This window comes from Cyclopterus lumpus, chromosome 13 (assembly GCF_009769545.1).
Source record: "Cyclopterus lumpus isolate fCycLum1 chromosome 13, fCycLum1.pri, whole genome shotgun sequence".
In the NCBI taxonomy this organism is placed as follows: domain Eukaryota; kingdom Metazoa; phylum Chordata; class Actinopteri; order Perciformes; family Cyclopteridae; genus Cyclopterus; species Cyclopterus lumpus.
The window spans coordinates 10,793,971-10,937,197 of NC_046978.1; the positions used below are offsets into that span (position 1 = coordinate 10,793,971).

General features: G+C 41.8%; 10 protein-coding genes across 15 annotated transcripts in view; 8 read left to right on the forward strand and 2 right to left on the reverse strand.

Annotated features, from left to right (window-relative positions):
- rcbtb2 (regulator of chromosome condensation (RCC1) and BTB (POZ) domain containing protein 2) overlaps positions 1-2,610 on the reverse strand; it is a 10,022-nt gene extending 7,412 nt beyond the window's left edge. The window contains exons 1-3 of the mRNA XM_034548305.1: positions 2,388-2,610; positions 1,135-1,269; positions 21-171 (exon numbers count right to left, since the gene is read on the reverse strand). Coding sequence (XP_034404196.1) covers positions 21-171; positions 1,135-1,260 — 277 coding nt within the window. The 5' untranslated portion in view covers positions 1,261-1,269; positions 2,388-2,610. The remainder of the gene's footprint in view (positions 1-20; positions 172-1,134; positions 1,270-2,387) is intronic.
- Positions 2,611-4,819: 2,209 nt separating this feature from the next.
- On the forward strand, positions 4,820-47,229 carry fndc3a (fibronectin type III domain containing 3A). The gene is given in 27 exon segments (XM_034547827.1): positions 4,820-5,241; positions 7,727-7,867; positions 20,419-20,443; positions 28,146-28,222; positions 28,324-28,564; positions 28,864-29,214; positions 29,877-29,935; positions 31,753-31,919; positions 32,039-32,098; positions 32,190-32,328; positions 32,952-33,005; positions 33,124-33,248; positions 33,465-33,639; positions 34,164-34,250; positions 36,397-36,535; positions 37,155-37,223; positions 37,344-37,384; positions 37,386-37,463; positions 38,397-38,502; positions 38,730-38,905; positions 39,045-39,158; positions 39,323-39,472; positions 42,579-42,925; positions 43,619-43,831; positions 44,073-44,239; positions 45,337-45,461; positions 46,630-47,229. Coding segments are annotated over 26 exon segments (3,717 nt in total). The 5' UTR covers positions 4,820-5,241; positions 7,727-7,759; the 3' UTR covers positions 46,954-47,229.
- A 2,810-nt stretch (positions 47,230-50,039) lies between these two features.
- mlnr (motilin receptor) lies at positions 50,040-55,160 on the forward strand. Of its 4 annotated transcripts, none has more exons than XM_034548439.1 (4): positions 50,040-50,194; positions 51,151-51,405; positions 51,964-52,771; positions 54,225-55,160. In XM_034548439.1, exons 3-4 carry the CDS (start codon positions 51,994-51,996, stop codon positions 54,524-54,526), a joined length of 1,080 nt encoding a protein of 359 aa, XP_034404330.1. In that variant the 5' UTR covers positions 50,040-50,194; positions 51,151-51,405; positions 51,964-51,993; the 3' UTR covers positions 54,527-55,160. The 4 variants fall into 4 exon arrangements, with proteins under 4 accessions (XP_034404330.1, XP_034404331.1, XP_034404332.1 ...); XM_034548440.1 differs by having other exon boundaries at positions 51,156-51,405; XM_034548441.1 differs by having other exon boundaries at positions 51,325-51,405.
- Positions 55,161-59,485: 4,325 nt separating this feature from the next.
- On the forward strand, positions 59,486-70,207 carry zgc:153184 (uncharacterized protein LOC751652 homolog). 2 transcript variants are annotated; one of them, XM_034549241.1, is made up of 6 exons: positions 59,486-59,669; positions 67,334-67,417; positions 67,569-67,637; positions 68,135-68,203; positions 68,828-69,043; positions 69,742-70,207. In XM_034549241.1, exons 1-6 carry the CDS (start codon positions 59,664-59,666, stop codon positions 70,150-70,152), a joined length of 855 nt encoding a protein of 284 aa, XP_034405132.1. In that variant the 5' UTR covers positions 59,486-59,663; the 3' UTR covers positions 70,153-70,207. The 2 variants fall into 2 exon arrangements, with proteins under 2 accessions (XP_034405132.1, XP_034405134.1); XM_034549243.1 differs by lacking the exon at positions 67,569-67,637.
- Positions 70,208-72,547: 2,340 nt separating this feature from the next.
- On the forward strand, positions 72,548-75,085 carry LOC117741953 (TPA-induced transmembrane protein). The gene is made up of 7 exons (XM_034549244.1): positions 72,548-72,897; positions 73,139-73,216; positions 73,445-73,543; positions 73,753-73,864; positions 74,092-74,252; positions 74,630-74,700; positions 74,825-75,085. Exons 1-7 carry the CDS (start codon positions 72,829-72,831, stop codon positions 75,018-75,020), a joined length of 786 nt encoding a protein of 261 aa, XP_034405135.1. The 5' UTR covers positions 72,548-72,828; the 3' UTR covers positions 75,021-75,085.
- A 3,420-nt stretch (positions 75,086-78,505) lies between these two features.
- On the forward strand, positions 78,506-80,401 carry guca1c (guanylate cyclase activator 1C). The gene is made up of 4 exons (XM_034549245.1): positions 78,506-78,700; positions 79,202-79,351; positions 79,818-79,905; positions 80,124-80,401. Exons 1-4 carry the CDS (start codon positions 78,506-78,508, stop codon positions 80,258-80,260), a joined length of 570 nt encoding a protein of 189 aa, XP_034405136.1. The 3' UTR covers positions 80,261-80,401.
- Positions 80,402-81,895: 1,494 nt separating this feature from the next.
- thrsp (thyroid hormone responsive) lies at positions 81,896-82,315 on the forward strand. The gene has a single exon (XM_034549246.1). The coding sequence runs from the start codon at positions 81,896-81,898 to the stop codon at positions 82,313-82,315; it is 420 nt and encodes a 139-aa protein (XP_034405137.1).
- Positions 82,316-82,594: 279 nt separating this feature from the next.
- ndufc2 (NADH:ubiquinone oxidoreductase subunit C2) lies at positions 82,595-84,455 on the reverse strand. Its single transcript, XM_034549247.1, has 3 exons — positions 84,204-84,455; positions 83,530-83,673; positions 82,595-82,778 (listed from the first exon to the last, which is right to left on the reverse strand). The coding sequence occupies exons 1-3, from the start codon at positions 84,340-84,342 to the stop codon at positions 82,729-82,731; spliced, it is 333 nt and encodes a 110-aa protein (XP_034405138.1). The 5' UTR covers positions 84,343-84,455; the 3' UTR covers positions 82,595-82,728.
- Positions 84,456-85,123: 668 nt separating this feature from the next.
- On the forward strand, positions 85,124-101,256 carry LOC117741951 (ras-related protein Rab-30-like). 2 transcript variants are annotated; one of them, XM_034549239.1, is made up of 14 exons: positions 85,124-85,263; positions 86,528-86,626; positions 86,716-86,799; positions 86,901-87,084; positions 87,485-87,688; positions 89,945-90,285; positions 93,184-93,324; positions 93,411-93,512; positions 93,730-93,911; positions 94,380-94,537; positions 96,384-96,556; positions 98,322-98,489; positions 98,608-98,795; positions 100,277-101,256. In XM_034549239.1, exons 2-14 carry the CDS (start codon positions 86,534-86,536, stop codon positions 100,476-100,478), a joined length of 2,220 nt encoding a protein of 739 aa, XP_034405130.1. In that variant the 5' UTR covers positions 85,124-85,263; positions 86,528-86,533; the 3' UTR covers positions 100,479-101,256. The 2 variants fall into 2 exon arrangements, with proteins under 2 accessions (XP_034405130.1, XP_034405131.1); XM_034549240.1 differs by lacking the exons at positions 93,184-93,324; positions 93,411-93,512; positions 93,730-93,911; ... (3 more) ...; positions 98,608-98,795; positions 100,277-101,256 and having other exon boundaries at positions 90,019-90,197.
- A 3,499-nt stretch (positions 101,257-104,755) lies between these two features.
- On the forward strand, positions 104,756-105,706 carry LOC117741903 (protein FAM181B). Its single transcript, XM_034549165.1, has one exon. The coding sequence runs from the start codon at positions 104,756-104,758 to the stop codon at positions 105,704-105,706; it is 951 nt and encodes a 316-aa protein (XP_034405056.1).
- Positions 105,707-143,227: the final 37,521 nt, after the last annotated feature.

Sequence of the window (143,227 nt, forward strand, 5' to 3'; positions counted from 1 at the left end):
AGTTGTCTGGACGCTATTACCTGTAGTAGTGATAACCACATGTGGCCCTGTTCCATAGCTTAGGGACACAATCTTCTTTCCACACAAGACATCAATCCGGCGCGGCTCAATCGTGCTTTGAACGTCTCCGAGGCCCAAACAGCCGCTGCAGTTGGTGCCCAGAGCAAAGACCTGCAAAGACCAAACGCCACTGATGACATGGTACCAATATGAAGGAATGACACACTCTGATATGTATACGAGCACTGCAGCAAACACAACATATTTGTGGAGACAACATACTGGGAAGATGCTGACTAACAGCAACACTTTGTTAGGAGTATTATATATATATATATATTTGAAATTAGAGAGGAGTCACAAGTGTGGCAAGTCATTTCACAGTCTAAATGAAATGTTAAAATCTTGTTCAACTGTCCCACTTGAATTCCTAAATATGCAACTGTTCAGCAACTAATTACACTTGTATTATTGCTAATCCGTCAATTATGTTTTGGATAAATTGCCTAAGAAGTCTCCAAAATGTCAGAAAGTTGGAAGTGCAGGGATTTTGACTTTTTGTCAACTGAATGAGTAATTAATAGGCTAATCATTTCAGCGTTGCAGGCACGCACGCACAATCATTTGGGGGATTCCGTATTCAGAAATACTTCAGCGTCTGATTTCCTCAAAGTTTTGTATGCTATAGAAAATAATATAAACTTTTGTACTAACTGTGCAGTCATGGCAAAAGGAAATGTACCCCTCTCCATTTTAAGTGAACCCACCAAAACATACATTCTGATTATGCCACGAGCGACTGCTCCTTAAACATAAACTGATAGGGCCACAGGGACAAACTAATGAGCATGGGTGGCAAGATGAGACAGGACCTTTACCTTTCCACAGGATAGAAACGGAGCTGGCTCGGGTATTAGGCCTGAAACGCTAAAGATAGCCTCATTCTATCTGCTTATCTCTGTACCTGGAACTGTGAGCTGTAGCAACCAAAGAGAGCGAGGACCGCTCCACTTCTCAGTCCACTTCTAACTGGACAATAATCAAACCAATATTATGAAAACAGATCCAGTCTTGCGACACACCTACATGCAAACAAAAGGGTTAAAGCAGCTTTGCTTGAAGCCAAAGTGTTACCTCATCATTAACTGTGACATAGAGGGCTTCATTTGCAGCACTGCCAAAGACACACGCCTGCCGAATAAGCCGTAGTTCCTCAGGAGGAAGCAGCGCAAACACCGGCCACTTCCCCACGTCCAGCATACTGCTCAGCTGTGAAATGAAGAGAAACCCCCGTTAGAAAACTGTGAATATGAGTCACCCAGAGATTTTGATAGAAAAAAATATAATTTACAAAAGCAGGAAAAGGTGGAGAACGGTCTTAATGGAAATTGGAAACGTGTTACCGTGTCTTCATTGCACACAAATTCCTATTGCTTTTAAAAATGGTACAGTTGTCAAGAGATATTAAACGGCAAACATCTGACCAAAAGAAGGCCAAACTAGATGGTTTAACTAATGTGCCAAACTGTGACTACTGAAAACTATAAATGAAGTGTTGTCCAGTCTGTCTGAAAGCTGAGAGGTTTTCCATGTCTCAAAAGGGCCCAACACAGACAGCAAGTGGGCACTTAAGCCAGTTTTGTAGACAGATTAAAACATGTATGCCTGTTAACTGAGGTAAGCCAATTAACAGTGCGTTTCCAGCTCATGTTACCTCCACCCCCCATATCTAAAGCCCAATGCAATATTTCCAGTTCAATGGAAACAAAGTCGTATGTGAAGGATGCACTCGTTTTTAATTTACATCATCAATGTTCTCAGTGCAATATGTATGCAATGGAGCTTATTTATCATCTTGATTCAATTTAGTCCAGGATCAATACATGATTATAACATCTCCTTGTCTCGTTGTGTAAAACTGCCTTTCCCCAAAAGTCAAATCAGACTCTCTGGTCAAAAAAAGAAAGGAGGAATAACTTCACGGTAATATGATGGAGTAATTACCAGCTGATTTACAAGCACCAAGTGCGTCAAATGTGACTCTGTATAATAATTAAGAAACGTCCAAGTGTCAATACAATGAGCATTGTATATCACGGCAGTAGTCTCTCAACGATCAATAACAAACAGTCGGGACTTGGCATGAACCCAGACCTCGTGAACACTTTAGATCAAGAAACACCAAAGAGGATGCAAATAAACAACGCTAAAGTCACGTGGCGGCGCAAAGACTTGCTCCCTTTGTTCAACAACTTGCAACGCACAAAGTTGCCGATGTGCATTCATTATTAGCGGCACCCTGACGATCAAACTAACCCATCCAACACCGACCGATGAAGCTAATCATGGGAGCAGCTAAAGGTCCGAGCTGTTGACGTTGACGTTACCTTGCCGTTGTCCTAGCTAGTGGTTCGTCCGCGGTGTCGTTTTCTAATCACTGGACACTGAAACATTGACATGTTGGCGAGTCAAGTCGCAGATGGACTCATCTCTCCTCACATCGGTTGCTGTGGTTGCACCTTTTTTTATAGTTAGCTTCGATCGCTACACCGCCGACTGAGCAAAACACAATACTGTACTTCCTGTAGTAAGATGGTGCGTTCAGGAAGTCGGAGATGGGACATTCCAGCGTTTGTTACGGGAACATATTATCATAACCATCTATTCGTAATTAAAATCTAGTTGTAACATTTAAATCGTGATTTGTGAAGCAGCTATCTTTATAAAAAAGTACGGACCGAATACAAATGATATATGTTTTCATTACTCACGTTTGGTTTGCAAATAAAAAATGGATGAAAAAGAGCTATTCAATTCATAAAACAAAAATCAACAACTGCAAGTAAATAAGGTTATTATATTATAATGTATATTGTATTGGAATAAATGAAAACCGTTTCAACCCTGATTAAATTAAGATTAGATTTTGAGGGGCTTTTTGTATTTGTATGTACTTACATTGATATTAACATTATACCGTCTACTCTAAACCCTTACTAAACTATACTTTATTTGATTTGCATCATGAAAATGAATATCATGTAAACAACATTTACACTGTTCTCAGAGGCACCTGATGCAAAACGTTTCTTTCATGACAGTATTCACACTTTCCTGTTTCACTATTTGTTTTAATGTATCTGTGTATCTTCTTCCATATGCTTCCTCCTTTGCTTCCAGACGTCACTTTGTTTTGATTTAGTTTTACACAGAAGGAGGATTTTTTAAATGTGTTTACCAAATGTAACACCTCTCCATGCAGCTTTGCTGTGCTCAGAATGAAATGCTTATGTTCAAACACACCTCTTTCTTCAGGGGTATATATATCATTTCACTAACTCTGTGGGCTGCAAAGGACTTTTCTGTCTCTCTGTCTATTGACTTGCACCATCATCATCAGCTTCCTATCTTGAATACTTCAAAAGGGAATTTAACAACATAAATATATGGGCTTAAAAAAAGAAGTTAGCCGAATGTGTAACAATGTGTGTGATGTAACTGAGTTATGATATTGAAATGATCAAATGAGTCAAATGCTTTTCCTGCTCGGATAAGTCGACCTAGTGTTGGTGTATGGCCAGTATTCATTGTTGTTCACGGAAACAAATGACAGTATCGAGATAATTACTAGTCCACCACTTATGTGGCAATTTGGAAATGGTACAAAACCATATAACAAAAAAAGGGATGACAAACATGATTAAACAGTTAACTAGAACGTAAAACATCACTTACACGGTATGTAATACAAATAGCAACCAGCAGGTAGAGCCATGGATAGAAATGCATGACTTATTATTGTTTATGCTACAGCTTTACAAACCCTAATTTAAGGTGCTGGTATTTTATTTGAAGTTACATTCATAGCCTATGTGTTGGTGAGTATAATTTGGTGAGTTGGTGTGTAAAACTTGTGTCTTATAATAATAAACCGATAATATTTTAATAGTACTTCCATTTCCACATGCCACTTTAGACACAAGCTTAATATATTACAGATAGTTTTTGCACATGTGTGTTTCTTGGGTAAAATAAAAACACATTTCATTATGATGCCACTCATGATATGTAATATTTATGTTTTATTTAGCTGTACCAAAGGTTGTTCTGCATGTCTAAGTTGGAGTTTGGCACTGTTGCTTAACGTGGAATGTAAACACATGCTATGGAAATTTGTGGAAGTATGCACTGAGTGAGTTTATTGTGATTGATTGATTGTCTGTGATGTTATCTGTCAAACCTCAGTATAAACTTCCTTGGACTTTGTGATAATCGGGAGGTAGAGCCATGTAAATTAAGCGCCCATATGCAACCACAATGAACACCTTTCACATATAATGCCACACACGAGAGACCTTATGACTTATTAGATATACTCAGTGGTACCTAAAGTAAATACATTTTCTGTACAAGTAAGCAATTGTAAAAACTAAGGATCAGTACTAATATAGTATCCGTTAAAGGCAATACGATAAGGGTGGACCAGAAAATTAAATAAGGCGCTGGCCACGATTCAGTGCTTGGCAGGGCAGGACTGAAGGTCACATCCACAATTGAATGTGTATCTGACACGTTTGTTTTATGTTTCTCTGATACCTGCTTGGTCAACAAACCGATCACAGATACGTCAACCTTCAGGTCTTCTTTAAAACACTGAACATGTAGATAGACAAATGAAGTGCATTTGCACTGAATGGTGTACTGACACACAACAACGACTCAAGCTGAACTAAAACAAAGTGGCAATATTATAAATGTTTCTCTTCGCTATCTTGGAATTCGTCATGATTTGCTGTAACACACGCATGCGCACACAGAGCTCCGTAAGCGATGGTGAAATTCCCTGACTTTTATGCGAGCAGGGTTGGATGGAAAGTTATCTCGATAAAACTGGCGACCAGGCCGACATTATCGATGCTTAGCGCCATCCCCGTCGCTCGCTAGTGACTTCGCTGTGTTTTAGTCGTAGTCAATGCGATTGGTCGTCGTTTAAATTACGAGAAAAGCACCTCTTCGTCTTGCTAACTGTTAGCTCGGTGGCATTAGGCAGCTAACGCTAGCATGTCACACTGTGCCTTGTGTTTATATAGGTAGTTAGCAAGGTATCCGCCTCAGGTGTTGCAGAAGGTAGCTGGTCATCGGAGCCCGCTGACGGTAAACATTTCGGGAAGAGCCGCAGAGGAATTACCACCGTGCACCGGCGTGTCAGTCGAGACTGCTGCTGCTGTGCCGACTGACAGAGTGAGTAACGCTAGCTGGCAATAACCCTCTTATGTGGCCGACAGTCGGTGCTGCATTGTGTACGCGGACTCGAAGTAAACTCTCAGGTTGTCGTTTTGTGAATTAGGTAACTTCCATGTTGTGTTGCAGTTTGATAACGAGCAGCTAACGTCGTGACATAACGTTAAACACACACACCTGTAGCTAGAGTAAACAGTTGTCTTGGCGTTGGATAATGTAACGTCAGTCGTTACCTCTGAACGGTGATTTTCGTGTTGCTACTGCGACATGTTTGACATACTTTGTAGTTGATATCGCGTTACGTCGTAAGAAGGCAGCGCCGGGTTTAGCTTAGTGGGTACCGGTGAAGTCAAATGCATGCCCTGAATGTCTAACCAGCTGTTCCACCAGGTGAAGCTGTCTGGCATAGAAACACATTTCTCCAGGTGTTCAAGGTAAACCGCCGAATTGGAGAATTGGTTCAAACCTCGATCGTTACACACGTCATTAACGCTTATTTATCCTCCAACATTATCATGTTTTTTTCTGCCCTTTGTCTAAATGTTGTTTCGGCACAATGTCCTATTATTCCACCCATTCGGGGGTGTTTTCGCCATCTCACCAAAACTGTAACTGAAAAACAGCTGTTGTGCCCTTGTTGGCTCCTCCATTAGCCACAGTCAAATATGAGCGACAGTCAATAACAGATGTTGCCCCAATTTCGATGTAGAAGTAATGTGTATTGTGCTACAACCGGAAAGGCAGTGTACAGGCCGAAATGGACTTTTAACACCAGTGTCAGCTGGTCCGTGGGGACTTCTGATTTATGTATCATCAACTTTTATAGCCACATCTTTTCCTAGAGAAGGCACAGGAGCAAAGATGGGAAAGTACCTACACTGTATGTGTTTTTAGTGTAGGTAACGTAGCGCTTATTCAGCCTTTGCATGTAACTCTTAATACTAAACATTTGGAATGAAAACAAATCTGTATCACCCATTTACACTTTTTTGGAAAATGAATAATCAACCCTTAAATCTTATTTTCCAATGCGAGTATCGAATGCCATTTGTGTCTGTGATCAGGTTTTCCCCTTTACCTCTTCTGTCACTAAACCCTAGCTAGCTGTTGTGTTCTTGGCAAATTATTACAGTTTTGAGCATGAATCAATGTGAAATTATCTTGTTTTGGAGAGTGATATGCCAAGTGATTGCAGTGATTATATCACATGTCGGTCCTCCACTGATAGCAATAGTTGCCTCAAAGCCATTATATTGACCATCACACAGGGAACTGACTTTGTTGTTTAAGCTTAAGGATGGGAGCGGCTAAAGCTAACCGATAAGCCAGATCACTGGGAGGTTTAGGGACGCATGCGCTAGATTGTAATTGGGTTCAAGGACACATGTACCACATGCTCCATGTTTTTTTGTTGTTTTTTTTGACACAATTTTTGAGAGTCAGAGTTATGACTTTGCAGTGTACTATATGCACTATATGAAAGGAAACAGTTGCATATCAATAAACACTTTTCAATGTTGCTGTGATTTGTTGTTAATACAGAAACTTAGTTTGCTAACCAAAATTAAGGAGTGCAAATTGTAAGTGGAGCATGCATCATGTAGCAAGTACCAAATGGGATTAATAGACACCATTGACTCATGTCAATTTTGTCTATTGACACGCTTATAAGGAATTGCATCTGATCAAACCTCTTTTTGGTTTGCAATCAGTTTAGTTTGGATGGAATAAATATTCTAACTTGGCTGCACAGCTCATTGATGGCATCAGAAAATCTAGTTTACAGTCAGCTGAACTGGGCTGCTGTGCTATAATGCAACCAGTGCATGACTGGCAGTTGGAAAAAGTGGATGTGCTTTGAAATGAATTATGATCCATATTCCCACTCAGTGCGATTCAGCTAGTCACAGCGTCTTTATTGCAAACGGTGCATTTAGATTATTTGCGTCCCATTGCCCAACAACCGTTTCCAAATAATATTTCCAGTGTCTTTTATATATTGTGTTGTATGTTGTCACACTGTTGTTTGCATATGTTTTTTGCAATACAACCCCAAAAATGATTGCAACATCTCTCGAACTAGGCAATCTATTTTGTAGTACTCAATATGATCCTATCGAATTTGTAATAATCGGTACAAATACACATATTCATGCACCCATTTTGTCATCTAGCCATCCTTTCATCTAGCCATGATCCTTCATTTTCATAACCTGTTTAAATCTTTTCTTTTTATTATTCAACCTGTAAAACCTAAATAAATCCCACTTTCACAATCTTAACACAATCCTAAGCATTCACATCCTAACATTGTACAAATGGGTGATAATGTGCCTACTCTGTATACTAGGGGAGGGGAGAGAGAAGCCACATCCTGTTCTCAGCACAGGTCTAATGACTGGTTGGAAGACTCAAGATGATGACACCACAAGTCTTTCGTGGTATACTTTGTGCATTTTTATTGATTGCAGTGTCTTTGTTGCAGGAGTTCCTCTTCAGTGGTGTGAATGAGGGAGACATGGCAGACCACACCTCACCTTTGGAGTCCGGCCAGCTTCTCAGCCCTGAACTCCCAATTCTGGCCTCACCACCCCCAACCATGGTCAACGGGGAGGGCCCCCAGCAGGTACACTCAGATCCCTCTGCCCTCATGTCACCCTGCTATTAGTCAGAGTTGCTACATCATCAATTCTGATATGTCCAAATTCACTTTTAGCAATCTGCCTTATAATTACATTTGAAGGGCTTTGTTAGAAGCAGTGTCTCTGGCTTATCCTGTCTAATTGGACTCTTTCGAACAGTTTTGTGTTTGGGTCCAAGTAGTTGGAGCTGACAATAGGAGGGCAAAAAGCTATAATAGCTTGTGCTAACTTTTTTTGTGTTTGTAAGACATATTGGTACAATTTCTTGCATTACTCGTGAAATTGTACAAATATGTAAATGTAACGGACGTGAACAGGGCATGGAAGAAGTCGACTCAGAAGTTGATCTTTCTTGTATTTATTTCTGCAGAAGACAATAAAAACACACACATTGCCTTCTGGTCTGTCTTGCTGCACATCAGCTTCCACGAATAGTATTAAAACTTTTGTGAAGGAAAGACGGGACTACATTAAACAAAAGAAAACACATACCTGCAGAAGACAATACAAACACACACATTGCCTTCTGGTCTGTCTTGCTGCACATCAGCTTCCTAGACACGTAAAACAGGATTTATAATAGGTAAAGTATACATCAGAGCGACCGGATGTAGCTCATACAAACGGCGCCAAATGAAACATAAACTTCTACCGTCTAAAATAATGACACAACAGCTGAACACCATGATCGTACTAACGACCATTACCGCGTGTAGCAAACGGTTACATTTTTAAAAGAATATAACAAAATAGTGCGACATCATTTCCTCCACAACTTACCACGAATAGTATTAAAACTTTTGTGAAGGAAAGACGGGACTACGGAAGCCTAGGAGGCAAAGAAGAGGTGAAACGCAATTTCCACAGGAAACAGATTTAACTCTTCAAAATAAAATTCACACAAACACACACTTCAACAGGATCGTTGAATAATAAACAAAAATAAGATATAATACATTAAAAATAAGAAATAACAGAGTGTATTTCTAACTCCGTTACATAAACACACAATCAACTGGGCTGCTTTGCAAAGCTATGAATATTAATGCCTTAAAATGGAGTTAATCAGTGAAATTGGGATATTGTACATAGTGCACATAAAGCAATTGAGCACGTCCTTCAGTAGTCACACTAGAGGCAGTGACATAGTGTATCGAATAATAAATCAAAAAGGGCCTGCATGTGAAGTCGGTTATAATCACTGTAGAAAAATGAGATGCCACCGTGTCAATCGGTTTAATTTCAATTCATATTTAACTTTTGCTTCAAATTACTACAGCAATATAAAAAAAAAAAACTTTGACTCTATCGGGCTGCTTTAAACTCAATCTGAACTATTGTTTCTGATACATTTACTTTGACAACTTCATACAACTGGTAACTCTTGCGAAACCTTCTACGTTTGGTGCCTTGTTTTCAGATGTTAAACAAATTATACACATTTGGGTACGTATTGAAACAAGTACTGAAACAACGCAAACGGACCCGCTGTCCTCACATACCAATATGCTCATGCAACATATTTCACAGGCAACAGGTGCTTGTTAGTTAGGAACCACAACTCTCTCGGTTTTGATCGCAGCCTTTGCTATATGGGTACAGGATATGGGGCAATATCCCCCATCACCTCTCGTCAGTATCAGAGTGAGATTGAGTGACCCTGACAAGCCTGGGCTATTTCCCTGTCATTTTGATGGCCATCTGTTCAATTTGCTTAAGTTTCCATGACTTCCTTCTTGATCGGGTTTTACCCACAGTTGTATCTTTTCCGTCATTTCCTTCAGGCTTATGCAGTTTGTCTAGATAAGACTCGCTAATATTAGCTCTGCCCTATAAACATGCCTTTCTAGCCATCTTGTCATTTTCCAGTGGAAAGTCCCTCGCCTGAATCCGGCTTTGTTCACGCAGAGATCACATTTTGCTGAGGGTTGTGAGGGTGTTGTGCTCATGGTATTCAGTTACCTTACCACCTCTCACAAAGGTTACCTGATTACCTGTGCTCGTCCCCTGTCTGTGTTTACAGATTTCTTTTTTAATCGGAGCTAGAGGAATACAGTACTGCTACAGACGGTTCCTACCTGCTGCCTCGACCAATTTGAGACACTGCATGTTCATGATCGGTGAAATGTGCTATGAGGAGGAATAACAAGTATCAGATAACACAGAGCGCATGATGACTTTGTTTATGCATTTTAGTGTATTCCTCTGACATATCAATACCCAAATACATGATATACAATTGGATACTGAGACAATTAATGGCTATTGATTTAAAACTTTACATGATTTGATGTTTTTTAATTCTACATAAAATAAACCATGGCTAGCTTGCCTTAGATCGACTTCCCCTGCAGGTAACGTTAAATTATATACCACGTGTACCAAAATATTTTTGAAAGTATTTTATGGTTGCTTCATGTGGTACTATTTATAAAAAAAAAATGTATTTAGTAAAATCAAAAGATTTCTTTCTACCTACCTGTTTAATTACTGGAAATGCGGACTAAATGCCGTGCTTCCTTTTTATTGTTGGAGATGTTAGTACCTTGTAAGGGCTCATATAGCACATAAGGCGACTAATTTCATGGTGTCTGACTACTGATCGTGATAGGGGAGGGTGGTGAAAAAGGCATCCGTTTTGCATTATGCGATGCTGGGCCTTTTTTAAGGGCCTTTGTTTGTGTGTTGCTGTGAATAAGATGCAGCTTATGTGCATTGTGTGTCTGAGGAGCTGTGTAAATTACATGACAGCTGCAGAGTGAGGCGCAGGAACCACTGAAGGGGTCTGGGTCCTGACAGAGCGAGGCAGGACTGCGGTGACAGTGAAGAGGATTCACAACGATGGCTGACCCCTCCTTCGTTGACCTTTTTTAGTCGGCGAAGCTGCAAGGACACCTCATTCTTTGTTCTTGGTTTCTTTATCCGAGCCTCGGCTTGGTAGTAACGCTCTGTTGGAGCAATTATTCAGAGTCAGAGAGGAAGCTGTTGTCTAGGGGTCATTACCCGAGATGATTCCTTTTTAGAGATGACTTTGGCTACAGAATGATTCACTGCTTCCATCCAAGGTGTTCCTGCTCTTGTCATTTGGTTTGTAGCTATATTGGTAACGGATGAATCGGTTTGTTTCTGTCAATGTTCAAGCCCAGGTAATGGCTTATGTACTTAGCTGTTGTCTGTGCTGATGGCTGTATATTTTCTTCCATTTTCTTCATTTCCCTCTTTCATTAGACCTTCCATTTAATGCGTTCATGTTCTTTGTGCTTACATGCTTAATATTCTTCTGGTTTGATGTTTTTTTTTCTTTTCTTTTTCTGTGTTTGTAACCTAAAAGAGAAGAAAATGTCATAAGCTGAAAGTAGAAATGGTTCATGAAATGGGCAGTTATTTTCCAAAATATATTATCAGTGGTTATCACTCCCTGCTATGTCGTGCAGTTTGCTGTGAAAAGCCAGCATTTCTGAATATAATTTCAAGATTCTCTTGACAACACAATACTTTATAAGAATAGCTTTAAATGAAAAGTGGAGTGTAAGTGTTGTGTATTTTCTATTGATTTTAATTCCCTTTCTATTCTAATGTTGTTAGTCAAACATAATCATGTCCTTTTTTTAAATCGTCTAAAACACGAGTTGAGGTTTACAATGAGAAAGCTGTCGAGAAACACTCTGCATTGAATCGTCACTACAAATTGAACAGGGAGCACCCAGCCGTGAGTGTGTGGTCTGCTTGTGGCTGCGTGCCATGAGTGGGCTAATGTTACTGTGGGATAGTGAGACCTCACCCCCGACGCAGCCGTCTTTATTGCTGGCCTTGTACGCTTTAGCCAGACACAGGGGACAGGGCCTTGGACATGTGTCCTTCACAAGTTGCCTGAGGACTCAAGATGTTGTGACAAAGAAATTATAACGCAGCCTGCTCTGCTTGTCTCCTGGTCCGCCACTGATTTGTCTGTGAAGATGGGCCCACTCTTCGTCAACTATTGTGAGGAGGTGGACGGTGCGTGACTCAGTGTTTCGGACATTTTCCTCCAAGCCAGTGAGACAAACCATACCAGTATTGCACTATCATGCAAACCAATCAATACAAATACTGATCTGAGCTCCACTCAGATCAGTATTTGCACTGCATTGATCAAGATACGCACTGAACGCTTTAAGCAAACTCTAGTACAATACATCAAATGTCAGCATGTATGTTCAATATTGTAGAACATGGTCCATTACATATTAAGTAAACAAGCATAATATTAATCAAATGGATACTTAGCAGAACGTTCTGTTAAGTTACAATATAAAGTAATAAAATAGTATAACTTATAATTAAAAGTGACTAAAGTAGAGGTGGTAAAGTGATTTAAATTGTGTACAAAATGTGTTCACATGAGGTTTTGTAATGCAATACATTTTTTTGCACTAAAATTACAAATTTGTATTCTTCATATCAAATTCTAAAATTAGAAATCCAAGTCTCGTCTTCTGTCTTTTACTGCTAACAATCTAACTGGATGGAGCAAGACAAACCTGGGAGCAAAGTATCTGAGAGAGTAAAACATACATTTATGGAGAAGCACATATCAGTAAAAATGGCCAAATGTGAAACTACCTTGACTTTTCCCAAGAGCAAGTTGACTGACCAAACAAAGAGATCAAGCTAGAAGGATCTTAGCAATGACAACGCTGACATTCGTTTCAAGTACCTTTAACTATGATGAGAGTTTCTCTGGAAGGACTACACTCGGTACAGTGCTTCACAAGTCTGTGCTGTGTGGTAGAAGATCCAGATGGAAGGCTCTTACAACAAATTAATGTAACATTTTAAGAGGGCAAGAACCAAAAGAATCCTCAACATCTGCGCGAACTTGGAGAGAAAATTGTTGGAAAACTATAATTAGATTCTTTATTACTCCCCAAATTACAAACAAATGTTTGTCTATTGTTCAACCATGTTGGAGGAAACGTGGGGCAGTAAATGTAGACATTCTCATATTTTGGCTATGCCTGGAAATTGTACGGTTTTGGGGAAATTAATTCTGGGCTATGACTAGGGCTGCAACTAACGATTATTTTAATAATCGATTAATCTGTCGATTATTTGTTCGATGAATCGGATAAAAAAATTAATTTAAAAAAGCATTAATTTCCAACCCTTTATTCAACAGAACTTTTTTTTTATTGACTTATACGAGTGTAAACATTAAATACTGTGAAATCCATAATGATAACTAGTAAATACACTCAGACCTCAACCAAGGAGGCAGTTCTTTGAGGAGTCTGGAGTGATGGCTAAAGTCTGTGATTACGGAAACGTCATTGCACATTGCAGTCCTATTATTCCTGAACTGCTGCTTGCACTCACTTATATCGGCACGTTGCAGCAGGGTGGCGTTGTAGCGTGCTACACCTGATGGACAACGACTGGTGCGCCGCCAAAAACCTTCTGTGGAAAACTCACCGTCTCCCTTACTTTCCTGTCTCCAGGGGATCCTGCAGGGTGGAGGATCATCAAATTGCCTTGAATTTTCATTGCGCATGTGAGCGTATGGCATCAGCTGCAGGGAGACCAGGTTGGTTCCTGGCTAGTTCCGCCACTGGCAGGATTTTCCCTGTGTCATTTGGTTCCCGTTTCCTGTCCAACCAGCTGCTAGTTCACATCAACGCACAGTAAACAATTAAGAGGAACAAATAGTGAGACACCGGATCTCTGAGTCACCAACGTCTGAGAAGAAACGTCAGAGCTAACAGCCATGAAAGCACAGAGCTGGCCTTTTCTCCTGGGTAATAAAACACAGCAGTGGCCACCACAATCGATCCACACCCTTATTGCACAGGGTTTAACATTTACAGTGGTGGGAATGATATGCATTTTTTGGGGGGTGCGACAGTTCTATGAATTTGTGGCAGTGTATTTGTACAACTTTTAATTCCTGGTTTCTTTCATCCAATGTTTTGCTAAATAGATCATCCCTGTTGCTTAGTCATCTGTGTGAAAAGTAACGGTTACAGTATTCAAGCACCTTTTCTATCACGCTATGCACTTCCAAATGAAGTCCTCGTCCAGTTTGTGATGGAAGCCATACATTCAGTGAGAGTCATCCTATAGCAGGGGCATGGCTTGGGCAGAGCTTGACTGTATTTGACAGTAGCACTAAATTCAAGTTTATCGGAGCTGAGCCTCAGGGGATTGGGATTAGTGGTGCAATGGATCATAAAACTCACGGTTTGGATCGGAGTCACAGATTGGATCAGCACATAATACAAAAGATAGCAAATATAATTTCGAAATCCCTGATCATGTTTTTTTTGCCAGCGATACTAATTACTGATAATTGACGATCCATATTGGTTGAAACCGATCCCTTTATTGTTTGATTATACAGCTAGTCTACAAGGTTTCAGACAATTTTGTTTGCCACTATCCATAAAAAGAAATAGTCTTAACTACTCTGAAGTCTGTAAACCATAACAAATGTGTAACTATTAATTGATAGTCTCTTTCTTCATAAATACCCACAATTCAAATGATAAGAAAAAAAGAAAATTGTAATTTGAATGGATTAAAACCAATCTTGTCATTAGTAGTTTTAATGATGTAATATAAGCTGTTAGAGGTTGAGTAAACAAGCACCTCTTTCAAACAACTGTATTTATTCAAGTTTAATATCAAAACAACATTCTAAACACATCATGATAACGTTAAAATTAGCCCAATACTTATTTTCACTGAACAGAGCCTGAACGCATCATAATGTAACCAAACTGAACCTTTGGTCGTTTACAATGTAACATCAGAGATCGGTGACACGAAAAAGCATGAATGCCGATGTCCTGATCGCATATTTGACTGAATATCAATGGACAACGATCGCCAGTAAAACTTTATTTCACACTGTGATGGTTAACGATAAACTGTAATTAATCCATGGTCCACAAGCGTGCTGAACCTTGAGGGTGGATCCGTACGGATCACGGATCGACAGTGGTCCAATGCACCGATCCAACTCTTCCAGTCTCGATAGTGATACCTGGGCTGTGTGCATCGCCCGGTACCAAGCACTGATCCAGTGTGTAAATAATAAGCTGTGTGCCTCAATGTGTGGAATAGGCTGGGATCATTATTTTATGTGTAAGGAAACTTGACTTAAACATAGCTTTCCTAACTTTGTCAAACAAAATGTAAAAAAGAAATGCATAGATATAAATGTACTGAATAGTTATTTATTAAAATAATGGTATCCAATACCAGATTGGCCTATTGCCACAATACCTGATCCAGCTATGCAAGTCGGTATCGGACCGGCATCCAATATCGATATCTGTCTTCTCTAGTTTATGTATGTATAAGTGTCAAATCAAACCTGATTTTTTTTATATATATATATATATATATATATATATAAAGAATTGTAAATTAATATAGGAACATGGAAAAGTAATCGCAAATTAAATAACAAACATAGCAATTAGTAGGATAGTTAGTACTAACTCTCCGAAACAGGGCAGAGCTAAAACACCACAGGATGTAACCGCGGGGCGCTATTGACAAGTCTGAATTTAACAAACGTGCACAAATGGATCAGAGAGCGACAGAACTGCAACGAGACATCTACAAGTCCGGACAGGCAGCCGGTAAGAGCGGCTCTCTGAATACTGACGGACTGTGTTGATCACTGCCACCACTGGTTAGCGCGAGATGCTTCACAGGGCTCCGCAGCCTGCAAGAGGGAATTGTTTGACGGATATCGTTGGTGTAAAAGTATCTGGTTTATTTATGGTTAATTGTCTGGTGACTTTTTATATTATTTGCTATTTATGTTGGTGGAGGCACAGCTGGGATAACTGTGGTGAAATCTAGGTAGACAGAATGCACTGGTGCTTTTGCTTTAAACATATATATTGAAATGTGTTTTTCTGTTTAGTCTTCTCTCTACTTAATTGAGCTTTGTTTCATTAGATGGGAAGATTTAAATGGCTTGATAGGTTAAACCTACCTGAATACGAGGAAAAAAGGAACTAGTTGTTTATGTGAAATCCAATTTAAATCTGTGGTAGATGGATCAATCCCTATCAAGGGGAGGAACTGCAAAGGTCTAAAAAATGGAAACTTGACAATAAGGGTAAGTATGATTTAGAGCTGCAACAACTCATCGATAAAAATCGATTATTAAAATAGTTATAGCGCAGAGTGGAGCAAAAAAAAGCCGGTAGAGAGACCCGTAACGTTGTACGAAAACTAATGGTTATTTTCCCCGTGGTGGACGGCGGAAATAATAACTGTTGCTACGGAGACAAGGCCCCCCCCCCCCCCCCCCCCCCCCCGACGATTATGGGATGTCCACAACAAGTATAAAGCTGAACTAGTGGTTATTTATTCCGTGGTGAACGGCGGAAATAACAGTTTTTACGGATACAAGCCACGCCCCCTTTTCCTGCGGTTTATAGACTAGTTAAAAATTGCGGTTTATGGACAAGTTAAAAATTAGCAGGTGCGGCCTATAGATAGGTGCGCTCTATAGTCCTGAATTTACGGTACCTGTTACCTGTGCATTTTCTGGCACAGTTCTGTTGATTAAAGGGTTGGAAATTAATGCTTTTTTTTTGTTTTTTATCCGATTCATCGATTAACAAATAATCAACAGATTAATCGATTATTAAAATAATCGTTAGTTGCAGCCCTAGTATGATTGGCAGTTGCTTCAAGCAAGTAGAGGAACTTAATAAATCCATACATTTTAGACAATGCTACACAAAAACAGGAAAAAGTAGCGGTTCTCCCTCTTGAATGTCTAATATTGATGTAACATAAGGCAATCCTTTGAAATCCAAAGCAAAATATTAGCAATCTAAGTCTAAAATAATGAAAATATCTTGGTAATCCATCTATATTCTAAACTCTAATCGCATCACACAATACAGAACAATATTAGGCAGTTATCACTTTGAAGCCTAGATTGATTTATTTTTTGTAAATATGTGGGAATGGCAGTAAGGAGCAACAATGTTGCTTGCTGCCACAGGTTGCTTGTTTTTGTGTTGCCAAATTGAAGGCTTATTTTATCTATTTATTTGCTGAGGGTGCTGACAGCAAGCTTAACTGTCTACAGTTCAATAAATAGAATCTCAGTAGATGATTTACCAAGGCTTTGCCGTGGTCACTGTCAAATCTGATTGCATTTGATTATTCTATTTATCTGGACATAGTTTTTCCCTGCCAAAAAGACTGCATGTTTGGTTTATTTCAACATGTATTTTAGATGTATGGAAAATAAATCAACTTAAATGAGCCTAAAGGGGGCTAAATAAATCCCAATTTTATCTGATTCTTAGCATCATAACCATAACAGATCTTTGATTTGATCAATGCTAATTTTTTCTTAGCAGTCTCCAAAACAAGATTCTGACTTCATATTTCCCTAACAAATATATTGATCATTGCTGCTTGTTTTATTACTCCAATTCCTTAAATTGTTCTCCATTTTTACACAGAGTAAAAAGAAGGATTTAATTTTGTGGAGGATGTGCCATAGGCGTACCCCTTGCGGACCAGTATCTGTAACGCGCAGTATCTGGTAACTTGGCACATGCACTGACAAGCACTGTCTCTTTAAGGAACGATCCATTGAGAATGAATGAGGACAGAAGCACTGAATACTTCTAAGCTCTTGTTTATTGTGTCGCTGTACAAATTGTGTCCCTGTTTTGACTGTCAGTGGGCTGCTTTGTGATCTTTGAAGACAGCGGAGAACTCAGGGGTGCAATTGTCGCTGAACGCTGGAGCTCTGGAATTGAACTCCCACCACCTCATCTCCTCCCACATCGATCTGAGTATTAAGAGAGTGTGTATGGCATGTCGCTCTGTGAATGGGAGAGCGAGCCAGCGCGAGTATGAAGGGGAGGTAGAGAAGCGGGCTGAGGGAGTGGGACTGTAGCGTAGTCGTACATGTCAGCCTGAGGCTGCATGGGTTGCTCATCTCCCTCACGCCATTGTTGTTGTTGTTGTTGTGAAAAAAGGCAGAACAAAGGACTCCCCTTGGTATGGAACCCCTATACCTTTTCTGGCTTAGCTGTGTTATGATCACGCCCTGATGGAGTGCTATTTAAATTAACCACATGAAGGAGTACAGCACGCGTTAACGGAGCTGGCACACAGTCAGTGACAGAGAAGGGAACTGAATAGCAAACCGAGGCATCGTCCCTCTCATATTTGGTTCCGTTTTCTTGGGTTCATCCGCCTCCTTTTTTCCAAAGAGTGGACACTGCTGATAAGGTTTCAATTCCTTGGTCTGGCACGGACATCGCTGTGGCTCATTTATTGAAGGGGTTGCTGTGGATACTGACAGTAGGGAGGCTGTACTGGAGCCAGAGGCAAGAGGGAACAAGCCGCCCTGCTGCAGAGAGTGCCGCTATGGAGCAGATGAGGCTGAACCACGCTAAGCAAGCATGAGATTTTTGTGAAGGCTGCATCCAGCGCAAGAGACCAAGCCCCATCCGCCTACATAGCTCCTGCTACACTCCTTGCCTCTCACCAGCTTCTCCCTGGATTTCGTGCAGGAGTTGATGGAGGGTGTAATGGATCAGCCCAGCCAGATGTGTTGGCATCGCAGGTCATGTGATTTTCTGATGAGGGTTGGGTGAAGTAGCAGAGGGTCTGGTAGACCCTAGAGCATTTTTATTTTTTTATTTTTTTCTGACTGCGTGAATAGCGACGCCTGAATGAGAAAAAGCAATGCGGGCAACAGTAAGTAGCAGTCGCATCTTTTCCAAGCACAATTTCATGCAATGAATGTATCTGTATTGATTTCAATGTTACTTCCACTGCAAGGATTACATTGGTCAAGGGAGGAATCATAGCTGTGGTGTTTGCTTCACGAATAAGAGGAGGTGGACAGCAAACATACACATGCACCTGGCTGTGAAGGGCTGAGACTTTGATTTAGTTAAACCCACATTTCCCAGCATCACCTCCTCCCTCCCACCCCTGCCATCTACACTTGCTGCTGACGCTGCCTGTGTGGGTGTGTATGAACATATGAGCTTCTGTGTGTGGCGGTCAGAGGGCTCTTTCCGCTCCCTGCTGAGCACATGAATGGGAGCAGTGTCGGAGATGGAGGTGCTGATCATTTCTGTGCTTGAGAGCCATTTGCCAGGAGAGTGTAGTTCCTATGACAGCGACTTTGACAAGAATGAGGTAACTAGCGCCCACACAAAGTGCCGGGCAACTAAAACCCTAATTGCGTTTGTTATTTTTGTTAAGAGTTAGGAGAATGACAAATCTCTGACCTAATAAGTGAATGGAAAAAAAATAATGTTTATTTATTTTATTTGACAGTAGTCCAATGAAAGCATCATTGTCAGTAATGTTAAATGTTTTGAAAAGTTTGTTCCTTTGACATACTGCACCGTTTTTTCTGAGGCTTATTCTTGTTCAGTTCTGAAGTTGTGCATTGCATTAACACATTACAAGTTATCAAGTTAAACATTCAACCTTTTCATCTCATTGATTTACAAAATGAGAGGCAAGAGGAATCATATGTTTGGTTCCATGCCAAATTGATGTTTCTCTTTGTCGCCTTTTTAGTTATTGGTTTATTAAAGTCATCCACAAAATCTTTTAATATGCTTTGTGCAACCAAAATGACCAAAAATGCATATTTGATGTGTAGTCGAAGCTGCATTTATTATACCGTTCTGCTTATGAGAAAAAATATCCCACAAACTATGGATGATATTTCATGAAATTGGTAGTGAAAACTGTTGTAGAACAAGAGCGTATGTATTGATTGTGTGTGTTAAATTCAACACTCCCTTACACGCACACACACACCGTTTTCCAGGTGTGGTAGTGATTATTGGTGTTAACACTTGTCTCCCATGTGTTTAAGAAAAAAAGAAGAAGAATTCCCCCTCCCCACCAGATTAATGAATGCTTGTCCCACCAGCTAAATTAATGACCAAAGTCAACACTGGCAAAAAGCATGCCCCCACTTTAACCCCCGCAGTCTGTAAGTCTTCCTCTCGGTTCATTTCTCCTGCTGATTTAGTTGCCAAAATCAGCTTTCTACTGAAAACAATTGGTGCAATTGAAACCTACGTTTTTCTTTGTGTCTGTTGCCCTTATTTTAAGCAGGCCGTAAGCACTTGTCCCATTGAGGGCAGCTTGGTGTGTTTATGTTCTTAATGATGCTGTCTTATTTATGTTGCTGGTAAATGCATCTGCCAGTGATGGCTCCATATAGGGCATCATTAAAATGCCAAATGTTTCCCCATTGTCAATTTCAGGTGACTGTATTATCAGTGTAACAGCAAACACTGTTTGTGTTACAGACTGTTGTTGATTGTGGCTGCTGTTATTCACACTAGAGAGTTACAGAAATCTTGAGCAATCCTAAATTGGCGCCATGCCAGATGGACTTTAACCAAAAATAAATGGACTGACTTCTGTTTACACATGTAAAGTTGCCAATGGACGAAAGGCTGTACAACAAGTCAGGAAGTTAACTTGGATAGTCCAATGAAATGTGGCATGTGTTTCTCCACAGGTAATCCTGGTGCAGGTAAACCCAGGTGAGTCCTTCACTATTCGGCGAGAGGATGGTCAATTTCAGTGTATCACAGGTAAGACAGCTGTTCTCTTATGTGTTTACAATTTAAGTGTAATTTTGAATTCAAAATATGTCTGAAAAGCCAGTGGTGAAAAAAAGGTTATTACAGAAATATATATATTTTTTTATTAGTATATGGATATACAATTCAAACCCATGTCATTAACACCTTTGTGCATGAAGAGAAAAATGTAAATAAATACCATATTGTTTAGCCTTAAAGAAACAAAACAGGGTTTATGCATTGAAATCTATGAGTACTCACCCTTGCTACAAAGTTTTTATATGCTTTGATCGTTTACTTTTTATACAGTTCAGCTGTATCGTACCATATGGTTTTGATATGCCAATCTCAAAAGCAACAAGATTAAGACAATTATTTGATCAATATGTCATGCAACACTGCACAGGCATTTAACAGTACCAGTCATTGTTGGAGCTTCTTGCCACGAGTAGGGCACTACTGCTCCAGTAGAGAGTGCTGAAGTGAGAGCGACATATTGAGTTTCAAGGCATTGTGACCGCAAGACAAATGCCTTCTTGGCTACACAGGGCTGCCTCCAGGAAATGTATGGATGATTTAAAAATGCTTAGCACTCTGCTTTTACGATCTATGGAAAGTTATATCACGATGATGTGCAAAACCTCAAAATTAATTTCGTTAATTTCTTGAATATAATTATTTTTTATTTATTTGTATTTGTTGTTCTGTAAAAAATGCAGACCCATTCAAAGAGATTGTGTTTCGTTTGACCAATTAGCACGTTTTCAAGCTCTTTTGTATTTGGCTTATGAATATAAAGTGATATTTTCCCCGCTGAAATTGACTTGAGAGCTTTTAATCTCTGTGCCTGCTTGTGCAGGTAATTATGTCAAATCAAGAGGCCCCAAAAATCATCTACACATGAGATTGCGAAAGCTCTTCCTGGTAAGAGCAAATTTCATGTAGGCGCTTAAAATCACACTGAGAAGTTATAATATGCGTATCAGTATAATCTGATAAACAGAGCTCGATATTGGCTTGAACCTTTTTATTTTCCACAATCACCTTCAACTGGATTCATCCAGCTTTTTTCAGTATGTGCAGTGAAAAGGGGAGGCGATTGGCCAGGATGCATTGACGTATTTTTACAGGAATGTCAAGAGGATGACAGTGATGTCTCACAGCTGACATCATCTTCATTCATTAGTTCAGGGACTGGGATGTTCTGTGTACATAAATGCATTTTCTTTGGTTTTTTATTTAGTACTTCCTGAAGTATGATGGCAGTCATTTACTTCTCAATTGTTTGTGATTACACTGGCTTTGTGACTTCAACAAAGAAGTCTGGCTCCAACACGTCGCTGCCATTGTGAACAGAAGACAGCTGTAGTAATAGGAGGTAGAGCTGCAGGGCCATAATTATAAATGATTATGATAAAATAGATATCTGAAAATTATTTGCTTTGTTTTGTTGTGCTCCGTGGACGGCCCTCCGTGTATTGACATTCTGAAAGATCACTGCCACTCTTTTCTGTTAAATGTTCAATTTGAATAGATAAAGAAAGATAAAGGATGTCAGCATAATGAAGGTTTGTGAGTGAATAATTATTGCTACCCTTTGTGTCCACAGTAGGCAGGCGCTCGGCATTTCAGCATCAATTTAATGAACCACGTATAGACTTGCTGATTATCCCACTGGTATTTCTTGACACTAGCCTTTGACTATGCCTTGTAACGTACATGAATTAGAATGAAACAATAAGCCAGTGCAATCGCCCCCTGGCATCCAGGGATGGATGACAAAGGACTAAAAGCAGTCATATAAAGCCATCATATGGTTCCTTAACGCAGGGGCTTCTTCTCCCTACTCCTGTCTGACCGAGCTCCCACACTGGCCCTCCCCTTATGAGCTGAGTAAACCTCCCTAATAGGGAGCGAGCGTACATAGTCTCTCTCCATCAGAGGAGAAACAAAGGGAGAGAGGTGCCACATAGATCAGTGCGACTGCTACTACTGGCCTGTCCACAGGGTTGCACTCATCTCTCTGTGACGTGAATAGAGGGATGACTCACCACTTGCAATGCAACGAGGGAGGAAGAAGAGTGTGTGTGTGTGTGTGTGTGTGCGGCGGGCAGGCAGCCATGTATGTGCGTGTGGTTGGTCAGTTTGGTTTGTTGTGTGTTCACAATAACGTGTCTGTGCGTCTGTGTGTCTGTTGTGCATATGCATGCTTTCACCCTAGTATGCACCGACGGGGACAGCATGACACAGTTCCGAAGCCAGGATGATCCGGTTTACACATATTTTTCAGGATTTGCACCATCCCACACCAATTTGTTTATTCAATTATGTATTTTTAGCAGCTAGATGTGTGTAATTGCTTTGTGTTAAGCATGACAGCCTGCTCAATACAAACAGTAAATCTCATAAAATGCAGTGCATGGAAGGCATGTTCCCTTTTTGATGTGTGCCTCGGAGGAGGGGCCAGGGAGACTTATTAGCGTGGCCATCAAGTCTCTTCCTGCAATCTGTTCTCCTTGCCATACGGAGAGTTCCGTATGCGAGTGGACCTTATGACCCTCCGTGCTCCATGGATCGTCTTCTCTCTCTGTCTGCCTATGTAGATCTGAAGGCTATATCACCCAGCAATAGATCACCTGATAAGCTTGGTGACTGAGGCAAGTCAGCATCAGGACCACTGGGTTGATTAGGTCCACCACTTTATCTGACTCTGATTCACATCACTGTGAATGATTCAGTCTCTGGTTGATGGCTGAAAGCGTCGTCTAGTTTCACTTGGCTTACTGAGCCTGATAGAGATCAGGCTCAAAAGCCAAGACAGCCATTCGGGCATCTCGACAGGGAGCTAAAGAGTTTGTGAGTGTCTGTCTGTTAATGTTGTTGCATACACACACCTAGCTCCGTTTGTAGTCATTTTGCCAGTGTCCTCTTGCCTTTTCTCTCTCTTAGATACCGGTTGGTCAGTCAGCCCATCTGCCTATGTCCCTTATCTCTGATGCCATAGCTGTGAAACACCTCGTCTCATTCCTGATGGTCTTTTTTATCAGAGGGACTTGAGGCTGTCATGTCCTCTGTGCCAGGATGTGCACTGTTGTGAGGGTGTATCTACACTCTCAATACACTAGTGTGGTTTGTCTTGACATAATTCAAATAAAATTGACTTTTAGGAAGCTCCACTGCTGCAGTAGATATTTTCCGTAATGGGTCTGTTCTGTACAGAAGATGTGGACGCAGTCTCCATGACATCACCCATTGATTTGTGGACTGTCGTTTTGAAGTCTTGAGTTAGGTCACCAGAGTCACCATCTTTTTTTTGAAGTGACACGAGAGAAAACACTGATAAAGTTAAACTTTTAAGCTGAAAACACGGACAACATTGTCGCAGGGACCTGTCAATCACAAGGTTGCTACGCCGAAAGCATACCCTGCTTTATAGTCTATTTTATTCTAAATGGAACCATCATTTACTCAATGAACTTCATGCCATATCGAAGAATACCATAAACTCATGTTTACTGAGGTATCATGTTGGAAATCGGTCATTCAGTTGGTCATTTTCTCATAGACTTATTTTTGCAACAGGAAAGTCTTAAGTCTACTCTTAAATGAGGTGACTGTCTGCCTCCCGGACTGAAAGTGGAAGCTGGTTCCATAAAAGAAGAGCTTGATAACTGAAGGCTCTGGCTCCCATCCTACTTTTTAGTAGGTTTCGTTACATGAAAAGACAGTGGTTTTAGAATGGAATCTTCATATCCTGAATGGAATTTTCATATCCTGAACGGAGCCAAATAATTAATTATTTAAAGAAATCTGGCCCCTGTGGTCATGGCACTTCTTTCGCTCTGGGTTTGTCTGGCTGAGAGCTGCAGCAGTGTAATGTTTCTGTAACGAGCAAAAGCATTAAGGTTACTGATTCCCTCACCTCCTGTAAACGTCATTCATGCTGGTGGATTTTGTAAGCACCATGGGGGGATGCCTTTTTAAAATGTCAGCAGTTCAGACAAAGTTTACAAACGCCTATCTATTCTTTTTGAGATTCTTATTCATTTATTCCATTGTTTACTGTACAGCTTCCTCCCTCTGGCTCAACACAGCATGCCCTTTTCTTATTTTTCCACTTGCTCCTCTCTATGTGCCTGGATTGTTCGTGGTCTGGCGCTAAAGGGCATGTTGTGGAGAAATAGCCCGGACGAGTGTGTACATCCGTGGCTTTGTAATTAGCTAATAGAATGTTACGTTTTTTGCAAATTACCGCTTGTTTAATTGATGGAAGATCTTTCCTGCCTGCAAGAAAAATATGCCATGCCATGCAAAAAGAGAACAATTTGCCACAGTGTCATCACCAAGAATGAAGATTAGATTGCAATTAGTACTTTTTTTGTTTTACTGACTGTTCAGTACTTGGCCCCTTTTTCCATGCTTGGCTGTAATTGTTAACCTCTGTCAGTCGGCTTGCCTTCCCCTGCCTATCCTTTCTCTCATCTTTTATTTGTGGATGGAGACAATTTATTAGCTCTAATTAATAATCAAGCCTGCTCCATCTTTATAGGCTTACAGTTCATCATGTTGCCATTGAGAGCTTAATGTGAAACAACGCTGTCTCTCTACCTGTCTCACTCTTGTCTTAACTGTCTGCGTGCCCTTCTTGATTTTCACATCCTTCTCTTAACCCAGCCAGCCTCTAGCTTGTTGTCTTCTATTTATTCAGCGTTTCTAATTGAGGGTTCATTTGCACACCTGATTAAACCTGACTGTTTGCTTGGATTGTCCGGCCGTTATTTGGGAGCCGGAGTTTGCCAACTTTCCTTGGCTTGAAGTATGCCTTAGAAGACCGTTGCAAAGTCCCACTTGAGTTTGTTTATAATTCAATCCGTTTTCAGACGAGAGGAAGCCAGTGGGTGCTCAAAGTGGCGTTACCACCCTTTGCGCACCTGTGTCTTACCCTTTTGATAAGTCTCTCCCTCGGCTTTTTCACCCCACCTGAACCATTGTCCCTGTCTCCCCGCGGTAATCTTCAACCCCCTCTCAACTCAGACACGCCGCACCAGTTGATACTGTCTGCCTGCCCCAGGGGGCGTGGAGGTGAAGACGGGTTATGTGATGTTGACGATAGATGACGGTGTTCCCAAAGTGTTGCCCGGCCTCTGTTTACACTGCCAGAACGGGCATCTTGTTTGTGGCTATTCTTGGCTCTGTGGCAGCCTGTGGAGGAGGACTGATGTTTTTCCTGTGGCCACTTCTTCTGGAAGGCTGGCACTCCACGACCACGTCAGCACAACCAATGCTCCAGTTGACTGAGGCGGAGGGAAGGGGAGGGGGGGGGGATGAGGATGTGGCCTTTTCTATTTGATATCTGTCAGCACTCATGCGTCAGCCTGATGTAAAAGCGAGTGGGTGTTTCCTCCCCCCCATTCTCCACCCTACCTCTCTTTCTCTTTCTCTGGTTGTGTGTGTGTGTGTGGCTCCCTGATCCTACCTCCCTCCCCCTAAGCTTTCTGATGGTCCCCTCCCCCCCTTTGCTCTCCAAGTCGGTACACATGAAGCGTCTCATTCTAAACAGGCGCATATTGTATGCTAATGTCATTCCTTAGATTTCCTGTTAGTCAGACTGAAATTGCCTTTATCAGTCATCACTCAGGTGCACGGAGGCACTTGGCACAAGCAAGATATAATGTATTAATCTTAAAAGTGAGTTGAGTGAACACTGCACACTTTGAACTCTCACTCAAATGATGTTAATCTGAAATCAACGCCGATTGAGCCAGTGCGACTGCCTTCAGCTCTTCATGCTCCCTGATTGAGATTTGATCAATGCCAACCACTGTACCGTGATCTGGTAGGACTCTTGCTGTACCATAGCTTCCTTTTTATAGCTCAGTGCTGGGCAGCATTGAACCATATAAGGAATGGCAGGTTAGAAATTGAGTAGTGTCAAAATCCAAACAGCTATATTGCCTTGCAAACAGTGTCTCATTATTGACAACTAAAACTATTGCAACCCCCCTACAGTAAACTGTATGATCTTTAGGAGGTTCAAGTTTATCGAGCTGCCGAACGGTGATACGGTAAACTGAGAGGTGTTTCTAATATTTAGTCATTTTATTTAGGACAAAATATAAGAAACTCCCAGTATAACACATTGCAAACCAAAAGCGCTGCACACTTTACAAACTGTATAAGACTGTATGAGCTTGGAATCGTCCTTATTCACATGTTACTCTCCCCCGAGAAGTGTAGCCTGGAAATCAGCACCTGGGGAGGTGGTACGAGACGTTAGAAATGGGAGGTTGCAATGCGTCATTAAAAAGCAAGCCTCTATATTGTAGGTCCATTATGGCTGCTCATTTAGAAGAAAGTGCCTTCTCTCTGCTGATGCCAGCTTTGACAAAATGAAGAGAAAACTCCTCCTCAGACAGGCTGATGGGAGGTCAGTATGTGTTGACATCTGGCGCTGAGGCCCCAGTGTTTACGTCTTAGGTTTGTAAGAAGAGAAATGTGTGAATGTGCAAACTTAGCACCGAGTTCCCTCTCTTTCTCTCTCTCTCAGGCTTTCTGCTGCTCTCACTTCTCTGAGCTGAGCTAAGCCGCTGCACCGGACCCTACAACAGACCCATGCAGGGAACTTTGTTCTTTTGTCAGCACTTTTATAGAGTGGCCTTCTTGCGTTTGCCAGTATTAAAAAAAATAAAAATAAAATATAAAGCCTTTCTTTGCCTGAAAAAAAAGAATATTCATTCATAATACAGCTGGTTTTAGAAGAGTGAATCAACTGTAGGGATTACTGTGTTTGAGTTTGTTAAATGCCAAAGGTGGCAAGATGGGAGGATGGTTGTCCAGGGTTATGGTTATAAAAGCCAATTTATTATCTGTGTAGAAGATTGAAGGAACAATGCTTGGATGGACAATAAAAAAATCTATTTTATTACAAATTCGAAAGCACTGTTGACTTCTCTCCTAATGTTTTTATAGACAGCCCCTTCTGACAAAGTCTCATGCAATCACCATGTTTAACATTCTGTTGCAAATTTAGGATTCTTGGTCAATTTTGGATGTATAGATTTATTCTGAATCGACAGTTATGGTTTGCTTCTGTTAGCTGGGGATTCCCCAAAGCCGCTGAGACTTCTGGGTACTACAGTAGTTAGAGTAGGCTGCTGTACTAAACTGATGTTAAAAATCATGTGAATGGATAATGGCAAGTCATCAGTATCGTCAGAGAAAAGTCTTAAAATGGAACTTTGGCGTCAGCCAGAAATGAACATTTAAACGTTTACAATAAACAAGGCATGGCTTACATGTACATTACCTTAGTTGAAGTAGTTGTCTCATGGCCAGTTATTTGGGAGGTTATCTCAGTAGACATGATAATATGTTAATTCCAATACAGGACAGACTTTTTCTCTGCCTTTTTAGGTGAAAAGAATGTGATTAACGGTATTGGCAATCGACCAAAATGAGCTTTAAATATTGGATAACACCAAACATGTAATATACTGCATCCCTATTTGTTATGAAAACATTTGTTAGTTGGACCCAGACTAGAGCTTGAATAATTCAAGTCAGACTAGGGGCACACTACTACTTTCAACACATCAACCAAGATGAAACAGCTGTTAGCCCTCAGGGAAAGTGTTTGATCTAGCTCCTTCCTTTTTCACAGGTCCTGCTCAGGTTCCCATGATGTCTCCAAATGGTTCAGTGCCTCCAATCTATGTGCCTCCTGGATACGTTTCGCAGGTATTTATTCTGTACTATTTCTAGTGCAATGTTTCGGATTGGCATCTGGTCGAACTCGGAGCAGCGCTGATATTGGCTATGTCTGTGTGTTTCCTCTTCAGATCATAGAAGAGAACGGAGTGCGGCGGGTTCTGGTTTTACCTCAGCAACCAGAGTTTCACCCAGGGGGACACTCCCCTCTCCACCACCCTCCGCCCCACGCCCACCTGCCTGCCTTCATCCCACACCCTGCCATGATGCCCCAACCACCCCACCTGTACACAGGCCATGGCGGGGGCGTGGGTGACATGAGCTCTCAGTACATCTCCCAGTACCATCCAGCTCATATCTACTCAGAGCATGGTGAGTTGGAGCCAGCGGTGTCCGAGCTGTATTGTTATATTAAGACATTATTTATTTGTCCCCAGCACTTAATTTGCACAGTGGAGTTTTATAATCAAGGCCTGAGTCAAACTGTTAAGTCTTCCTGACTCTTTATCTCAGGGGGTTTACCTCTGTAGTGCCCAGTTATTTATATCCCCTTCGTAATAACCTTAGTTTGCTATTTATTGACCATTTTCTATGGCTGCCAGACTGGTCTTTATTGTATTGCTGTCTGTATCTACACTAACTCACAAGTCTTGTCTTTTTTGCCCCTTCAGTCTCTACAGATTCTCACTCCCAACACGGACGCCTGCCGTTTGTTCACAGAGACGACAGAACTAGCAAAACGTATGAACGTCTGCAGAAGAAACTGAAAGACCGTCAGGGCGGAGGCGGAGGCGGAGGAGGCGGAGGCGGAGGAGGAGGCGGAGGAGGAGGAGGAGGAGGAGGAGGGCAGGTGAAGGACAGCCCTCCCCCTTCGCCACAGAAGACCTGCAGCAGCCCCCCGACAGTGGACATTCACAACGGTGTAGGAGGGAAGGGGCTGGAGGCAGAGCAGAGGCAGCTCAGCCACGCAGTGGCCGGCCCTGACAAGCAGACGGGCAGGGGCAAGAATAGAGAGTCAGGCGGTAAGGAGGTTAAAGTGTAGAGGTTGGTCGAGGTTCACAATCCGGCTGATGCAAAGCATGCATAGCATTTTCTGGATGTTAGGAGTGTGTTGTGTTAAGGCGCAGAGAATAGTGCCTCATTAGCCGCTGCAGCGGGTGGCAGTGAGGGATTAGCAACACAAACAATGTTATTCTTGATTACATGAACTCATTAATCATGGAGTTTAACACAGCTTTTGACAGTGGAGGGGAAAATAATTTCACCTTATGACCTCAAGAAGGTTGAAGAAATTTAAGATCATGAGCAATCTGAAAAAATTGTATTGGGATGTTCAAAATCATGCTTTTACTTTTGATAATTCCTGGAGAAGGGGGAGTCTTGCTTTCTTTTAGAGATGGGCATACAAATGTACCTTTTTTAGAAAGCAAGTTTGTTAACTTGGAAATGACTAACAGCAACCCTCTCCAGATTGTGTCAGATATTTTAGGTGCAATGCGTTCTAAATGTTGATCTGTGATAGTGAGTTTATGAAGACTAAATCCAGCAGGAACAGTTACGGGCAGTCAGTATTACACATTTAGATAGAAACTGGCACGTTATTTATCACATTACGTCATTGTTTCTTAATTTAATGCAGATGGTGCTGTGTTTTTTCCATATTCATTTGTATTTCTCTTCTCAGAGCTGGATGAGGAAGCTCAGGCCCTGCAAGCATTATGGAGTACCATCAGTACCCCAGTGGTTAGTATTCACTCCTGCTATCTCCTTTTATTGTTTTTCTTTATCTTAGCAATACAATTTGGACCATATTGTGTAACTCTATTAGTGCCGTGTTCATGAAAACCTATAATGATGCAAATGCATTGCGTCATTAAACACTCTATTAACATCCATGATGGATTCTTGCTGACATCTTGCTAATGGAGTCAGACCTATTCAGATCTATTCCCAAAGCTGCCACCAAACAACTATGCTTGCAACTACTAAAAGGTCTGAGCCCTTTGCTAAACAATTACTTGGCTCTCACATCTTCGTGGTAGTATGCTTATAGATGACAATTACCATTTACTTTTTGGCCCAAGGAAATAATCAGATTGAAATATACACGTATGCAAAAGTCCCTGTTTTGTCTTTTGAAATAACAAGTGGTATAATGATGCAGGGAAGCAATGGATAAATAAAGAGGATCAAAGAGGAGGATAGTTGTTTTAATCAGTAGAACTACAATTAGAATGTCCTTGACCTCATATAAGATGGGATTCGTCATACACTGTAACTAAGGTCTGAAAGATTTAAATAATAAAAAAATAGAAATAAATAAATACGGTCTTGTTACATCGTAAAAAGGTCCATACGATCCAATTCAGTAAAAGATTTTGTCCAAAACACGTGATTACAAAATATTTCAGAAAAGTAGCTGTAAAAGCCGTTCTCTGACGCGCACCTTTACAACCCGGATATCAAACTTTTCGTTCGACTCTAACCTTTCGAGTGAGACCAAATGTAAGCCAATAGGATCAATATATCCTCTTCTAATCCCACATTAGCCAACCAGAGTTAGCAAAGAAGAAGTGGGCTGAGCAACTTTTTTTTGGCTACTGTGCGCGCACACGGAGTCAGATTTGTCAAATGGATTCGAACAGCCAATGAAAAGACAAAAACAACGATGTGCCATGTTGGGATGCCAGTTGGGAAATAAACCCGCAATTGCGTAATGACAACCTGTCAAGTTTTGGTTCATTTTGCACACAATTTTGTTTCAATTCGGGGAAAAAAACACTATACTGTGTTTATGCTTCAGTTCCTTTGTGTCAGCAATAGTGAATGTGTATATGATACCTCAATGGAGTCTCCAAATGGCCTTTATTTGAAAATGCCTAAACATACCCTTAGTAAAACATGTGTAAAATCTTCATTTTCTGTAAAATTATAATCTACTTTTTATTTGGACTAGGTAAGGCGTTATGCTATGCTCCCATTGTGTTTTCCAGACCATAAGTCACAGCTATAATCATCTGCATCTATTTCACAAAAATATTCAGGCGGAAATAGAAAATCTTCTACTTATGTGTGTGCCAACTTATATTAATCAATGTCAGCAGAACTTCAGAGTGTTACCTTTCAAAAGAGACCCAAACCATGCATTTACTCCAAATGGTTCTCCTACAGCTTTCAATTTACTTTGGGTACGCCTGGATAGGCGTTTTTCGTGAATTTTACAGGAACGCTAAGAGGTTAAGGGAGGAATGTTTAAGGGAAGCTTATGCTTAAAACGTTTTCCCAAAGTGGCATCAGCTTGAATATTTTGAATCTCCTCTCTTTTCCACCAAGCAATGGTATTTCTTTTAATGTATTTTTTATAAAAATAAGACATTTTCTGAACTTGATTCAGGACTGATCACATACGCATGACCCTCTTTGAACTCTGGGTTTAGGGTAGTACAATTTAGATAAGTGAGCGGATTTTGCTGTGGTTAGAGGGACAAAAACGTTCTCTCCATGTCCAGGTATGGTTTTATGTAGCATTAATTGTGACCCTTGAAACCGTCACACGATAGGTATCAGACATCCAGGCCAGAGGAGCCGTAGCGAGCTGGGTCGTACCCACCAGGCCAGAGAGGGAGAACGGAAGTGTGGAGGACGACCGGAGCCCCCCGGAGCCCTTCAGCTACGAGGTCTCCATCTCATTTAGTGGCAAAGATGGGAAGTACAAGAGCATGTACTGGTGAGCACTAAAAGCGAGATGCTACAAGATTAAATACCAACTTCTCTCACAACATTTTACATAGATGGTTATTTGAAAACGACACTAAAGAATGTTTTTTGTTTTTGTTTTTGATGCAGTGGGGAAGAACTAAGTGCTACTTTAGAAGACCTTCGACCAGCAACGGACTATCATGTCAGGTTGGCTTAACCTACTGCCTGTTTCTGTTTGAACTACAGTGTTGAACGCACCGTGGGACCTGTTGTAACCGCTTTGTTCGTCTTTCCTCAGGGTCCATGCTCTGTGTAACTGTTTACAGGGAAACCCCTCAGAGTCTGTGAGCTTCACCACTTTAAGCTGTGAGCCGGATCCGCCCAACGCTCCCAGGAAGGCCAGTGGGACCAAGAACACACTGGTACTCCAGTGGAAGGTAATCCCAAATGGCAGTCCCCAACAATTAGCAACCATATAGATGTGACAGAAAGCAAGCAACAGAGTAACGAAATATTTAGACCATGTTTTGTTGTGTACACACTACACAGTAATAATGCCTAGGTGCATACATACAGGCCAAAGGTGGTTCACAATCACTCCCCTTCAACAACTATTGCTGAGATCACCTTCAGTGTTTTACTTCCTTCTGTGGCTTTATTACAGTTGCTAAATTACGAGCTGTAAAAGGTAGTGGTTATGTGTAAATGTGTGAGTTAAGCGAGGCACTTCAAGAACAATCGTGCATGCTCAGCACTGATTTAATTAATTAACATAGAAGTGTGTGTGTGTGTGTGCACACACCTGGATGCACATTATTTGTTATTCGTAGGGCTGAAAATGGCTTCTTTGTAATTGGCGGCATTAATGGGAAATATTTAGCACAAGATTTCAAATGAAGTGCGCTGTGGCTCAAGTCTTCCAAACATTTTACTTTGGCTCTGTGTGCATACATTTAATGTCAAATAAATAACTAGACATTGGTGTGTACATTAGTGGTATGTGTATTTTATACATTGGATTATGATATATATAATCACAAAATGCATGGTTTATCTACAGGCTCCATGTGACAATGGTTCCAAAATCCAAAACTACATTCTTCAATGGGATGAGGTAATTTATTTTATTTATCATGAATGAAATGTTGATCCCTGCACCCCACTCGCATGCTTTTTGTGCCACTAAGATACAAACGTATTTATTATTAATACTGAAACGTTGTTGGCTTCAGGGTAAGGGCACAGGGATCTATGAACAGTGCTACGATGGACCTCAGAAGCAGTACAGAGTGACCAAGCTTTCACCAGCTTCAAGATACTCCTTCCGCCTTTCAGCTAGAAATGACATGGGTGTAAGGTAGGCACTCAAGATCAGCCTTGATTTATTTCCTGGATGGCACCCTCCCCATTTTTATGTCACTGTTTCTTCCATTCAATGTCTCCATCTGTGTGTGTGTATGTGTGTCTCTCACTCTGTTTCTCCTGTCCCTTTCTCCCATTCTCTCCATTCCTCTGTCTGTCTGTCTGTCTCTCCCCCTCTCTCTCTCTTTCTCTCTCTCTCTGCCCTCCCCAGCGAGTTCAGTGAAGTGGTGGACCTGTTCACCTCATGCAGTGTGCCATTACCACCCTTCCCTCCAGAGCTGGAGATGGCGGGGGTGACCTGGCTGTGTATGAAGTGGCAGAGACCCACTAGCTCTCCCAAGGAGGATGACATCTACTATATTTTGGAGATGGAGGAGGAAGGCTCGGTATGTCTCTCAGGCTCTTTTTAAATGGAAAAATTGGGTCATCTGAGATTGAGATGTACAAATAACCTGGCAATATATTGCCAAGTTTATCTCTTTGACTTAAGTTTATCTGCAGACGGCATGAAGTATTTATGCTATTAACAAAAGGTTTCACATTTAAAATCAATTGATTATAAATAACAGACATACATTTTCCTGGTTGATGTGCATTCTTGTGTAGCTACTTGGTGTGTTCAGGTATTGTTAATTTCAACTCAGCCGAGAGGGAAAATTAAAACACTTGAAACTGTTTGCGCTAAATAGTTATGTGACATTTTTAGCTAGTTACTTCTGTCTGCACCGCCTCATGCAGCTACTTGCAGACACAATGCCTGCCAGGGAAAACACACAAAAACAATCCCCTATCCCCTGTAGCTGTTTGTCTCATGCAAACCACTTTATTTTCTGTGCAACAGTGGTTGTCTTTTAAGTCATTGCTCACTTGGTTGTTTTCATTCTCCTTCTGTCATTTGTCTCTGTCCCAGGGATATGGCTTCCAGCCAAGCTACGACGGGGATGAGCTCTCCTGCACCGTCAGGAATCTCCACAGGAGTACCAAGTACAAATGCAGGGTAAGGGAGTCCTGTGATGTTTGCAGTCAAAGTCGGTGATCCGCAGGTTGCATTTGAGCTGCAGAATGTGTCTGTGTGGAGGGGACAGGCTTCACACCGGGGGGTGCTCAGGCCCACAGTGGCCCTATGACTCATCCGCTTGCAGGATTCTGCCAACGGGTTGGCAAGTAATAGCATAAACAGGAGGACTGCTCTGCTCATCACATGCTTGGCCCCAGTGAGAAAAGCTAGTCGAGCAAAGCATTTGAGCCAAGGTGGCTTTGTGACCGGAGTTTGTGGACCGACAAATGTCTTTCTCTCCATGTCACTGCGTTTCTCTCTCACCTTTTCCTCATCTCTCATTCTGACGTTCTCTACTAAATAATTTCTCTCCTGGAGGTTTGACTATTTTCTACATGGCTCTGATGAATCACAGGTGACTATCTGTCACCTGTTTCAGACGGAGGCCATTGCAATGAAGGACACGTGATGTTCCTAATAATAAGATGATTGGTGGAAATCAAGTGAATAAAGTTGGCGGAGATTATTAGATAATCTACAGTATATTGAAGGCTTGTGTTATATCTAACTGCATTTTATTGGGGTCAGGTGAGTACATTTTTTTTAGAAGCCGGCATTCTTCCCTCTTGTCAGAGATGGATTGATAGATTGATTCAATATATATTATTGTCTATTTAGTTTTGCTTCAGAGCTTTGATTGGCAACTGTGGTATATTCTCCGCTTCCTTAGAAGATACGACACAACATTCTAACAAAAATGAAAAGCTTTTCTCTTTACTTTGGCTTTCAGTCATGTCCCAGGTAGAATTATGCCTTAAAATTGGCTTTGTGTGAGGCTGCAGGAAGACGCAGCTCATGACTTATCAGTTAATGCTTTTAGAACCGTGAAAGCTTTAGGGTAGGATACACGCCTTACAGCACTGTACTCTTCTAACGCTGCCAGGGTTAGTGGTTCAGACCTCCAGTACACATGCTATGTACATATGCAGTCATAATAGTCAAAGGCGCTTAGAATAAAAGTACTTTAAGGTTTGAACTCTTGCTGTGACTGGCAGCCCTGGCTGACATTGGCATATTCAGAGTTTGAAAATTGGTTATACCAGGGGTTGTGCCTGTGATATAATTATTTTGTGTTTATAAATGGCTTTTTAAGGGTCCAGTGTGTAGAACTTAGAGGGATCTATTAGCAGAAATACAATATAATAATTATAACTATGTTGTGTATAATCAATCATCTGCAACTAGCTGTAAGAATTGTTGTGTTTTTGTTAACTTATAATGAACCCTTTATATTTACAAAGGGAGCATGTCCTCTTCACGGGGGTCCACCATGTTCTACAGTAGCCCAGAATAGACAAACCCAACACTGGCTTTAGAGAGGGCCTTTGATGTTCCCTGAAGGCCACTGTAGTTCTAGGTAGGGGTGAGCAGAAGGGGAATTTAGGTTATTGTAATCTGCAACTTCACCTCTAGATGGCACTAAATCCTGCACACTCTTTAAAGAATAGGGCTTCTAATATTCTATATTTTGTATTGCCTGTGTGTAGCATCTGTGCCATAGATCACAGTGGCTATTAAAGCAGCACCACAGAGCTCCCCAACATGATACTTACTGAAAGGTATTGTGTTACCCAAACAGACCACCATTCGCCCAAATGATAAAAATGTTTATTAGTCATTATCAAGACTCCCTCCCTCCCCTAATTACCAATTATCCAGTTGTGTAGTATGAGGGAAGGCTGGGTGCTGTGCAGGTTTGTCTTGCTACGTTGATGAGCTGTACTCTGCAGGCTCGCAGAGATTTCCATATTATCACAATATTCTTTGATGTGCACTGAAATGCAAATGAGGGTAAAGCTTATTGCTTTGTTTTTTGATTGCAGTCCTGGTGGTGTCTGGTTTATGTATAGTTTGTAGGCGCTGAAACTTCGGATAATATGGTATTTGTCTGTGGCCATTATCGTTGTTATACTCACTCTCGGAGATGCCTCCATTACACTCCTCTGAGCCTAGTCGGTGGTTGTCATCAGGAAACATAATGGCCTTTATTCACTGCCCTCATTGACCAGCTATGCAAACAGTGGCCAATATTCCAACTGAGGAATAATGTGACTCCTCGCTGCCGGCATTAATGCCATTCCTCCAGGTGGCAGCATACAACTCGGAGGGGAAGAGTAATCCCAGCCAGGTGGTTGAGTTCATCACCAACCCTGACAGACCCAGCAGTCCTTGCAGGCCTGTCATCAGAGGAAAAGTCCTGCCCAACAGCTTCAAGATGACCTGGGGTGAGTACCAAATTATCAGAACTCCTCTATCTAACATGTAGTTTATAATTTCACTGTTCTCATTAAGCTCTACCTGAGCATATGTGCATCTGCTAGAGGCCGATGACATCCCAAGAAGTCTGTACAGTAGATGACTGACGGTTCTCCCCTTCATTCACACATTAGCATGAATCCTTCCAACACCTCACTGGACACACGCATCACTCGCTGCTGTACTTGATTTCTGCTTTACCATTTTACCAAAATGAAAAAAACCTAAACAAGATCGTTCTGTAGCTCTGACAACAGTCAAGTTGCTTTCCGTTTCCACCAAAATGAGTTTCTGAAGAAATGTTAAGGCTGTAAAAAGCCTTAGTCTTTGCAAGTCATCAACATTTCTGAGTTATAATACTTATTATTTTATAATGAGTTTGGACAGTTTTTTGAGGCAGCATGTTCCTCTATTATCTGCCCATAATTCATAGTTAGTTTATATGCTTCAGCACACATCCTCCTGCAATTAATGCATTCTAGATTTCCAGACATAGCCTTAGTGAAAACAGAACTTGCTCGCATTGTCTAGTTCAATAACTTGTTATGTGCAGATTGATAATCTTTGTTTGTTTGTTTTGCAATTTAGAACCCCCGAAAGAAAATGGTGGAGCAGAAGTCACAAAGTATGTTGTGGAGCTGTCTGAGGGCTTAAGCGGTAAGTTGCAAGTGCTGATAACAGAAATGTTTAAGTTGAAGGGAAAATTGTGTTTCGGACATGGAAAGCATTAGTTTATTTGACTAATTACAAATAATTTGCAATGGTGTTTGTGTTCAGGCTTGTCATGGGAGCTGTTGTACTCGGGGCCAGCCATGGAAGCACGTGTGTGAAGGCTTGAAGCCCGGCTGCTCTTACCAGACGCGAGTTTACTGCATGAGCGAGGGGGGGCAGAGCCCGGTGAGTCATTCAGCATCAGCACACGTCCATGCACAGCTGCGCACACAGCCTTGTGTTCTGCCACAGGGAGTGTTAAGAGTTTGCATTTCAATTCCAATTTTATTTGCTCTCAGACATCATTCACCTGCTTTGTGTCTCAAAATTAGAATCTGTGACACGGATTTGATTAATGTGTTTTGGCTAACTTAACTTAAAGGATTACTCCATTTCACAAACGATATGTAAACCCGACACTTTCCCCTTATTGGCTACTGCAGTCCACAACAATGTAGCTGTACAGATTAATATACAGTGCCAGGGTTGGCAGCCATGAATCTCACCGCATCCCTCAGTTGATCCAATACATTGTACACAAATCATTCTAGATAAGCACTCTATTTATGGTGAGGTTTAATAGGAAATTGTCATTCAGCCAGTATCCAATGTTAGGAGATTAGACTATGCTTCCCGGTGTGTAAGAACAAGACAAAGCCCACTAATCGATTAACCCTCCCTGCATGTGTCAGGATGTTTTTCCTAATTAGTTGAGTTCACAGACACTCTTCATTAATTTCTTCATCAGCTGTTAGTGCATGCATTTATTCATGATGGAGCTTGTGAAGAACCGTGACTCATGGTGGTGAGATCCTGTCTGTCGGTGCAGCACAATGTGACATAACACTCACATGTTTGCCTTTTGTCACAGTAAAGTTGTGTCTGAAAAATTAAGACCTATTTTAGTCAGACAATATGTCTAACTTTATCCAGGGCTCTGCATGTCAGTGTTATTTAAACGATGCATTAGCATTTATCTCCTTTCTGGTCTGTTGTGGATCAGTCTGATAAGCTGGTGAAAATGACAGTTTGTACCCTTTGTTTGTGTTGTGAGAAAGAGAGGAGAGGATGTGTTTTTTTGCGCTGGGTCTTAATTGGTGTGTTGTCTTCCCTTACAAGCTGTCGGAGACCCTGCAGGTCCAGACTCCTGCAGTGCCCCCAGGGACCTGCCAGCCCCCTCGGCTGGTGGGCAAGCCCAAAGCCAGGGAGGTGCAACTGCGCTGGGGTTAGTCATTCTTCTCCAACTACGATCTGTGTGGGCTGCATTGTAGCTTCTGTTGATGCATTTGTTTATTGAGAAAACTACCTCAAAGCGGTGAGCTTTAATGATGCAGTTTGTCATTTATTTCGCTGTTTGTACATTTCTGTTTTGTGTGTGTGTATATCTGTTCATTATTTCTTGGAAAACCCTTTTTAAAGTATATTGTTTTTATAAACACACACATTTACTAGGTCCCCCTCATGTAGATGGAGGCAGCCCCGTGTCCTGCTACAGTGTAGAAGTGAGTGGGCCGCAGTCTGAGGAGAGCAGGGAGGTTTACCAGGGTCCAGAGCTGGACTGCTCTGTGGCAGGCTTAATGCCTGGCAAAACCTACAGCTTCCGGCTCAAGGCAGCGAACAAGGCTGGGGTGAGAGACTGTCAACACTGATCTGTCAATAAAGGGGGAATTTTTTTTTTTTCCTGCTACATTCTTTCAACAATAAATATCATAATGAACTTTTTAAATCAGATAGGGTTCAATCTTTTTTGTTTTTCTTTGTGGATAGTTTGGACCTCTATCGGAGCGCTGTGAGGTTACAACCGGCCCCGGGGCCCCTGAGCAGTGCAAGGCTCCCTCCACCACATGCAAATCCCCCAGCTGTGTTGTTGTGAGCTGGGAGGTAAGACTAGCTCCACTTCTATTCCCCCACTGACATACATGAATTATAATAATTCATGCGTCATTCAGATATTTATTGGAAAACTCTCACATAGCTGCATTATGACTAAACTGCGTCATCAAGTTAAGTGCTGGGCGGCATTCTCATTGGTGTTTGTCTTCCAGGCCCCTCCTTGCAACGGAGCTCCGGTGACAGAGCTTCGTCTGGAGTGGGGAGCTGCTGAGGGCAGCATGCAGATGTGTTACAGTGGACCAGGGCTCAGCCATGAAATGAAGGGGCTTCTGCCTGCAACCAATTACTTCTGCAGGATACAGGTGAGCACTAGTAAACACTTTGTTTTATGAAGCTAATTGTCATCTGTTCTTCTGACACCCTGAAAATAGAATCAGATCACACCTTATAAACCCAATTTGAGTGACATCATTTTCATATTAGTCATCATTATTGTGAAGAACTCAGGGGGTAGGGTTGCACGGTGTACCAATACTAAAAAGGTACCGCGGTACCAGTACGTTCAAAACGATACGGTTTTGCATATTTTTAGTAACGATACTTTATTAAAATAGCGCGCGATCAGAGCGCACTCACTGCTCCACTTCTTTAATGCTGCCCAGTGCGTTGACTGCAAAGGGAGCGGGGCTGCGCAGCGCTTACACACTAAAAGGCAGCGCGCTCTCACTCAGTGATCGCTGGGGAGACAACATGGCGTCACGTGCAGGCGCTTTTTGCAACTTTTTGTATTTAAAAAAAAATGCGGAAAGCGCACTGACATACAGACAGTGAAGGAAGGCCCACTGACATACAAAGACCCGTCTGCAAAACGTGTTTCAAAACCAAGGAGCAACACGTCAAACATTACAGCACCTTTCAGACAGACACCCCAAACTTTTCAAAGAGTTCAAAGAACGACAAGTAATCAAATGTGATTATAAACATGGTGCACACCTTAAGCTCACCCACATACAGCCTAACACGAGTAGCCTTAGCCTTTGACGACCAGTCTATATGATTATTGAGGTCACAATGCACACGTGTACTAAATGAAACACAATTGATGCAAAATGGCTACATGCTGGTGGATCTTCAGCTAAGTCTTTTTTATTTTAGTTAAGGAAAAATAATTATTCCATGAATTAAGATAAAATATGAACTCTACAATTGCTCATTGATACGAACAAAAGGCCTACATAGCCGTGTATAATCAATGCTGTGATGGCACCATGTAGTTTTCATTAATATCTTGCTGTAGGCTAATGCTAATATTAATGCGATTTGTTAAGTGTTGAAAAAGCTGGGAAGGAACAAGCTGGTAAAAAGGGAACCATACAGATGTTTTATTTATTACTATTATAGATACATATACTAGTATCGTATTTGTGGTATCGTATCGAATTCTGGTATCGGGTATCGTGATATTTATGGCAGGTTTTGGTATCATGACAACCCTATCGGGGGGCTCGTTAAATTTCATAATGATTAGATTATTACAAGTTATCTCGACTAGAGTTTGCTGGATAAGTACATAAAAGATCCGTAAAACCACAAAACCTTTTCCAATGAATAAATCTGACCAAATGAGGGGGTTCATTGTCCTCACAGGTTTTTCGTGAATCGTAATAGCCAGTCAAATAAACCATTGTGTCTCAGTGGGTAAAGCGCGCTCCTAACATTGGATTAGGGGTCCAATCCCACTCAGGCATTCTCCAGAGTTTCAGGTTTTGAAGATTCCTTCCTTGAGTTGATTGGCAGGGATTTTGAGAACTTTTGTGAACTTTTTGACATAATGTTCTTCTCACATCAGTGCAAAAGGATGAGTCAGTTTGAATATATTAAGCAACTGCGTAGCAGATGATGATACATTTTTGGGATCCGCTGTATTGGTTGACAGAGATTTGATTCAGTGTGTCCCTGCCTGTTGTGATTGGCTAACTAATGCTTGTTAAGAGCTAAATTACCACGGTTTAAAATACATTACAGTTTGTTCACTTGTTACCTTATCATGATGATCATGCTGATATAGCAGTGAGTTAGACCATGTCTGTATTCTGCTGTTTCACTGAATGCATTTTTATACTGTGACCAATTAAGACAGCATTTGTGTAAAAGAAGAGACAGATTCTAGCCTTAAAACACTGGCTTTGTCCCTCGGGTCGGTTTCAGGATGACATTTCAGACCGTGCTGTACTCTTGCAGCTGCTTTTGTGGTCCAAAAGGAAGAATGTGGAGACACTGGTTGCTTATGAGTTATCACTCTTGCAGTGTGTTTATTTCCCCCACCGCCACTATTGGTCCACACAGTACAGGCAGTACTCATACCCAGACCAGCCCTAAATATTACACTGGTAAAGCTATATAACCATACTTCTATCATAATAGTTGATTTTTTTAAAACCTTATAGCCCTAGTTTTTTATATGTCATTTATTTAGGGTCCGAGCGAATGACGAAGTCAGTCCGAGAGGACCCTATTGAATTTGCTAGGATTCTTATTATTATTCCGCTTTTTATTTTAGAACATTGGGTGCATATTGGGGGTACTTAGCAAATTTAAAAACTAACCAAATTTGGCACACTTGTCAGGCTTGGTGAAAATAGACGTATGATCAAGGAGTGACATTTTTTTGTTGCTCTCTAGCGCCCCCTCAAAGTTTGACCGGTGACGCCCCTCACCCAGAATGTCCGATTGACTTGAAAGTTTTCACACATGTCCATATCCACTTGCTCTACAAAAAAGCCTCTCAGACTTTCTCAGAGCTATACGAGTTCCGCTCAAAATACTTCAGCAAATCAGTGGTCCAGTGAGATAAGTACCTGCCTTGAGTGTGGGAGTCGTGCGTTCAAATCTAGGCCAGGGCTAATTTTTCATAACTTTCTTTTTTTTACCTTTAACTTACATGACGGGGTCTAGACTTCACGTAGAGACACGTGATGCATGTATCTGTTCACATTCTCAAAGCGCCCCTACTGGCCAAAACAAATAAGCCTAAAATGCATCAGATTCACATGTAATTTACACAATGTGGTCTACACTTCACGTAGAGACACATGGTGCATGTATTTGTTCACATTCTCAAAGTGCCACCTAGTGACTCAACTTGACTTGCTCGAATCTGCCGCAAACTTGTCATGCTTGTTACAAGTGGCGGCATATCGACGAGCTTATTTTCACTCATAGTCGAAGCGCCACCTACTGGCAAAAGAAAATCAGCATTACGCGCCAAACGGTAAAACGTCCGACCGGCCAAGCGGGTCGGGGTCCAGCCGGCGCCCCCGACTGGTGCAGATGAGCGAGGACCCGTTCATCGCTGCTCGCAGCTTTAATGTTTACATTTTAATGCCACCTTGTGCTCAAACATGGGCATTACACGTTAGACTTGGCGTTGCCTTAATTAGCTGTCTCTTTTGTCTTGCGGTTGTGCAGGCTGTAAATGTGGCGGGTGTGGGGCCCTTCAGCGAGGCAGTGTTGTGCCAGACGCCCTGCTCCGTGCCTGCAGCAGTCAGCAACATCTACACGGTGAAGGAGTCCGCGCTGCGAAGGTATGAGACTCCAGCAGACGCAGATGAAGACGAGGAAGACGAGGATGGCGATTCCCGGCCGCCGACTCTGTACTCACCGTCCACCTGCCTGGGCATTAGCTGGGAACCCCCATGTGACCACGGCTCTGAGATCACTTCCTACCTGATTGACCTCGGTGAGCGCCAGCCCATCGTCGTTGGTCCCGTCACCAAACACAATCATCCAGCATCTGCAGCCTGACACAGCTACAGGTCGGTGCTTCCTCATGAAACTTTAAACGGTTCAGAATGTTGCATTATGCTTGTACTACCCCACTTTGTACCTTTCAGATGTCAACCAGACATAACATTTCAAACTGTTGGATCGCGTGCTCACAAGTAAAATTAATTGCACACACACCGCACACTGTGTTACTGTGTACCAAAGGGGAAAACATGCACAAACATGTAATTACATGTTGTAAATCCAGGTTATTCTGGCGAAGGGCTGACAGCAGTTTAGAAAACATCGATTTTTTACAGGAAACTTAAGTTATGCAGCGTTCAATTTAATTAAATGTCCGCTATGGATTAATGTTTGAGGAAAGTCATCCACACAAGGGTGTATTTAATACTGGTTTGATTATATGAGGTTTATTTTTTAAGCAGAGGTGTGGCAGTGATGCACTGCAGTCTGGAGGCTGTACAGTGACATGTTTTCATTGTTTTTGGCTCAACATATTGGACTTTGGCAATGAAACAAAGACGTTCAGTTTGTTATACAGGATGAGTGTGTTCAGAACCAGATAAAGAGCCAAAACAGTATAAAATGTGAGGCTGAACATCAATATCTGCCAATGAAATAAAATGCACTTCATGCCACTTTGACCGACACTGCGGTGTTTCTGCTCAGGTCATTTATGTCCTTCCAGCTCTCTGATGATCTCTTGTCTGCTTCTTCTACAGGATCCGCATCCAAGCCCTGAACAGCCTGGGAGCAGGCCCCTTTAGTCACACCTTTAAGCTGAAGACAAAGCCCCTTCCCCCACAGCCACCCCGCCTGGAGTGCACCGCCTTCAGCCACCAGACCCTCAGGCTCAAGTGGGGCGATGGCCCAGCCAAAGCCACCACCTCAGACGCCCTCCAGTATCAGCTGCAGATGGGGGACAAGAGTGGCAGGTCAGTGGCCCATTAGTCTGATGAGAGGAAGTGACCTGACGAGAGATAAACCGATAAGAGAGGAGACTGGTGTTTGAGCAAAAGCTTCAGATGACTGTAGGGCGGGGTACCTAGAAAGTAATGCTCCCGACAGAGTGTAATAACAGGGAGATGTTTTGCTCATTAAATCCTCTGTCTCTGTCTGTCTGTGTGTGTGTGTGTGTGTGTGTGTGTGTGTCTCTCTCTGATTATGTCATTTCAGATTTATATCCTTGTATAAAGGACCATGCCACACACACAAAGTCCAGAGGCTTAATGAGTCTACCTCTTACATGTTCTGTATCCAGGCCTTTAATGAGGCGGGCGAAGGGCCTTTCTCCAATGTTTACACATTCACCACCCCACGCTCTCCTCCAGCCCCTGTGAAAGGTACAGTGGCAGTCCTTTCTCCCTCTCAATATATCTATTTCTATCTTGCTATAGCTTTTTCTCTCTCTCTCTCTCTCTCTCTCTTCCCGGTGTAGATCAGCTCTTATTATCTTTACAAACACTTACTGCTGACATACTCCTGTGCTCTGGTCTCAACCAGCCTGAGCAAAGCATCCTTTGATCCTAGACATTGAAGTCAGTAATGAGGACATGGTTGTATTCTCAAAGCGGCACCCCTTTTTATTCAAGCAGTCATATGGCAGTTTGTCGGTTTTACTCAACAATGTTTGTTTCCCCACACAGTGAAGTGGACTCTCAACCATTAACTGTTTGAATTCGGACTAACAGTTTCTACATCATAATGCCAAAGATTCTCCCAGCCACTGTGTTTTGTAATGATTACCACACTAGGGCACTTAACTAGTTCGAAACAACAACTTATTTCTGTTGTTTTTTCTTCAAATGCCACCTACTTAAAGAAGAGCATGGCTCATGGTTATTATGACAGTCTGCTGACGGGGGAAATAATTCACTCTTTATTCATCAGCTGAGCCAGTGCACTAACCAAAGTGAGTTATCTTGTATTAAAACAAAATGTTTCTGTAGCAGGTGCACTTTAAGAAATCCCCCAAAGCTCTGATTCAAACAGAATGTTTACAGTAAGTTTGGTGTTTATTTTTTACTGCTATTTTGATTTGTTGATATTAAGAAAATTAAAAACAACAAGCAGCCTTAGCCAATGTGGTTTGTTCTGAATTATAACCCTGAGGTTTTTTAGATTACACCACATGAGTTCAAACCAAATGGTGGTGAGGCCATCTTTTCCAAAAGCTGCCTTTCACACACCGCAGTGGCAGTAATGTGGCACTGCCCTTCACACAGCATGTACCACTGCTAATATTTCAAACTTTACAAAAGCTGTTGTCGGCAGATATTGGTGTCATTTACGGTGTTGGACAGTAACTTCTATTCCTCCTCTTTAACAATCCTTTCTTGATCAGCTTGATCTTTTTTTTTAATGTGGCAGATGTTGAGATATCTCCCATCTTCAGCAGTACCTATTCTTTACATCTGCGCTCTCATCCTCCAACCTCCAGTCCCTAAAGTGGAGCGTCTGGACGAAAATTCCTGTGAAGTCACATGGGAGGCCCTGTCGCCAATGAAGGGGGACCCAATCATTTACACCTTGCAGTGCATGATGGGAAACTCTGAGTTTAAACAGGTACTGATGTTGTCGTTTGAAGGTTTGGTTCTCCCTTTTTGTATTTTTTAAATTAATTTTATTATTCTCTTTATGTAAAAAGAGAATAATAATGTTATGTCCTTACCTACGGCTGAACTAACTTTCATCACAATGGCCTTTTTATGCAGATATGGGTCCAGATGCATGCAGGGCCTTAATGTCTTTGCCATGGCTTTGTGGTGGTCTGCATTAGTCACCGCTGGCTTTAAATTGCCAATTATGCAAAGGTCATTGATCCATGAGGTGTCCCAGGTGTCTAGCCCTTGCCAGCACATTCATCCCTCTCATTGGCCTCCAGCCACGTTAACCTGGAGTAATGGCCACTGCAGGCTTATGCTAATCTGACCACATCATACATGACTATTGAATCAGGGAGTTTAATTATGTGGCTGCCATCCTGCATGACTTTCTTTCAATCCTTATTGTAAGTCCCAGTGGCCTAGACTCTGAAAGCCATGTATGAGAAAGGGGAATTGTTAATTTGCTTCCCGATAGGAGTTTGAGGCACTTTGTTTCAGTCTTTGCACCAACCAGGCGTGCGTATTTTGGCTGGTGTATCAGGGAATTTTATTTACTTCTGATAGTTTTAATTTAAAACAAATGTGGTATTATATTCCAAATTCAAAACCAATGTAAAGTAGGAATTTGTTTAATCCCAGTTTTGGCTGTCACAAATTAAAGCAACCAAACGGATACCCAAGGTTGTCTCAAAACGTGTGTGTGTGCGTGTGCGTGTTCGTGTGTGTGAGAGATGGGCAAGATGGCTTCCCACTACATCCACGGCGACAAATAAAATGAATCAGGAAATAGTGTAAGTGAGGGATGCATAACTGTTTGTTTCCCTATTATGCTTGACACTTGAAAGAGCTGCAAGGTAGTTTCATCCAATTAGGTAGAAGCAGTAATATGGAAATTATTTTGTCAACTTTATTGTCAAGTACAAGTTAAAATTAACAAACCAACCTAATTTCTCCAATATGTGTTAACAGTTTCAGGATCCCTTAAAGCAGCTTGATTATAGCATTCCCTCAGTGACATAATATCATAAACATTATGACTAAAGATTTTAAAAAAAGAGATGAAATTAATCTCTATTTTTATCTTTGTTTTAAATCACACTTCTTCTGCTCTTCCCTCCCGTTCGCAGGCCTACAAAGGCTCTGTCACATCTTTCCATGTCCAGAACCTGCAGCCCAACAGCGACTACCGTTTCAGGGTGTGTGCTATCAGGCAGTCCCAGGACGCCCCTGAGCTGAGCGGGCCCTACAGCCCCACAGTGACCCTCTCTCCCCAGCGGAACGACATGGCGGTGGGCGCCGGTGCCGCCGGCTCGGGCTCCAGGGCCAGTACGGAGTCCAACCGAGCAAGACGGAGTTTGACGGACGAGCAGTGCGCTTTCCTCCTCCTCATGGTTTTCGCTGTCATCGCCATCCTCATCGCTTTTGTCATCCAGTACTTTGTCATTAAATAAGCAGTTTACACCACCCAGCTGCAGGGTTATAGCTTTATTCTTTCTCTCTTTATGTTGTTTTGTATTCTCCGTTTTGTACACCCTCTACCCCCCACCCCCGCTGTCGACAGAGTAATCGCATTCGCTGCATTGGGGTGCAGAGGAAGGGAGGGCTGGTGAATAGCAGTTAAACATTGAGCATGTAACACCTTCTTTGGTACCTGTGACGCCTTGTCACCCAGTCCCAACGTTGTGGTATCTGTTGTTCGGTTCAGATTTCTGTTTCATCATGATCAGCTTCCCGCGCAAAAGAAAGGGCAGGGATATGGTTTATTTTGGTGAGAAGGTAGGGGAGGGGCTTTTCGGCTAATGTACATGTTGATTACATATCAACAAGTACATTATATATATACTGTAATCAACAAGTACATGAGTCAAAGCGCCCCTCCCCTACCTTCTCATCAAAATAAACAATCTATATAGAAATGTGTATAGAAATAGTAGAAATAGTCATTATTTATATTTCAATATATGTATCCAGTATGAAACAATTTTTGATAGATGTGTTCCAAGCATAGTATGTAGGTGAGTCTGAGCCGATGTGCTATTTGATCCTGGGACCTGGTGGGCCAGTGTTTGCGTGTCCAGATGTGTATACTGTATGTAGTCAGTGCCACAGAGGTACACGGCTGGGAGGGCTTCAGGCCTAGACTAGAACCCTTGAGCCCCAGCTGGAGTTTAAGGGTTCTAGTGCGAAGGAGAAACAGGAATGAGAATCTTGTTCACACTATAGAGCATTCATTTAGCACTTTCCAACCTTTTTGATGTTCTGAATGTTTAAGGATGCAAAAATGACTGGAGAAATGTTAGTATATTTTTGTACAGTGACGACGCAAGGACCTGTAAGTTTGAGGAAAAAATAGACTCGGTATAAAGTTAGAAAACAAACAAAAACCAAACTAACAGCGAATTCTAATTATTTTTTACTATCATATAGTTATACTGCTGCTTTACTCCAAAATATGGTTGTTCAGCACACCAACAATGTATGCTTATCTGTATGTTTTGTTTTATTTAGTTTTTCCCTAGTAATTGATTTTGCACCTTAGTGAAAGAAAACCTTGACTGACTGCGTCTTGGTCTTGTGATGCATTTTATAGAACACACTTTGAGATTGTGCAACCCTACTTGTCTTTTGGGTGTTTTTAAAAGTTGTAGTATCACATAATGTGTCACTGAAACAGCTGATCTTCTCAGCAAAAAAAGAGGATATTAAAAGTATGTACCAGTTGTTTCAGAGGCCTTAATTGGAGAGAAAAAAAATATTGGGAGAATTTTCTTAATTTCTGTTAAGTTTTGATGTTTGTTTGTTTGTTTTTCTTTTAGTGTAAACTTTCAATGTGTTTTATTTACTTTGTGCAAAATTTTTTGGGATGTTAGTAAACATACGTAATCGGGGGAGAAATGTAAAGTAGTTTTATGTATTGCTTGTGATTTTTCTTTTGATTTCTTTCGTCATGTGTGAAGTATATTTTTTTATAATGTTGAAGTAATATAAGTTAATACTCTCCAGAGAAAATAATAAATCCTGAGTACTCATAAATCATGGAACACAAATGGCAAATACAAAATGTGTTATATCATGTACTTCCTGTGAATCTAAATTTGCCTTTTTCTCTGTGTTAAATATTCGTGACAGATTTCTGATGCTGAGTTTCCCGTGGTAATCTGGCTGTACGGTCTAGTGTCGTTTGGTTTTGGGGCAGATAACTGCTGTTGCAACCGAAAATGAAATACAGGTACCTTGCAAAACGTCTTGGATAATTACATGATGTGGTCCTCCAGGCATTCTGCAAATGTCTTCTCCTTGTCCATTTAAAGAAATCAAATTCCTATTTTTGATAGCGATTGCAACGTGCCATTTTAACACCTCACCATCCAGCTTACTACCTTTGGTTGGGGAGATTAACAAAATGAGTAAAATATGCACAAAAATAGAGACCATTTTTATGTGATTTGAATGTTTGCAGTTACCTCATACACCGTACATTCCAAAATGAAAATTTGTTATACTATACATACTACCAGACATATCACTTTAAAATGTTCGTTATGGGAAAAATGTATAATCATAGTTATGTATCTAAAGTGTATCTGTATAGCCATGATATCTACAAAGGATCCATGCACAATAAAAGATTTATAATTCTTAATCGTGTTTCAAGTTTTGACATATGTTTGTCTTGCTCATCAAATATAACATAGCCATGAAAATACTTGTTTTTGATTGGCCGTCAGGTCAAACGTATTTCCGATTAACCATTCTTCTGTCTATAACGACATCAATCAACAGATGTAACTTATGTTGTTGCTTTTCTGTTTTTCATGATTGTAAATAGCATAGTTCTTTAATCTGGACTGTTGGTTGGACACAACATTTGTAGATGGACATTTTTCAGAAATCTTTTATTTATTAATAAAAAAAGATTAGCTGATTATTTGATGATGAAAATGAGGGTTAATTGATAACAGTAATGCTCAGCTGCTGCTTGCTCAGACTCGCTAATCTGCAGACCCACTGACTAGAAACAAGAGGTGGCCGCATCCTCTCAGGTGCAATAATGCTCTCGGAGGATACCCCTGCACCATGGTGGGCTTCTGCCTTGTCCTTTAGTATCCATGTGGGGGCGTACTTAAATACCTCACATTTAACTAAGGAACAGAGCTGTAGATTTAGTTTAACAAAGGGACATTACAACAAAAACCTTTGCAAACACGAATCTAACGAGCTCCGCATTACGGACCGAATGTGCCAGCACATAGTATTCAGACTTCAAATAAATAAAAGGAAGCACCCTGTCAGACGCTTTCCTTGTATAAAGATCATCTACATTGCTGGAATTCCTCAATTGTATTTCCTCAGATGACGATAACAACAGGTGGTTGGAACAACATCCCCCTAAAGTTTAACCAATGGAAAAGGCTGCCATGCATTTCTTTACTTTGGTCCGCTCCCCGTTTACCTCCTTTTATTCCGTCTCTCAAGACAAGAACATTTGTGTCCAAAGCACTCGGATAAATATAAATGTGATGGAACATCCATACAGGGATAATGTTTGGTCTCAATCTGGCTGGGACTTCAGAGGTCAACGCTGCTGACAGCATTGCGTCTGGATGTGACAAACCCTGTGAAATGGAAGCTTCTGGAGTAGGAGAGAAGAGTTCCTGTTCACTGCACAAGCACACCTAAGTGGTGTAACAGGTGAGCAATGATTAATGAGGGTGAAAGTGGACTTACTCATCGGCGTCACCATGCTGTGTACAACATCGGCTCTTGTTGAGAGAAGGCCTGGACAGCACACACAAGCGTTCCCTGTCGTGTTGCTTTGGCAGGTGTACACAATGACCTCAGAGGGACATTCCCGCTGCCCCTCCGAGGTCCGAGTGGTGCATCCGGCTGTGGATCAGCTCAGTGTACACACGCGAATACACCCCAGTGTCAGTGTGAGTCTTGCTACACAGGTTCATTTAGATTTAATGGATATGGTGGCTCTGAACCAACAGAGCACACCGCTGGCCATCCAGCAGGTCTGCCAGGCTCCGGTGACTAATGTTTCCTTGGACACAAAATAGGAAAACATGTAGATCGGGAACCGAACAATGAACGGCGCTCCGTGTTCGTTACCTTTAAGTTGCAGCACATGGGGATACTGTCCAGTTGTCATACTGATCTGCACTCGCTCCAAAACTTGGAATCAGACGGAAAACCTCAGAATTTGTGGATTGGTGGGATGTGAAGTCGAGCTCACTGTGCACTGACTTAGACTAAAGCTTGTATTCTAATATTGAAAAACCGGACTGTAAACTGTGACCAGGTGGAAAAACTCGCACAACTTTTGACCTTTTAAGGCCCCGGTTACATTTCAACGTATATGACCAAACTTTGTCAATTATTCGAATGGCATTCCTCTTCACCGGCTTTGTTGAAGTTTAGGTTTATTATAACAAGCCTGATCGGTAAGAGTGAGGAGGAGGAGGAGGAGATGAGCTGAGCTGGTGGGTGGTGTGGAGTGATGAAGCCAAGCAGACGGGCAGTTTGTGCTGCTGTTTAATTAATCAAACACAGCTTGGCAAACACCCGTAAAGTTGTATCACTTTTATTTGTTATGCTCGGTCCAGATTAGTATGATCCTAAATCTGCATTTATTCTCCCATAAGAACAGAGGTGGAGGGGGTTCCCTCAAATCGTATTGCCTCCATCTTATGCCTTTTACCGACATCTGTCCAGTCGTCATTTGATTATGAAGATTACTTCGACACACACACAGCAGACAACCTCCCTGTTGCTCAGCGTACTGTGGAGGAGGTGCTCACTTCTCCGTCCTTCACCAGAGCACCGACTGGTTATTGAGCATTGGGGACCGGCTCTGCATCGACACACAGCAACACAACAGAGAGCAACAAAGTTCAAAGGTTTGTGGGATTCAGCTCAGTTTTAAAGGTAAAGTCACCAGCTGAAATATATTTCACACTAGGATGTTAAGGGCTCACATCTGAGATTGTGCACTTTAACTAAAAGCTGCTTTTACTATATATAGAATTTAATTTGTTGTTATGTTTCACATTTGTTTAATATATTTTTCTTGTAATCTGCTGATTTCCATTCATTTCTGTGTAGACAATTGAGTTGTTTTAAACTAAAATGCATTTATCTTTGATTCTTGCTTCAAGGAAATGCAGGGCAATCATTTCAAATTCACTTACCACTTGCAGCAATCACGAAAAAGAAATAATGCAGACTTTATGTTCACTGTGGCAATCACCAATATACAGTAACAAGTTCCAAGATGCCGCAAACAGATGTTCAGAATGTACATAAATGAATAGAAACCAACAGCTGCCTCTAATTAAAACCAATTCTCTTTTTTCTCCACAACATGTTCGCAGTAATGTGAACATAATGTACACTTTAGAGAGATGAAACAAAGTTGCCTGTGTACCTGTAATGGTTTAATCTCTCTCTCTCCTCAGCTACTTGAGTCCTGATTTCACAAGGAAGGCATGCCCTGGACCAGACCACAGGTGGACCTTCATGCTGCTGCAGCGGAGGCCATGGACCAGTACAGCATAGTCGACCACCACTATGAGGGCTCCCTGTTTCCCACCTCCACCCTCATCCCCGTCACGGTCATCTGCATTCTCATCTTCATCATCGGGGTGACGGGCAACACCATGACCATCCTCATCATCCAGCACTTCAAGGACATGAAGACCACCACCAACCTCTACCTGTCCAGCATGGCGGTATCTGACCTCATCATCTTCCTCTGTCTGCCCTTTGACCTGTACCGCCTGTGGAAGTACGTGCCCTGGCTCTTTGGGGAGCCAGTGTGCCGCTTCTATCACTACATCTTTGAGGGCTGCACCTCTGCCACCATCCTTCACATCACGGCCCTGAGCATCGAGCGCTACCTGGCCATCAGCTTCCCCCTCCGGAGCAAGGTGGTGGTGACCAGGCGCAGGGTCCAGTACATCATCCTCGCCCTGTGGGTTTTCGCCCTGGTGTCCGCAGCTCCCACACTCTTCCTGGTTGGGGTGGAGTATGACAATGACACCCACCCAGACTACAATACAAGGCAGTGCAAGCACACCAACTATGCCATCAGCTCCGGGCAGCTGCACATCATGCTGTGGGTGTCCACCACCTACTTCTTCTGCCCCATGCTCTGCCTCCTCTTCCTCTACGGCTCCATCGGGTGCAAGTTGTGGAAAAGCAAAAATGACCTGCAAGGTGCTTTGGCCCGTGAACGATCACACAGACAAACAGTCAAGATCCTGGGTGAGTGCACACAGATATGTTTATTTTATGCTTTCTAAAAACCTTTCTCTGCTTTCCATTGCCAGACAATTCAGATTCAGAAGTGACTGCATTATGAAACTCTCTTTGTAAGGGAAAAAGCTTGAACCAGAAATCAGAATTGAGGATTTCTTGTTTTCTGCACTGGCTCTATTGTGTGTGTTTGCCAATGTCAATGTTGTTTTCATATCTATCTAAAGCACTGATTTGTTCTACATTTAAAACCTAAAGCAGTTCAACCTGTTCTATCAAATCCAGTGTGCCATGTGTGTTGTCAATATCTGTGTTTTTTTTATTCCGTTTTGTCTGAAGCTAATCATGTCCTGCCACTGCACATACTGATTGGCTTAAATTGCAGCTCTGGCATATTGCACAGGGAACTCTGTTTTACAGTAAAGGACCGTGGCCAGGCCAATCTGTATTAACCACATATTCAATCAAGATGCAGCCATGAGGATATTAATGCTGTTCATTAGCTGAGCACACAGTGCACAGAGCTCACATTGTCAGACTTACTGCCGTTTGTATCCACATTTGTTGAATCCCAAATTGGATTGTCATCAGAGCCCTTCATAAATCAACTATAATGGAAATGTACATGCTCCCACAACCCTGGGCTCCTTTTAAATCTGTCACACATCTCAAGATGAAAGACATCATCTGTGGCATCTGTTCACTATGTCAGTCCATGATGGAGGTCTTCAATTTATAGATAACTGGTTCATTCACAGATAATTAGGCTGATGAGCCAGATATACTCCTCTTCTAATTACTGAATGGACATTTTTTATCTTTATAGAAATGACTGCACCCATCGGACAAATTGATGGTAATTCTATCTGCGGGGGCTTCTTGATCAATACCAGTAACTCAGTGATGAGCTCACCCAGCACTGAGATGTATGACTTGTAGAAGCCATATAAAGCTTTGTTCTGCTTTGGATTTGTGACGTGTTTCTCCGCAGTGGTGTTTCTGCTCCATATATGCTCCAATCAGCTCACTCACTTCTCTGAATCGGGAGAATGTCACTTCATTGTCTGGGCCAATTGCAGGCGGGTTGGGTTGTACAAGTAAGAGTGTGCGTGGGTGTGAGGAGAAGTTCTTTTGATGGTCATGGCTGCTGGTCATTAATAAATGTCAAGAGGACCGTAGATCATATGTCACCTGAAAACCCATTTTTATTTTTCAGCGTCCTTTATCAGAGATTTTGGGTGTATTGATCCTCTCACTGCTTTGAAGCGGACGGGGTTCTGTACAAAATAACAAAAGAAAGTCTGAATTTAACTATATGAATCCTAATAATGTGTCTGAGTGTTTATCAGACTGGTTTTGATCTTCTCGTCTAACGCTCGGTAAGAAGGGAAAGCGAGCGTAGTTTCCAAGCTATTTCTTTAAATCTGCCTCATCTGTCCCCCTGACTTTGTTTCCCCTTCAGTGGTGGTGGTGCTGGCCTTCATCATCTGCTGGCTGCCTTACCACATCGGCAGGAACCTCTTCGCCCAGGTGGACAACTATGACACGGCCATGCTGAGCCAGAACTTCAACATGGCCTCCATGGTGCTCTGCTACCTCAGCGCCTCAATCAACCCCGTCGTCTACAACCTCATGTCTCGGAAGTACAGGGCTGCAGCCAAACGCCTCTTCCTGCTGCACCAGCGGCCTGGACAGGCCCACCGCGGTCAGAGGCAGCTGAGCGACCACATCTCCACCCTGAATGAAAGCCTGACTGGGGTGTGAGGGGCCTCAGCACACTCTTGTGCAATGTTTTTTTTATTCACAGTCTTGTTTGAGTCCGCCACCAACAGAGAGTTTGCAGGCTTTCTTCCAAGTTCAGCAGCTAAAGAGGAAACTTGATGACGATGTGTAGTGGAGCGATGTTTCTTTGAGGGGGAAAGCAGGGCTGAGAGCTCCACTGCATGTCAATGCAAATTTAGATTTACTATTCAGTGGCATTTTGTTCAAAGAGACTGGTTGATGAATTCCAACACGTGTCACATTCAATTTCTTTTGCTGTTTGTGAGCAAAATAACAATATATTTACGTTGTCCTGTTTTAGTGTAACACCTCAAGGGAGAAAAAAACCTATACATTGTGTGCCGCTGCATGTTTCGGCTTGCTTGGTGTCTGCGCTTATCGAACATGTGCACTGTTTCAGTTCACAATTACCATCAATCCACAGCCCTGATTATTAGCTTGCCACATTTGAAAAGACTGATCATTTATAACGTTGTAAGATTGGATTGGTTTAATGTATGGTGTGCAGTTATCGTACGGTTTGTCTGTTGCTCCCATAAACCAAGAAAAACAAAACAAGTGAAGCTGTGGTCCATTAATTGTGCAGGTCTGACATTGGGTGTTCCGGTATTTGTGTGTGTGTGTGTGTGTGTGTGTGTGTGTGTGTGTGTGTGTGTGTGTGTGTGTGTGTGTGTGTGTGTGTGTGTGTGTGTGTGTGTGTGTGTGTGTGTGTGTGTGTGTGTGTGTGTGTGCGTGTGCACGTGCGCGTGCGCGTGCACGTGCGCGTGCGCGCGTGCATGTGTTTACAGGGTTGTGTCCTATCTTTCCAATGAATAGATGGAATAAAAGCACATTACTTTGAAAGTGGGACAGTTGATGTCTGTGTGTGTGATACAGAGGCCACCTGAGCCCTGAGGTTTTGGGGCCTGCGTACGAGCCGGTCATCCTGTAATCTGACACAGCTATTATATTACCTGGGCTCTGAGTTAGATTAAAGCCGGCAACCAACGTCCCCGCATCACCATATTCAAAGTAATGGCCACTCCAAGTGCATTTCAAAGAGGAAGAAAAGGTATTAGGTTGTCAGCAGCAGCAGATCTTATTGCTTTTATTGCTTCCACTTGCAACATCTTGACACCATTATTCAATTCTCCTGTGATGTTGCATTTTGGATTAGAAATTGTACACTTTTGCACCACACGCACTCTGGCAAGAAACGTAGTGTCAAAGTTATGTGTTTATAACCTGAACAGCATCCCAAAATAAACTCAGAGTTGTCCAGGTTCTGTCTGCCATACATACGTTCATGTCCTTCTTTGAACAATCCTGTCATTATTCTGCCCATGAATCATCAGGCCTTGGTTTTCACAAATACAAAGAGACAAAAGTCGCTCTGGGCTGACTCATCCTCAGGACACTTTTCTTTTCACTGGGCCATTGATCTCTGTGTGAAGCAGCGTGTAAAAGCGTGTTTGACATTACCTGGGGAAAGATCAGTGAGCATCACGACTCCTCTGCTGGTTATTGTCTTTCCTGATAATGAAGAGTGTCTGTAAGTGGCTCTTCCAGAGCTGCCAACAGGCTGCCTCAGGCCCTCTTCACACCACCTCAAATCAGCGTTTGTTGTGACTCAACTTTTCAGGTTAGGACTTCTTCTCCATCAGCGGACTTCTAACGCACTGCACCCTCCTCTTCCTCCCGTCTTTTGGAATTGGAATATTTAGACATTGATTCATTTGAATAACAGAAATTATTTGAAATAATGGATCAAACGTAATAACATATTTCCTGAGAGATGTACCACAGGAGGAGAACAATACTGTTATTTCCAAACTGACAAGTAATCAAACAATTACTATAATTATATTATATGACTGCTGCTGTTTTCTCTGTAATCAGCATTGCCCTCATTTTAAAAGTGCATCCATCCTAAGGCCTGTTACGAGGCAACTGAGAGGAAAGTATATTTGTTTTTATTTCATGAACAAAACATCTTTAAACTGATTTGCAAGCACAGAGTTTGGATGGCTGCGTCTGCCCCATTTTACCATTTGATGGACTATAGGTACGATTTTAGCAAGTGCCCCTTGTGTCGCAGCCTATTCCACCACAAATCACTGTGTTCACACACTCACACACACACACAGTGCACAGCTTTTAGTCTTTGAGATTAAGCTATGCAGATCACACTTAAAAGAAAAACAGTATTTCTCAAAGTTATGTTTAGGTTATTCCCCAAACACCTGAATAATCTTTCCAACTTTCCCTTATGAATTTAAGGTGGGAGCTGTTTAATAAATTAGCTTATGTTACTATCATCCAAAGTCTGCCAACTCTATAGCCTAATTTAATACTTAACTCCAGACATGCTAGTGGGTTATGGATGTACTGAATTGGCAGAAATTACATAGACGTATACATAACATTGCAATGTCATGCCGCAATGCTTTGCAGTCTGGGTTTTTTCCTCATTTGCATTCATCTCGAAATGAAACTTGATGGTTTTCTGATACATTTGAGCATGCCATCATTTCAGTGGTCTTTTCCACCAGAGGGGGGAGCCAAAGGCTACGGCTGTCAGGGGGGACACACTGTGTATGTACGATGTGTTAAACTACACAAACGCTGCTCTTTAAGTTTAAAGTTTCGGGTTTTCTCTTGTCCCTGTCAGAAATCTTTATCAGCTTCCCCTTTCAGCCCTTTTCCACAAATTATCAGCCACACATATTCACTTCCTGTTTGGCTCCCTGTGCCTGCTGGTCCATGCATCTGGGCTCAGGAAGCTACACTGAAATAGAGGACATTTAGGAGAAGGGTCTGCACAATAACTCTTTCTAGAAAGTCTGCGGGGGTTCACCATCTATCCTGTTGGTTTCTCTTCTCTTCACGGCATCTGGTGCCATCGCTCTCTCTCTCATCTCCTCACCGAACCCAAAAGCTTTAAACATAAGAGCCTGAAATGTTTAATCCAGTTCACCACTTTGGCAATCATGTCTCTCTACCACAAAGAGCCAGGCGTGTGCCGGTGCCACCTCGCTTTCATTCTGCTCTCGTTGTCACAGCTGGATGGCAGGAAGACAACAAACACAAATGTGTCTTTGGCTTCTACAAACCATCAGGCACTCCCAGGGTGTATTCCAATGCCTTTAATCGCAGCAATGATAATAAGCTTAATTTATAAAGCACAAATCACCTTGTCTCCTAAAGTTTTTAGGAAACAGTTTCCGTTGTCTAATGAGCCATGTCCCGCCCAGAGGAGCCATTGTTCTGTTTCTTTCTCTAAATCAATAGTCGTATTCTCTGCAATTTGGAGGCATGAACAGTGTTTGAAATTTGGCCTACGAACAGAAAATTGTAAACAGAACCTGTTTGTTTGTGGGTTTCAAACCTTTGAAACCAGATCACAACTTGCTTTTTGTAAATAAACATCTTAGGCTTGGATGAGGATCATAATGCATTTTTTTTACATGAGCAAATTCAGCAGCTAATTCACCAGACTTAAGGACAGTAATGTTATTTCTCTCCATCATGACTAAGTACTGGATAGAATATTATATACCAGCATGAAGAGGAACGGTCGCTCCTGCAGCTGTGCGTTGTGTTGTTGGTGAGTTGGAAACCAATCCATTAGCTTAGATGGCTTCTCTACATTACCACATCCCAAAGGCACTTAAGTGCATTCCTCCGGGCCCCGTGCAGGAAGCAGAGCTGCTTCCAGATATTTCGTCCTTTTACGAAAACTCAAAAATGAGAATAAATAACTAAAAAGCAGCCATAAGTAATTTTCACATTCTTGCCAATCTTGCAATGCACATGATGAAGTTGTTACAGGTGCAGACTTACTGCAGGCATTTTAGATATGCACTTTTAGGCCTGGACCTAATAAAAACCCTGCAGCCATATGGTCCATACATGAAGTGCAATTCATAATAGATACTATTTATCTGCTTTTATATGTTTTTAAGTTGGTCTATTTTTAAACTACAGGAATTGTTGGGAAGTGTTGATGATACATATGAAGAATAGTTGTGCCACAAGAGCATATATGAATAATAAAGTTTATTGTTTTTTTTTTAATCAGGGTCAATGTATTGGTGGAGGAACAGCTAAATAGCTACCCAACAAGTTCCTATGCTATAGTTAGTTGGTGATGCCCCACCTCACACAGCTGTGAAGACAGCATAGACAGTAGAAAACACTGCTTTCGAATTAAAAGTCTGCATATGGAGGCTCATTCTAGCTATAAAGTAGGCATCGTCTGAAAGGGTGAATAGAGTAGTTTGTGACATTGGGCAGAAAACCGGCGCTATGCTGCAGTGTTGCGCCGGTTTTAATCAATGACGTCACGGCAGGTGTTTCCCATCAGCTGGCCACATGGTGACTTAACTCATTTAGTTGTGGCCAGGTGTGAGAACACACATGATTGAACATTGTGGCTCATATAAAGCAGGCCTGCAGCTTGGATTGGTCGGTAAATTGATTAAAAACTAAGCCGCCCCATTTTTCAAGGAATTGTGTTTCCTAGTGTGCATTGATACGGCCACGAGTAAGGATTCGTGTAGACTGTTTAAGTGTATGTACTGTCACTGTAGCCATCTAATGGTGAAATAACACCAACGGATCATGGACCATTGTAGATGCTCCAGTCTGTTAACTTATTGGATTGCACCAACAGCACAGTCGGACTTACGGTATTTTACAATCTAAAAATATATATTTGTTAATCATGTGAAGTCCTGGAGGTTTAGCCTAATAATTCAGCGCAACCGTTCCATTTTTTAATCCGTATTATTATTGTGATAGTCTGTAGCAGAAGTCGTTTTGGTTTAGTTTTTCCTGACTAATTTGCGGCGCGGCGGACGGAACCAAATGCGCGTAAAGGTTCTCCTCCTCCTCCTCCTCCTCCTCCTCCTCCTCCTCCTCCTCCTCCTCCTCCTCCTCCTCCTCCTCCTCCTCCTCCTCCTCGTGCATGAGCCTCATTTGGCTCCAGATATAAACACAGAGCTGCTCTCTGTCTGCGCTGCGCTCCTCGGTCTCCTCTCAAGCAGAAGGCAGTTTGCTCCAACAGGTCGAAAAACAGCCACAACAATAACAACAACAAAAAGAAGCAGAAGGGGACGATCTCTGGCATTTCCCCAGGATGGAGGTAACAACTCTACTCTGAGCACAGCTTTCTGTTCTAGCCTGTACTTTCTGGCCACTTGAGCAGATGGTTTTAACATGTATTTTATGTGTGTGTGTGGTTGGAATTAAAACATTACATAGGACCTCAGTGAGTAACTAGTATTTTTAATGGTCTGTATTTTCTGTGATATTTTTGAAGGAACAAGGTAGTGCAGCCATTTTACAAATAATAATATTGCATTTATGTCAGTATTGTATTTATGTCAGTATATCTATGTATTCAGAATCTTACACCATAAAGTACTATGAACGTGTAGATGTGTTGGCTACTCCTCCCTTTAAAAGTTCATAATCTTCACATTATGTACCTCTTAACTCTATACACATTATCGGTGATGCCATGTTTGACTTATAATCCAAATGTTACGTTTTATGTGAAAAGATGACTGTGCTTTTCTTTCCTGAGGGTGTAGTTGTTCTGTTTTCAACAAACGCACCTCAACATAAACATGTACGGTTGAGCATCCGGCTGATGGGGTTTAAAAGTGGGGTTTGTGTTAACGACTTCATTCCAAGTAACCAGAATGGAGAGAAAAGAACATCTATCGTGAGCCAGTGTTGAATGTGTGCTGTGAATGTGGACGTGCCAAGCTTTCTCTTCTCGAACCACCCTTCACCCACTTGCACTGGATTTAAAACAACATGTTCTTCTTCATGGAAGTCCATTTTCTTTTAGTGCAGGTTTTGGTCCCAGGTTTGTGGCCTCCTCCCAGCATAACAAGCTGTTCCCTCTGACTTGTTTAACACATTATTCTAGTATTTCATGTCATGTGGCAAATAGGAAGAGCAACGCCCTTCCCCCCCACACCCCACCCCACCCCACCCACCAGCACGTGACGGAGCACATTAGTTATCTGCCACAGAACTACTCTCACATCCTTACACCACCCAACATTAGGACTCCGATATGCTTTCCAGTTCAGCTTGGATCCAAAAACATAATCGTTCCCTTTTGCCAAAATTTGGAGACAGAAAATTTGACTGATAAAAGATAAAGGGGGTTTCTTAGGTCAACATTTTTGTTTCTGATATACAGTAGTTGCGCTCTTTAAATCACTTTAACCGAAGAAAGTGTTCTAGATAGTCACCTTTGTCTTCTCGGCACTCCGCCAGTGTCGTTGCCAACTCCGGCGGGGCCGATCCGACGACCTCACTAAACCATCCAATCGGTAGTAGCGACGGGCGATGTGTACAAAGGGCAGGGACTTAATCAACAAGCTTATGACAGCCTGGATGTTTTGAGAGAAACAAACCTGCAGCAAGCGGAAAGGCTGCAATGGGAAGCAGGTTCAACTTTTATTGGTGACTCCAGGTTGTTCCTAGAAGAAGCCTCTCAAACCCAACCAATATCACAAGCTGATTTAGAGATTGGTGACAATGAGCAGCACTGCAACTGAAAGCTCACTTGCCACTTGTTAACCATCTGATCTCGGTGAACAACTACCTATCCAAGGCCCTGTTAGAAATGTAAACTCAGGGATTTCACGATGATCTTGTGTTTATAGAAAGGGCTAGTGCTCATACGTTTTATGGGAAATAAGTCATTCAGCATTAAAACAAACATAAACAACGAATTGACTTAATACAACGAGCCTGTAAAGTCAGTCTCGCACTCACCATCATTTAAACTGCATAAGCTTTGCTCTTTGATGACATCACCTTTTTAGTTAAAATGATGTGTGTTTCTAGGAGGCATGGAAATTCTAAAATGTTGTGTTTCCTGTATCGGAACGACAAACTATGAAGTGGACAAACTGGACTGTTTGTGCGTGCACCTGAGTGTTGGATTGGGTGGGGGGGGGAGGTTTTCCTTTGCTGGAAAAACAACACCACTGCTAGAGGAGTGAGTATTTGGGATTGCCTTGCCAACCATATGGCATGCACATGTATTAATAATTCATAGTAAAGTTAAGAGACCACTAACAGAGGAACTCAGTCTGTACCAGCCAGACGTTTGCTAATGAGTCTGTATTTTCCCTATTTTGCTTTACAACAGTCATTTACTTAGTGTTGCACTATTATTATGGACTGAATAGTTCTATGCCTACTACTTAGTACTACAACTATACTTCTAGATCCACCAAAAGCATCTAGTGTCACAGCAAATAAAACGTCCTTTTGAAAGTGTGTAAGGTTATGACAAAGCATTTAGTTCAGTTCTGGTGACCGATGCAGCCTGAGGTGTACATTAAGCTGTGTGTGTTTCAGGCCAGTATGAATGGTTCACTCTGTCATGAAACGGACACCTAACTGATCGTGAAGCTCAGTGGACTTTAAAGCATCAAGGAGAGGCTCCACATCTTTAACACGCTTTCTATTCCAAGGTCTCATTACGGCTGATGTATAGATGTAATCTGATTGTATTAGTCCACACAGTTCATTAACGTGCTTCAGAGCCGTGATCGGTAGTGATAATGCTGTAGGACAAACCTTGACCAGGACTTTACAGATCAAATCAAAAGAGAAGTAAAATGCAGGAAGTGCACCGTTTCTGCAGAATATTCATATATTCACAACATATTTGGTTTCACCGGTGAAGAAATTGAATTAGTTTTGTGCAAAATGAACTAGTTCCTGTGTGAGCTGACTTCTCTTGTGTAAGCTTTGCTCATCGGAGGATATATGCGCCTTTTACGACCAATCAAATGCTTCTTAAAGCCTTAAAAATTCCAGAGCTGCTTTTTTTTATAGCAGAGTGGTTGTTGTTATCCTGTACATTGTTATAATGTATTGCCCTCATGCTACACATGATGCTGTGTCAGTCCTGCTATCAGAGAGGAGGTTGTGTCAGACCCTGCTCCTCCAGTGTGTGGGGCAGAGAGATAGCCTAGGTGGGAACTACACACAAGATAGCGGGGGGGAGGAGGACACTGTAAAAGAAAAACACACACACTTTCAAGGAAGTTATGTCAGGGATGGAGACTGAGATGCAGCCTGAGTCAGGCAATGAGCCGTCTCGGGTATCTGCAGATTCTCAAACATGTTGAATTTAGTCAGCATTAAGTCTACAAATGTGAGATTCGTGCAGATGGGATCTGAGAGCAGTGAGCCAGATGGAGGAAGTGGAAACTTCATTAAAAAACGATATCATCATGACTTTATAACTAACTTGCAAATCTCCCAGCAGAGCAGTTAACCCATACTGCCTGCCCCTCCTCAACCACCCTCTTCTAAATTTGGCATCAAGCCATGCTCTTTATTTCCTTTTTTGGGAGAAAGGAGTGCAGATACAATAAGTGCTGCAAGCTGCTGGTACTTTGCAAGTTTTGCTTTTTGTGAAATATTGAGATTTGTAGGCTAGGGTTTGAGGCTTAGAAGGCAGGTGCACGCTGCAAGTTTGAGCATGAACATTAACTGCTGGCTGAAACCAAAACTACTCAATAATATGTGACCTAAAACTAGCCATATCCTTTACTTTACTAGTTACTATGGGGAACTTTTAACTGGTTATGAAACAACTCAATTTAACACTGATGTGTCTATATGATTTATAAGTAAATGAGACCATCAGGGAGAAGATTGTTGTTTTTTTTTAATGCGTACCATCTGAAAGCAGCATCTTCTCTACAGGCCAGGAGTGGAGCTATGTCTGGTTGCTCTGCCGGTCCCTTCTGGGAGCCAACACCGTCACCACGCGGACCATATTGAGAGAAAGGAGGCACGGCAGAGCCAGAACCTGGATTGAAAGGGGCAGACTGTCGGACCCTGCTGCAGTAAAATTAGAGGTTTTCTAAAGGGATTCTGGTGTTTGCAAACACGGCCACGTCTGTCCTCCAGAACCGCCAAGATCAGCACCAAATTAAAGTTTCTCGTTGTAGCTTTAAGTAAACTCTGCAACATGTGTACAAATACTCCATCGGGAGTCAAAGCCATTGATTCAAAAACTGCATGGAGAATGGTCCCTGTCAGAGTTTCTACGTAGAATATTGCATCCTCAAGTAGCAATGTGTCAGGCCTGCGGTGGACTGAATGGATGCCGAGCTCTGTTGCGATGAACCTCTCAGGACTTGCACAACGTTGTAGGGAAGGTGCAGCGCTTTACTGAGTGATGTCATCCCACGTCTGTTCTTCTCAGCCAACCTCCACAACAACTATCTGATCCACTGTCCAGATGTTTTTTGTCTTTGTGATTGCTGGATCAGAGGATGAGGATACCAGAACACCATGTAGAACCCCCAACGGGCGCTTGTATCACAGTTTTCTTGCATAGCTTCCAACATGTGGTGGACGTCCTGTCTGCTGTGAGCTGTTGACATGTGTTGACTCTCCGTATCCCTGCCTTCTCATTGCACAACAGTTCAGACTATTAGGCAGGCTGCTGTAGTTATCGCATTGAAATATCACAATGCAGTCCACTGTCATCTGTTCTCATATCTTCATAATTTGCCAGTCAAATTGCAGTTAAACAACAGATCTCTAAAGCATCCTGGGGGTCTTGACTGATTTGTTGTTGCATTTCTCACATTTGAGAACGGTGAATATTTCCGTTTTTGCTTTCTGTTCCCGGGTAATCTGGATTTATTTTCCCTCTCTCTGGATGCTTTTTAAAAAGAAGGTGCCCACTCCGCTGGTTTTTCCTCCTGGCAGAACACGCTGACTTGTCAAAACAAATACCTGCGGACTCAAACTGAAGCCATTATGCTAGGCGAAAGTGCTCTGCTCAACTGCTGCGCTTTGGTGCACTTTATCTTCACTTTCACAGATTTCCTCACCGCTTGTGAGTTTATGGGGATTGAGAGTTCCTCAAGAAGGGTTAAAGATCCTGAGCCGGACGTCGTCTTCGTCAGCTCCACGGTGGATTACACTCTGACCACCGCTGCGCTATCAAACATGTTTGGATTCATAGACTGCTATCATGTGCTTCTTCTTTTCCCCTCTACCTCTGGAAATTGGAATAATGGGAACAATAGCAGGCTTTGTGTGATCTGTTTGTCTCTGTGTTCTCTCTCCACATCCGCCGGTATACACTAAACCTCATGTCTGCGTCGGCTGGTTGGGATGAACCTGTACTCCTCAAGATACAGTTTGCTAAGGATGCACACAACCGTTTTTATTTTGGCACAAATAAAAAAAACAAAAGATTGCATCTTTAACTTTATTAGTTATTTCTTGAAAGCAGCATTATCTTTGACATTCAACGATTGGTATAATAGACCGCCACCAAAGTCGTCCACTCGGCAGCTCCACTGCATTGCTCCAAAGGAACTTCCAGCAGTGTTAATGTGTACTCAAGTGATGGTAACGGTATCCACAGGGCAAGGTCTCCAGGAGCCAAGCAAAGATCTACAAAGACATGGACACAATAGTGGCAATGTCCTGCACTGCAAATACAGTATATTTGGATTAACCACATCATATTTTCCTAACTGACCCTGGGAATTCAAACTAGCGCATTTTTTTTTTTACATGTGTAACTGTAAAGCAAGCAACAGCTAAAGGATCTGTTTCCATGGAAGTCAGAGTTCAGAAATAGCTAGTTTCTTTTTAGCGACGACACAGGCCCGTTTTTGTAAGACTTTAATCACATGGGTAAGGCACTGCTTTAAGGAGCTTTTTTTTTCTCTCTCTCTAGTAGTTCCTTGTTTAGACATGCTCAATTTCTCTGCATGCTAGATTACAGTATGTTTCTGATGTGGTCTTGTATATCCTGGGACGCTCTCTCTGAGGAGCTGAGGGGTTACAGAGCAGAGCTGTGATCCAGGCGGCCTCCACAGCTCTGGGGCTTGTTCCCAGGCCTCGGGGCCCAGAAATAGAGCTGGCCCTGCTCTCTCCAGTGAACCAACGTTTCCCACTCTTCTACAGAGCGTGAGGTCCCAGTTGAGTGAAACATGCAATACTGATAACCAGCCGAAGGCCTTGTATGGCTCATTGGAATAATGTATCTTTTGTCATCTCAGGGAAATGGTTAACAAAATCATTTAATTCCATTCCCAAAATGAACAGTAAAAGTATACAGTATGTACAAATTATGTTTTTTTAAAAATATTTTATTTAATCATTTGTCATATTTATTTAAATAAAGTTACAGAAAATCTGAAACTAGGATTTCTTTTTTTTTTTTCTACGCCCAAAACACCTGAGCAGCATTTTAACCAAACAAGGACCCGTTTTCTTTGCCTGCACTGTTGTGACTAGAGTTAGCGCTCTGAAGGAAGGGGGCTTTTCTTTTTTTTTAAGGACATGAAAGAGTTAAGCAATTGGAGGTTACAAAATAATGGTGCGGTGGGTGGGTGGTCCCTGGTGATTACTATTTATCGCAGATGAGAACGGAGAACTCAGGAAGAGGGTTGAGATGTGGATTAGGGCACAGAGCTGCGTCAACAGAGGCACTGCGGGGCTAACTGATGCTGTAATACGTTTTGGGTGGAGGGAGCAAGGTGGTGAGGTCATGTGGAGAACAAGGGGGAGAAGGAAAACAAAGCGTGTGATTAACATGTGGAATGTGTGTACCCGTGTCAAGCTTGGGAGATCTATGGGCTCCAGCTCAAACTGTGCAGGGAGGGAAGGAACCGAGAGTCCACACACCTGGGAAACGTGACATGAGCTTTTTAGTGGTCAATTAAAGTCGGATGGAAATGAGATGTGGCATCGAAGCCAGGAAGGGGAAAGGGCGGAGCACCACAAGCGGTGACCGTACAACACAGATCATGACATGGCAACGTGATGCATGAGGATCTGCTCACTCCTGACACATCTCGTGCTGCTGTCGCGTCGCAAACAAAATGTCTAGAGCCACTCACTGTCCAAATACTTAGCACAAAAACAGTTCTTGTCAAGGCTCCCATTCATGCACGTTACATCATGCAGCCGCCAACCGACTTATCACTTAGGCCAGTGGTTTGAGGAGTGAGTCAATGGTCATGACAGGGCAGCATGGAGGAAGGACGTTTAGCAATCAGCTCGGGAATAGTGGGAGAGACATAAAGTAAAGGGGCCGGGAAGTGATAAGAGTGTGAGGCCCCAAGGACAGGTCCCTGGTGTGATGCAAGGACAGCATGATGGAGTTTGCACGTTCACTCTTTCAGCATTTTTCTCCTACATGGAAGAGGGGAAGTGAGACTTGTTCTTTGTCTTCGAACATCTCCTTGTTTAGCTGCAAAATGGCTCTATCCACATGATATGCTCAAAGAGGCTCTGCACACTTTAACAAGTTTTTTTTTTATGACTACTTTTAAGGAAACGCATCAGTGCTAGTGTTCGTATTGACATTTCTTTCCAAAGTTATCAAAATCTGCATTTCATCGGTTGAAAAGATGGCTCAACGTGTCAACTATTTTAAAATCTACCCTGAATCTTGCAAGGCCAATCCTGAAAATGAGTTGACATATTTAATAAAAATAATGTTAACGCTGTCTCATCAGGCCCTGAGCAACTCCTCTCTCAAACACGATGAATTATTTAAATTATGCAATGGTATACGTTGGGCTCCGACTTGGGGATGAACTTACACTTTAAGGGAATGTATTGTTTGTGTTTTTACCGTTCTTTGTTCACTAAGTCAGTGCTCAGAAGGGGGTTGTTGTGCCTCGTCTTACAGGGCAAAGGCTCACACGCAAATATTCCTAACTTTTGTCATAAGATAAGTGTTTGTAGGTTGTTTGATTGAATGTCTTCCTCTTCCAATAGGATTCTCCATCCAAGCCATCTGTGGCTGAGCTGACTGGAAGGTTCAAAGGTCACATTCTACCAATGCCCACCTCAAATGACGAGGTACTTTATTCATGTCTTATGTTACAGCCTCCGTGCAAAAATATACCCCAAAAAATTTCTGTTTAGCTGCCCTATAAATTAAATGGAGTAGCGTATGGACCGCTTGTGATTACAGATTTTATTTACAATTCCTCCTCCTTTTTGTTCATAGTTGCCATTTCGAAGAAGACATCCATGTTCCCTAAAGTTGCAGAACCAAAAAGATGATAATGAATCGGATGCAAGTCATTTTTTTACTTCACTGACCCATTTGCTACTAGTGTGTCTCCATAAAACAGGCTTGGATTTCACCACAGTCGACAGACTACTGTTGCCCAATGGACATTTTATCTATTTTCTTTTTCTTCTGATCAAACATTGTGAAAGTGGTGCTGCTGGTTTTCTTCCAGTGGAAAAAACAATATTGACTTGACCAAACAAATCACACAAACCTATCCTTGCTTTATAGCAGTCACAGTCTTATCATTATAGCAGATCTAAGTCGCTTTGCACAACAGGTCAAAAATCACAGGAATGAACAGCAAAATATAATTTTATTTCATACTAACACATATTTCTTGCTTCTATGGCCCAGTATACTCTACAATGACCGTGCACATTGTAAACAAAGTGGAAGTATCACCAAAGATGTCCGCTTCCCATGGTTTAAATGGGCGTTGTGGTGATTTTGTACATTTGTCTTTTCATTCATTCTGGTCTGACTGTGTTCTCTTGCAGAAAACCATCGTCTCACCAAATCCCTTTAAAATCAAGATGAAGAACTCTCCCATCATTGAGAAACTCCAGGTAGATGCATCATTCAACATTAGAATATTTATTAGAAATAGGAAACAAAACCAAAGCGGTCCTCACCAATGAAGTGTGATCACAGGGTGTAGTAAACGGGCAGGAGTATTCCGGAGTGTGTATCATGACTGCCATCCACTGTTCAGTTGGCACTGGTGCCGGAGCTGTGAGCATGCTGAGAGGGAATAAAGGGACGGGCTTGTCCCTGATGCCACAATCGGCTCAGATTAATGAGCTAATGGGATCACGGGCCCCCCAGCCTCGCACAAACCCGCCAGTTAGAGATTCACACGGTGGGCAGCCATGGGACAAAAGGGCTGCCGCTTCTCCCTCTTCTTCTTCTCCCCAGTGCAGGTAGGATACGCTGCTTTAAACTTGAACAGAGGTTTGGGGACCGACTCCAGATATTATGTTCTTTTAGTTCTTGGACTGAATATGACTGGTGTTGTTTGAGACGCGTCAAGTGGAATTTCAGGCCGTGCTTCGTGCAGGCGAGATTTCAAAGAGCTGTGTTCTTTTTCAAACATTTTTTTAATGCATTTAATGAAAGCCAGTGTTTGACCATTTTAAGTTGTATTCAGATTATAGTGTCCAGGCTTCAGAATGTTCCTTTTCCCACTGCAGGCCAATCTCACCCTGTCGCCCACTGCTCTGCTGCCTTCACCCAACAAGAGTCCTGAGGTGACGCTTCAGCCAGCACCGCTGTCCCCGACCACACCCTGCAGCCCGCAGAGCCCCCTGAGCCCTACCCTGCGACCCTCGCATCTGTCCGGTGAAGAGGAGGTGGCTGTCAGCTTCGACGGCCCTCCTGAAGGCGCCCCGCTGCTGAGCATCAACAAGGTAAGCGTAAGCTGCGTATTGGCCTGACAAATGGAACAAATAGATCTGAGCTATTTGTTACTATCTTCTTATATTGCAGTGGGACTAGTTGTGTGGTATTACTGTCGGTATCGTGTTGAAGAAGACCCTAGCTCGTGGTATTTAATTTTATTTCTGCTTGCAGGTCATTTGTAAGCATTGTTTAGGAGTTCTGAGTCACTAAATTACAAACATGAGCTACTGTCACATTGAGGCCCGACATGTTTCTCACGCTTTTTGCCGACTGCGCTGTGACGTCACGGTCGGACACAGGGTTCCAGTACCCGTTGACGTGTTTCTCAGCAGGCGTTCTGCATCTTCTGTTTAAGCAGGCCTTGGATAAGCTGTAGCAAGATGCCCCAGCAGTGCATGAGTACCGCTGCAAGGGGGATTGAAGATGTAATCTCCTTAGCCTAGTTAGAGTCCCTAGGTAACATGGTGTGCACTGCTCGCACGCATATGCTGAGACTAGGTACAGGAAATAATGCGATGGTATGAAATAATTGAATATATATATGTGTGTGTGTGTGTGTGTGTGTGTGTGTGTGTGTGTGTGTGTGTATGCATGTATATTCTCGTATCTGTCTTATAGATCAAGGTTGATTTTATTTTTATGTTTACATTTATTTATTTTTTTAATCTAAATTTCCTGGTGGTTCTTACCCATATTTTCCACACAGACTCGTGCACGGCTATCATTCAAAAGGCGCCCGCCCACAAGACAGCACAGGAGGTCTGCTGGAGAGGAGGAGGGAGCTTTCAGGAGTACTCTGTCCCTGTGTGAACTGTACAGCACAAAAGATAATGGGGACACGGATCAGGTTTTGGAATACGGACAGCCAGCAAGTCTGAAAGAAGCTGAGGAGAAGGACAGAGACTGTGAAAACGAGGATGGGGTAGCTGAATGTGACCACAGGGAGGTTCCGGGGGTGGAGCAGGAAGCAGAACAAGCCCAGAACTTGGAGGCTTTGGAGGAGCAACAGCAGCTTTTAGCGCACTGCCCTGCCAAGCCAATAGAGGGCAATGTTAAGACAAAGGGGACGGAGGAGATGCCCCTAGAAGAGCACCAAAGAGGAAATAACATGGCGTGAACTGTGAATGTTTACTTTAAGTGTGTGTGTGTGTGTGTGTGTGTGTGTGTGTGTGTGTGTGTGTGTGTGTGTGTGTGTGTGTGTGTGTGTGTGTGTGTGTGTGTGTGTGTGTGTGTGTGTGTGTGTGTGTGTGTGTGTGTGTGTGTGTGTGTGTGTGTGTGTGTGTGTGTGTGTGTGTGTGTGTGTGTGTGTGTGTGTGTGTGTGTGTGTGTGTGTGTGTGTGTGTGTGTGTGTGTGTGTGTGTGTGTGTGTGTGTGTGTGTGTGTGTGTGTGTGTGTGTGTGTGTGTGTGTGTGTGTGTGTGTGTGTGTGTGTGTGTGTGTGTGTGTGTGTGTGTGTGTGTGTGTGTGTGTGTGTGTGTGTGTGTGTGTGTGTGTGTGTGTGTGTGTGTGTGTGTGTGTGTGTGTGTGTGTGTGTGTGTGTGTGTGTGTGTGTGTGTGTGTGTGTGTGTGTGTGTGTGTGTGTGTGGTGTGTGTGTGTGTGTGTGTGTGTGTGTGTGTGTGTGTGTGTGTGTGTGTGTGTGTGTGTGTGTGTGTGTGTGTGTGTGTGTGTGTGTGTGTGTGTGTGTGTGTGTGTGTGTGTGTGTGTGTGTGTGTGTGTGTGTGTGTGTGTGTGTGTGTGTGTGTGTGTGTGTGTGTGTGTGTGTGTGTGTGTGTGTGTGTGTGTGTGTGTGTGTGTGTGTGTGTGTGTGTGTGTGTGTGTGTGTGTGTGTGTGTGTGTGTGTGTGTGTGTGTGTGTGTGTGTGTGTGTGTGTGTGTGTGTTCTTGGTACCTGCTCTTTTTTAGGCCCTCTCCTGGCCGTCTACAGAACAGGTCTATAAACACTGGAGAGTTATGAGAAGCAGCTGTTCTCTGCAAATGGAGATTCCTCAAAGTTGATACTGTATCCATTATCAGGAAATGCGTCTCATTTTGTCAAGTCTGCATAGCCAGACTCCTGTTTTTCATTTTTTCTTGAGTAAATTTAAAGATGTTATGAAGAGTGCAATTCCATGTCAGATGTATGTCATTTACACAGGACTTTGGGAAAGCTGGGTTGATGTGTGTGTGTGTGTATATAAAATGAATAAATCCCTATCACTTTAGGTTGAAATGATGTAGATTGCTTATCTAGTTCTCGTTTGTCGGTCTAATTCTGTTTGTTTTATTTTGTACTCAAAAATATCTAAATCACAGTGTTACTGTGGAGTGGCTCGGATTCTCTGCAATTATGCACAGGAATGTTAAGACAATAAACTGCTTCCTTCTTCTTTCAGAAAGACGTTGACATTGCATGTGTATTATGGTCAACAATTTGTTGGGTTGAAAGAATCATGAGTCTAAATGATTCTGGTGGGCCAGCCAGTTAATGCCGAGTATCATCTCCTGAGACACTAGATGAGGTCCATAAATGTAGATTACAGTTGCCGATGACAAGCTAAAGCAAAATAGAGATTTGAAAGCCTGTGCACACCCACGGGGGTCTCAGGCTTGTGTCTGTGTGCACAACCCGGTAGTTTGAAACCATGCTCGATTAACAGCTCTATTGCATCTGTTAAGGTAGGACAAATTACACCATTATCATTCCTATTAGTACATTGAGAGGCACATCATGCCCATTTTTAACCCGAGCAGTGGTCTAATTGGACCGAATGGTTTGAAAATTAAGAGACCATTTAACGTACCGAATGATTTTAAAAGAATCACAGTATTTATAACATCGAAATAGTTTGATATATCCATGTTCAGCTCTTTTTAGGACAAAATGTGCCTGGCTGTTCCTACGGGCACTTTTAGCATTTAGTGTGAAAAGCAGGTACAAAATAAATTGTTACCCTTTGTCGACCTCTAGCGGTGACATTTAGCATTGCAGCAACTGCAATAAGGGTCAAGTGTATCTCTTTCCCTATGGTCCCCTGTAATTTTGTATTTTACCCAAAATGTGCAATTTAACTGTGTATTTCATGTTAAAAAAAAACAACAAAAAACCTTTGGAGTTCTTTATCCACAAAGTCTTATGTTCCTTTGTCATTTTTATCAAAGACATCTTGGCTGAGGACTTCCAATAGGCAACAGCAGGACAACATTCTCCAACAGGCATGTTGACCCATCATACATCAGCTAATATTTGGTTATGTACATATTCATAACGTCCTCGAACTCTTTACCTGGGGGTGGGGGGGTTGATCACGCGAGGTGCATACTTTAAATACACACAGGTATCCAGAACGAACTAATGTTAACACGCAGTTTCCGTTATCTTTCCTTCATAACGTGTCTTAAAAATGAAAGGCTGGTTATGAATCAAAGTGCGACCCCCAAATCCCTTTTGCATGTCGGACGTGTGTCAAGTCGTCCTGTAACTGTTAACGTTTCCTCCCCTTTGACAACGCCTCCCGACGTCAGCTGCACCGAATCTTGAAGGCGCTCACCTGGCTGGGGACTCACGAGCAGCAGGAGAAGGAGAGCCGGAAGTCCTCGTCTGGGAATAAAGAATAACTTTGAACAATATCAGCTCGCGACCTGTTGTTCTCTGAGTAATTGTTGCCTTGTTTTCTTCTTTTTCTTTTGCACCGCACCTGAGACGTTTACTGTCCCGCGGACAGTGCGCTTTCATTATTACAAGTTAGAGCCAGGAGGCACTTCCGGGTTGGGACTTCAGCCAGGATTACAGCACTGGTAGTTGGAAGCAAACCAGCATGGACGTTGAGATGCAGGCCATCAGGAGGAATGGGAACGATGGGCCAGCATATTATTGTAATGAACCGGTGAGTTGATAATGGGACAAACAAGAGTTCATTGTGAGCTTTTTGGATTCTAATAAGTGATAATAATAGTAGTGGTGGTGGTAGTAATATATTATATATTTTTAAAGTATATACTGTATTGTTACTTTTATTTAATGTTCCTAGATAACTAACTGATGAAACTAATCTTTAGTGGCACATGGCATATATACATGTTTATCATTTCACCATCTTATGTACCATTGATTGCCTGCTCCTATAGGTGACAGCAGGGAATGGGGGTGGTGTGGCCTGCAGGATCCCTGATGCAACAGAGAACCACAGCTTGCTTTCTGAACAGGTGAGCAGTCTGTTTAAAGATATTACAATGTCACATGTATTCAGTTTAGCATTAATTTTTCATTTCTGTGTGAAAGACAAGTAAAAAGTAGCACTTGATTCTGTGGAAACAACTTCTCTCAGTGACTTATTCTCAGCGCTTCTGGATGTGAACGAATCAAAACACTGGATGACTTATTCCATTTCTAGTGGGGAGGAAGGGAGGGAAGTAACATATATGGTGTTTTAGTCTCTTTGTCAGACTACCAGTAGGAATGGGGAGACGGGGCCCTCTGACCATGCAACAGAAGCTCAAAGGACTCTGGGAAATACATTCACTCTTCAAGAGGTATAGAGACTCTTAATACAAATAAAAGTGTTTCTGGGGCTTTTCCTTCTCCACCTGGAGTAAAGGAAGTGTAACTTCTCTGTTATTGTGCATCATGTGATAATTCATTGAGTTATTTTCCCATCCAACCTAATACCTATTTATAGTATCACATTTGAACCCACATAAGCTGTGGTCCTATTGACGAGGCATTTTCACGATGCTTTTAGATGACCTCCGTGTGCAGGAAAAGCAGAGAGAAGATCAAACTATGGCTGATCGTCGCCTCCGTCTTAGTCTTCATCTGTGCCGTGATTGTGATTTCGCTGGTCGTGTGCTCAGGTGAGGTTGCACGATGAGTCTGAGAGGATGCTGCATTTATTAAGGGATGCGTGCATAATCAAAGTGAAAAGTCAGGTCATAATGTCAGTTTGTTGAAATACTTTGAGCTGTGTACCAAGGCGAGTTATCATACCGTAAAGTGCACATGTTACACGGTCATGTCCAAAACAAGTATAAAAGAATTCAAAGCGGATAATAACATTAAGTTATGCTGCTCCTCTGAACAGCGATCCACGAGGACGTGGATGAGAACTTTGACAGCTCGTTGTTTACCGTTCCTCGGTCTTTCAACGGGAGCTTCCGACTGCCCAATCAGACCTTCACAGAAGAACTTTTCACCCTTTCTTCCAATGAAAGCCAAGTACTCACTGCTGGCCTTCAAGAAAAGGTTTGTACCAGTTATGAGCTGCATGTCAAACAATGTGCTTAATAAATGCATATTAATTGTTTGTATTCATAACTTGTGAAATACCCCCGTACAAACATTATTCCTTTATCTTGCCAATGCATCAGTTAATTAATGGTAATAGTCTTAAGTGAAGTTATGCTATTTATTAGTGTTTTTTGTAAGAGAGCTGTATAGTATGTATAATGTATATAAATGTAACTTCCATTACTTCCCAGTAAGAAACGCTCTTCTAATCCCACAAGCTTTGCGAAACAAAAACCTGCTCACAGCTGCTGCTGCTGAAAGCCCTCTAAAGTGAAAGTATTTAATATCGGCCTAATTGTTTGCCTGTGCATGTGTGCGCCTGCCCCACCCAGCTGTCTGACCTCTACAGAACCTCCCCTGCTCTGGGACGATACTTCTCCGGAGTAGAGATACATGCTTTCAGGTGAACAAGCGTTACACCCACACGCCGTGTTTGTGAATTACATTCTTTGTTTCACCTCTGCTACGTGGTTTGACCTTTTGTAGCTCGTAGCATGTGTGGTTCTTCCATTTCCCTCTCCCCACAGGAACGGGTCGGTCATCGCTGACTACCAGCTGACATTCCTCATGCCTGAAGAGCAGCAGGATCAGCTGAGAAACATAACCCTGAGCAGGGAGATGGTGTACAACGTGTTCAGGCAGTTCCTCAACGACCAGGAGGCGGATGAGTCGGGGCAGATGTACGTCGATCCAGCTTCCCTGAACATGTTTCTAAGACACTAGGACAACTGGTGTAGCTTGCTTTTTTCAAACCTCACTGAAGTGAGATACTGCTACAGTGAGGGGGGGAGGGGGGGGGGGGGGGGTTGTTTGTGTCAGACGTCTGTGTGATTCTATTCAATTCAATTCAATTCAATTTTTCAATTCAGTTTATTTTGTATAGCCCAATATCACAAATTACAAATTTGCCTCAGAGGGCTTTACAATCTGTACACATACGACATCCCTGTCCCAGGACCTCACATCGGATCAGGAAAAACTCCCCAAAAACAATTTAATAATAATATAATAATATTCTCCCACGAGTCTGCAGAAATGTTGCATCGTGATGCATCTCTACCACAGGAAGCCACATGGCCGCAGTCGCACAGACGCCACTCTGGTTGGAGGTCATATGCGTGACCACATTGTGACTTCTGTTTAATAAACTTTTAAGATTGTTCTTAATTCAATCAACAGTGCATGACCTCTCAGGACTCAAAATAGACATATACTGTCAAACAAAAATAAGCGTTTTGTCGAGTGTATGAAATAAATGGTTCCATATTGTATTTGGGACTTTATTACTATGCCTTGTTTAACTGCAACTGTAAATCTCAGTGCTGTAATTATTTATATTTATTCCCTGCCACTGTCATTTCACCATGATCATTTTTACAAAACATGTGCCTGAAATTGTGTCTTTAAAAAAAAAGAAATACAAGAGTTTATATTTGCATGTCTTTGCCATTATTTCCTGCCCCCAGACATTATTTACAAACCAAAACTGTGGAACACTCTTAAAACATTTGCCTGTAGAGCAACAAACACTGGGGAGAACTGTGCAGGAAAATAAGCCTGCTGCGGATCATCTAGTCAGTGAAGGCTATGCACGGCCATAATAACCGCTGTATTTGTAATGCTCCGTCAAACATGCTAGTTATGATTGCCTTTGTTTGTTTTTTTTGTCTCTGGATGTTGCATTTAATAACACCAGTGACATGTCACTTATACAGAGCTGTGTGTCAGTATATGAGCTCACAGTCTGTTTCCTGGCAGTGTTCATATCAACATGTCACTCTTCTAATAGGAATAAAGCTGTCATTAATGTTTGTGGCAACGTATCTGGTCACAGACAGACATTCTTCTTTATTTTAGGCTTGAGAACTAACTCCACGTAGTTGTTTTTTCTCACTTCAATCTTATGGTAAGAACTCACGTGATAACCGTTTGATTAAAATAACCATGTAAGATAAAATGTGTAAGGCCTATTATTTCTAAAATACAGAATATTTTAACAGATATATTATTTGTCACAGCTGAAACTGCAATTAATATGATTATTAGAGTCATTCAGTTACAGTATAACTTTGGATTCAGCTCATCTTTTTTACAATGGACTCAATAATAAAATATATCATTATTATACGGTGTAAACAAGAAGAAAGTTGGCATCTAATTTACATTTGAATATACATGTTGGGCTTTTGAATAGCAATACATTATCATTCCGACAGCAGTGCACATAAAACATGATTGAACCCCACAGAGAACCAGGACCTAATATTTGCTGTTCTGAAAAGGCACACTTAGAATTTGAGAATAATATTATGCATGACATACATTCCTAATACTATTGGAGAGGAGTAAGGAGATACTGAGCATGTTGTCCCCTGGTCCCCTTTTCCTGAAGGGAAAATGTTTACACATGCAGTTCTCAAACGTCCTGCATGACAGTCACATGCTGGTCAAAAGAGCAAGTCTAAACAGCAGCAGTGCATCGGTGGAATCCAAGAGATTTCAACGGCTTATTGCTGTCCATAAAACCAAATCACTGTACCTGCTCTATTAACTTTCAAATGGGATGAACAAAAATAAACCTGCACATTTCTGTGAATACTAGATTATTGATTTTAACTGAACACCGTATTAATAGGTACTAGCTGCCTGTAGTCACTGGTGTTCCCCCTCCACAATCCTATTTTGAGAATTGGTAATCGTCTCAAGCCAGATTAGCTATAATAAACCCTGTAAGCTTGATAGCTTGTTTGGCTTAAACACCACCGCTGTCTATGCTTTATCAAACCCATGATCCTCTGAGGTTGGTCATGCAAAGCCACAAGGTCAGCCATGGGTCACCAGCGCTGGTTAAACATGTATTTATCCATTCTGGATGTGTGTGCAGGGTTGTTATATAGTCTATCACAAGTCATGTCTATTCTATAAAACTAAATAAAGCTGATGTTCATCATAAGGCTTGAGTTACTGTTATAATGATGAGTTTGTATGGTATCTCAAAAAATTCTTTGATAACCTAATCATGTTATTTTAGGGCCAGTGGCAATGACGATTGTTTAAGGATAATACCTTTTTTTGGCTTGTCAATGATTGAGAAAAACCCAAGAAAGGACAGGCCTCCAATGCAAATAATTCAATTTTCATTTCAGTTTATTTTGTATAGCCCAATATCACAAATTACAAATTTGCCTCAGAGGGCTTTACAATCTGTACACATACCACATCCCTGACCTTTGACCTCACATCGGATCAGGAAAAACTCCCCAAAAATAACCTTTGACAGGGAAAAAAGGGAAGAAACCTTCAGGAGAGCAACAGAGGAGGATCCCTCTCCCCGGATGGACAGATGCAATAGATGTCATGTGTGCAGAATGAACAGAGTTACAGAGTTACATAAACACATTACATGAATATGACAATGTATGAATGGAACTTCACAATCCATGAAACAGAAGGAGGTAAATAACCACACAATTAAAGAATTGTAAGGATTAGCGTCTTTTTTTTCAAAGCACATGCGTGTACATGTTCCTCCTCTTATGTAAAATACCCAGTACGACCATATTAATCATTGAGTATAAATGACTTTTACTTAATATTTCATGAGAGGCTCAGAAATATCCCCTAATCTGTTCATGTTTGTAAAGAGGGTGGCTACTTCCTAGAGGAATCCCAGAGGTGGGAGGCCACCTTTAAGAGTGGACCTTTAGATCATTTATTTGCATTAAGACGTGTGGCTATGCAGGTGAGCATGCAAAATAATGGGATGAAAATACCTCAGTAAATGTTAATGTAAAACCGCAAAAATGAAAACTCAAATGAATAGAAAAAAGATGGAAGAAAAGGAATGAAACTGTGTGAAACACAGCATGGCGGATGTCTTCATTTCAACTAAACCCTGTATTTCTCTGACAGCTTTCCTTTTTGCACATACGATTCCCCCTCCTTGGATATTGGTAGACAACCCCACTCCAGTCATATAAGATGCAATGTCCTGAGGTTCTAGAAAGGCTTCTGCAGTTATCCCATTATAGGGTATTATCTCTGCTTTTGGCTGTGGATAGACTTAAAGATTAAGGTGGTCGTCGCATGCGATTTCAGCCTGACCTCAGTGCTGCCGGTGCTCTGAAGGAACATTGTCATCTCTCGCCTCGACCTCCCCACTGGCTCTCTGCAGGCTTCTGGTCCAAATCAAAACCTCTTGAGAAAGAATGGGCGCCTACAACTCAAACCTTGATGATATCATGGAGGAGGACATGCACCACTGGTACACCAAATTCATGAAGGAGTCTCCTTCGGGACTCATAACGCTTTTTGAGCTCAAGACAATGCTGGAAATGAACGGTATGACAGAGGAGGCCAGCAGCTATGTGGACCAGGTCTTCTTCACCTTTGACATGGATGGGGTAAGGAAGCACCTGCAGCAGATCTCTTCTTCCCTGTTCAGGAAAAAATGCATTGTGGGACACCCTTTAAAGTCTGGTCAGTCCGGTAACAATTTGCCAATTGACGAGACAGTGGCGAGGTGAAATCCTGATGCTCAAAGTAATACTTGTATCAGTAATTCTATGCAGAGGAAAATAAGAGGCTCCCTGCATTATTTTATATAGTTTAATGTGAACAGCATGACATTTTAAAGGGACTGTTCAGATGGTGCAGAGGCCTTTGGATCTTCTCTACTTTGTGCGTTTTTCACAAAGCTTCGGACAAAATAGTGTGAATAAAAAACTGGAATAGTTTCATCAGAATTGCATTAACCCAATAGCCCTTGCATAACATCACAAAATGCAAAGTGATACAATGTTTCTTTTGAAAATTCTAATTAAAATCCATGTTGATGTTGATTTGCAAGCAGGTGGATTCAAAGTCCTTCCCCCTAAATGTATCTTCCATGTATCCCTTTGCAGGATGGCTACATGGACTTTGTGGAATACATTGCAGCAATAAGTTTGTTACTGAAAGGAGAAATTAACCAGAAACTAAAGTGGTACTTCAAGCTCTTTGATCAAGATGGAAATGGGAAAATTGACAAGCAGGAAATGGAGACCATATTCAAGGTACAGTATATACAGTACACAGTGTTGCAGATCTAAGGAACTGAGCAGCTCAAAGTTTCCTGAGTTGCAAAGCTCAGAAGCTCCACTCTGAAAGAGCAGAAATGGGCCATGAACTAGACATGACACATTATCCAGGTGGGCTTCTTATTTAAACACAAGTCTAAATGTGGCCATGCCTATCACCTAATTCAGTCACGACAGCATACAGTAATCGCCCGACAGATTACATGTCAACTTTGCACCATTCTAATAAAAACAAATAATTGAATGCTGTAGTCGTTTTAGAATCAGTAGAATGTTTAAAAGACCCATTATACTGTTAAATTGACATTAGTTTATTAAATATTACTCATTAACCTTATTAAAGTGCATTCAGCAGCTTTTGGAAGAAAGTGTTTTGTGTTAATGATATACCTTTGCAAGCGTCCATTTAACTAACAGTTAACTGTGCAAACTCTTCTATCAGGCCATTCAAGATATCACCAGAAGTTACGACGTGCATCCAGAAGATATTGTCACTCTTGTATACGAGAAGATTGATATCCACGGAGAAGGTAAGGGATATTAAATTGTCAAGCCAGGACATATGTCGTGGTGGTTGATCATTTATTATCAGTGTTTGTGGTTAGAAGTAAAGTCACCATGACCAGCGCAGTGACATATTGCATGAATATGAGGCATCAATTAACCCTCTAGGAGTAAATGTCATTTTAAAATAATAATCCCCTAGTGTTTGCAATGTGTTGATGCCACTTCCATCTTTTCTCTTCAGGTGAGCTGACACTGGAGGAGTTCATCACTGGAGCCAGAGATCATCCCGACATCATGGAAATGCTCACCAAGATGATGGATCTTACCAACGTTCTGGAAATCATTGTTAGAGGTCAACGGAAGACTGCCGTAAACTGAATCCGTGATCGGCGAGCTGGACTGTGTGGAGAACTGAGATGGTTTTCGGATGATTTTTAGAACGCGGCAGTGTGAAGGAAAGATTGCATGTGCTTGATCGGTGAGGATCTGAACTGACAGAGCAGTCCCACGCAGATCTGTGGCGCCCCAAGGGAGGCAGAGGATATGTCCTCTTCCCTCTGCTTGTGCTCTCACACTTCTTGGACTATGGCCCTTTAGTTCGGTAAAGGGGAAGTGTTTGCAAAGCCTCATTGTTCCAGTAGACGCTGCAAAGTACGATGAATAACCTTGACGTACTTTATTAAGAGCTTTTTGAGCCGGACCTATAGTATGGGACTCTTGGTTTAGTCATAAGAAGACAGTTGACAAACTCTTTGTGATTATTCTTCCATTCATGACATACAGTAATTACAGCATATGGGTGTTTACACGTTAACACTGTAAGTTAAAATCCCAAAACACTCACTTGTTTTGTGTTATTGCTCCTGTGAGATCTACATGAGAACTACACTGTTGCTTGTTTATAAACTAGATGAATATCGATGTAGTGACTAAATGTAAAAACATTTGACATGCGATGTAATGTTTTACTGTACAATACGTAAGGTTACAGTGTGGCCTTAAAAATCAATACAATGTTTTTCTAAGAAAATAAGAAGTACTCTCCTATTTCAAGCACCTTCTGCATTCAAGCTTTATAGCTAAGTTGATATATTTAAATATTGAAACTTATGGTCCAAAGAGATAAAAAGCATGCTTCCTGTTAAGAAGACCTGATTGTTGAAAGTATACAGGGTTTGTAACTAAGGGAGTCCTACGACTCTTATCAGCTCAATTATTAGTTGAATTCAATGTGCAAACTTCTTGTATGTCACTGCATGGGAATATATTTTGAATCCTCCCTGATCCCAAGAACAACTATCATATTCAAAAAGTGTTAGCTTTGTCTTTTTATTTGTGTGTTCAGAGTGGGGCCTGGGAAAGACCCAGAGCTCTCCTCCCACATGAAAGAACCCTATTATTCAATTGTTTCGAGGGTAACCAGACCTAGAAACAAATGTTTTCACCCAGGCCCATTCTTCATTAGTATGCTTATATTAGGGCCATGATAAAGCTTACATTTCTTTTACAGACTGAACATCCAATTTATCTTAGCCTTGGTAATATTGTGTGCAAACAGATGACAGAAGAGGAAGGAGTTCAGGACTTTAAGATGACCTGCGAATGTACACGGTGACCTTGTTTTAACAGTAAGGTTATTTTTATTTGGTTGGAATTTGTCATCCCTCAGCTCATATTGGATCTTAAATTAATGAATACAAACCCAACCCCCTTCATACCTTATGGTCTGCATGGTTAATGATTGGAAAAGGGTACATTTTGGTACACATTGGTCAGGCATTATTATGACCTCGGAGAAATTTGCAGGTTGCGTAAAACAAATAAAGATAAGAGTTTGACTCCACAAAGCACCCCTAAATGCATGAGGTGAGGCATTTACATAACCGCTCGGATCAATCCACCTGTGCTCATATAAATTCCCCAGCATTTGCTCTCAAGGCTTTGCGCTGCACACTGCTTCCTACTGTAAGCCACCACCGCACTAGGAGTAGCCGACCACATCCAGCTGGAACCATGCAGTCTGCCGAGGCCAAATTCAACAAAAACAGCCTGCTCTTGACTCTGAGAGGGTACAGCTCGGCTGTTAGTGACATGGAGCAGACCATTCTCCTGCCGAGCCTGCTGCGAGACGTGCCCTCTGATGAGGCGTGGGACTGTGAAGCTACAGAGGAGTCCTGTAGAGACCTGTATAGCAATTATCTGACGCTCAAAGCCATAAGAAACACGGTGGAGAGCAGCCTGATTCTCCTGGACGACCATAAGGCCAAGAGCCACACCGCACTCAACAAGACCCTGGAGCCTCTTCTGGACACAGATCCTGAGACTCTATTCCGTTTCCACCTGAGAGGACTCTTTTCTGTGATGAGTGACCTCACCAAGAAGACTCAGAGCCTCACTGTGAAATATATGGACATTATTGGCGTGGCATACTAGAAAGCGTGTAATATTTGTGGACTTGGAGCAACAACAAAAAAAAGGTGTTTGTAAAAGTGCCATCACCTGAACATGTCAAATGTCTAGTGTTTACATTCTGTGATCCAATACTCCTAACTTAATGGATATGGAACAAACATGCATTGTCAATTCTGATCAGTTCTATCTCTTCACAACTAAGAAAGTCCCTTGGAAACGTTGGTGAGGAGATGTGTCAAAATGATGATTGATTAAATGATCATGAGACAAGAGCCTGATTTATGTTCAAACACATCTTGCTTATAGTTGAATTAAGGTATTTATTTTATTTACACAACTACTCTTCTCACAATGAATGACAGATTTCACAAAAAAAGACCACTGAATACATATGGTAGTCTACAAATGTGTCCTCCTTCACCAGCAGCCAACACTTAGCGCACTGGATGGAAAGGCTCGACGATCTCTGCAAAGGTCTTTTTTTCTGGTGAGATAAAAGAAACAGCGAGAAACCCTTTGGTTACACACATACATGGGCCACCAAAATTATATGTGAAGACTTACACATGGTATTGTTATTCTAATATTAAAAAAGGTGCGGCACAAAATACACAGCTTGGGGCTCCATACCCTCATATTGACCATCATTTAAAACCCCTTTTTTAAAGATGTGGTCAGCATATGATTAATGTTAATGATGGTCATATATATATATATATATATATATATATATATATATATATATATATATATATATTAAACAAAATATATTGTGGCACATAGGATAATGTGCTGACGAATGTGCTGAAGAATAACAAACGAAAGAATGAAAGAAAAAGGTAATAAAAATATGCTGAATGACAAAATGTATCCATACAGAGTACTGTATGCTTCCATCAATACATGTACAGACTACTCCTCCGACTATCGTTTCCCCTGTTTAAACCCTTTCATGCATGAATTATGATAACATCAGTCAGGATTTCTTTACCAAGTGTATTTATTGCTCTTTAGGCATGAAAATCAAGATTTAAACTTCACGTTTCTTTTGTCCAGCATTTACATGCCACAAATATTCATCAAACACCATTCAGTGATGTTCAAAATAATGTCCCCCCTAAGTCTTGTATAATAACTAAATATCAAGAGACGTGCTGAAACATTAACCCTGAGGACAGCTGTATTGTTGGGTTCTTGTGTCTTCTGTTAGACTAAAGCACTGACAATGGACTTACCCTTTGCTGCAAATTCCTCCGGGTGGAGTTTGATATACTCGTTCATATCTCGATCAAGTTTGGCAAAAGTGTAGTTTTCATATTTTGTAAGGTGGTAGCCGATGAACCAACCAATGGTTGCCAATAGAAATTGTCGGTGAACACCTAAAAAGGGCAAACGGGACAGATATGATTGCATTTTAAGCACACAAAAGGGACAATACTACAATGTGAATTTTGCACTGAAATTACAAATATAAGCTTTCATTGTGCTTTTCTGGAACCTCAGGCTTGCACCTTGTATTTTTCAAACTAAGAAGGTACAAGTCTAAGTAATCTAAGTCTAGGTACTGAAATTAAGTAATATAAGTAGTGGATATCTAATTGAATAGGCAGTTTGGGTCTTTAAAAAGGAAGATCTGAAATGTGATCACCATAAAACATACACACACATTATATATATGGGACCAGAAGAAAAAAAATATATAAAAATATATAACCGTACACTTTCAGCTACCACAATGATGGGGTCATAAAAAGTTACTGTTTTTTTATGACACACCAGGGTCGACATTTTGTAGTCGTCCACTAGTTTGTTTACATAATTATTTTATGAAATGTCGCATACGCTTGAGAGGAAAGTGGAACAGCGCAGACATGATGAAATCTGAAAGACAGCTAACAAACATGCTAACCTGCTTTTATCGGTGGTCTGTGGTTAATGGCGTTATGAAGCATCGCGGAGCACCAGCCTACACCTGCGAGCCACACCGAGTTCCTGTTGGCGACTGAAGGAGGAGGGAGAAACTTCCCCAGGTCTGGAACGAACCCCATTGTAAGAAATCCCTTTTCAATTCCGATATTCAAGTGACCTCCCAGCTGCCTGCGTTTGCTTTTCGGCTATCACCTCTCGGAGGAAGTCAAGGGCATGCTGCGCAACTACACAAGACGTCCGGGCACAACAAACGAGAGCCGCTTCTGTTCCGCCTATTGTGTTTCCTAGCAACCAACGCCAGAAGACGTTCCATTTAGCAATGAGGGGATTACTTTTCGGTAACATTACTATTAACGGTTTGCATTATCAAATACACACACAACACTGCGTTAAGAGGGATCTTTATATGAAACAAGGCTGCAAAAGCTAAGCAACTGACGGGACCACTGACGTTACTAACGCTATCTTATTGTGTTAGTAACAGTTACGTTACTGTACCAGCACTGTTATTATAAGCAGGTTGTAGTCCTAACATTCACGATAACGTACTCAAGCTGCACAACACCGGTAGCCCGAGTGCTCAGCTTGAAGAACCCCTCTTTTATAAAATCTTTGCTTCGTGCCTGTCTGTATTTAACGTGCGTATCTTAGTTATTTGGTCCATTTAATAAGTTCTAGAACAAGTTATGAGATGAGCTGCCTGCGAAGTTTCGTTATATACATTATATACTTTTTAAAAACAGTGTTCTCTATGAAATGCAGTGGAGTAAAAGCATCAAAGTTAACAACGTAGACATACTTAAGCTGCAGCGCCACAGAATAGCACTGCAGCGCAGTACTGGAGTAGATGTACTGAGTTACTTTGAGCGTGAGCTGATGACATCATTGAATGCAGTCCTCCTCCTCCTCCTCTCCTCATCACTGCTGAGCATATACAGCCAGAGGAATTGTGCCCTGCCCAGCAGCGGCTCTGCCTGTTTGATGAGGTGACCTATGCATACCAAGTAGTTCGAAGTCCGGGGATCTCCCCGTGTTTTTTGGTAAGTGACAACTATTTCCGAACTCGATTCTCGGGGCCGACTTGGTTATTTCTCTCCTGCATCTGCAGACAGAGCCAAAATGGCTCGAGTCACACGGTAGCTGCTTGTTGCTACTGTTGCTAGCTTCGCCCTAATGGCTGTCAACTCAAAGACCGAAAATGAAGCGTTATGAGGAAGAAACCCATCGTCAGCTGAGTTTACGTGTGCGCAAAATGCTACAGCGTTACTTTCCTCGACGGAACTACGGGGACCGACGAAGAAGGAAATGCGACACTGGGGAACAATTTCTGTGCAGGCGCTTTCAGTTGACTAAAACCCCTCAAATAGGGCTTATTTGATCCATGTTGGCATTCAGTGCATCACGTCGTCTTGCAAGCAACAGCTTGGTTTGTGGAATTGTTTAATTTATTTTCCTTTTCACACCGAAATGTGTAGTTTTCACGCACGTACAGGCCCGACCCCCTCTGTGCGGCTGTCGGAGCGAAGGTAACGGCACTGCAGAGCATTCCAACATTGTATATTATTGTGCGGGTTTACGTGCATTTTATTTTGCGTGTGAAGACTCTTGACAGGAGAACCAGAGATCCGTGAGCCGCACGAAATCTTGCTTCGTATCGCAGGTGATTCGCTCCAACAATGTTTCCAGTCTCGGTGGCTCCATTATCCCCCAAAAGTGGTGCACGGCCGCCCCAAAACTGCGCCAAGCAAAACTACAATGTGCACACATCACACGACGTTCAACAGCAGAGACGTGAAATGGGAACATTTCGTTTGTGTAACGTTACTGTTATCAAAGTCTTTCGTGATCACAAAATGCAATTTAATAAACATATGTAGGCCTATTTAATGATGAGTATAAGTAGCCTAGAGAGGTGTAACCAACATATTGCAGATTTTATTTAAGACTTGATGAACAGGCGGCAATTTATTGAATTAGAAAATGGACATTTCGGCATATTTGTGCAACTAAGATCGAAATGAATTGAAACTTACATTCTGTTGACCCAAGGCATATTTAACACGCAAATGATCTGATTTGTGTTCGTGGGGATTATTTAGGTCAGATCTCAGCTGTGATCCCCTGGGCATGCTGGCATTTACACCAGTTGCACAACAGTTTGGTAGTTTCCTCAGTGTCTTTACTGTCTGTCTTCAGTACTTTTCAGAATCTGCCGTAGAGAAATGTAATCGCTTTGGTCGAATGCAGTAATTTCATGTTAATGCGTTTACTCATCACTCCTTTTGTTTCTTTCATTTTTCACAGTTTAGCATGAGCATGGAAGATTATGACTACCTGTTCAAAATAGTTCTGATAGGAAACGCTGGAGTTGGGAAGACATGTCTTGTCCGGCGCTTTACTCAGGTTGGTATAAGTCTGAGCTTCTGAGTTTGGAGTTATTGAATAACAGAGTATTAGAGTACTGGACTATATCATTCTTTTTTTTGTTTCAGGGCCTTTTCCCACCTGGACAAGGGGCGACTATTGGAGTAGATTTCATGATTAAAACCGTGGAAATCAAAGGGGAGAAGGTCAAGGTACACAAACATTTAATATTTTTTTTTATGTATAATCGATGCCTTTTTAATTTTTGTAATTTGGATGAGACGTTGCTCATTTCCAGTATTCTATTTTCCAGCTCCAGATATGGGACACAGCTGGACAGGAGAGATTCCGCTCCATTACTCAGAGTTATTACCGTAGTGCCAACGCCCTCATTCTCACGTATGACATTACCTGTGAGGACTCCTTTAGGTGCCTTCCCGAGTGGCTAAGGGAGATCGAGCAGTATGCCAACAACCAGGTGGTGACTATATTAGTCGGTAAGAAGCTTTACTTTGCACTTTCATAACCGATGGACCTCTTTCATCATCAGGCTCATTGTTCATTTTGAGAACACTGTGAATAAGACTGCGCTATATTTGACTGGATCTGGCCTGGTTTTTTCAGGAGGCCACGTAAAATGTGAGTGCGAGTGCGCAGTTTCTGAATAGATTTTCAAAAATCAAAGCCAGTTTTGTTAACATGCATGTGACTTCACTTCTCGGGAAAGAGATCTGGAACAAAAAGCAGACATCCCACACATGCACACTCGTACACTTCCATCTCCACCTGTCTCATCCACACCCACAAGTGTGAAGAAGGACAACCTGCTTTGTGATGCAAGAAGCCACATTATTTCTTGTTTCATGTACTCGCAGATGAATGTCGTGTTTCTTGCAGGTAATAAAATAGATCTGGCAGAGAAGAGAGAGGTTCTCCGACAGAGGGCGGAAGACTTCGCTGAGGCTCAGAGCATGCTGTATCTGGAGACCTCGGCCAAAGAGTCCGACAATGTTGAGAAACTTTTCCTCAACCTGGCCTGCGAGCTCATTCGCGAGGCCAAGCAGAACAAGCTGGATAACAATGACACTGCCCCGATGCCCGGTGAGGGTAAAACCATCAGTTACTTGAGCTGCTGCAACCTCAATTAGGGAGAGCTCAGCCTTTTGGCCATTTCAATGTGTAGCCATTGACTGTAGAGGGTAGATGGTCGAGCCCCAATGCCTCCGTCCCTCAAAGGTGGTGTAAAGACACTTTTTAGTCCCGTCATTTCTAGTCCCATGCCTTTTTAAAGCTGTACAAGGGAGTTAGTCAACTTTAGTTTGGCCTGCAGGAATAAGCATTTTAGATGTTGCCAGTGTTGAGCAGAATGCCCTCAATGCAACGGGCTGTAAAGTATGTCTGCCTGATGCATCCAGGAATCCGAGTAGGGCTCCATTTTGTCCTCAGTGAAATGGCAGAATTTTCCTGTTTGGGCTTTAAGATCTATTTTCATTAAACATCAGTATTCACCAGCAGTATTACAGGAGTAAAAAGTTCTACCAGGTATTTTGTTACAGATTCCGCATAACTGACAACAAGGGTCATGATCACAGGAGGTTATCAAATGGTAACTTAATGTTTACACACAGTCAATTTTTGGGATTACCAAATCTGATAGAGTTGCGAAAAAAGTTTTGGCAAATTGACCCTAAAATTTGTTGCACAATCAGTTATTCCCACTCAGTCTTTTGCTCTGAGCATTGCATATGACTTTATTAGCTTTCATAATCTCATTTCTGTGTAGTTATTTGCACCCGTCATTACGAACTGTGAAGTATTTGTTCCCAATAGAAGATTTTTACTTGCTGCTAAAATATGTTTTTGTGTCGGATAACATAAACTGAAACACGCATAAATACTACATTAAAGACAGTATTCTGTGACGACATTATTATTTTTGCATAATTGCAGTGCTTACGATTAGTCGGTTGATATTGTATGAAGCAGTTGGGAAGGCCTCAGATATTGTCAGTCATCAGTAGAAATTATTAATAGTTTAATACATTTTTATTTGACTCTCAGCTGTTTCATAGACGTGAATATTCATAGACGTGAATATTTCTGCCTTTATTGTTGCTGCCTAGCGATGAAATTGTTTCACTTCTTATTTGTTTAAAGGGGTATGTTCATGTAGTTTTGTATATGACTTGTACTTCATATGCTTTTGTGAAATTTATTGATTGTCCAGCATGTTTTGCCATAATTTGTAGTGTCTAACTTTATCTTTCATATATTTGCCATAACTGTAATGTACTGTATTGCACAATGCCATATACTGCACACTTATTATTTGTATTGTAACATGTTGTTGTACAAACTTTTTGGCACTTTGCTTTTATACTTTTTATTTTCAGTAATCCCTTTGTACAATCGGCGAGCATTTTTGTTTTGCCTTTTACCTTTTAGATTTAACAGCAGTGACTTATTGTTAATCCTTTACATCTTCTTGTCAACACAATATGGGAAATACAAAGGAAAACACTATTGGGATGTCGTGCTTCTTTTCCTTTTTGTACAAAATCATTTATTTTAAAAAACAAACAAACCATCTTGTCACAACTAGAGGGCAGCAAACACTCGTAATTTAAATACACCGATCACATCACCGAGCATCAACATAGGTAGACTACACTTTGTTATAAAACAATATAAAGATTAGCACATCATGGAATGGTACATTTCCCAGAGGCTGTTCCCAAGTATGTTAGCATGGCGGCATTGACGCTAACTTGATAAATGTTATATTGCAGTTTAAAGAGGGCAGTGAACACCCGGGATATTAAATAGTCATCTCCACTTATCCTGTACCGCGTAGCAAAGACCCCTGAGGGACTGCAACGATTTAATAAACAAAATATAATATATATATAATATATAGTGTATTGTATTATTTAACCTGATAACTGGGTAGTACAAAAACCGACTAGCTTAGTTAGTTGCTTACTTGTTTTAACAATTTCGGTATATTTAAAAATAAATCCCGGTATATAATTTCAAAATAAAAGCCCTAACATTTTTACCCTCAAAGCAAATGCAGCAAGGCCTCATTAGTGCATAACATACATTTCTGGTATGTTCTGTTGAACACTTCTTATATACAGTATATGGCTTAACATCAACAATGTGCACATAGGGAATTCAAACTCCCATAAACCCTTGCGAGATTTAAGTAGGAACCGTATGCCTTATGCTCGCAATGCTAAGTGGCTGCTAGCCGGCTGCTACAGTGACATTAAAGTTGATTGGCAATATTGGAAAGACGTTGAACCTGAAGCCTTCTGTTCCTGCCCCCCCCCCCGCCCGTGTCGCTAAATATAGGTCACGAGCTGTCTGAACACACCTCGCTGGATTTGCTGACAAGTGAGTCTCACTTCCTTTCTTTGACGGGACAGGTCTCCTCTTCCCAGTGCACGCGAGCAGGGAGGGATCACGCGTCCTCGTTATCATGTGCTGAAGATCCGTGTTTGACAGTAGCAGCAATGAGGGCCGGCGTCGGGGCGCAGGTATTGGACAGAGCTGCAGCGACCTGCATCCTCGCGCTCTGTGTCGGCTGTTTACACGTGATCGCCTTCAAGTCGCGACTGTTCACCCGGCTCGGTAGGGAGTCCGGCTCCACTGAGACCCCCATCAGCTACGACACGTTTTATTTTGACCAAAAGGTGAGTTTCACGGTCGTCTCTATGATTTCTTTGAACTCATTTGCTTCTTTAAAAAGTATGTGTTTTTCAGGTATGTGTTGCACTGGTTTCTTCCACCTTTACGTCTTTGTTTCACTTCACTTTTACATGTGTGTTCTGCTCAGGGCTGAATTTAGTGGTGTGGAAAAGGACTCATTCAAATGACTAAATGTGATCCCCATATGTGGCCCCTAACAATAAAAGAATACAGTGAGTAGATCAGAATGATGTTATACTGTCAATATGATCAGCATCGCTTGCTGTTGACTAATATCTGCATCACTTTCTAAAATGTGAATGCACTTATTCCGTTGTGTGGAAGTTGTTCATGTGTTTCGTCTGCAGACAATAGGTGTTTCCCTCGGGTTTCCTGTAGTGAAGGGGAAACCATCCTTTTTGGTTCTGTTCCTGCCAACAGAACTGTAACTACCGTCCTGGCTTCCTGCCTAAAAAGGTCTCCAGGGCCCAGTGAATGTGTAACACTTTACCTAATGGCGGAGGGTTTCAGAGACCTTGATCCAAGCCTTTCCTTTTTCCCATTTGCTGTGACTTCACGGAGATCAGATTGCATGATGAGTTCGTGTAACGAGCGGTACGCAACGCAGCGTGTCGTTTAGTGACTTGTGAACCTGACTCATACACAAGACTGTGCATGTGTCGAAATGACTCCTTTTCCTGCACTCAGGGATTATGTGAAACGTGATCTCACATTTAAAGACAGCCTGTGATCGGTCTCTATTTGCCTATTTACTATTTTAACCTTCTGTTGGACATTTAAGCCTGTTTCACTGCCCACAAGGACAATCCCTTATGCTGTATTTAGAGGATTAATAAACACGTTAGAATAATACACAGATTATCATAATGTGTGCATTACCAAAGCACACAATGTTAGGATTTTTAGAGCCACTCTGATTTGTTGATATAGAATTGCAGCTGTTTTGATAATCCATTAATCATTTAAATCAGGTTGATTCTTCCAGAGACACAAATGAGAGGATTTGCTGCTTTTGATTGCGTCACCTTGGGCTCCAGAAAATATTGAAAACAATTTTCTCATGCGGACGTTTAGTCGATGAATCAATAAAATAAATAATAATCGTCTGATTAATCTATGTAATTTATACATGAAAATGTCTGTTAGCTATACTAAACAAACTGCTGATAATGTGTATATGCTCAGGACAGTATTTGCAGTCGGGACAATGCTCTACACCTGGTCTGGCCCACGGCATCCTGCCCAATCAGCCCCGTTGAAAAGAAGATGAAGACCATTTCCTCCCTTCTGACGTCCATTGTCTTGTCTGATGCGCTTTCTTTTGCCCATTAACAACACATTATATGCTTCTTCTCGACAAGTTCACCAAATGCAACCTCTCTAATCCACTTTTCAGTCGCAGTAGCAAGTCTGCTGATTTTTTTGTTTTGTTTTGTTACAAAAGAATCATCAATCATGCTGCCTTTCTCTCCACTCTCTGTGGGACGAGCCGCTGTGAGGAGAGCACCAAGTGATCTCGCAGAGGAAATCCTCCTGACTGCATTTGGCCTCCAGACAATGAATGGAAGTGTCCTTTAGCATCCTCCCAATTACATGTTGTAGTTTAGCCTTGTTGCTTTGCTTGTTTCCCTCATGTCTTCATTTGCTCGACTGTAACGTGACGGACAGTCTATTTTCCTGTTGAATAGTCAAAGTTTGGGTCCAGTGGATGTCCAAGTATGTGAATGGAATTTTAATTGGATCAAACTGCTGCCTGCAGTAACCACATGGTGGCACTACTCATCAGGGTGTGGATTTGTTATGAAACCCATCTCCTCCGTTTTGTAATGTGCATACTGAGTGTGTGTGTGTGTGTGTGTGTGTGTGTGGGGGGGGGGGTTCATAGTTCAAAGGAATAGTTTTGGTTGCAACATCATTTGTCTTTCAATAATTGAAGCATTTCACTCCCAAAATCAGACATCTACCATTTTTAAAACCCTGGTATGAGACAAAAATAAAACGTTAATTTTTCAAAAATATATTTTAAAATAAACATACAGCTACTTAAATGTTAAGCAAATTCTGAAATTACACTTTGGATGACTAAGATTACGGAGGCCTATTTAGCTGCCAAAGTGCCAAACTTTTCCTTTAACTTTCTCCTGGTCCCCTCACACTTAAAAGCATTGCCAAGCGCTAAGGAGTTGAGGCTTGAATGAACACATTGAGGCCCCGGAATCTTTTTGGTGTCACTGGCTCATAAAATTGCTGCCTCCTTTGTGTCCACCAAGGAGGGAAGTGAGCGAGGAGGGGGAGGGATGAGGGGGAGATAAAAACCAAAACAAAAACATTTTGTGTTAAGTGTTGGTGCTGTTTCAAGGGGTTGGACAACTCGACAGCCTGATGGGGCCGTCGTCTCTGTGAAGTTGTTGGTTTCTCTCTGCTTTGGTTTCATAAAGAATACAGGACAAAATGGTTGAAAGGGGAAGATACCCCAGAATCCCTGAGTTTGGATGAAAGGATATCTCGGAGCTGATCTAAAGTGGAACTAATGTGGCATCCCTTCTACTGGCTCCAACATATTTTAATACAAATTGGGGCTAATTATTCCAGAATCCAACCTCGGGACTGTCATTTCACAAATTGGCACAGGGCCATGCATCCACTGATTCCATTCAACTCAGAGTTGTGTGTGTGTATGTGTACTGGACCGTGTAGATTTTAACATCCGTAAATTATTGACCGATGCACAAGGGAAACTACAATTTTGACGGTTACATGTTGCACCTTTTTTAAGTGAGTGAGCTGCACAGATCAGCTACACTGAGAGCGACTGTCTGTGATCAGCTTGCGTGGAGTACATTGAAGATTCTGCACTAATTTCACGTTTTTATGTGTCACAGATTGATCATTTCGGTTTCCTAGAGGATGGCACTTTCAAACAGAGATACCTTGTGGCCGACAAACACTGGCAGCAGCCCGGAGGACCGGTTTTGTTCTACACTGGCAATGAAGGCGACATCACCTGGTTCTGCAACAACACTGTGAATATCCCACCTGTGACCTTGTGTATATGCTGCACATATAATCCCCACTCTCAGTTCAGCGCCACTCATCGTTTTCTCCGTAGGGCTTCATGTGGGAAATTGCGGAGGAGTTGGGAGCCATGCTGGTTTTTGCAGAACATCGTTACTATGGAGAGTCTCTGCCTTTTGGACAAGACTCTTACAGTGTAAGTGAAGATGCAGTGTTACTCTTGGAGTACATCTATGTCTGATTCAAATATGGTTGATTACATGTTTTAGTCTCCTTTTCTGGGTCAGTAAGAAATTACCAGTACTAACAAAATCGTATGCGTGCGTGCGTGTGTGTGATCACTGTCTGCAAAGTATGGCCACATTTAACTTCTGGCATCTTATTTTTCAAAAATACTGGTCCCCCACTTGCAGGACAGCAAGCACCTGAACTACCTGACCTCGGAGCAAGCCCTGGCAGACTTTGCAGTGCTGATTAAGAACCTGAAGAGCTCTTTACCTGGAGCTCAGCAAAGCCCTGTCATCGCTGTTGGAGGTTCCTATGGAGGGATGCTCGCCGCCTGGTTCAGGATGAAATACCCCCATATAGTTGTTGGGTAAGACATTGGTGCGGGTCTGGGGGCCCTTTTAGGTTGTTTTTAGCGGGCATATGTTTTCAGTCGCAAAAGGTGACTGAAAAGTGGATTAGAGGGGTTCCATTTGGTGAACTTGTCGAGAAGAAGCATATCATTTGTTGTTTATGGGCAAAAGAAAGCGCATCAGACAAGACAATGGACGTCAGAAGGGAGGAAATGGTCTTTATCTTCTTTTCAACGGGGCTGATTGGGCAGGATGCCGTGGGCCGGACCAGGTGTAGAGCATTGTCCCGACTCCAAATACTGTCCTGAGCATATACACATTAGAAGTTTGAGACATTAGACTGAATCAGTGATGCATTGATTTCTTCAATGCCTTGTGTACATCTTAAACAAACTATGTAAAGATTACCTCTTATAATGGATGTGCAGCTTGTGCAATTTTGAGAAATAAAAGGGGAAATGTTTGTTTTGCTTATCGTATTTCAGCGCATTGGCAGCTTCTGCACCAATATGGCAGTTCACCGGGATGGTGCCATGTGGAGACTTCTACAGAATAGTCACACAGGACTTCGCCAAGAGCGGGTATAACTGTGCTGCAAACATCCGAAAGTCTTGGAAGGCCATTAACAATGTCTCTTCCACTGGTAAGTTGTACAGTCAAGATGGGTTGATTTTTCCTAAATGACTCATTTGAATTATTCAGAATGATAAAGGTACCATGGTTATATACGAGGACGCCTCCTGGAGTTTAAGAGTTTCAGCACGTTTGTCTACATGTGTGGGTTTGAGTCATTGTCTGCTAAAGCCTGAAACCAGACGGCTGTTACTAAAAGTTGTTATATAAAGTGTGCATAAAGTCTTGAGCCTCTCCACAGCACAGAGAACAGATTGTTATGTGTGGATCCATAAAATTTACAACCTGCATAACTCAGACTACCCTCAGTCCTTTTAGTATTCAGCTCAGATCAGAATAAGAGAGTTTGCCCCCTGGTACATTTTCCGTTTTCACAATCCTAAACTATAGGAATAAGCTTTATTGCATTGTCTGGTACTTTTTATTCATATCACACCATTAGTGGTAATGGTATATTAATATATTATATTTAAACAACTTATAACAAAGGCTTCAGAAGCTGTAATTAATGGCTTGGTTTATTGTTATTAAAACATATACTAATGCTTAATTGAAGAGATATACCTTAACTTTCTCATGAATTCCAATGAGCTACAAAGACAAAGAAAGTGTCATGTTGGATGACCGACCACAACCTGGCAACCCAAAAGTTGTCGTTAAGAATGGCTGATAACTGTTCTATAAAGCATCAGTGACTGAAGAACAACAGCCACAGCTAATATACATTCTTTATATAGGGTAATTCAGTAGATAGTTGTACCAATCTCTAGTCCACCGCTTTCATCAAATATTGTTTGATAAAGTTTTAAGAAGAATGTCAAAAACAAAAGAATAATTTATCCACATGCTGTCAGTGATGTGTAATAGGGATGTAATCTGTCCAGAAAATATCACTCCACTCATAGGCCAAGCATTTACTGGAGCATTTACTGGAGCCAGGGCACTCAGAGGTACACATAATCAAGTACTGTAATAGCCTGGTGTTTATCACAATAATAAATAATACAATTAAACAGGGAAAGCATCCGGGTGATGGTACTTTTTTAGACCATCACTGTGACCCAGAAGCTTCACATAGATGGATGCTAGTTTTAAACGTCTGTCTATGTTGGCTTTATTTTGGTAGCATCTGTCCCAAAACCTTCTGACTACTGAAACAGTTTAAAAAGATAATAAGAAAGAAGAAATATGATTTATGGTAAACAAATCGGAGACTTTAACATGTTAGGAATTCACTGTTTGATTTAACTCTGATGGTTAAAGTTTAAGACATTTTCACAGGAATTAATTTTGGTGGCAGATTCATAAAAAACATGAAGGGTTAAAGGAACAGTAATCTACTGTCAGACATGGAATGTAATGTTAGAAAGTATATGTTCTGTGTATATCCCCTTTTAAAAAAAAAAAAGAATCGTTGGGTTGTACTTCCAATGAGCCGTGTGTATCTACATATGGAGCAAGTTGTCTTAATGGAGCAGCCGCCATGTTTCTACAGTAGCCCAGAACGGACAAACAAAACACTGGTTCTATTTCGGGCAATATCACGTTTTTCACATTTTCGTGTTGCTGCAGAGAAGTTTCAGTTGGTTACAATCTGTTGGTCATAATCTGTAATGTAATACACATAATACTAATGTTTTCTGTGCTTACAATTAGTATTTTCTACTTGACTTTAAGTATGGTAAAATAATGGTTCTTTTATATGCATTTTGCTGCTAAACCTATCATGAGGTTCTGATATCATACCAGTGAAGACCCATGGGAGCTGTAGTCGTTAAATGCTAGAACAAATAACCTTTGTTTTATGTTGGTTAACAGCAGTGACATTTGATGATTTGTTGCTCTCTTTTGACAAGCGTCTGGACTTCAGTGGCTGTCAGAAGAATTCAGTCTCTGCGCCCCTCTAAAAAACGAGAACGATGCCATTGGCTTCAAGAATTGGCTTCAGGAGACTTGGGTGAATCTGGCTATGGTGGACTACCCTTACGAAGCCAATTTTCTGCAGCCACTTCCTCGCTGGCCAATCCAGGTACAAAGAATCACCAGTAAAATATGATTTTTTTAAAGAGAATCTAAGGATGAAAAAACAGATCCCAATACCATTTTAAACTCCAATTCAACTTTAAATGTACTTACTACCAAAGGTCTTCACTTTATTGCAACTTTAAATGTTGTTTGCCTCTTGGTTAAGCGCCTGTCAGAACTGTCTTTGATTGAAGTGAATGTGCGATTTAGCCGATTGTGTTACAAGTGCTTGTTGTGATCTTCCAAGCTTTTGTTGACAGCAGCTGTCAATTAACTTCATTAATATTCATAAGGATCTCGTTTCTTTTAGATTTTAAGTATTCTTTAGACGAGCAGCTACAAGTAAGCCACCGTTCTTTTCTTTCTCTCGTACCAATGGCCCTTTCATCTGCACACTCCGTTAGATCTCTGAGGTGTTCCTCTCGGGACGCTCGCATGGCGCCACAGAAAGAGGACATTTGCCCAGGGCAGCTCATGAGGCCATTAAAACAAAGGTTCGCCACTCTCGATTGATTGAGACTAGCACAAAGACTTCACTGGACACTATGAGAAAAAATAATGGCATAACTTGCCAAAATTGGGGGGGGAAAAAAGTGTCTTTTAAAAGAACTCTCCACACTATTTGGAGTGTCCTTCGTTTTCATGTGAAAGAGCTTGTGACAGTATAGTATCTGATTGACGTCACATTGACATATCACGTGCATAAACCAAGCTCTGCTACTCACCCCGGACTCTCTGTTTGGTGCTTCAACACGCCTCCAAGCAGACTCCCACCAAAACTTTTACCCATGCGATACATTTTTTTTGTCTCCTTTATTTGTTTATCATTCAGGCTCTGAATAGATCCAGGAGCGTCACGTCAGTGGAAATAAACACTAAATGGTCATTATGAATTTTTTCGCTCCTTGCCTTTAATTTATGCGACCCCTATGGGTGGTTTAAGCGGTTTAGGCAGTGGGTGCAAAGAGGAGCTTTTTTAATGACAAAGCTAATGTGATTATCTGAGTGAGTGTGAGAACGGGGTATTGAGGGCTTAGAGGAGGGAAATCTGTTGGCAGAGATGAATGTATAAGCCTAATCCTATCTGAAAAGTAAGGAGAAGATGCTTTGGAGCAATTGCAGTGTTTTTCTTTTTTTTTTTTCACGGTATAAATCTTTAGTTGGACATGTCTGTGGCCCTCCTCATCCATCGACCACCAACTCCTCCCCAGCCCACGGACAAAAGCCTTAGTAACAGACTCCACACTAGCGCAGCTCCCCTCCAACCTCAGGACAAGAAAGCCCAGTTTGTCTGCCTCACAAAGAGGGCAGAACAACAGCCGCAGCCAACTCTGCTGCTGCAACCATAACAACACACAGTGAAATTAAACAGAGGCTGAAACTCAAATATTTATCATCCACGCTATTAATTCTAAGGAAATCAACCGTGGTCAAACCAAATAGTATTAAGGAGAGCAACATTTAGATCATTGGCTATAAGTAAATGTGCGCTTTTTCCTCCCTGTGCCAAGATTACGGCAATAAATTCAAGTTCATTCCAGGGAATTTCATATGCAAATTAGGCGCCACCACTTTTTATGTGGAAAAACACTTTACGGGCCACAAGAAAGCTCCATTCTTGTAAACAACTCAGATGTGAGGTCATTAGATATTTGTATTTTTCTTTTTAATTCTATCTTAAAAGGAAGGGCATGAAGCTTCAACAGCTCACCGGGACTCAAACTTCATTTTTCTATGTTTTGCTTGTTCATTTGTTATATATTGCCAAGGTGGTGTGCAAGTATCTGGCTTTGGATCCTGCTGTGTCTGACTACCAGCTGCTGCACGGCGTCTCCCAAGCAGCAAAGGTCTACTACAACTATACCGGAAGCTCCTCCTGCCTCAACACATCTCAGACGGCAACCGGCAGCCTCGGCTCCCTCGGCTGGTTTTACCAGGTGCGGTGACACAGAGCGCGGGGATCGGTCTCCTCATGCTAAATACATCGCAGCACACACGTGTCAGCGCGCAGTTGTACCTGTCACTATGAATACGCGTTCAATTCCTCATTCCCAGGCCTGCACGGAGATGGTGATGCCCATGTGCACAGACGGCGTCCAGGACATGTTTGAACCTGAGGAGTGGAACTTCAAGGCCTTCTCTGACGAGTGCAGCGCCATGTTTGGTGTCAGACCACGAGCGGACTGGGCAGGCACGGTCTACGGGGGGAAGGACATCGTCTCGCACAGCAACATCATCTTCAGGTAAACGTGGCTTGGGTTAGGCAGGTTTCCTTGGTTTGTCTCGGGCAGTGAGACATGTTGACTTCTATTGCAGACAGATAAAGAGCAGCCACAGGAGGTAGACACAAGTATGTCAAATTGTGGCTCAAGCACTAAAGTGGGTCTTATCCATTTGAATGCCAATTAGTAGCTTTTGTCAAGCTATAAAAAGGTCTGGCACTCAAATAAATTGTCATAACATATCCCGAATATTAAAAGACTGCTCTGACAAAAAGGACTAACAGCCCACGTGGGAGGTTGACGGATACTGACACACCACCTACGTGGACCCACGTTTGCAGCAGTGTGTTGGTTTTGTAAGTTGGAATCAGAGTGTTTTATTATTTTGGTGTGTTATTATTTTAGTTAATCTGTATTAAAGTCTGTTGCCTTATTTTCATTGTGAAGTTCTGGTGTACCTTTTCAACTCCGCTAGGATGCCGGCGTCCTCAAACCCCTCCCCTTCTCTTTTGTACGGCTTGCTCACGCAGACCACGTCAATTAACATGGCCATGTTTGGTATCCCAGCATTCAAGAAATCTTCATCTTTGCAAAGGAAATATTGATTTTCTTTTATTTCTTAGAGGGGCCCAAACACACAACATATAGAGTCACGATAAATGCTGCAAGTCGGGTCTTGCAGCATTTTAACGGCGAAAACCTACAAAATACACTTTACAAGTCGATATATTAGCGGATATATGGAGTCAAAGTTATATTTTGCAGTGTTTTATAATGTTTTGATAATACCAAAAATCAATTGAAAAGTTGGACATTTTAAATGTAGCGCCTATTGATTGAACCATATCAAAATGTAAAGGAAAAAAACACCTTTAGTGTCTCATAATATCGTTTGGTTACCATGTGTGCATTTGGAGTCTCCAAATGTCCTTTTTGGAGCTCCGCCTGGATCTTTTCAAGAAAAACAATGTAGGATGGTCATACTTTGTCCTATCTTCTTCAAATTTGATACGGTAGTTACACACCTATACTGTCCTTTACCTGTACAGACACAGGCAGATAGTTATACTGAAAGATACTTTTTTATTTTAGGCGGACAAAAATCTGACATTTTTACTGACTTCAAAGGCCCACCGCTCTGTTTCTGTATGACCTGAAGGATTTCTGACACTATCACAATACACCTGAGGGTGTTTTCTTTCTGGAAAGACCTCATTGATGCATATAGTCAGAGTGGTTCAGAAACTTTTTGGTATGTCATTTTAGGCGTTTTTGCTCCAAAATGGGGGGGGGGGGGGGGGGGGGGAAGGGGTTAAAATAGGCTTTTTAAGTAAAACTACATACCTGCTTACATTTACCTCTTCAGAAGTTGTTAAAAAAAGAACAAGACTAATGGGGGATTTCACTCTATCCGCTCCATGTCAACGATGCTCCATGTAAATACCCTAAACGAACACCCTCATATGTGTATGATCACCCCCGACTCTGCTGTGGCATTTCAGTAACGGAGGACTCGACCCGTGGTCGTGTGGCGGCGTGACCTTCAACATAACAGATTCTCTGGTTTCCATTGTGATCCCCGATGGAGCCCATCACTTGGACCTCCGCTACAGCAATGACCAAGACCCACCTTCAGTCAGCGCAGCCCGGGCGTTAGAGGTGATGTACTTTCGAGAGTGGATCAAGACACCTCAAACCTCTTAGTCCCTAAAAAGCAGCACAATGTCACCCGACCCAGTTTGCCAAGCTTTAATTCACGTGACAGTATTTCACAAGGTGCTCCCTGCACCATTCTGCCAAAGTTTGTGCCTTTTCAAAATGATTTTGTATTAATGTTGTGGACAATTTTCTTTCTTTACATTGAATGATGATTTTTTTTATCAAACTTGTTCAACACAAATCCTCAATGTCATTAATCAGGTGAGAAGGTTATTTTCATCTTAAGTGTATCTGACTTCAATTTTCTTTGACCTAATGTGACACACCATTTCTTTATGCCAAATTATACTTTTCCAAGGGTTTGGAGAGGCACTCAATTATGAGAAATAAATGAGCTTGACTTGTCACTTTCTTTGTCAATACATTTGTTCACATTATTGTCATCAAAAGAGTGGATCATCCTTATTTTGTTCTTTACGTAACGTTTGCCAAAAACCCATAAAGGCCTCTGCCTCCGAGTTTGTGTTCCAGTACTACAATCAGGGATATATTTAGTTATACCATCTTTCATTTCATTTTTGTCTTTCAGTTTTATCATTACATACATTACTTGACACCCCGTATTTTTTATTGTCAGTCTTGTTGATTAGCCATTGTTGTCATTCAGGTGTATTTCTTCTTTGAAAGTAAGTGTAGAATCAGATTTTGCTTTTTTTACACTTAAAGAAGTCTCAGGAGATAAGTTTGGCACCGAATGGAAAGAAAATCAAATTTGTATATCCTCTGCACACAGTGTAATATTAAACTTTATGTGTTCACAGTGCCTTCCTCGCTCTTTAGGTTTTCTATTTATGTCTTATGGAACCTTTTACTTAATATGCTGTCTACTGGTGAAACAGATTAAAAAGCTACTAATAATATTGTCAAATAATCTTTCTAATTGTCTTTTGATTATATAAGGATGTACCGTTACTCTGTCAAGCCAACTTTTTGTCTTGTTTCAGAGAGACCAGTTTAAGTTACTTCCACCGAGCAAGATTTAATGAAAACCCAATGGGCGGAGGCCAATGAAGTCAGTGGTGGGAGATTATTGCAGCTCCGCCTGCTGACCTCTCCCCTGTGGACCAACCTGTTGGATTCCCCCTGGCACGCATTCATTCACTGGCTGCCATTAAAGCTCTAAATTGCGGCACCAAGGCAGCTCATAGACCCGGGTTTGTTCCCCCCTGCTAGTCATATTATTAATACAACTCCTGGGGTGCCAGAGAGGTTGAAGAGGGTTGATGGAAGGTTAAGAGTGAATCAGGAATCGGCAGGGACCAAGAAGCCCTTTGTAGTTCACCATGAAGCCATTTATTTTCCTATTTAAAAAAAAAAAAAAAAAAAGTCATGAAATTACTAAGGCTAAAACACTTTCACTTTAATTTCCTTTAAACTATTCTGGCCCAATGATTTTCCTCCCCTTCCTCTTTTAAAGCAGAGGTTTCTGAAATGACATGACTTTGTGAGGCAGATGGGGGAACATGTCCTGCGCTGGTATGTGGGTTGATTCTCTCCCGGAAGACACAAAGCCTGCACATTTTGTCACAGGCTTGACTGGATCTCAGACACCCCAGTAGAAAGACACATTGCTAAACGTGGGGGAGGACGGGGTCTCCGCCGCTAAATGCCGTCCTTAAACTTTTTCTCAGGACTTTGAGAGGTCATTAATTTTGCCAGCCCTTTCTTAGTTGCTGACACTGGCCATCAATCAAAGGTGTTATTAGTATTCTCCCGACCCCAAACCCAGAGTATGTCCCTGATCAGACAGGGACCACACACTAGTAGGAAGAGATTAAGCCTGTGTGTGTCACATCACGTTGGACCGAGCACCCCGCTCCCAAGGAATAGGGTGCTGCTGAATAAGTAAATTCTCAGGCACAGTGGGTGTGGTGGTAGTGTTTAACAATATCTCAACAATATGGATCTGTGTACTGAACAATTTGGTTGTAGGGGAAATGGCACAACAGTTTACTAAAGATTTTTCTCTGAATTAAAATTCCCCAAAGAGTTTTTCAAAATTCAATCTATAGTTTGACCTCCTGTGATTAACGGTAAAATAAATGCTAGCCCGTTATAGGAATTAAAAAAGTAACGTAACAATTAACCTCACCCTTAAAGTCTCGAGAGTGGAAACAAGCCAAGAGCTCTCGGCTCATATATTTTCTTTCCGAGCTGCTCTGCCTCAGCCCAACCCCTCTCGCCCTCGCAGCCTTTATGCAACAATAGAAAGTTGTTTCCGGGATCTGTGCGTCAGGTTCTGTGATGTGAATGACCCACCAGCACAAAAGCCAAAGCCCCTTGACTGGGGGGGAAAAGAGGGGGCTATAGCTGCCACGACTGTGATGATGTCACTTTGCCAAAACTGTGCTGGTAGCAAAGAGAAAAAAGAAGGAGGCAGAATCACTTTGTCCAGGCGTTAAATGCTTGAAGCTCTCCTCCACTGAATTCATAAGATGCTGTGGTATTTCATTACTGCGATGCACTACAAGTTTTGAATTCAATAATAAATGATTGTAGTATAATGCCAGATTAAATTAATATACAAAGTCTATTTTTTTTGAGGTAATATGAGCTCTTTTAGGGACAGCTGTACATTATGATATGATATATGTTTTGTAACCATTTGCAGCTCGTAGATATGAGTTTTTCTCTATTTCTTTTCAGCTGCAGACTTGTGTTGGGCCACGAATAATTAGATCAGTGTTATCACTTTCACTGTCTCCTTTTCTCCCCCAGGAATTAGCATGAGAAAGAATTTTTTAACGGCCTCACTCCCTCGCTGCTTCAGACTTTTCTTTTCATCCCTCCAAGTCTTAAATGAGTCACAGCCTCACCTCAACATGCACTTTTGTAAGAGGAGGGATCGACTTTCAATAATTCAGCTGCAGCGTCTCTTGACTTGAAATGAGAATAATGCATGAAGGCTTTAATGTGATCAGATGGAGACTTGTGCTTTTTCTTGTAAACAAATAGAAAATATGTGTTGAGTGTGGTGGCAAGTTACACATTTGTATTGTATAGTATAGTAAATTATGTCTGACAGTCCATACACTTAGAATTCGGTTGAGTGCTGTCAACGTAACAATCTGGCTCTTGAACACATACTCTGTTGTATTCACGGCTGGCCAAGAAACTTCCTGTAAATAAGTTATTGTTTACAACACAAGTTTCATACCCAGGATTTCTTAGGGTCAACATTTCTTCTGGCACGCTGAGCCTGAACTGCACTTTATTCCCCTTTAATTTAACAGCTCCGGCAGCTTTTCTAGTTAAATCGACTGTTCATTATTGAGACCCGTTTTACGAAGGGGCTGTGAGGTGCAATTTAATGAATCTCTGGCACAAAGCTCCCTTTCACTGCCGGGCGAAGAATAGAGGCTATTTAGACCCTGTAGGGCTTTATGTCAAAGGCAGCCCATAATAGTTGTCAGGCCAGGGCAGAAATTCCCACTGGCCTGGGAATGCACTACAAAATCAACTTTTGCCATGAGCAGATTAAGACACAAGCGAGCAGTTGGGAAGAATCTCCCAAATAGTGGCATCTGTTTGGGCACAGAGATTTTCCCACTGAAAACAATCCTTTCTCACTACTGTATAGCCTCAGCTTAGTTTGTTTCAGTGCCTAAACAGTAAATAGATTACAAATAACTTCTACTTGATAATCCAGACAGGAAACGCACAATTAGACGTGATAATTGAATAGTGGTTCAAATGTTTGTAACAGCAAGCAGGAATATTATAAATAACAAAACTCTGTGGTTTTATGGGATATTTAAACACAAATGGGATTTGTTTAATAATAATGCTTAAAAAAGGATATTTCCATCACAGCTTAATAGACAGTAAAACTACTTTTCTTTTCTCTTCCCTGTTACAGTAATATCCTCCAGTTTCTTGCAAGCCTTTTTGGTTCAGCGCACACACAAACAGTTAAACTAGAGGGGGAGAGTTCTGACGGAGGCTATTGTCTTCAACTCGGCAGGGAATGTCAGACAAATCCCTCTTAGATGCAGGTGGTCAGACACAAGCAAAGAGTTAAGTCCTGCGCTCCCTTCGCCCCTCCTCTTTGATGTTCTGACATCATTAGTCCAGCCCCCCGAAAGATCTCCTTGCTTCCCTCTGAGCCCTTCACTTCTACTCTGGAATGTTTACAGGAACTTCATGAGCAGCATCAGGACCGAGGGTTTGTCAGGGGTAAAAAAAGGACATGCTCTGAAGAAACTTTTGGTTCGGGGAGCACAGCGGATGCCACAGGTGTAGCTGCTGGGCTCAGCAGAGTAATGGCTGTTCAGACTGCAATCATGAACCCTCAGTTCATGAATTTCTGCTTCCCTGGCTCTGTGATGGAGTACGACGTGGAGAAGAGTCTGGATGGGAGTCTCCTCGGTGAGGCGGAAAATGACGAGGACTACAGAGAGACCACCAGGGACTTGCTGAGCTTCATAGACTCGGCCTCCAGCAACATCAAGCTGGCTCTGGACAAGCCGGTGAAATCCAAGAGGAAAGTCAACCACCGGAAGTATCTGCAGAAGCAGATCAAAAGGTGCACGGGCATCATAACGCCAGGGAACATAGCAGAGCCCCCGGTCAAAAGACAAGGTTCCCCCGTGGCTCAGCCCTTGCAGAGCAAAACTCCGCCGAAACGCGACGGGGTCCAGGCCAGCTTACAGAGCAAGAGCTTGGCAGCCCTCTTTAGCCCTGTGAAGGATATAAGGGGTGAAAAAGCCAAGAAACCACCCCTGAGGCATCGCAATCTTCCCCCTTCTTTCTTCACCGAGCCTGCCAACTGTTCCAAAGTCAGCTCCACATCTGGGATGACGCTGAAGGACTTGGAGCGAGGCAATCCTGAGGCCACAGAGTTCTTTGAGCTCTTAGGGCCCGATTACAGCAACATGGTCAGCGAACAGGACCTTTATCAAAGTGTCCGGGTCCAGCCAGAGATGGGGGGCCCGGATCCCACTTCTTACGATGCTCAGCATTTAGTTGGTGGTCTCCTCTACTCGGAGCCCTGGACTAGCTGCTCAGTACCTTCTAAGAAACTAGGGGAAAGCCTGCGTACAGGTCTGACGCAGCCTCCTGTCTATTGTCCCCCTGAGGCGGCCTCTGGGTCCATAGAGGACCACGCACTGTGCACTTTGGCCTTCCCGAACTTCTTCACAGACTGCTCCATACCTCAGGCCACTTATGATTTAAGTGGTGGTTATAACAGAGGGAATTATTCATCTCTATGAGAAAGTGACAATTCTGTTGTTAGAAGTGCTGGTGAAAAACAGATAAAAATGGCTCTGACAAGTTTAACACTCGTCGTTGCATAGTACTGTATCATATTTGTTTATGTGTTGCGAAGGTAATATTGCAACTGGAATTCAATCTTTTGTACCAATCCCCAACGACAAAAAACCTCAACGCGTATTTCTTTGAGAGAAACGAGGAACTAAAAATTATGTCTTTCTATAAAAAAATATCAAAAGCTTTTCAAGTATCTGGATACCATGTACTTTACAACATCTCAGTTAAATTTGCTGCACTGTTCTGTGAAATGTTCAAATGTTCCTCAAGTAGATGTTGTTTTCATTGTCTCGGTATGAAAATGCAGCCGATTCGGGGTCAGCTTCAGTTTGTGAGTCTGCTCATTAGATTGTATCTCATCCATCTGGGAATCTGTTCATGAGGATATTTCATTCAAAAAGACAAGACACAAGCTGCAGAAATAGTTGTTGGTTTAGTCCACTAAAAGCCACCAGTTGCTAGGAAAAGGTATTATCGGACTCACCTTCGACAAAACATGCTGGAACAATCGTCCCTGTTGGTAACTGTTCTGTGGAGAGGGGAACTCATTTTGCTCAAATGACTTTTCTAACGATGTGTGGTGCCGTGTTTCTTTTCCAACATTTTCCAGCTGGCAGAGTGACCACTTGTATCCGTTTAGTTGGAACAGCCCTAAATGTATCTGGCTACTGCAAGAGGACAAAATAAAGCTGGTCTTTATTACTGTGACGACAGTGTCTGTGTCTGTGTTCATTGCTGATCATGGATGTTGTGATAATCATAATACAAGAGGGTACAAGGCACTGCATGGAATAAAGTGTGTGTCTCTAAAATACATTTTTATACAGTAGGGTTGAGACGTGTTCAGTGAAGTAAAACAAACAATATGGCAATATGTAAATGGTTAAATTAGAAAGTCCGGGGGTCCGATCAGCAAACATTGCTGAGTGTTTTACATCTCATCTTTTTACTGATGCTTCTATGCCTTGATTTTGTACTAAATTCTACTTGTTAATTTTTGCATGTTTGTTGTATTTATTTATTGAAGCACTTTGTAACCCTGTGTGTTCTTCATAGATTACATTTGACTTACTTACTATTTAGTTGCGATGCGATGCAACTGCCTTGTAATACAAATGACAGTGTTGAGTCAACACACAACACCATATAGAAAAAACAATAGTTGAAATAGTATTTACCTCAGGGCTGCACTGTATTACATCACAGAGGTGTTTTTAATTTTTCCAGTCACAGAGTGTATTTAAATCAATATAACAATATAGAATTTGCTCTAATATATATACTCATATTTGTTGTTTGTGAATACAATGCTGATTGCACACTGTACAAAAATTATTCTGTGTCTGATCCAATAAATCATAATTCCAGTCCCATTTGTTGAGACAGAATTAAAGAATTCAGAGCTGGCATGATTCATTTTACATTTCTTCTGGGCTTGAGTAAACACCCTGTGCGACATAAACACCTCAAAGTGTTAGAATAATGATGTACATGTTAAACCCCCTCACATCATTGCCCTTAATTAATTAACACGTCTTTATTCCCACTGATGAGCAAATTAAAGTCACACACCACTCCACTGGTCCATGTGGCAGCTTCATGTTTGAATATTGAGGATATGATATGATAGTGAGGACTGTTGAAGATCCACTCATGGCCTGTATTTGTACATGACGTTGGCTGGGGGTTTAAACTCCTCACAGGAAATCTCTACCTGGACGTTTGAATACCACGACCCCACTACAATTAATATCACCCTCTGCTGGCTGTTGAAGGTTATAAACTGAACTGCGACTAAATCTGCATATTGTGGGCCTGCAAACCTGAGTGTATTTTGTGCAAAAGCATCCAACATCCTGGTTGTTTTTAGACATATTAGCGACATTCAAACAAGAATGTTATTGTACTCTTTTCTAATAACACAAGGACCTTTCCTGTGATGTCCAGCTGTTTCAGTATTGGCCAAAAGGGATGTCAAGAGGGATGTCAGATCAAGCTCAAGTCCTCAAACTGTAACTGTCTATAATCTATTTTCTCCAAAAGGTGCAGTAATATAACACAACAGTCTTCAGATATAAGGCGCCACACCCCTTTGCATTATAGTCTACACACATTCACACTGACCAGCGGTCTTACAGCTGTTCACTACTTGGCAGCTCAGATGAAGTTTACCAGAGGTTAAGTGCCCTCGCTTGCTGTTGAAGGTAAGTGCAATTTTCAGTTTTTTCCCTGCAAGATTTATTGACCTGTAGCTCACTCCGGTTCTCAATGTTCAATCAAAAAACAGTATAAAATGGCAGAGCTTCACAAATCTGTCTGTCAGTGCAAGCGGCTGCTCAGCAAAGGCACTAGGTGGCAGTAATGCTCCATTGAAAACCAATGTCCACCACTCCCAGTCAGACAGGAAGGCGTGTATCTGATGTGTGTGATTATGTTGGACATTATAGCCTTGTGTAGTGAAAACTGAGAGGCTTCTCAGATGTCTCTCCATAACATGAATCCGTCCTGAATTGTGTATGTTGGAGGTGTATGCTTGTAAACTATGATTTTTAATCTTTTTTTTCACAGTTGGTATAAATGGATTTCTACTCACTAGTTTTAGCATGCTTATTTGTGTAAGCGTATTGAATTTTGGTGTACTCTACTTTGAAACAATTGTCTGCCAGGTTGTCTGTTGTTGTTTTTTCTCACCTTCTGCCAGCTGGCTTTGTTTGCAGATTGCTCAACAATACCCTGTCATAAGCAGGACAAAATAATATCTGTCAATTTGCAATGCAGCAAACTCTTCACACAGAAAGCATATGGATTTTCTGTCCCTGAGTTAACACTGACTGATACATTCAGCATTCAGATTAGACCCTACTGATGGAGCCACAACTGTATCCTCCTTTGATGTATGGCACACTGGAGCTGCTATGTTTGTCAAAGCGATTAACAAGAGCTGTGTTGGCGCAGACCTGAATAACAAGAGCCAGATATCTAGGTAAACTAGATAGTATTCTGCAGATTTTCCCTTGCATGGAATGTGATGTCCTATGATGAAAAATAATGCAAACACATGTGATATAATGGTTTGGACATGCACACACGTGCAGTACAACACCAGGAAACACAGGAGCGTTGTTAAAAATACAACCAGAACTGACGTGTATTATTTTAGAGTTGTTTGCTTCATAGTGCTACACTGGAAATTGAGTATCCATCCGCACTTGCCCTCTGACTGACCTTTCTCAGCTTGTCCTCCTTGTGTCTTGTTAACACCACCGGGGTGGAAGCACGGTGCCAGATGATATCCGCAAGTCTTCGTAGCCTCTCTCAGTGACATGCAACTGTTGACCCAAAGCTCCAGTCAAAGAATATTTTTTTGTTTTAATAAATACAATAATATAAAGAAAGAATTAACATGTTGGCTATCGAAGCATTGTTATTCTCTTTAATGACTTGCTTTGCAGGGAAAATGTCAAAACAGGTCCAGCTAAATAAAAAAAGTTGTGAGTGGTATCATGGTATCTGCTGATTCTACGTTATCTGCTCTTAAAGATTATTTTAATATTTTGCATAATTGCCAACATGCATGCTAATACAATATATCTGTCGTGACCAAATTGTATCCGTCATAACCCCTGTGCTTCAACGTATTTACTGTTATCAGCCAGCCCAGCAATTAAAGTCTTCCTTTGATTCTTCCTACATTCTCCCAAAGATTTCCTATCAAAGTCTTCAAATTAGGAGGGACTAAATTAAACTTTAAAACCTTCACTCCGGAAATGTTATTTCATCACAGAGAGTGTTGCTGGCTGCTTCCCACCTTTCTAAGACCCCCTCCATGCAAGGCTGTAAATATAGGCAAGGCAGAGAGATACAACTCCACGGTGCATTTCTCACACCTTGTATCGTAAGGCCTCAACCAGTGATAGCAGTTTGTATCTGTGAACAATCATTTTGAATTAGTAATGTTTCCCTCCTGATCCCTTTCCTGACTACGGTAGTGAGATTACCCCAAAAAGACAATCTGCTCAGAGCACAATATATTTCTTCCCTCATGTATTTCATGTCTCACTGCTTTCCATTTAAGCCTGCATTCATTTTCAGCAGCTATGATGCACTGCTTCCCTCCTCAGGGTGTTGTGGGTATGCTTGCTTACATCTGTGTGTTTGTGTCAGTGTGATAACAATTGAAAAACTGAGCAGAAGACAAAAGTCTTGGGTAGATTAAAGACAATGCTGCTGGAAATCTTTCATCTCCAGCAGATGTCACCCATATTGTGAGACACAACTCTCTCATGCAAACACATGAATAAATATCAATCTAAAAGCCATTCCCTACTCTGATGACAGACGTTAATAGGTGGAGTCGCTCTTGTTACGACTTAAAATTCAATGCATTGACATAGCAGCAAACCCATATTAGCTATGTAAAGATATAGTAAAGTAATGTCTACCAGAGCAGAGAATGAAGTCATTCTCCTGCTGTGTGTGTTGTTATCCAAACTCATACGGTCGTTACGGCTGACAACACCGTCCCAACCAACTGTGTCGCCTTGGAAGCAAAGCACCCACCCTCCGCTTCCCCCTCAGGCCGACACCGTTAGCTCTGTCTGCACTTTTGCTGTAAGTTTCACTGTTAGCCGGCGTAGCTGTCACCAAAGCTGGTATTAATGTTCCCAATCTGGTATTTGGCACCTTTACATTTGTATGAAAGGCCTGATGGTGATCTAATTCTTAAGGATGCTGAAACAATATTCTAACAATACTATTATACAATACAATAGCATATAATAGAGAGTAGAGAGATTCTACCCAAGCAGCCTCCTCATCTTCCCGCCTCATACTTGGTCATGCTCCACAAGAGCCACTGCTAGAAACTTTGGACCCGCTATCAACAGCTAAACAGAGTCTTTAACACACTGAATATCTAATATCTCTAAACACATTCTGTCAAGCTCTGGACCCTGTGAATTATTCAAGGCTCCACCATCAATTAGTGTCTCTGTGCACCTCCAAGGAGAGGTGACTCTGGCTTCTGACCAAGGTCAACCCTTATTGATGACCCCCTCATCCAGTCAATTTCTGCCATTTGTCACTGCCATGCTGTCCACAGGTGAAGGTCAGAAAAAAGACCAGCTGGAAAATCAAGAACTTTGTGCTTCCTTATAAATACAGTGCTCAGCTACGTCTTAGCCTTGTCAGAGCTGCTCTCCGGATGGGGCAGGTGACCAGAGAAACAATGCCTCATCTTTAAAGGTAATGATCCTCAATTTGACTACTTTTGGCTGCAAAACTTTTGTGTTTACAATTACGTTGATGGTAAACATTAGAAGGATGACAATGTCTGCAAAACAGCGCCATCAGCATTATGTCATCACAAAACTAAGCACATGCTGCTCATGTGCATCAATTTCCCAAACTTTAATAATTTCCTGTCTTTGGATGTGTCAAACAGGAATAGGAAGGTTGGGGATCTCAGCACCCAATACACCAGCAGCACCTTATCGTCATTAGCATTTTCCAAATCCTCCAAATACATGCAGACAGGATTTACATATTCTCTTAAGCCCCCAGTTAAAAAGTGTGTCATATGCAGAAGCAAGGCAGATGTGTAAAGTTTAGTCTCTTTTCCAGCACTTTGGCCTTGGCCCTCTGTGGATAAACCAACAGTGCAGGTGACAGCAGCGAGCACAAAGCGCATTTCAAACATAATAACAATTAGCAATGTCTCTTTAAGTCTGTGCACCGCCTGAGTGCATACAGATAAAACAAATGGTGGGCTGCTTATTTATTTATGTGTGAGTTTGTTTTCTTTGTCTGCTGTGTGGCGGTGGTTGATGTTATTTGTCAACTTCATGAAAATGAATGTGCCATTGTCTCAGCGAGCCAAGTTCCATCCCTCAACATCGTGGGCTGCTGGAATGGACTTTCTGACATTGTTCACGGGACATCTTCTGCATGTCCTGTTGCACACCCGGCACACCCTGTTTTAAAAGAAAAAAAACATGCTGCGACATAATAATGTGAAATACATTTCCCTGGTTAATTATTATCCTGTGATGCATTTTGAAATGTAGGAAAGAAAACTCATCGGTAAAACAATATGTACAAAGCAAACCGAACTGTCACACTTTGCCTCTCTTTCCATTGATTTCACAACCTTTCATCAACAAAGCTCGGGACCCCCACTGACTGACAATTTCCAACACCCTTGCACATCTTTTCTTTTATTATTTAAATACACTTTTATCAAAAAATATATACTTGTTTTAAAGTACTGTTATCGGTTCGTTATTTACCATATTTATCTATTATTACATTATGTTTATTGTTTTTATTATATTTTATTGTTCTATTGTTTTATTCTGTTATGCACTTTTCACCGAGTCAAATTCCTTGTATGTTCAATGTACTTGGCAAATATACAATTCTGATTCTGATTCATTGCTGTCCACCAGATGCCCTCAGACTTCTCCACCTTTCCCAGTCCCCAGACTCTCACGTCCAGCCAGTCCCTCTTGCCCCTCAGTGAGCCCTTTCCAGCCATTCCCATCACCTGAGTCCACCTGCTCACCTGTTTCCACTTTCCATCATGAGCCCTCCAGAACATATTCCAGTCCCTTTTCCCCAATCAGTTGCCAGATTGTGTCTTTGCTTTGTAGTCATCTGACCTAGAAACCTGAACCTGCAACCTGGACCCTCTACCTTGAAATCTGGGACCTGTACCAGCCTGCCTGTATGTTTCTTCACAATTGTCTGCACATTTTTTTTCACCGGCCTGACAGATAAATATCTGATGACCTAATCATGATTACAATTATAATTTAATAAAACCAGGTAATTTGTACTGTACTCTTCCCCTGTTTATAAATCTTCTCAGCAATGAAAAGAGCACTCATTATAATTGCCAATGCCAAACAAAATTACTTGGAACACTTAGGCCCAATTGTTTCTGTAAAGTCGACAAGGGCTTAGGACTGTCCCACTGTCCAATTATCAAGTGCATGAGGGCTCTCTCAAAGACATTTTGAGCTCTTCGTGCGCACTTTCAATAAGTCTGGCATATTAAATAGTATGGTATTATGGGTATTGGAACACACAGGAATAACCTGCGTGCAGGAATCACCCACAATTTATGATGATAAATAAAGGGTTACCCAGGTGGCATCCTCCGGTTCTGAGAAGCCAAGCATGTGGAAGTACCTTCAACTTTCATTCTTTCTAATGGCCGTCGAGGAGCAACTTCTCTGGTTGCAAAACAAATTCAGATTGTATTGAAGTCTATGAGGGAATGACCGTACTTCTCACATGATTTATTACCTGTTGTGTTGCATACAACATAATAGAATTATAACACAGTCAATGCAGCAGTGGATATAATAGAATATAATTACACACTTGTCAAAAACAAGTAAATTAATTTCTCTTCTTCTGTGAAGAAGGTCAAATAATGATATTTGAATGATACCATTTCCATTGTCATCACTTACTGGCTTTAGGTAGCAACAGACTTGAGAAACAAGATAGTTGCATAACACCTTTGCTCAGGGCTGGATATATATAGCCTGTCTGTGGTAATTGAATGCAGGCAAGTCTGCCACTGCACACAGCTTGATAACACTTATGTGAATTCTGCTTGTCTTCATGCAAAGTGGGAATGTGACATTCTCACCTCAAAATAGATGTTACTTTGAGAAAATCATCAACATTGCAATTATCTCTCTATTAAATGTCTCGGCTCACAACATCCTGTAAAATAAATGTCCTCCCTGGCTACTGTCAGATGCAAATGAGAACGTTAGGATGGAAGTATCTCTGTCTTTGTACCACATCGAGGGCAGGATCTGATCTAAAGATATAAATGATGTGCCCATCATCTGAAGGAGAGGAAGTTGTATTATAGCACCTGCACATCCCTTGAGAAGCATAATAATCTTTAAAAGCAGAGAAAATCCCATTACCTGTCACAGATTTCTTCCCTCATAATTGCTGGAGCCTCCCCTTTGGGAGGGATGGGGGGGTGAAGGATAACAGACCAACTGATATCAGACTATCTTCAGGAAAAATCTAGGGGACATCTATTTTCAGCTTGTCATTCCCAATAGCAAGGTCTGGCCTTTCTCAACTGTTGAAAAGGAGCTTAGATATAAAACAGTCCTGCAATGACACCACTGCACCATCATTTGAAGAACATACAAACCTTGAGTTGGTGTACTAACAACTACCACTTGTTTGCAGGTGTGAAGAAGTGTGAAATATGGATTTGCTAATACCCATCTTTGATTTAAAATGATTGTATTGGCCAGTTGCAGTCAATATGTACGTAATGTTTATGTCCAAAAATGGATAACTGGTCATTTGAAGAGCAACTTAACCAAAATATAATTGAATTACATTTCATTTTGTTACTGTATTTGAACGTAAAAATGCTTTCTCTTACTTTTTTCCCCTAATTTAATCGGAAAGGAATCTGTGAGAAGGGAACGTTCTGATTGAAGTAACACATTAGAGAGGGTTTTTAGCGTTGACACAGCCATTAGCCTTCTCCAAGTCCATAAGGTACTGATGACCAACTCCCAGTGCTGTGCGGACAAGCCCAGACACATACACTTGATACTGGCAGCTGGAGCCTCGCGATGACCATGATTAAGTGAGACTCAAATACCCAACATGTCGGGCTTCAAGCAAATGCGTTTGTGTCCGGTACGCCAGTGCATGGACCGGTCAGAGTCCGTGCACTGGCAGATTGACAGATAGTTCATTCAACCACCAGCCTCATTTTATTATTTGTGCTCGCCCTTTTCCGTGTTCAGTGTTTCCAATGACGGCTTCTCAGACGGTTCTGTGTACCAAACGATCTGGCGGGTCAGGTTAGCGAACCCCACACATCCCAGAATATTCCACCACGTCCGGCCATACAAGGTGATGTTGGTTCACACAGCACAAAGAGCTCAGGAGCAACACAAACCCTGAGCCTATGTGAGCTGACTGACGCTAGAGAACCAATGTCGTACTCTCTGTCACCAAAGATCACACGGCCCAAACGGTCCTTTGTTCTGCTCCCGCGGCTCCGTTTGTTCAGCTCTACATCTAAGTCAACCCAATTACAGAGGAGCCAAATACCCAGGGTCTTCTTGTCCACTAAATGCCTATGATTTTTTTTCTTCTTTTTCTCCCCCTGACAATGCAATAAACAAGATCTGGTTGAAATTCAACAGGAATGAAATAAATATTTAGCATGTGCAAACTGAATGTATTCATCTGCAAGTTATGTAAGAACCATAATCCACAAATTGTTGCAGACTTTGTATAAGCCTCAGTCTCTTCACATGAATACAAATGTATTAAATGAACAGTATATCAAGCTGCTAAAAAAATCTAAATATGGTTGTACCATAACTCATATTTGAACATGTTATTCTTCTTTCATGTAACAGTATGGTGTTCATTCTTCAGGGTTTTTTCGTCCGCTGCTGGAGCACATTTCTGCCGTGCTTCTGGCTTTCATCATTTAATCCTCTCCAGTGTCTTGTCCAATAAATTCTTCTGTCCAGGTGTATCCTTGGATGAGACTGCTTTGTTTGTTTGCCTCTTTGTCTCTTCTGCATCGTGGTGCACGTTGAGCGGAGCGAATCATGTGAATGATGGCGTGCCCCCATTTTTAATAAACTGTTTATCTTGTGTCTGTTTCTCCTGTCAACGTCTGATGTTCGCTCATGGAGAGAGAAAGAGAGAGAAAGAAATCCTGCTTGTGACATTTTGTTTTGTTTCATTTGAAATGTAGATGTTTGTTCACTTTTAAAAGAGTAATGAAAGATAAAAAGAGGAGTAATCACAAATAATTTATAGGATACTGACTATCAGAGACTCTGAGAGTAACAAGTTGTGTTTCTAGTTTCTTCGGTGATCTCCTACTAATTTGGGTCATCTCTCAATGTGATAATGCACAGGTCCTTCAGGATGAGATGATACGACAAAATACAGTTTACTGATACTTAAGGGGGAATTGAGTCCTTGCAGCAACAGAAAATATGGCATACGTAGAGTCCAGTGATGAAGAACATAATTTGTACCGTTAAGTACATTTTAGGAAATTCAGGCAATTTTTATCCAAGAATTTAGAAACAAACTTGATAAACTCGGCCTTGAGAAATGAGTTATAATGTGTTCTTGCCTAGTGTGCACTGCCTGCAGAAAAGACTCCCCTCTCTTGACCTTTCTGACTACAGAAAAAAAAACAGAAAAGAAAACTGGTTTAAAAGTTCTTTAAATCTGAACATGTCCATCCGGGGAGAGGGATCCTCCTCTGTTGCTCTCCTGAAGGTTTCTTCCCTTTTTTCCCTGTCAAAGGTTATTTTTGGGGAGTTTTTCCTGATTCGATGTGAGGTCCTGGGACAGGGATGTCGTATGTGTAGAGATTGTAAAGCCCTCTGAGGCAAATTTGTAATTTGTGATATTGGGCTATACAAAATAAACTGAATTGAATTGAATTGAATGTAATCAAAAGCATTTCACTGGTTATAATTCAATCTAGGACCTGCACTTAAATGCTGTTGAAGCAATGTCTGTATGTGACATCTGATGACTTTCCCTTTTCAACCAAATTCTGACCAATTTGGTATTTGGGTATTGGTTCTTATAGCGATATTCCAGTAATATAATTAAACTAAAGCCATAGCTCCTTCTTATTAAAATAAGTTGTCCAGTCACATTTACTCAATAATTTCTATCCTGAGTTAAAGCAACACAATTATCATGTCCTTGTTCGTTTTTGTGATATGCTAATGAATGCAGATTAGGGGCCTATTAGCATATCTTTCCCGGGAGATGTCTACATGTACTGATTGTATTGCTGGGGACCAAAAATTCGACCAGCCAAGTTTTTTTCCCCCCTGATCTGGTAAATTATTCTGCTCAAAAAAATAATAATTCTTGGCTTTCCAAATAACAGACAGCCTATTCTCCAGCAATATCAATTATTATTACTTGTGCCCGACAACACAATTACTAGTTGGAAAGATATGCTTTATAAGTGTTCAATGCAGTGGAATACAGTTTGTGTAAAATAATCTAGTTCCTCTATGAGGTGAGTGTGTTTAAAATTATTTGAAAAATATATTAAAAGGGGGGAGGGGGACAATCATTCTTAAGTATTTCTCATTCCAACAGAAATGTATCAATTAGAATTTCCACAGGCAGAAATCTCTGACATCCAATCACAAGTTAGCGAATATCTCAAACTCTTCCACAGAAAGCTATATGCTAACAAAGTGCCTGACCGACTTCAGATGTGAGGCGGTGAAACCGTTCGAGCAGCTGCATTCAATACTGGTCCATTGACCATATAGACACATGACTAACAGCTGTGTTACCAGCAGCAGTCATATCCTCACAAGCTGCATTACCTTCTCTTACTGTATCCATTCTCTGTATACAGTACGATGTACCTAACACTACCACAGCACACTTATGACACACAAACCAATAAACTGTATTGTACATTGATCAATAGAAACATAGAACCACACTGAAAAATGACCAAATTAATTTTGAGCTTCACAGATTGGGAATACTTTCATATTTTTTTAAACTATAAGATTCAAAATCATGAACATAATTATTTTCAGGGGTTAGGATTTGTTCCCTCATATAGGGGGTACCTCACACAGTTTATGTTTCGTTATTGATGCCGCTGTTTTGTGCTGATTCATCATAGATTGCAGTCAGAACTACTGCTGGAAATCAACTTGGAAAAGACAAGTGGGCAGGCGTGTCTGTGAGTCAGTATTTTATAAAGTGACACAGAATAATGCATGAAAAGACTCTTTTGGACAAGGATATACTTAAAAGAATAAGACCACACACTCACCACTAAGAAAAGTTGACTGTTTTTCAATTAAGCTCATTCTTTTTTAATTGAACACTTTTTGTATTAATAATTTATTCTTTATTTTACATTTATAGGACATACAGCAAATACCAAGTCCTTTCATAAACGATAAACAGGCTTTTGGAGTAGTGAGTTTTTGTTTTCGGGATTACAGGCCGTCGCACTAATGGTCTCACGTTCCAACGGGACTTTTTTGGGTTTCTGAATAATGGGCTGTCGAAGAGGACTCTGTTCTGTTCGCCCGAGGCAGATTTAGTTGGTGAGCTTTTGGAATTAATTTATTTTTGCTGACTAAATAGCATCTTAGCCTGCCTGTGTTCTGGATTGGTCTTTGGATTGTATTTCCAGTATATGGCTATTTGAAGTGATGTGGCGGTCTGGCAGTGTGGGGTGGGCCACGTAAAGACCGAGCTGTAACGAGGGGGGTGGGGGGGCTTTGGGTCAATATTGCGGTACCATCGGCGCAATATTGAAAAACACAAATCGTTTTAGTTTGCGCTTCTTGAGGAAAGGCGTTGTGGAAAAAAGAAAGAGGAACTTTCCAGAAACACAACACCTTCACACCCACACACTTGACCTCAAAGCCAAAATGCCAACCTCCTAGAGCAAAAAATGTGGCCGCCAAAACGTGGGGACATTTTTGTGTACAGACCAACCGACAGTCAGTTTTAGAGTCAGATTATAGTCAGAGTTTATTCCAGGTTTCTGTTGTAAAACAACTGCCAGTTGTGACAGTTTTACTATATCAAACAGAGCCCCGAAACATAACAGATGTTGCAGAAATTGTATTGAAAATTAAACTAGTGTCTCATCTCGTTGCCCATGTTTTATCCGATTCCTATAATGCTCTTACTGTTATGACACAAACACATCTCACAAAGGTCTGTGGATGAAGGGTGCAGTCACATAAAGAGAAGCACAGCGCTGCAGCCCTGCCAAGCCAAAGGGGTTCATGGTGTATTGAATATTTTAAAAACAGCTGCCAGGACTAAGACAAGGCATTTATTTACATGCACAGCAATAACATTATTGACTTGTCAATAAACCTTCATCCCCCCCACCAGTAAATCTGTCAAACGCTAAATCAAATAAGATCTCAAACCAACAGCATCTAATCCTCAACATGTGGGTGCATTAATGTGTTTTATTGACATTAACACAGAAGTGCAGATCTGCATACAAATGATGCCAAAATGAAAGCTGGTTCACTCCGGGCCCGACAGGATTCAGGTGAAACATTCACACGCAATGCGCTACATTTCAAGAACATTTACAAAACATTGACTCCCGCCATAGAAGCTGACCTCATTATGCCGACTCCAATTGACAGCCTCGGTAAGATCTTTATCTACATAATAGCAGCTCTTTTTTAGCGAAAACATCATCTTTTCTCGTTAAATAATAACTGTAAAACATTTAAGCTTCATGTGTAACTGCAGCTCCAATCCCATCAATCAGGATCATTAGTATGAGTGTAGTCCTCTGTGACCTTTTCCCATCGCATTATGGTAGTGAACACAGTGAGAAGGTCAGACAGTGTCCTCTCTGTAACAAAGAGGGGGGCGGCACAATCTGAGCTGCTCCGATTTAGATATTACAGGAAGGACCAAGGAACATGCTGATGAGGAAAGGCCCAATAACAAAGCACATGCAGCTGACTCTCGGCAGAAGCTAACGTTTGTTATTTGAGACGGCACTTTTAACCTGTTACATGCCAGTTAGTCATACAGATACAAATGGGCATGAATTACAGACGTCAAAGCAGACTTCACCGTGTACCGTTTTGTTTGGTCTCCTGACTGACTGCATACAACAATAATTTTAATAAGTCAATAGTCTTATATGCAGCCGGCATGACTTATTGTACAACCATAAATTAAATGTGTTGTTATGATTATTATTAGAAGAAAAGGAATGTGCCAAAGTCTTGCATATTCAAATACAGTCTTATATTTAAATATTTCTACTAGTGTCAAGACTGCAAAAGTGAAACATCTCACTGACAAGCAGTTTTACTTTTTTTTAAAAGGTAAGGTTTTATGACTCATTAATAGGCTAAAAACTCACTAAAAACAACTGTCAGCTTCTTGACGTACACATATCTTTTATGTTTGCCTGCAGCACCTCCGGCTTTGGAGCAGACTGAGAGCTCTGAGTCACCTTTGCTACTTAACTCTGGTCAGGTAAGGCTGAACTCAAACCGTATTAATTAATTTGGGCAAATATAACAAATATGGAAAGAAGACCCTTGGGCTGGTAAAATTAATTTCTATGTGCCTGTCAGTGATATGCTCAGAAATAAAAGTGGTGCAGCAGCTTTTATATATATGAGTTTGATCTATAGGCTTATTGTCCAACCCTCCAACCCTAGCCGTACATGATCATTCCTCTGGACTGAATCTCTAGTGTGTGATAACCACATTTCCAAAGGAAACTATTCTGATGTGTTGTGGATCTATGCCCTCTGATTTTTTAATGTGAAGACTGGACTGTGCCAACTTGAGATGTGTGTTGAAGATCTGTTTCGAGAGGATTTCGTGTTCTGTGTCTTCTGTTTTCTTTTTCCATGTGTGATGTTTTTCATGCAGGTTTAGTGTTCCTTGCTTTTATTTTGAAGTTAACTCCTCGTGTGTCTTGTCTTATTTTATGACAATGTCTTTGTTCGATAGCCTGCCTTTGTGATTAGGCTCGTTCGAGATGTGCCTCGCCTAGAAAAGAGACGAGAGCAGGTGGCAGCACCAGGGGGTGTTGACAAAAAACTGTGGTCAAGTCGTACAGCTTTCAGCCTCCTTCCAAGAATACACAGGAAGTCAAAGAAACAGTTACTTCCTGTTAGACACAATCTGTAGGCTACTTGTAGTTTACAGACCTCATTCAGATTTTTGTAAATATTTAATCATGTGGAAATGTGCATGTATTTCTATTGTATGCTATCCTTTGTTCTTGTTATGTCTGCCTGTGAAACACTTTGCTGCTCGCTTTGATATGTGTTGCATAAATAGGCTTTATTATTATTATGTTTTTAGAATAAACCTTGATTGCACAACATCAGACTAATAACCAACAATTAAGCCTTAAGTATTACAACTCACAGAAAAATAGAATGTTCTCCAAAAAGTGGTGTTTGTTGTCAAATCTAAGAGCCAATGAGCACTCTGATCTGGAGTCAGCCAGGCGTTTCCCATCATGCATCGGGTCAGGCAGTCGGTGCAGAGCAACTGCGGCACCTGGCTCTAAAAACTGCGTCCGCCTCGCTCTCGTGAGGTCATCGTTGACCACGTGTGCATGACGTCAGAGCAAGTCGGGATCAAGTCGGACACAAATCTAACCGGCATGCGTTGTGCGCAGTGCAAAGTTTGCCCGCTGATTCCTGCCTGTCATTATGGACTTTAACTTGTCAGAATTTTGTAATTCAATCATTGCATTACAACGTTTAAAATCCTATTTTTCTGTGTGGTTGTAATACTTAACGCTCGATTGTTGGTTATTAGTCTCATGCCAATGCAATGAAGGTTTAATCTAAAGACATATCTTGTGTGGTGGATAATAATAAAGCTTCACCTCGAACGAGTCTGCTGGCTCTGCTGCTTACTCATCTTACTCTGCATTTGGGACGCAAATCAATCCATCCCAATCCTTCAGATGCCTGCTCTCCATACCGTGACAGCTCTCGCCAACTGTAAAGATCTTCTGGTGAGGACAACTTGTCTTCGTTTTCAGTTTGAGCTACATGTCGAAAAGGATTTCCAAAGTTGGACATTACTTTTTTCAATTCTTAAAATATTTGTTTCCAATAAAGAAAGAACTGGTCAAGCTGTTTCTTAACTATTGGTGATCATTTTTGTTTCTGATGTTTGGCAGCATTGCAGTAAACCTCAACAACCTTCTAGTATTTGTGTTATCTCAAATCATCCAACACATTTACAGTCAGATACATTAGTCTATTTAAAGATCAAATCTATGGACATTCTTACTCATCCAAGAAAAGCAATTACAGAGCTAACATCACTGTAAAATGCAGCCATACATCACCGCCGTCATTTCACCTGCAGTGGGAGGCCATCTATTGGGTCAATAGTTAGTTAACAGTTTGTTTTCAGTTGCCTTTCATAACAACACAAGTCACATTTTTTGTCACCATTCAGCGGGTATGCATATACGACTCCTGCTACTTGGGAATATTCACACATAACGGCAAGATGCAAAATGCTACATTCATGTAGCACTGATTCGTGAACCAAAAAAAAAGAAAAGCTCAATAAGTAGCTGACATTCATGAAAAAAAGGATTAACTGCACCGTGATGACTGCATCCTGGCACAGACACAGGTGTTATGGGAGACATATATCACTGTTATTGATTTCATTTTGAGCAGTTTTGTCTGAGCCTGAGATTGCCTTTCAAGCTTAACTAAGCTTTGTAATTGTATATGATTTAGAGATATGATGATGTGATGACATTAGACATAAAATGTGATTGTGTTGGTAAAATGTCGACCGCATTTGAAGAATGTTTTCCTGTAACACCGGGAATCATTTGTTGTGGTTTGTCCTGTATTTGAAAATGTGACAATGTGACATTTGCACATTGTCTGTTCTCCTATTGTGTAGGTGTTGTCATGACATTTAATGTCTCCAGTAACAATCATAGCACAGGCAGTGATAAAACAATAGCACTTTAGGCCTTTCTTTCTTTTTTGGCACACAATGCTTACCTACCCTTTCATTTATTTAATTAACACACATGAATCTTAAGCTCATCTTAATTGAATTGCGTTGATTTTAATTAAGAGCTATTTTAAAACTGTAATTGGACACGCTATCATTCTGTCTGATAAATGCAGAGTGCAGGGCAAATTAACACACCTTTAATGAAAATCAGATTGTGCATCAATAATTTATATAGTACAAATGCTAAAAGAACAAACTCATTCAACACGCACACACACACACACACACACACACACACACAGACACACACACACACACACACACACAGACACACACACACACACACTGTACTTCTGGCATACTTTTCCCTGCAGGTGATGTTTGACATGAGCTAAAGAAATACGATTATTTTTTTAAACAATAAACATGACTTGTCCTCCCAGGATTTAACCTGATCCCTTCCTCTGATATCATTTTTGCCTCACTTGACACTCCCCCTATCATGATTGATGGAAATTCCACAGTTATAGTAGACAGAGAACAATTTCACTGCATATTTCTGAAGAAGGTATTAACAGGAGGCTTCTGTCACAGATTGTAATCAAAGTGACGGACCATTAGGGGTCTCCTACAAACCTTTGCTCCAGGTGAAGGCAATATCAAAGGTGAACACTTTCTTTTTTTAAAGAATTGTACAAAATACACATGACATTACAATGTAATGAGCCACGTGTCCCTGAATGTAATCCCACAGTTATACCCGTGCTGTGGCGGCTATATTGGATGCAGTGTAATGCATTGTACTTGCTTGGCCATTGCGGCTTTGGCAGTGTGCAAGCGTGAAATACACTGTGTAATATCATCTCAATGTCGTCCCAGAGATGATGGCGAAATAGCTTGATGAAACTGAAAGCGTGAACCAATAATAGCGTGAACAAATAACGCTTCATCAACTCCGCGGATGGATATGAATAATCGAGGAGTGTTGGTTTGAATGGGGAAGAGAAAAAGAAACCTTCATATCCTCTTATATTGATATCATTGGTTTGTGTAGTTCAATGTATTGAAGAGTTGGATACTGTTTTTGGTGAAACCCACCTTATCAACATTCCTCGTCAACTACTACAATCTATAATTTCATAATGGTTCATGCAGAACTTCAAATAAACCCTGGAGTGAACTTGTGACATTCAATCAAAGGTGTTTGCATGGGCTTCGAGTATAGCAAGCTGTCCAGTGTGTGACTGGAACCAAACCCACACTCAAATCCCAGGGTCTTGTAGCTGCATCAGTGCACACTGATTAGACTAGAGAAAACCCCATGCTCTTTAATTCTGAGGCAGTGGCATCAACTCCTGATGTTTGCATGTATGTTTAAGATAACGTAGCGCTCTTTTATTGTTGAATAAATAACAACTGAACTACAAATATCTCAACGTAATGTCACATTTCTAGAGAGCGAGCACAAAAAGAAGTATCGCTTGCCGATAGGTGTGTTTTTAACAACGTTCTGTTGGGTTTGTCCTTCATCCAGGCTGGCTGTCCTCCGTTCAGAGGTGCCCTTGTATTGTGAACAGCAGAGAAACAGTGGGGGGACGCGTGGTCTGCTGGTCTTCCCATGCCCTGCTGCTCCCTGCTGCAGGCAATGAGAGATGCTTTGGCATGAGGGGGATGAAGTCTGCTTCGCCATGGTTACTGACAGTTTGGAAAACAAATCTGTTCAATCCCACAGGACCCACGCTAAGCCACCATCACTCGCTAAGGCAAAAAAGGTTTGTTTCTGGAGCCATCAGGAAATTTGCCTTTAGGCAGAAATTGGGCGATTGTGTATTTTGAAAAGGTTGGGATGTCTAATGTGAAACACGTCTTTTTATCTATTTCATCTAAAAGAAATGTATTGCAGTGGATTAACCCAGTGATATACTCTGAACAAAATCAAATGTCAGGTGGTCTTAAAGGATGTTGAATAGCTGTCGGATATTGCTTAGTGAGCAATTGCTGGTATACTGGCTTTGACTTCCACACCTTGCGGAGCTTGTAGTATAATTACCCACAAGAGAAAGTCAACTGGGAAAACAAGGACAAGAGAACTTAAAAAAGGACCCAATCACACGATTGATCACCCGCTGATGAGTGTGTACTGCATTGCATTACATTATACAGGTGTTTATTTCTGGTGCATTTTACCAATAAGCTACAATTAGGTTTGCTAAACACAAGGTTAGAAATGTACACGTTATTTATTGTCCTTGTACAACAGCGTTGTGCAATGAAATGCAGTGTGTCATCCAATTTTGCTTTATAAGAAAAACCCACACAACAAAACCCTGAAATACATGTGGAGGGTGGAGGATGCATTGAGGAGTCTCACAGCCTAAGAAAAGAAGCTGCTCTGAAGTCTGATGGTTCGGCGGCTGATACTCTTGTCTCTCTTGCTAGACGGCAGCAGGGCCAACCGTCTGTGGCTGAGGTGGTTATTGGTTATTAATAGCCTTTGAGCTCCTCGAAAGGCACCTCTTGTCACTGATGCTCAGTAGAAGGGGACCATTGATGTTGTGGGCGGTTTTAATCCCCCACTGTAGAGCCCTCCTGTCCTGGGCTGTGCATGTCCCATGAGAGTTTGTTATGTTTCCAATCAGGATGCTTTCTATTGCTATATGCTTTTTTATTTAGTAAGAGGCATACATTTTACAATGAGAAAAAGCAAAAGACTAAATGACAGGTTTAATATCAGCCAAGATTTCCTGCAGCAAACTGAACTGAAGTTTTATCAGATTGCACATATAGCGTGCACACATCCTGCTCATTCTGTGTCCCAATAAGCAAACTTTATTTTCTAATGATTTTGCTCTCCTGAAAAATAATCTATTTCTCCTCCCATAAAATTGTAAAACCAAATACAACATATTGCACTCATGTTTATGATTTCCAAAAGGATAACAGCAGACAAATTTGGCTCAAGAAAACAACAGTGAGAACGATGTTTGCACAGTCCGGGTGAAAGAGTGTGTCCATCTGTCATACGTTGTTCATAGCAGTTCTTTTACTTATTGATTTTGTCTATATATCTCTTCAGTTTCATGTTGCTTCTCCTTTCTGTTCCCTGGCCACTGATCGAACTGATGTCCCTCCTGACTTCTCCTGGGCTGCTCTTTTTAGTCCCTCCCAGGCAGCCAGTCCTCTGTTTGTTCTTTGTGTTTGTAGTGGCATAATGATTTATAACAATAGAAAATGCCCCTGGCCAATGTTTACTGTAAATCTGGGCATTTTATACTGAAGCCCTTTCAATCCCACCATTTTGAGTCGATAATCCCACGATTAAGTTTGAGTTTGTTTATCCATACAGTGGGTGGCTCATATTATGAAAACAATTATTTTACTATTAACAATGACGTAATTGGTTGTCAGCGTATCTGTAGCTACACATTACTTATAGTCTTGCTCTTGAAGATGTCCCGCCTTCAGTAACCGATTCTCTTACATGTTGTCTTGCTGCTCCCTACAGAATGCGATGTGTCTAATTACAGCTCAATTATCTGAATCATCAATGTAGAAAATGTGACAATCTTATGTGAGTTTTAAACACCCCTCTCGGAGCTTGGCATTTCTGTCACGATCCCGGGCTTTATAATTAAACGGGTTTTGTCTGCACATGGATCATTGCTTTCAGCTGATTACGGAATGATAGGAAAGACTATAGAAATCACAGACAACCAACCCAACTAATTAGCTATCCTAACCATTACATCCACTAACAACTGCCGGAGGTGGTTTCTCTTACGTAATCAACTTTATTATTCAACTGTGTCACCGCAGCTTGCAACGGATCACATCTGATAGTAAACCAGCAAAGTGGAAGAAAAAGCATATTGGATGTCATATTTGAATAGGATACTGATTCAAGAAGATTATCAGAGCTGCTGTAGGGGAAAACAAACTTGCAGCTATTTTCTTCGACTCTTGTTCCCAAAGGCAAACAGAGGGCTGGGTCATTTCAATTACTGAGTTTGGCTCCATTGTAATTTGACTTTATATCAATTAATAAACCTTGACAGCAACATTACATCAAGGTACGCTCCATAAGTATGAAGGACATGCCGATACGGAAAGGTTTAATTACTGAATTATAAGTTGACATTATATGAATACAAAATAACACCACACCCCCCCCGTGTGAGCAACACTCAGGACACAAAGCCGGAGAAATAATCCTCTAACTCCCAAACATCTGTGGCAATTGTCTTCATAGAGTAAAGATCTTGCCCTCAAAAGGTTCACCTTCAGAGTGGGGCTATTATGTTTCTCCTGATATGGGGCTGATGCTAATCAGTGAGGATTGTATGTTATGCCTTAAGGCAGGAAATTGTGCTGATGAGAGGTCCACGATAAATGAACCTTATCACCTAATGGCATCTCAGCCCACCCTGTGACTTACCGAAAAAGCCCTTGCTAAATGTCAGGAGCAGAATGCACATGTGAGATAATTAGGGAGAAAAGAATGATCCAAAGATGGTTTGGTCAGTCTTCATTATTGCTGATGGCAAAAACAGCAGATTTCATTGGAAACAATAATATATTTTGGTTGATGCTCCAATGTAATGATCAGAAAAGTAAAAGTAATGGCACTGACCTCGACAGATGGGAGGCTTGTAAAAGTCCAACCATGTTAACATTAATTTATCCTGCATATGATTTGACAACAGTCTGCAAACCTTACACGGCAGCTCTGGTTGGTTCCCTGCTGCACGGTAATTGCAGTTATAAAGAATTACGAATACAATTTAAAAAAACATTAGTTGCTGTACAGAACAAAACCCCAGAGCAAAGCACTCACTAATTATACATACACTTAAGAGCTGCCAGGAACACACAATTACTGTAAGTGTTTATTCTCGTAGAACTTGTTGAGTTGACATTTTCGAGAGGAAAAGCTTCCACAGTTGAAGTTGAAATATAATAATAATAATGATAATAATACATTTGGGTTTGTTTAGTTTATTTCATGCTAAAATTGCTGATTAAATGAATTTGAGACTTATTAAACGTAAACCGTAAAAGTGTTATGTCTTGTACACATCTGAAGCCAGAAGCAAATACAGACTTTCCTAATTTCCGGATACAAATTCAGCTCTGGATTACACTAAAATGTAAATGCCTTTGACAAAGACATCAAAGCAGTGCAGCCTCGTCCTGCTGTGCTACACAACAGTCTGCAATAGTATTACTTTGCCAAAGCAAAGCCATATCAGATGCTCTCTGCAATATAGTTTATGATTCGTCATAACTTTATGTTCAGATTCACAGATTATGAATCTTAGAAGTGGGTGATTGTCAGCACACGGCAAAGAGGTTTGAACAGTAATTGCCAGTAATGAACCCTCCAGGGTGAACACAAATCTTCACATGAAAATAAAGCATTTTGGACCTCTATGCAGGTTCACCACCTTGTGAGATTGAGATTATCACTCCAACCAAATACTGTGTGTGTGTGTGTGTGTGTGTGTGTTTCGGGTATTTTAGAATGGAAACACCCCGTGGAGCACGACTAAGTAGGTAATCACTCATTCTGAGTAACGCGGAGATGGAATGTAAGTAAACTCTGCGAATGTGCACGGCCACCCAAGTGCCAGATGCTGCACGCTGGTGCCAACATGGCATGAGTGACTCATTAAATCAGAAGAGTGAAATCCATTGGCCTTTTTTTGATGTCTCTCTGTCGTTCATTCAAACCAGCAGCAATTCTGCCCGAGACTTTGTTCGATCAGGGAAAGCAGCCAGCTGGGACACTTCCCGATTCATTATTGGCAGGGGAAAAAAAAAACATGGATAAAGAATTTGACAAAATAGCATTGAGAATAGGACCACAGGGAGGCAGCTTTGGTATTAGAGAAAGGAAAACCGTTTCCTATAAGCAGCAGATTATGAAAACATTAAGCAACAATTACCGTAATGAGAGTTATTGAAGCGGCAAGGTAGCAGACAAGCTGTGTGCATCTGGTTGCTGCATCTGGCTGCAGTGGCAGAACATCCAAAGGGGCAGGCGGGAAGTCATTCATTTGTTATAGCCATTCCTTCCCTCTGGATGGAGAAATGGCTTGTCAGTATTTGTCATGCACTAAAAATGATCTCACATGTCGCATGCGCTGCGATGGAAACTTTGAAATGTTGAAGATGTCATTCAAGGTAAATTGAGGGAATGACAATCAGTGGGCAATTGGCGTCCCTCCCTCTGCTTTAACAGATGAGCACAAGATAGATATTACGAGCTGCTGATAGTTTCTGCATCATGCTTGCACCATGTAACATGGCCCACAATAGCTCACATATGGCATATTCCGTAAGGCCCTCATGATTTATGACTTCAAAACTAAAATAAAGACCAAAGTCAAACCAGTAGACACCAGAACACGTTTAATTCCTGCTGGCAGAGACTGACTATCAGTAAAGAAACAGCATTAAATGATAACTGTTAATGTTTCACGCCTATTTACTTTCACGACTCAGATCTTTTGTTTTGGCAAAAACAACCAAACTTGGCTCTCCGTTAAACCAGTCCAGAAATGTTATTATCTAAACTAATGCAGCAGCCTACCTGAAGTTGGAGCTAATGCTTTAAAACATTTTTTATTGGGATTATGTGTGATGTGATAAATTGTCATTAGAATGTCAGTGTCCTCCATACATCCAACCACAGAAGTAGGGCATGCTGCTTTCTAAAAAACATAATAGAAAATAGAAAACTAAATACCGTATTTTCCGCACTATAAGGCGCACTTAAAAGCTTTTAATTTTCTCAAAAAACGACAGCGCGCCTTATAATCCGGAGCGCCTTTTTATGAATTAATTCTGGTTGTGTTTACTGACCTCGAAGCGATTTTGTGTGGTACACGCCGCTCTGTCAAAATGTTTTAGTACGACTTTGGTAAACTACAAAGCCGCACCGCTTGCAGCATTACGGCTTTATAACTCGCGTCAGTTTATTCGCCAGTCAAGTTGTGTTCATTTGTGTCTTTCGCAACCAGTTGCGAAAAGGGGGCGTGGCTTATCTTTGTGGCTTGTCTCGGTAAAAACAGTTATAATTTCCTCCATCCACCACGGTCGAAATAACCACTAGTTCTGCTTTATACTTGTTGTGGACATCCCATAAACGTCTGAACATCTAACGCCCTGGTGTTTGGGTTCATAACATCACCCGTAGGCTCACACAGCTCGGGGAGTTAAAATATTTCAAGTCTGGCGAAATTTCACAACGCGCGAAACACGTCTATTGCAACGTCCGGCGAATTTCAACCAAACGCGTCTGTGCGTTGACTTTACTTGGCATCCAGATGCGCGAAAGATTCGCAACGCGTTGGGTGTGAACGCCCCTTTACGGCTACCGTAGTCAGGAGCGTCGCGGAGTAATACATACTGTCAAGAGACACGCTTACGACGCGGACTTCAAACTCAAGGCTATCAGTCAAACAGCAGAACATGGGAATAGAGCAGCTGAGAGAGAATTCAACATTCATGAATCAATGGTACGGAAGTGGAGGAAGCAAGAAGATGACCTGCGCCAAGTAAAGAAGACCACACAGAGTTACGCTAATGTTTGATTTAGCGGTATCAGACTGTTTTTTTTTACGTGTTACAACTGAACAAGGTTGTGAGTTATTGTGAAGACGTTTAATAAAGTTTGACTGACTGACTGTTTTGTTTCGCTTAATGCGCCTTATAGTCGGGTGCGCTTTATATATGAAAAAAGATCGAAAATCATTTGTTGACAGTGCGCCTTATAATCCAGTGCGCCCTATAGTGCGGAAAATACGGTATATCTAAATGTACAGGTTGATAAAACCCTATTTCTTTTTTTATGTTCATAGTGGGCCTAATCACAAACAGTTTAGTTTCCCTCAACATCTGGGGAAGAAAACTATTACATATAAATAAATCTATTTATTATATATACATTTGTTTTGAATTGATTCCCAATTATAATCCCCAATAAACATACAGACACCATCATGAATTGCATGGTGCATGTGATCACAATAAATGTTGTGTTTTATTCATTTTGGGTTACATTCATTCCCACTTCCTGGTTTGTCACTGGCAATTTAGTGTACAATATTGAATTGTGCCCTCGCTGCACCCAGCGGCCCATTTAATCAGGGAGTGGGATTAAGCCGGAGTAGTCCAGCGCCAGAGGAGACGCAGGCTACAGTAACATGACTCTCTATACTAGGGACTAAAGATGGATGGGCTGGGCTACAGTCTGGATGGAATGCCTCCATTGGGCTGTTTGGCCTGGTGGAGCCCATCAATCAGGGCAGCACCAGAGGTCTGGGCTGAGGCTGTGTAATGATGCGAACAGCATGTGACCGAGCCATCCCTGGTTGCTCAGGTGTAAGGGTCTGCCCTGTCCGCCGGTGCTCTCAGCTCCTTCACCGCCATCATCCATCATGTGCCGGCCGGATTCACAGCATGCAACAGATTTTATAGGTTAGATTTGATAAGATCCCTTCAGATCAAACTCAAGACAAACTGTAAATATCATGTTGGGGTCTACAGTGAAGGGTATCATGATCCATGACATGCATCTTATTTGGATTTCCTATCACTCAAATGGAAAGCAGTGCAGATTTGAAGACCAGACGGATCACTTTCCCTAAGCAATTCTACAGGAAGTTGCCATTAGCCGTTTTTTATGTGCCCCATACTTACGGCAGTGTGGGCGCTTCAATCTTTCTATAAAGTTCATTAAAGGACATATTTTATTGCACATTACGTGCTTTATATCCCTCACACAAACATATTATGCTCCTGGATGAAGGTGGCCTTATGAGTCCCATAAAGCAGGCCTCATGAATATGATTGTAAAAGCTGATGCTCAGTATGGGCTCATACAGTGTGAAGGGAAGGTCATTTGGTAGAAAGCATGCATTGCAAAAATGTACGCTTATAAAGATGTCTTTGGTGGGGTTTCCAAGCTGTTGAAATACATCTGCTGCAGCCTAATGGACTTCTTTCAGCCACTGGAAGCGATTTCAGGGGTTGGATTTCAGTGTGTAATGGGACTGAATTAACGCAAACCCATTGTTTGGTCAAGGATTTGTTTTTATGCTGTTGTGAGGTGGGCAACACTCAGTCCCCAATGGCTCTGAAATTCCATTATAAGCGCAATACTGGAATTATTATGTTTTGGCTTCATTGCCATCATAAATTTAGTGTTCTTGTGACCCCACATGTAAAGGTAAATGAACACTGACAAGTGGCACATAAATCCTGCTCTCGTCTCTCTCACGTTCATTTAACTGTATGCACAACCTTTTGGTTTTTCTATTTCCACAGGTGAGATAATTAAATGATGTTGAATCAGCTAAACATTTTCAATTTTTCTTATGTAATCAATGTCGAATTATTCTTCGTATTATTAATTACTTTCATATTGTGTATGAATGGCTGATAATCGCTTTTTGTTCTCCACTGATGATTACTAGGTTATGGAGGCATATCAATCTCCGATTAAACCTCAAATTGGATTTGAAAACTGGGATTTGAGGTGTGAGGAGAAGCTTCATACAATACATTTTATATGTATTTAAAAAAAAATTATTTCTTCTGATTTTCAGGAAATCCTTGGGACGTATGCATTTAAAAGGTTGATTCATTTCTACATTAATTGTCTCATATACCCAAAGAGGGATTTCACACAAAAATGTCACCTCTTAAGTTGAATTAATAATATGCCCTCAAATCCTTGTAAGCCTATAAATTCCAGAAAGACTATTTCCTGATAGAGCTGCAGCACCGGTATTTTCTTTTTTATGTCACATCTTGTTAATCTCATCGATATTTGTGCATTTTATCAGCGAGACCTTACTGAGTGAACTTCCTAATTAAAGAATGACTTTAATTACACAACTATGTAACTTTGTTTTAATTAAGAGTACCCTTCCCCAATGGGAGCACAGTTTGACTGGCTTTTTGTGTGCAAGGGCGTAAAAGCAATTTCTTACCCTGCACATGCACGATTATTGTACCCAGAATTCATGAAGTACTTCATGACCTTGAAAATAAGTGAATGACAATTATGGTCTTGTCTCCTTACCTATCACAGCATGCAAATTGCAAAAGTGTATGCTCCATTACTACTTGTAGTGGCCTCCAACCCCATCACAGCATTTCACATTTCCGATACTATGCCCATGAATAAGAGAGCTCATGTTCACTGTAATCTGGGGGTTAATAGCAGCCTTTTATAAAAGGTGGTGAGGGTGAACGTCCTTTTTGCAAAGAGAAGGGGCAATGTCCAAAGATTATTAAGATGTGTTGCCAAGACATAATGGGGTTCCAGCACATTACATACACCTCTCTATGTCATTAGGTTTTGTCAGGCATAAAAACACTCATTTTACTAATATGGACAAACCATTCCTCATTGGCATGGTAATGACTTGGGATCTGAGTGCAGTCCAATCAAGTCATAACTATGTCATGGATGACCAGGCTCGTATGCCATACCACCGTAGATGGCACTGTTGCACTGCTGACAGGCTGACTGACAGCATGCCGATGTGCCACTCATGGAGCATAGATTGTGGTGTCACTCCAGATCTGTGAATTCGCTGCAGACATTTGGTGCCAGATTAGCAGTCAAACATTCAATATTGAAAAGCTATCAAACAAATACAACTTTCTGCTCGTTGATTGCTTGTTCACTTTGTTTGATTTTGCTTTTAGACACTAAATTAATCTAATTTGGTTGTAGTACCTCTTAGCAAAAGAATAAGTGACGTTTTAACGTCATGTCATTATAAGGCACACACTTGGATATCTGGACGTTTTGAGTTTGGCCCAACAAAACAAATGAGACACGAGACACAAGACACCCTGTCTTCATTTCCAGTCAAGCTTCAGGTGCTTATTTGATTGGAATTATAGAAATATGAGGTGCCATTCACCTTGACAAGCCTATTTTCTGCCCTGTAATTCCATCCGTGCAAGTTAAGCATATGCATGCCTTTATTATAGTATGCAGCATGTGTTGTGTGCCAATCCCTTCTTCTGAGATTTTGAGTGTTACATGTACCAATTATAGCAAGGTTTTGAAAAAAGATCAAGACATGTAATGTTCGCTCATATTATTTCCAGATAAAGCATGTCAATAATATGTTTATTGAAATCCAAAATTTCCCATTGTATTTTATAAAACCTAATAAGATTGAAACTTGCTGTCCTTAAATGTATCAGTCATTTCCATAATATGAACACCGCAGATTGACAATTCGTACAATAACAGATTTATCCCCAAAGGGCTTTGAGCAGTCACTGGTAAATACTCAGAGTTCCTCTGTGGGCGTTAGCTGCATTACAATGCTGTGGAGATGAAAATTAGAGCTGCATTTCAAAAGGATATAAGGCACTTCACCAGGCTATTTATTAAGGCAAACTGCCATAGCAGGCCACACAAGCCTTCACCGGGGCTATGAGCTTGTCTGGTGGTTCTCCAATTTAACAAAGTGATGTTTTAATGAGCCGGGCTCCGAGGGACAGAAATACTATTCTCATTTGAGTTCCTCGCTGGAAAAAAAAGGAAATCCAGAACACCTGGTACTGAATAAATGCATGGTAATGGAAAAACAATATACTACAGCCCAGTGACAGAGAAAATCATCTTGTTAGTTTGTCAAAGCTAAATCAAACATTAATTGTAATATCGAACCTAACCATCACATGCAATAATGGAAACATTGTCATTCGAGTTTGGAAACAGAAAAATAATTGTAAATTGAATATGGATGAATTATGCAATGAAAACATCACATTACCATTCTGCAGCAGTCTGGGTGATAAGGATTACCTCTTTACCCCAGCCATAACAAGCATAAGCAGGCGACTTGGCTCCAGTGCTTTGACTCCTTTTAAAGCATCTCTCCACTCTGATGTGCACGATCACACTAAAGTGTGATTTGTTCTCAGATCAAGCACGCTCATACTGATATGCTGTGAGACAGGCCTCATTAGGGCCACAAAGTTCTAGTTAGGAGACTTTATCCATGCCGCAGGGGGGGTGGGAATCCTTCTCTGAATCACTTTTTTTGCTGGAGCAAAGCACCACAATGTAAACATCAAAGTTACTTTCAAAGGATGTTCTCCGGCATGATTAAGACACTGACCCAAGGTACCATCATAAAGTACAAGATCAAGTCATTTACCCGGAAGATACATCTTTTGGCCAAAGGTATTCATTTTCAAAATGTGGTTTATTGTTGATATCTTTTGGTATACTGAAGCTGTGTTTATCACATGTCTTGAATGCATTACATATTGCAAATGGCAACACAGGGTTCCCATATTTTTACCAGTACAGCCCAGTTAATGAAATGTAAATGCACCAGCACACTACTCTACACTGACATGTAGAAAAACAGCATAAAGTGCATGGCAATTAGAAAGACAGCCTGTTCCTGAAATATCATTAAAAACACATCACTGAACTGAATTGCCTCCAAGTGCCAGAGAGCTCACAATGTTAATATTGTATGAATGTGTTCAACTTATAATAATATGCAAATGCATAGCTGTGGCAGGTTGGTCTGTATTTCTTAAGGATATTTCTTAAAATCTTGTTAAGCAACAGAATACCTGCAAGTAAATATCCACGTAGGCTGCTCACAGCTAACAACATGTCCTTTTCATAGTATTCCACATGTGTAAAGAGGAATCATCCTTGACATAGACATTTTATTCAGTATAGACTTTCACCAGTTGGCTCCAAAATCATGAATTCAATCATATATATAATGTATTTCTTACTTCAAATGGCGTATAGACACAAAGCAAAACATATATATCATTGGGTTGGATAAGGCAACTTTTAGATTTTATTGGGAGGTCAAGCTAGACGTCACTTCCGCCCAACACCTTGGTCAGGAATTAAGAAAAGAGAATGAATTGAAACTTGTTAAAAATGTTTTTCATGATTCACCGGAGGGAATATGTTCTGATACTCAAAGAGAGGCCATGATGATCCTGGGCAAACTTTCAAAACAATGCTAAGTGTAGCTGTTTTTTTCATTTAAGTTTGTTGTGTGGACTTATCTTTGATGAAAACAGGTGCGTGTCATTAACGTCCGTTAACTAGGCTAATAATTACGTAGCCTGCGACTCCGCATGATTTAACAGGCAAGGCACACATAGTGGCCAGGTTAAGTGACAGACTAGTTATTGCAATGTTGGATAACCTCCTAAAAACATTACAACAATTAAATTATCTCTGGCCTCAGTTATTATTAAAAATTCAACATTATCCTGTAACTTCATCTGTTCGCAACTGTTGATCTAACGTTAGCTACACAGGTTGGCTGACTTCTAAATGTCAACTTCTTTCAAATAACTGTTGTGGGGGGGAAAAAAATACATACATTTACAGCACCGCATTTGAAAGTGTGTGTTATGTTTCCTTTTACTGTGGTCAGAGTTGCTGGTCTTGGACACCAGGTCAAATTGCCGCAGGATGATAGACTTAGAGTTTGGTGGATAACATCATGTTCACCCGGGTGAGTTTCTGGCATGTCAAAACTATCCAGTGCCCTATATGCTCGTGCTCAAGCATCTTCACCGAACTTACACGCCCTTTGTAATCGGATTCCATTCCCGAACATCTTGAGCTCATTTCGTACTTTGTTTTTGCTCCACGATGTCTTTACATAACTCTGTGAAGGAAGTGGACAAAACAACTGTGTGCAGTTCAGTGATCAATTTCTGCTCTCTTGTTAGATACTATTTATTATGTCTGACTATTGTGTTAGGGGGTATTTTAGAATATATTTTGTTCTGCTATGTTCATCCTCTTAATCACATTGCACAATCTTTTTATTGGAGCCTGTTCAAAGGACTTCTCCCAATAATTATGTATTTCATTGTAAGCTATACTAAATGACATCTCTGTTAGTGAGATCAGCAAACTCTGTAATCCTCCTCCTATGAATCGCCACCTTAACGTGGTGGAGGAGTTTGAGTGGCTCAGTGATCCTGGGAGCTATGTTGTCCGGGGCGTCAGCCCCTGGTAGGGTCTCCCAAGGCAAACAGGTCTCGGGGGAGAGCCCAGACTAAGAGCGGTTCAACAAACCCTGATGATAAGCAGCCCACGGATTGTAGCCACCTTGCCCGGACAAGGGAAACCGGGGCACCCTCCCGGAGCCAGACCCAGGAGGGGAGCTCGCCGGCGAGCGTCTGGTGGCCGGGCTTTCGCCCATGGGGCCCGGTCGGGCTCAGCCCGAAAGAACAACATGGAGCAGCTGTCACCCTGTGGACCCACCACCCGCAGGGAGAATTATCGGGGTCGGGTGCTATGTAGACCGGGCGGCGGGCCAGGCGGGAGACCTGGGCGGGCCGATCGCCGGCAGCATAGACTAGCTCTAGGGACGTGGAACGTCACCTCACTAGCGGGGAAAGAGCCGGAGCTGGTGCAGGAGGTGGAGCGGTACCAGCTAGATATAGTTGGGCTCATCTCCACGCACAGCATGGGCTCTGGAACCAAGCTCCTGGAGAAGGGTTGGACTTTGTCCTTTTCTGGAGTTGCCCAGGGTGAGAGGCGCCGGGCGGGAGTGGATACTCACGAGCCCCCGGCTGAGCGCCGCTGTGTTGGAGTTTTCCCCGGGGAACGAGAGGGTCGCCTCCCTGCGCCTACGGGTTGCGGGGAGTAAGGCTCTGACTGTTGTTTGTGCTTATGCACCGAACAGCATTTCGGAGTATCCGGCCTTCTTGGAGTCGGTGGGAGGGGTCCTGGAAAGGGCGCCGCCTGCCGACTCCATAGTTCTCCTGGGAGACTTCAACGCTCACGTGGGCAATGACAGAGAAACCTGGCGGGGCGTGATTGGGAGGAACGGCTTGCCCGATCTGAACCCGAATGGTGTTTTGTTGTTGGACTTCTGTGCTAGCCACAGTTTGTCCATAACGAACACCATGTTCGAACATAAGGTGGCTCATAAGTGTACCTGGTACCAGAACACCTTAGGCCGGAGATCAATGATCAACTTTGTAATCGTATCATCTGATCTGCGGCCGTATGTCTTGGACACTCGGGTGAAGAGAGGAGCAGAGCTGTCAACTGATCACCACCTGGTGGTGAGTTGGATCAGATGGCGGGGGACTCGGCTAGAGAGACCTGGCAAGCCCAAACGTGTAGTGAGGGTGAACTGGGAACGTCTGGCAGAGGATCCTGTCCGGGAGGTCTTCAACTCCCACCTCCGGAAGAACTTCTCACAAATCCCGAGGGAGGCTGGGGACATGGAATCCGAGTGGACCTTGTTCAAAGCCTCTATTGTGGACGCGGCTGCTCGGGGCTGTGGCCGGAAGGTCATCGGTGCCTGTCGTGGCGGCAACCCTAGAACCCGGTGGTGGACACCGGGGGTGAGGGTAGCCGTCAAACTGAAGAAGGAGGCCTTTCGGGCCTGGCTGGCCCAGGGGTCTCCTGAAGCAGCTGACGGGTACCGGCGGGCCAAAAGGGCTGCAGCGACGATGGTCGCGAAGGCTAAAACTCGGGCATGGGAGGAGTTCGGGGAGGCCATGGAGAAGGACTTTCGGTTGGCCTCAAGGAAGTTCTGGCAAACCATCCGACGGCTCAGGAAGGGAAAGCAGGGTCTACCCCAGGCTGTTCTCAGCAGGGGGGGGGGAACTGCTGACCCGGACTGGGGACATCGTCGGGCGGTGGAAAGAGCACTTTGAGGAACTCCTAAACCCGGCCAACATGTCCCCCGGAGAGGGGGCAGCGCCGGAAGACTTTGGGGTGGATTCACCCATATCCCTGGCAGAGGTCGCTAAGGTAGTCAAAAAGCTCCTTGGTGGCAAGGCGCCAGGGGTGGATGAGATCCGCCCTGAGATGCTGAAAGCGCTGGACATTATTGGGCTGTCTTGGTTGACACGCCTTTTCAGTGTCGCATGGGGGTCGGGAACAGTGCCCATGGACTGGCAGACCGGGGTGGTGGTTCCCATCTTCAAGAAGGGGGACCGGAGAGTGTGCTCGAACTATCGTGGTATCACACTGCTCAGCCTCCCGGGAAAAGCTTATGCCAGGGTGCTGAAGAGGAGGCTCCGACCGCTTGTCGAACCTCAGATTCAGGACGAACAGTGCGGATTCCGTCCCGGTCGTGGAACAGTGGACCAGCTCTTTACCCTCGCAAGATTACTGGAGGGGTCCTGGGAGTTTGCCCAACCAGTTTACATGTGCTTTGTAGACCTGGAGAAGGCTTTCGACCGGGTCCCTCGGGGGTTTTTGTGGGGGGTGCTGCGGGAGTATGGGGTGCCGGACCCGTTGGCACGTGCCATCCGGTCTCTGTATGCCTGCAGTAGGAGCTGTGTTTGTCTCCTCGGTAGTAAGTCAGACACGTTCCCGGTGGGTGTTGGCCTCCGCCAGGGCTGCACTTTATCACCGGTCCTGTTCGTGACCTTCATGGACAGGATATCTAGGCGCAGCCAGGGGGCGGAGAGGATCCGGTTCGGGAGTCTCGGGATCGCCTCTCTGCTGTTTGCGGATGATGTGGTCCTGTTTGCCTCCTCGGACCGTGACCTCCAGCATTCACTGGGGCGTTTTGCAGCCGAGTGCGAAGCGGCAGGGATGAGAGTTAGCACCTCCAAATCTGAGGCCATGGTGCTCTGCCGGAAACCGGACGATTGCTCCCTCCAGGTGGGGGCAAACTGCCTACCCCAAGCGAAGGAGTTCAAGTATCTCGGGGTCTTGTTCACGAGTGAGGGTAAGGTGGAGCGGGAGATCGATAGGCGGATCGGTGCGGCTGCAGCAGTAAAACAGGCGCTGTACCGGTCCGTCTTAGTGAAGAGGGAGCTGAGCCGGAAGGCAAAGCTCTCCATTTACTGGTCGGTCTACGTTCCAACCCTCACCTATGGTCACGAACTCTGGGTCGTGACCGAAAGAACGAGATCTCGGATACAAGCGGCCGAAATGAGCTTCCTCCGTAGGGTGGCCGGGCTCAGCCTTAGAGATAGGGTAAGGAGCTCGGACATCAGGGGGGAGCTTGGAGTCGAGTCGCTGCTCCTTCGTGTCGAAAGGAGTCAGCTGAGGTGGTTCGGGCATCTAGTTAGGATGCCTCCTGGACGCCTCCCATTAGAGGTTTTCCGGGCACGTCCAACTGGTAGGAGGCCCCGGGGAAGACCGAGGACACGCTGGAGGGATTATATCTCCCGGCTGGCCTTGGAACGCCTCGGGATCCCCCAGAATGAGCTGGAAAGTGCTGCGGGTGAGAGGGAAGCCTGGGTCAGCCTGCTGAACCTGCTGCCACCGCGACCCGACCCCGGATAAGCGGGTGATAATGGATGGATGGAACTCTGTAATCTAGACCGTTTGGCCATTTTTGAGAAGATTACTGATCATTGGTAGTTTTTGCTGTTTCCCAGTAGAAGCCAACACACACATACTTATACTGTAGATCCACGCAATTAAAAACACGTATTTCTAAATCCTCACAAACTATTGCTCATAACTTTGACTGGCTGGCAAAATGCAGAAATCTGAACTTCTTGTTTCACTCTGATTTGGATTGCCTGGAAGGTCTTATCTATCACATTAATGTCTAGCTATGGATTATACCTCTTTAGAAGATGTCAGTGGTCATTTTAAGAGATCACATAATCCATCTATTTTTTTCCCTCTCATTTTTCGTAAATTTGAGGAGATCTCAAATGTCTCTCTCTAGACTGAGAACAGAAGTTAATCAAATAAAGAGGGATTGAGCATATCCATCACCTGGTCTCTTCGAGGATCCATGTTGACCGCTAGAGCACATGTCATCATTCATTTTCTGCCAATTTACTTGATGAATAAACAGCCCAGCAGAGTGTTTGGCACCAAATGTATCATTAACATAAATCAAATTTCTGGTGAAATATTCGAAGCTCACCTTTAACCCAAAACCTCCAAGAGCCTTCAGTTGTTATGTTGTGATTGGAGAAACAACGTTCCACAAAGTGCTTAGCAAAGGGGACCAAAGGTGGTTGGCAGGCTTTATTTGACTGCTCACAAACATATTTAACAAGAAACATTTCTGATCTTACTCCCACTGATTTGCATGGTATCCAAAGACGAGCACTAATTTCTATGTCGTTTTTGTGACAATGCTATGATTATGTATTTTCGTGAAACAAGATGACTGTGATACATATTTTGTTTCTGAGAATCCGGTTGGGAAAAAAAATTTAGTTAAGGTGAGGGTTAGTTGCTTTGATTGTATTCAGGTTGTATTATTTGGGTTGAGCCTATAGGATCGCTTTGGTCTTTGTGGTATCATTTGGTTTGCAGTTTGATTGACACTTAATATAACTTATGGAAATAATGAATAATGAGAGATGATATCCTCCAAACTAAATTACCACCCTGGCTTCGTTCACATTACAGAGCTTACTTATTATTCTGGTTTTCTTCCCCAGATCCGATTATCTTTGTGCCTACAGAATTCATGTTTTGAAGCGACCTTGGTTGAAGTCCAATCACTGCCAGACCCCATCAACATATTGCTCAATTTAAAAGACCTTGGTTCCCTATTACAAAGATGACACTCCTAAACCATAACGTATGACTCCTAAATAATTATTTTTGTATCAGCTAATATTTAACTTTAACCGCTCTTCTGGAGCCAAGTTAAACAAACTAAAGTAGTATGTGTGACATCACACTTTACATCTTAACATATTGTTACATTTATTGTAGTAAACATTTACTACTTCTAAAAGATTTATGATTTCTTGCAACACAAACTCACTCGGTGAACGTGAGTAAACATAATTCGGTATTATTTTAGCGCCACGTAAAGTACATATACGTGATGTTTCCCAGATAAGGCTTGTCTTCCTTAACGACACAGTTTACACCTTTTTTATATTATTCATTAAAACTGAGTTAATCATGACCTTGAATTTAACAGAAGAACTCTGTAATCTAGACCGTTTTGGTAAGTGATCTGCACCTGCCCAGATCAGTTTGAGACAGGTGTGGTTTGCTGTAGTTAAACTGCTGACATTGATATTGGTAGTCTTTAGCAATGATTTATAGCTAAAGACTACCAATATCAATATTTCTATAACTTTCAGGTAAGAGGAGAAAATGTAAAACAATAGCAAGCGGTCAAGAGAATCAGACCTGATATGGAGTGGGAGTTAAAGTGTCTACTGTTAACCAAAATGAGACCACTCATGAAAGCAAGCGCAGGGCTGGAGTAGGTGGTGAAAATCACACCCACTGTATTTTCCCTGCATCGCTGTGTGCAATGTGGACACCAGCTGCTTCAGAAACATCACGCAAAGAACATGTAGGTGGGAGGCGCGAGTAAAGCTATGGATCTCAATTCCAGACTGAAACAATCAAAGGAAGACTACAGAAAAGCTTGCAATATAGATCTTCATTTGGTTTATACTGATGGAAAATAAAAGACTGTGAGCTTATCTGTTTGATTCCCGATGGTTATACAGGATTCTCGCAATAGTCACATCAACAACTCATTATTAATACCTATTTGGCAACAAAGAAGCGTTGAAGTTTTCTTTTTGCAACATGCAAACATCCAGAGGCATTTTAACGAGTTGGCTGTCAGACGTTTAAAAACTCTGCCACCAGGTATTTCCTCTTTTCAAGATAATAGACTTTAGCGTCTGTGTTTGAATCCATCCTCTTCTCTGTGCAACTGTCTATTAATCCTGACTTGTGCTTACATCAGAGTGTGGGATATTTACAAGTTATGATCACAGCAGGCCACAGGAAACTAAGTGACAAATGACTTGCTGGGATAACTGATATGGTAATCACAAGGTGGCTTCAACTTTAATTGCGACAAATAGAGTTGCTTTGTGGCTGGGTTTGGCATCATGTATAGTAGTGTATGTCTTCACTTTAGGCATTAAGACCACTGGGGCTCCATATTCATCTTAGATTGCTTATATTACACGGCTGATTGACCATGACCGATCCTCTAGCTTTTAGATTATTTTGCTACGAGATGAAACTGAATTTTCGTCACACTGTCCAATAAGCTTCCACAGAGGCTTTCAGTCTTCTGATTCAACTTTGCATTAATGAAAAGAAATGTCCTCAATCTCAAAGTCACCTCCGAGCTCTGATGTGGTCACTTTTGCAGATTGCATGCGAGCCTGCGCTCTCAGATTGGCTGGCTTTTATTTTTAGTGCTTGTTTTGAGCTAGTGAGTGGCTGTAAGGCACACACTGGTTGCAAACTTGACTGAGTATCAAATTGTCATTTCGAAAGTGACAAGGTGCTGATTTGCCCGCCTGGCACTGAGCGATTGGACATCACTGTTGACAAATGGGCATTGGAACAAAACTGGCAGGATGCTAGGGAAGACAAAACGCCTTCAGCCAGAGTTTTTCTCCCCTATCTGTTATCACAGCTGGACAACAGCTAGTTAAAATTCCTGAATTTACTGATAGTATAATCGTTTGCCGGCAACAGTTTCTCTGTCAAGCACACCTTTAGCAAATACATATCCACTGTGCTGTTATTGTATTTTCAGTCTATAGTCATTGTCAGTTATTTGTATGATGTGTATAGAGACAAAGTGAGCTGACCATTTTATGTTACACAGGATCCACTGGTGGGTTTGCCTGTACATTCCTATATTTATTTAATTTGGTTCTTTATTTGTATACATTTTTGGGTATGTAATGAAGCAGACATAAAAAACAAACATGTCATCTTGGGGAAAGGAATACAGGCCTCGGTGGATGTTATTACAAGACAACAAAGGATTAGAGAGGGAGGGATGAGATGTCGACTGCTGCAATTACTGCAAAGCAAACTGGGGATTTCAGTGCACTCACAGCCGCCGTACATGTCTGAGATTAGAATTTATAGGTTAAAGAGTAAATGCAGTTTTAGGTCTTGTACTGTTTTTCAGACTAATTGATCGAAA

What these genes read in the sequence shown, in the direction of transcription:
- thrsp (XM_034549246.1), top strand. Translation starts at nt 81,896, where the DNA reads ATGCAGTCTGCCGAGGCCAAATTCAACAAAAACAGCCTGCTCTTGACT.
- mlnr (XM_034548439.1), top strand. Translation starts at nt 51,994, where the DNA reads ATGCCCTGGACCAGACCACAGGTGGACCTTCATGCTGCTGCAGCGGAG. An exon ending in ACAAACAGTCAAGATCCTGG is followed by an intron (nt 52,772 to 54,224) that starts GTGAGTGCACAC and finishes TTTCCCCTTCAG; the next exon opens with TGGTGGTGGTGCTGGCCTTC.
- LOC117741951 (XM_034549239.1), top strand. Translation starts at nt 86,534, where the DNA reads ATGAGCATGGAAGATTATGACTACCTGTTCAAAATAGTTCTGATAGGA. An exon ending in CCTGGTTCTGCAACAACACT is followed by an intron (nt 93,325 to 93,410) that starts GTGAATATCCCA and finishes TTTTCTCCGTAG; the next exon opens with GGCTTCATGTGGGAAATTGC. An exon ending in CCCTCGGCTGGTTTTACCAG is followed by an intron (nt 98,490 to 98,607) that starts GTGCGGTGACAC and finishes CCTCATTCCCAG; the next exon opens with GCCTGCACGGAGATGGTGAT.
- LOC117741953 (XM_034549244.1), top strand. Translation starts at nt 72,829, where the DNA reads ATGGACGTTGAGATGCAGGCCATCAGGAGGAATGGGAACGATGGGCCA. An exon ending in ACAGCTTGCTTTCTGAACAG is followed by an intron (nt 73,217 to 73,444) that starts GTGAGCAGTCTG and finishes ATGGTGTTTTAG; the next exon opens with TCTCTTTGTCAGACTACCAG. An exon ending in ATACATTCACTCTTCAAGAG is followed by an intron (nt 73,544 to 73,752) that starts GTATAGAGACTC and finishes CGATGCTTTTAG; the next exon opens with ATGACCTCCGTGTGCAGGAA.
- guca1c (XM_034549245.1), top strand. Translation starts at nt 78,506, where the DNA reads ATGGGCGCCTACAACTCAAACCTTGATGATATCATGGAGGAGGACATG. An exon ending in AAATGGAGACCATATTCAAG is followed by an intron (nt 79,352 to 79,817) that starts GTACAGTATATA and finishes CTCTTCTATCAG; the next exon opens with GCCATTCAAGATATCACCAG. An exon ending in GATTGATATCCACGGAGAAG is followed by an intron (nt 79,906 to 80,123) that starts GTAAGGGATATT and finishes TTTTCTCTTCAG; the next exon opens with GTGAGCTGACACTGGAGGAG.
- LOC117741903 (XM_034549165.1), top strand. Translation starts at nt 104,756, where the DNA reads ATGGCTGTTCAGACTGCAATCATGAACCCTCAGTTCATGAATTTCTGC.
- zgc:153184 (XM_034549241.1), top strand. An exon ending in AAGATGATAATGAATCGGAT is followed by an intron (nt 67,638 to 68,134) that starts GCAAGTCATTTT and finishes GTTCTCTTGCAG; the next exon opens with AAAACCATCGTCTCACCAAA. An exon ending in CCATCATTGAGAAACTCCAG is followed by an intron (nt 68,204 to 68,827) that starts GTAGATGCATCA and finishes TTCCCACTGCAG; the next exon opens with GCCAATCTCACCCTGTCGCC.
- ndufc2 (XM_034549247.1), bottom strand. Translation starts at nt 84,342, where the DNA reads ATGGGGTTCGTTCCAGACCTGGGGAAGTTTCTCCCTCCTCCTTCAGTC. An exon ending in CAGACCACCGATAAAAGCAG is followed by an intron (nt 83,674 to 84,203) that starts GTTAGCATGTTT and finishes TGCCCTTTTTAG; the next exon opens with GTGTTCACCGACAATTTCTA. An exon ending in GGAGGAATTTGCAGCAAAGG is followed by an intron (nt 82,779 to 83,529) that starts GTAAGTCCATTG and finishes TTATCTCACCAG; the next exon opens with AAAAAAAGACCTTTGCAGAG.